The sequence below is a fragment of the Macrotis lagotis genome, chromosome 2 (assembly GCF_037893015.1).
Source record: "Macrotis lagotis isolate mMagLag1 chromosome 2, bilby.v1.9.chrom.fasta, whole genome shotgun sequence".
Classification (NCBI taxonomy): Eukaryota; Metazoa; Chordata; class Mammalia; order Peramelemorphia; family Peramelidae; genus Macrotis; species Macrotis lagotis.
In genome coordinates, this window is record NC_133659.1 from 124,558,679 (window position 1) to 124,702,857 (window position 144,179).

The following is a 144,179-nucleotide window of genomic DNA, read 5'->3' on the forward strand; positions in this document are numbered from 1 at the left end:
AAAGTTATTGAGAAGAAGAATGCTTTAAAAAGTGAATTGGACAGTTGGAAAAGGAGATAAGAAAGCTCTCTGAGGAAAACAAATACTTTAGATGTAGAATGGAGCTAAAGGAAGCTGATATGAGAAATCAAGACACAATACTTCAACACCAAAAGAATGAAAAATTAGAAGAAAATGTGAAACATCTCATTAAAAACAACCCAACTTATCTGGAAAACAGATTCAGGAAACATAATTTAAAATTATTGGGACCTGAAAGTCATGATCAGGAAAAGAACCTTGATCTTATTGTTAAAGAATTCTTACATGAAAATTGCCCTGATATCCTAGAAGCAGAGGGCAAAATAGAAATTGAGAGAATCTACTGATCTCCCCCAGAAAGAGATCCAAAAAACCCTCCATGAATATTAAAGCCAAGTTCCAGAACTCCCAAATCAAAAAAGAAAATATTATAAGCAGGTAGAAGGACACAATTCAAATATCTTGGAGCTGTAGTCAGGATCACACAGGACTTAGCAGCAGCTACATTAAGGGTGCGTAGGGCTTGGAATATAATATTCCAAGCTACTGAGAATCAAGTACCCAGAAAAACTGAACATCCTCTTCCAGAGGAAAAGATGGACTTTCAATGAAACAGGGGAATTTCAAATTGTTCCTGTTGAAATGACCAGAGCTGAACAGAAAGTTTGACCTTCAAGTACCGGACTCAGCTGAAGCATAGAGAGTGGAGGAGAAGGGTAAATTATGAAAGACCTAATGATGATGAACTACATGTATTCCTGTATAGAAAAATGATGCTGATAATGCTCATATGAGCCTCCTCATTTGGTAGAGCAGGTAGAAGGAGCTTGATTCCTGATTTCTGGTAAATTCATCAATCTCCCTGAGTTCTATTCTTTGTCTGAAGGATTTGTTCTCCTCTGAGAGTTTTCTTATCTCTTTTTCCATCTGGCCAATTTTGCTTTTTAAAGCATTCTTCTCCTCAATAACTTTTTGAACTGTTTTATCCATTTGACCTAAGTTGGTTTTTAGCATGCTATTTTCTTCAGCAATTTTTTGGATTTCCTTGACTAGGCTGCTGACTTCATTTTCATGTTTTTCCTGCATCTCTCTCCTTTCTTTTCCCAGTTTTTCTTCTAACACATTTTCTTTTTACTTTTTGCAAAGTGCTGGGATTGGGTGGCCTGTCCAGGACCATGGGACTGGGTGGTTGCTGGGTCTCTGGGGTGGTATGTAGACTTGGGGCCTCTTGGCCCCAGGGCCAGTGTTCTTTTTGCTGTGCCACTCAGCTACCCTACAGCACATTTTATTTTATTTTTTCTCTTTTTTCTTTTATATTTATTTCTTTTATTATTTTATATTATATATAAATTTTATATTATATATAAATTTATTATTTTATATTTATATCACATTTATTTATTTATTTATCTTCAAATAATGTTTTTATACGTTAATAAAATATTCTTGTTTAAGAGTAAACAGAATACCCCTCCCCCCACAAAATATAGACTCGCTTGAGCGATAAAGTAAAGGAGAGAGAGAAAATTAAAATAAAAAAAAAATAATAGTAATAATTGTAGGTATGGCCAGGTGGCATAGTAGATGGAGCCCCAGCCCAGGAGCCAGGAGTACGCAAGCCCATATCCGGCCCCATATGCCCAACAATCACCCAGCCATGTGTCATGCAAGCCACCTCAACCCCAATGCCCTGCAAAAACCAAAAAAAGACCCAAAATAAAATAAAATAGTAATAATAGTAGGGGTATCTGGGTGGCAGACAGAACATTGGCCCTCGAACCAGTAGCACTAGGGTCTGATTCCAGCCTCAGACACCCAAAGATCACCCTGCTATGGCTCCAGGCAGGCCACCCAGCCCCATTTGCCCCCGCACCCCACCCCAAATAATAATAATAATATAAAATGTGCTTCAGTCTTTGTTCCAATACCAACAACTCTGTTGTGGGTGGATCACAGTCTTTATGATAAGTCCATCGCGAAAGTTACTTCCATATTTTTCAACTGTTGCCATTGCTGATCACAACTCCCTCCTTTCGTATTTCTCCACTACCATGTACTATATTTTCTTTCTCCTTTCACTCTGACTCTGCTGTAGGGTAGATGAGTGGTGCAGCAGACAGATCTCTGGTCCTGGGGGCCAAGAGGCCCCTAGCCCCCCTACCACCCCTTAGGCCCAGCATCCACCTGGCCCTATGGTCCCAGACAGGCCATCCAATCCCAGCCCCTTGCTAGAAGTAAAAAGGAAAATGTGTTATATCTGACCACTCTCCCCGCCGTGGTCCATCCTCTCCTCCATCACTCACATCACCCCCCTTCCCCCTGTTCCCCTCCTTTTCTTCTTACTCCAGATGTCTATACCCCATTGAGTATATATGCTGTTTCCTCTCCTAGCCACCTCTGATGAGAGAGTAGATTCTTTCATTCCCCCTTGCTTTCCCCCCTTCCATATCATTGTAATAGCTCATTGTAATAAAGAAAAACTTATTACATGAGATATCTTGGCCTATTCCCCCTCTCCTTTTTCTTGCTCCCATCACATTTCCATTTTTTCTGTTGACTCCATTTTTACACCATATTTTATCTTCAAATTCAGCTTTCTCCTGTGCTTCAACTATAAAAGCTCCCTCTACCTGCTCTATTACCTGAGAAGGTTCATATGAGTATTATCAGTGCAGGAATACATGCAGTTCATCATCATTAAGTCCCTCATATTTTCCCCAACTCCTCCAATCTCCATGCTTCACCTGAGTCCTGTATCTGAAGATCAAACCTTCTGTTCAGCTCTGGCCATTCCAAAAGGAACCTTTGAAATTCCCCTGGTTCATTGAAAGTTCATCTTTTTCCCTGGAAGAGGACATTCAGCCTTGCTGGGTAGTTGATTCTTGGCTGCATTCTAAGCTCTTTTGCCTTCTGGTATATTATATTCCAAGCCCTATGAGCTTCCAATGTAGTTGCTGCTAAGTCCTGTGGGATCCTGACTGCAGCTCCATGGTATTTGAACTGTGTTCTTCTGGCTGCTTGTAATATTTTCTCTTTGACTTGGGCGTTATGGAACTTGGCTTTAATATTCCTAGGGGTTGGTTTTTTGGGATCTCTTTCTTGGTGGGATTGGTGGATTCTCTCCATTTCTATTTTGCCCTCTGCTTCTAGAATATTAGGGCAATTGTCCTGTAGTAATTCTTTGAAAATTATGTCAAGGCTCTTTTCCTGATCATGACTTTCAGGTATTCCAATAATTTTGAAATCATCTTTCCTAAGTCTGTTTTCCATATCAGTTGTTTTTTTCAATGAGATGTTTCACATTTTCTTCTAATTTTTCAATTTTTTGGTTTTGAAGTAATGAATCCTGGTTTCTCGTAAATTCATCAATTTCCCTGAATTCTATTCTTTGTCTGAAGGATTTGTTCTCCTCAGAGAGCTTTCTTATCTCTTTTTCCATCTGGCCAATTTTGCTCTTTAAAGCATTCTTCTCCTCAATAACTTTTTGAACTGTTTTATCCATTTGACCTAAGCTGGTTTTTAGCATGCTATTTTCTTCATCATTTTTTGGATTTCCTCGACTAGGTGGCTGACTTCATTTTCATGTTTTTCCTGCATCTCTCTCCTTTCTTTTCCCAGTTTTTCTTCTAACTCCCTCATTTGATTTTCAAAGTCTTTTTTGAGCTCTGTCATAGCCTGAGCCAAATTTCTGTTTTTCTTGGAGTCTTTAGATGCAGGAGCTTGTGCTTCCTCATCTTCAGACTGAGTATTTTGATCCTTCTTGGGCTCATATGCAAAATATTTCTCAATGGTGTTCCTCTTGTTTCTCTGTTTGCTCATTTTCCCAACCTTAGCCTGGTTTTGGGGTGCTTCCTGAGCTTTTGGGACACTCCCACAAGGGTCTCAGTGTGTGAGACTCTGTCCTCCCTCCTGGTCTGTGAATGACCATATACGCCCCACTCTGCCACCGGCTGAGGTGGGAGGGCCCTGCTGTTTTACGGGGGGGGGCCTAGACTGCGATCAGGATCTGAATATGGTCAAGGCCCCAGAGTCCTGTTCCAGGGACAGAGGACAGAGCTCTGAAGTCTCTCTTCACTCCCCTCCCTGAGTCCAATGGGCTCATGCCCTGGGGGCTCCTGCTTACCTGCTCCAACTGCTTCTGTTCCTGGATCTGGGCTGCTGAAAGACCAAGTTGCTAGCTGTGTGCCTTGAGGGCTGGGCTCCACGTGCTCGCTCTGGCAGGGGTCCCCTGCTGTTCCCCCAATTTGTGCCCGGTGTTCCCCTGGGCATAGCTCAGGAGACTCCAGGGCTGCTGAATCCCAGCGCCCTGGGGCTGCCTCCGGGAGGCTGAAGTTCTTTCGCTCTGGCGGGCCACCCCTCCGGCAGGCTGCCCCTTTTCGATCCCGGGGAGCTGAGCCTTTCTGCTCTTTTCCAGGTTACCTTGCGTAGGAGAACTGCCTCACTGGGTCCCTCTGTGGGTTCTGTCTCTCGAAAGTTTAGTTAGAATCCTTAGTTTCGAAGATTTATGAGAGAGCGCCTAAGAGAAGTTGCTCTCTTGTTGCCATCTTGGCTCCGCCCCCCCACAGCACAGCACATTTTAGAAGAGGGACAGAGTGAAAGGAGAGAGAAAATATAATAGATGGTAGTGGGGAGGAATGGATGGAGGGAATTACAATCAGCAACAGCGGAAAAATATGGAAGTAACTTCTGTGATAGACTTATCATAAAGAATGTGATCCACCAGAGACAGAGCTGATGGTATCAGAACACAGACTGAAACACATTTTTTTCTTTCTTTTACTTTATTTCTCATGAAGTTCTATATTTTTGTGGGGGGGTATTATGTTTACTCTTAAACAGGAATATCTTAGTAATGTATAAATAAAGTCATGTTAACCCCACCACAAAAGAAAGAAAAACATAGTTTGGGTACACATTCAGCTAGAATTTCCCAAAAGAGATGAAATACATGTTTTTAAAAAAAAGAAGTTAAATTGGGTCAGCTAGGTGGTACAGTGGATAGAGTACTGGCCCTGGAATCAGGAAGATGTGAGTTCAAATCTCACCCCAAACACTTAATAATTACTTACCTGTGTGATCTTGGGCAAGTCACTTAACCCAATTGCTTCATCAAAAAAACTAACAACAAAAAAGAAGTTATTGCTGGATTGAAGAAATAAAACATATTTTAAAGTTATAAAAAGAGTCAATCTTTTATTGTCAATGAAATGAGACTGCTAGAGACAAAAATCCAAAAAAGAAATTTGAGCCATGGAAGAAAAAACTGGAAAAGCAGTTTGGTTAAAAAAAGTACAAAACCTTGCCCAAACAATAAACTCTGAAAAATAGAAAGGCTCAAATAGCAGATGACCCAATGAGTTGAGAAATATTAAAGCAAAGTCAAATGTCTGAAAAAAAATTAAGGTGTTTCATAGTAAAAATTGATGTGAAATACAGATTAAGGAGAAAAAATTTAAGACTATCAGACTACTTGAATGTTAGAACCAAAATAAGAACTTAGACATCATATTTCAAAACCTCTTGAAAGAAAACTGCCTATATCTTTTAGAAACAAAGGGCAAAATAGAAATAGAAGGAATTATGAAAGAAATTGCCAAAGAAAACTCCTAAAAATTATAGTCAAAATTCAGAACTTCCAGATCAAAAAAAATATTCTTCAAGGAGCCAGCAAGAAAGAATTCAGGTATTGAGGAACCATAGACAGCATCATTCTTGATTCAGAAGCCACTACTATAAAGAAGTGGGGAGCTTGTAATATCATAGTACAAAAGGTAAAATATGTTTGTATGTAAGCATATATATATAACATATCTGTGTACATATATTTATGAACACAGATATATATATATATACACATATATACTTATATATGTAAAAGCTATAGCTATTTAACGAAATAGAAGACTTGTAAGCATTCTTAAAGACCAGAACTTTTTAGAAATTTTGAAATTCAAACAAAGCAGTTAAGAGAAAAATAAATATATAAACACAAGTAAACAATGATAAAGATTAAACAAGAATAAATCACTTACATTCTAGCATAGGGAGATTATACATTTATTCTCTTCTAATCCTATATTATCAAGTGACAGAATTAGATAGACATAATTAGAAGGTCTGGAAGTAGTTTGGTTCTGACTTGATTTTAAAAGAGGAATGGAAAAGAAGAGGAAGGGAAATATACACTAGGGAAGAAGGGGAAAAGTTGGGGGAAATTATCTCACATAATCAGGATAAAGAAATAGATATTCTTCAAAAAAGGATGAGATGGTGGAAGGGAAATGAACATTTGAACTTCATTCTAAAATGATTAAGGAAGGAAAGAATACATGCACAGTTGGATGTAAAAATACATTTTATTCAAAAGGAAAGAGGAGAAAGTAAAATGGAGATGGCAGTGGTTAGAAGAAAGATGGATAACAGTGAGGTATATAGAGTGTTGGCCCTGTAGGTATGATCTGGTCTAGTTTTATGATCCCAAGCAAGTCACTTAACCTTACTTGCTTCAATTTCCCCATCTGTAAAATGATCTGGAAGGCAAATCATTCCAATATTTTTGCCTAGAAAATCCCAAATGGGGTAATGAAGAGTCAGCAAATGACTATCTATAGAGAAGGGGGGTGGGAATTATAATGAAGTAAAACAAGCCCTAAGGATATACAGAAATATTTATAGCTTTTCTTTTGGAAAAAGCAAAATTTGAGAATTGGCTTAATATAGTAAGGTATATAAATAATGATTGAATACTGTTGCCCTTTGTTTTTGTTATTTGTCTTTTGGTCTCAGAGAGGATTGGTGATATCTGGAGGGTGAGATCTTGACTTGTTAGTGAATTTGATTTTAGTGAGGCTGAGTCATTGGTCCAGTGGCAAAATATAGGTCAGGATAAGTGGGTGATGGTCCCAGATGCTGTGGGAGACCCTTTACCTTTTTAAGCTAAGGTCTCTCCAAGATCTCTGTTTGCCTGAGGAAAAAAAATAACCTTTAACCAGTTGTTAAAAATTAGGTAAGAATTGAGGTAGAAGATAACCTAGTTTGACTTCCTAAAAGCATATGAGAGGGGAAGACCTTTCGGTCAGAAGAGAAATAGTTGTTACTTTTATGCCAACATTTTGTGCTATAGTCAAGGATGGAAGCAAAGCAGAGAATCATTTTTTTTGGACTAATGATGCTATCTCTTTGCCTCTGGGTCTTCCTTCTTTCTGATAACCTCTTCCTTCTTTAGTCCTGGGTTTCTCTTTAAATTAAAGTAGTTCTAACCTGAAGCTAATAAAGATCCAGCACAGTTCAGGGTCGTGATCCAGTGATGAATCCAATTCTTTTGTGGAGCTGTCTAGCTAGTACCTGCCTTTTAAAATTCCAGTTCTCATGCTTTCAGTCAATCAATCAATCAATCAATCAATCAATAAATATCTTTCTGAATTTGTAAGTAGAATCAGTCAATGAAACCTCAGGTCCCTAATGAAATGATCAACCGTTGATTCCACAACAAAGAACTTGAAATATGCCACCCACCTCTTGAGGGACACCAGTAAAAGGATCAAGATACAGAAACATATATTTTCCAAAACTGTCAATGTGTGCATTTGTTTTACTCGACAAATTGACACACCTGTTACCAGGATTTTGCTTTTATTTTCTAGTAGAGATGGGTTGAAGGACAAGAGGGTTTAGGGACAGGATAGCAAAAAGCAAAAGGAAAGGAGATAGTCATTGAATTATGGCTCTGTTCAAAGGGAACTTAAGGAAGGTCAGACTTCAAAGCTTCACTTGTTCTTATATTCTTAAGGAGACAAGCTAATTATACAATGTAGATAAAGATTTTACTAAGAACTGAAGATACATCATGTATCATGTAACATCAGAGGTGTCCAGTGGGATTAAAATGTAAAGGGGAAAAACAGTAAAATAAATAAAAAGCTATAATAAAATCTAGATAACATTTAAAACAAAGTCAATCTGCAGCCCACAGGGATTCTTAAATACGGATCACTGACCTCAGTTTCTATCTGAGTTTGACACCATTGGTGTACAGTTTTGTGTACAATGCTTTTTCTCTTGTAGGTATATACAAATGCGTGTTCTCTTTGGTGTTCCGAAGAGGATAAAATTTAATTTAAAAAAAAGGAAACAAGGTCAAGATGAGACAGGGATCATTTGTTAAATAAAGGTGGGGAAGGGAAGGCGTGATAGAACTGGGTCGATGGGGGCCTTCAAAGCCCATCCCCCTCCTTCCTGGAGAATGCCAGCTCTCTCTGGCCCGGGGGCAGAGCTCTGCTCTAAGAGGCGGCCCAGCGGGTGCAGGGCTCTCCCCTCCCACTCGGGGCGTCTGGCCAGGACCCGCGCCTCCCACCCCGGCCCGGGCCAGTAGCCCAGCCTCGGGGCGCGCCGGGGAGCCTCCCGAGCAGTCCTCGCCCTCCTCCCCGCCACAGCGCGCAGCCTCCGTCTCTCCCTCCCCAGCCATGGGCGCCGCAGCCTCGGCCGCCCTCTCGGGGCTCGGCCGCCCCCAGCTCCGTCCCGGCCTTGCGCTCCCAGCCGTGGTCGGGGCGGCCGCGCTGGGCCTGGCCGCGGTCGCAGCTCTGGGGGCTGCCGCCTGGAGCTCTAGGGGCCGGCGGCGGCGGCGGCGGCGGCGGCGGCTGCAGCAGGTGGGCACGGTGGCGCAACTCTGGATCTACCCCATCAAGTCCTGCAAGGGGGTGCCCCTGAACGAGGTGGAGTGCACCGCGCTGGGGCCGCGCAGCGGCCACCTGAGGGACAGGTACCGTCCCGCGCTGGGATCGGGAGTGGACAGGGGTGGAGAGGAGGCTACATCCCTAGGCAAAATGCACCAGGACACTAGGACCTAGTGGGCAGGGACCGGCTGTTTACATTTACTGCTCCTCCCCACAGTACCTCCTGCATCCGAATGAAGGCAAATTCACTTTTGTTCAATGTTTATTGAGCACTTGGAAACTAAAGAATCACCTCAGCCCTCAGAGCACCTTTTAGGCACCGTTTAGAGGACCAGATGGCCTTGGCGTCCAGAAGACGTGGATTCAAGTCATTTCTCTCACACGAGTGTGGGCAAGTCACTTAATTGTTCCTCATTGCCTTAAGTAACTCTCCAAAAGATCTTTGAGTTTCATTGGGGATTTACATATACGAGGTTCCTAGCAATGATGAATAATACAGCCAAAGGGGACTTTGTGAAAGCAAGCCACTCTCTCTACCCCATATGCCCAGCAATCCCAGCTGGGTGAAACCAATCAATGCTGTTCAATCGTGTCAGACTCTATGACCCCGACTGGGGTTTTCTTTGCAAAATAAAATGACTTGCCATTTCCTTTTTCAGCTTGTTTTACAGATGAGGACCTGAAGCAAACAGGACTAAGTGACTTGTCCGAGGTCACACCTCTAATTAGTGTATGAAGTCGTGTTGGAACTCTAGTCCTCCTGACTCCAGAGCCACTGCTCTGTCTAGCTGTCCTAATCTATTAGTCAACAAACATTCATTTAGTTTCATAGTAGGTAGAGTATTGGACATAAAGTTAGGAAATTAGAATGTTATCCCAGACATTTATTGACTGCGTAACACTGACCAAATCGTTAACCGTTCGGGCCTCATTTTCCTTAACTGTAAAATAAAGAGGTTGGATTTGACTCTCAACAGTCCTACCCTCCTTGTAGATGCCAAGGGTGAGAAACAATAATAATCTTTAAAAAAAATTCAAAGCAATTTCTGCCCTTAAGGAGCTTACAGTCTACTGGGTAAAGACAACGTTGACGCCACCTTCCAGGGCTCTTATTTTGGATACTGTTGGACAGCTGCCTGCATTTTAAACTCTATCCTTGAACGGAGATTCTCTGATTGAGGACTGGAAAGAACCCATTCTGGTTAATTAAGTTCATAATTAACTCCTAAGCTCTTTCATTTCGTGAAATTTGGGATAATGACAAGACCACAGATTCAGCTTCTCAACCATTATTTTCAATCTCCTTTACATCTTTGGAAGAAATAGGAAAATGGAGAAACTGGGTTCTGCTTCCTTCCCCATTCCTCCCTTCCCATTCCTTTGATCAGTGGAGGAGTAAGAGAACTGAAAGGTGAGCAGCCAAGAGAAGAAGAAAGGATAATCTGCTCTGGAAAATCAAATTGCAGAATTTGGATAACGATTAATTTCAGGAGTTTAGTATGATGCAACAGAAGCTGTGTTTTGGATTTCAAGTCAGAGGACTAGTTCCAATCATGATATTATAATTTTACTACCTGTGTGATCTTGGACAATTTAGTTCATTCTTCTAGATTTCAGTTACTTCATCTATAAAATTAGGGGATTAGATTAAATGATATTTAAACTTCCTTCCAGGATTCTCTGATTATATGTTTGTCTTGGCTATCTATAAGAAACAAAGGGAGTTAGTTATTATCATAGTAAAAAAATTCAAATGACAGTTGTAAATATTATGTTGGGAGATGGAGAGTTCGGATAGAGAGAGTTAGGGACAGGATTATATCCTTTGAATTTTCTGGGAATTATATAAGACCTATCTTTTATAGTCCTGAATATGTTGACCATATTTCTGTCACATGAGCCTAGTATGAATGTTACTGCTGCAATATCACTTTAAACAATGGATGGGGATATTTTTGTCCAAATTATTTCCTCATATCCTTATCAGAAAGGTGTCCATACAAACTTCAAATGTGCAATTTTATTTTCAGTGAAACTATCCTCACTCACTTTCTGCTCTCTACAATCCTGTCTCCAAAGCTAGGAGTTCTTGGCCTCAAATACCCTTCAAGAATAGCTGCTATTATTCTGTCATTACTGACTCTTTGTGACCCCATTTGGGGTTTTCTTGGCAGAGATACTGAAGTGATTTGCCATTCCCTTCTCTGCTATTATAGCAAGTTCCATCATCTGCAGACTAAACTGTTGCCGTCACCTGAGACCTGATCTCATATCCCAGGGATGTAATGGGAAGAGATGAGATGACACTTATCCTGCCTCCTCATTGAAATGTCTACCAATTGGGATTGTTTTACCTTGTTTTGTATCCCAAGTCACACAAAAGTTGGTGGTTAAAGAGAGATTTCAAAAAGAGCTGTCCAAATAATTTTAATGTTAAGTTGATATCAGAGGATCTTTATTCTCTGGCCAATCAGAAGACACATCTATGTTGTTCAGATTTTGCTCTGTCATCCTATTAATCACCATAAAAGACCCTGTCCTCCCTCACTAGAGGGCTTTGGTTATTGAGAGGCCATAGACCTAAGTTACTGGTTATTGCTGACCAAGCTAATGGAGGTGACCTAGTGGATAATGTGCTGTACATGGAGTTAGGAAGATCTGAGTTCAAATAGTACTTGAGACACTAGCTGTGTGTCTCTTGGGCAAGTCACTTAACCTCCGGTTAACTTCATCTACAGGAGAAGGACAACTCCAATATTTTTGACAAGAAAGCCCCACAGACAGTATTGGTGTGCTATATTCCACAGGGTTAGAAAGAGTTGGACATGACTGAACAACAATAACAATAACCTAGTTAATAAACTGACTCATGCTTGGAATTTTATTTCTCAGAATTTTTATCATACAATTGTGAGGTGGATCTGAGATCTAGAGCTGATCCCATCACTAGAAGGAACTTTCAGTGTGAAATCTCCCTCCACCTATACAGATTACATTGTTGTTGTTCAGTCATTTCAGTTGTGACAATTCTTTGTGATTCCCATTTGAGGTTTACTTGTGAAAGACACTGAAATGGTTTGCCATTTCTTTCTCCGGCTCATTTTACAGATAAGAAAACGAAGCAAACAGGGTTAAGTGACTTGCCCAAGGTCTCACAGTCTGAAGATGAGTCTTTCTGACTTCAGGAAGATCACATATGGATCATTTTACCTTTAACTTACTATTTTAGAATTCACTCTGGGGAACTGAGGGCTTAGTTGTACATTTAGAATAGTTGTACATAGTTGTACATTTAGAATATATCAAAAATGGGACATGAATATAGGTTTTTCTAACTCCCAAGAGTAGTTTTCTCCCTCATCATTATATGTTATCTCTTGATACTACCTTTGAATTTCCATAACTTCAAGCGGCTCATAGAGCTTTATAGCTAAGTATTCATTTACTGGTAGTCAATGGTCCTTGAAATCTAAGAGATTACCATATAGCATTACTATATAGTATCCTTTCTCCCTCCTCCTCTCCTTCTACTCCTCTTCCCCTTTCTCTTTCCCTCTTTCCTCTCCTCCTTCCCCATGAAATATAGCCCCAGAGCTCTGTATGGTTGTGTTCTGATTATCTCACTTGTTTCCTGTTGCCGTACTCTGATCATAGGTTTTGGCTCATCATCAATAAAGAAGGGAATATGGTCACTGCTCGACAGGAGCCCCGTCTGGTGCTAATTTCCCTAACCTGTGAAAATGACTCCCTGATCCTCAGTGCAGCCTACACCCAAGACTTGCTTCTGCCCATCAAAGCACCTACCACCAATATGGTGCAGAAGTGCAGGTGAGGTGGGAAGTAATTTTAATATTCTTTCTTTCTGGAACTTATTTTGGATGTGTTCAGTGAATTAGAAACTTTATGGAAGAGAGTTCACTGAAGAATTTTTGGAACACCTATAGTATGTAGAAGAAGATACACAAAATAATTTCCAGGTATAGGTAAAAGGTATAAAAATAACATACCTTTGGAGCTATTTTAATGAAATTTGACCTCCAATAATCTCTTTGTACAGGAAATTTTCCTGGCTCTACAAGATCTCATGTAAACTTTTTTGACCTGAAAGGTTAAACATTTATAAGTAGCCAAATGTTAAGGCTAAGGATCTCTGTACACACACAACTGCTTTGGACAAAGGTTGAGTTTGCTCTCATTGAGTGAAACCTTCATCCAGTAAGATATGTAATCAGATCCTACACACTATTTCCTAAAGATTTCTAGTTAATTCATAGAGCTTCTGAGTATTCCTCTTGAGGTCAGGATCATTTCTGACTTTGTTCCACTTGTTCTTTGTATTCCTATTTAGGAATTCCAAAGAAAATAATACTTTCTATTTATTTTTGCCCTACAACCATGTTTTTGCTACCAAAAAGAAGTGGAGGCCTATGTTCCAAGCTAAAATTTGATTTTTTAGGTCAAACTTCTTTCTTTGTTTTGGTGGAATTGGTGTTGGGGAATGTTGAGTTTAGGACCTAGGGTACAGTTGATAGAGTATTTAGCTTAGAGGAAGTAAAAATTGATTTTGTATTCTGCTTCAGAAACATATTAGCAATATAGCTATCTCAGAAGATTATCGTGAGGATCACAAAATCACTGATTTTGAATGTTAGAAGTGGCTATTTCAGTGACTATTTGGTTCAACTCAAGAAATCTCTAATATAGTATGCCAGACAAATGGTCAACCAATCCCTGCTTCAAGATCTGCAATGCCATTTATCCTAATATGTTGTTGTTCAGTTGGTCTGACTCCAGGCAAAGATACTGGAATGGTTATGTTATTTCCTTCTCCCATTATGGGGTAACTCTAATTGATTTAGAAGTTTTTCCCCTTTTTGCAGCTTTTTTCCATGGCTCTTGATTCTGCCTTCTAGTACCAAACAAAATAAGTGTAATAATCCCTCTGTCAACCCTCCATACATTTGAATACATTGAGTGTGCTTCCTCTTGGTATTCTCCAGTTCCTTCAACATGATCCCCAGAGGGCACAAATTCAGACTCTTAGCTATCTTGGTTTACCCTCCTCTGGATATTCTCAGGCTTATCAATGGGCTTCTTGAACTGTGACACACAAGGAAGTAAACTACTAGAGTGGCCAAATGTAGTCTTAACTACTGCTATCACCTCCTTGTTCTTGAAGCTATGCCTTTCTTAACACAGCCCAAGAATGCATTAGTCTTTTTTGGGAGGCTGCCACATAGCATTGCTAACTCATGTTGAGTTTGCAGTCCATTCATTCTTTCATGTCTTTTTTTCTTTAACAAATTGCTGTTTAACCATGCCTTCCTCTGAATCAGATGATCAAATGAGAAAAGGTATGTGAAGCATTTGACAAATTTTAAAACATGATATAAAGGTTGGGTGCTATTATTATGATGAATATCACTCTCATATATATTATGTGTATATTATATATTACAAATATTATGTCCTTGATTTTTAATTTATTTATTTTTTTGTCAGTAGAGTGATGATCTCTGACAACACAACCAGGCTAAGAAAGAGGTCAATAGAAATGAGGGTCATAATTGAGGTGATAGTATATGTTCATTTTCTGTATTCCAGTTGGCCCAGGCCCAGGCTTTTTTTTTTTTTTTTTTGTGCTCTTGGCCTTATTTGCAGACTTAATCACATCTGTTCCTGCTATTTGGGGGAAGATCCATTTGTTGAAAAAACTTGCTAATGAGCAAAGTTCTTCAGTTGTGGTTTAGAGTAATGATTCCCCCAAAGGAGGGATATTTAAGAAGAAATTAGATGACCATTTATCAGGGATATTGTAGTTCTATTATGGGAAGGGTTGTATCAGTTGGTCTCTGAATCTTTTAGATTTTGAGATTCCATGGTTCTCAGATTAAATCTACAGCTGCTTCATTCTACACTTGGGTGGAGTTAGAAGGGTCTTTTCTCTTCATCAAATGTACTTCAAATGTGTGTGTGTGTGTGTGTGTGTGTGTGTGTGTGTGTGTGTGTAAACAGCAAGTGCCTGTAGAGTGGTTACTATGGGAACTGTTGGCAAGTGGATAGAAATTCTTTTCTCCCCACCCCACCCTCCCCATTTGAGATAAATGTAAATCCTGCTAGGGCAATTATTAACTGTCATCTAGAGATACTTAATTGCTTAATCTCCCCTCTTTTTAAACTACTTTGACTCCCTCCCCATTTTCCCAAATCTTCTTTCTAAAATGAGCTACCCTTTAATGCTTATTGATAGGTTAACATTTCATCACTCAAAATACTGTTAGTTGGCTTCTTTTTTTTAATTGAAATTTTATTTAATTTTTCTAATTACATGTAAGGGAGTTTTCAGTATTCATCTATTTGCAAGTTTATGAGTTCCACATTATTTTTACTGCCAATACTTCCCTCCCCTCTCCCCATAGTGGCAAACAACTTGGTAAAAATTGTACACGTACTATTGTGTTTAACATAATTCCGTATCAATCATTTTGTGAAAGAGGAATTAGAACTAAGGGGGGGGGGACCATGAGAAAGAAAGGAAAAACAGAAGTTTTTAAAATGTGAGAAAAGTATGCTTGCCTCTGCATTTAGACTCCATGGTTTTTTCTCTGGATGTGAATGGCATTTTCCTTAAGAGTTCTCTCAAGATTGTCCTTGATCACTGAACTGCTGAGAGGAGTTGCATTGATCACATTTGATCATCTCACAGAGCTATAGTTAATGTATTCAATGTTCTCTTGTTTCTGCTCTCTTCATTATCAGCTCTGTTAGTTGACTTATAAAACATATCATAGCACAGTCCAGGTGAGATTAATGAGGGGAACTGTAGAAGATGTGATTGTAAGGTAATTTGGCAGTAGATTGAACACACTGGATCCTGTACCTTCAAATGAATACCCTTTATTTAGTCCCTTAGGTGATTATGAAATAATTCCAGTGGTGGTATGATTATCACAAACATTCTTTGGTATGGCTTATAGTTCATTCTTTGGAATATTTACAGCATTGGTGATTCTTTCTTTCTTTATTTATTTTTTGCAAGGCAAATGGGGTTAAGTGGCTTGCCCAAGGCCACAAGGCTAGGTAATTATTAAGTGTCTGAGACTGGATTTGAACCCAGGTGCTCCTGACTCCAGGGCTGGTGCTTTATCCACTGCGCCACCTAGCCACCCTGATTCTTTATTCTTTGGAGGTTGTGTTCAGTTGGTTTTTAGTTGTATCTCACTTTTTGTGACCCCATTTTTGTTTTTGGTTTTGGCAGAGATACCAGAGTGGTTTGCCATTTCCTTTTCTAGTTTATTTTATAGATGAGGAAACTGAGGCAAACAGGGTTAAAGTGACTTGTCTAGGGTCTTACTGATAGTGTCTGAGGTCAGATTTAAATGGAGGAAAATGGGTTTCCTGACTCTAAGCCCAACTCTTTAAGTCACTGTGATACTTTGTTGCCCTAGTTCTTTGGTGGAAATTTTATTTTATTATTGTTATTTTTTTTAAATAGACAAAAGTTATTATTCTGGTGAATAAAGTGTGTGTGTGTGTGTGTGTGTGTGTGTGTGTGTGTGTGTGTGTGTGTAGTAATGGCCTGGGACAAAGGGGGAGAGAGAGAGCACTTTTTTATTGTGAAAGCTTTTTTAGAGCAGGGATTGTTTCTTTTTTCTTTTTTTATCTTTGTATCACAAGACCCAAGCACAGTGTCAGGGTTGTGGAGGTACTTGTTTTGTCCTTCATTCTTGAAGAAGACCATGACATCAGGGTGGTGATGCCATGACATTATGATGAAATGGATTTAAGTGAAGGGAGACTGTGCTAAATCACCAGTCTCACTTTCTTCTCTGGAACCATCTGGGTTCAGTGACCAGATATGAATCAGGAAGACTGGAGATGGTCCTGAATGTGAGGTAATTAGGGCTTGTTGACTTGCCCAAGGCCACATAACTAGTAAATATCAGGTGTCTGAAGTCAGATTTGAACCTAGATCCTCTTGATTCTGGGGCCGGGGTTTTATCCTTTGCCCCACCACCATTGGTCATGTAAAGTGCATGAGTAAGGGGACAGTAATAAGATTGGAAAATTATCTAGATTGTAAAAGGATTTTCTAAATAAAAACTATACATAGAAATTTTATTTTTTTCCCAAAAGCCACTAGAATTTTCTGAGGAAGGGAATGACATGGTTATCTCTGTGTTTTAAGAATATTGTTTTTGGCAGGTATGTGGATGGTGAATTAAAGAGGAGGGAAAACCAAATAGGAGGTTATTATAATCAACCAGGCTAGAGATGATGAAGATTTCAACTAGACTGGTGAACATGTGAATGAGGAGAAGGGGATGGGTGCAAGAGATGTTGTGAAAGAACCATTAGCACAGTTTCTGGTGCTTAATATATTTTTTGGTTATTACTCAATACTCCATGCTCTTATTTTATAATCTTGAAGCATAAAATGGTACCTGTGTAGTATGACTTGTCAAAGCCAGGATTAAAACTCAAGTCTTCTGAATCCCCTCTTGACCTGTCTTTGGATTGCAAAGTTACTATTTTGAGGATAGAAGAAAGAACTAATAGTAATAATAAAGAATCCATCTTTGTGCGATGTGTCATTTTTTGTTTGTTTGTTTTAGGTTTTTGCAACTCAAACGAGGTTAAGTGGCTTGCCCAAGGCCACACAGCTAGGTAATTATTAAGTGTCTGAGGCTGGATTTGAACCCAGGTACTCCTGACTCCAGGGCTGGTGCTTTATCCACTACACCACCAAGCTGCCCCCATGTATCATTTTTTAAAAGTGTGCTTATGAATTCCAGATTCTAACTTTTGCCTTTGTTGCCTCCTGTAGAGTTCATGGCCTTGAGATAGAAGGAAGAGATTGTGGTGATGAGGCAGCCAAATGGATCACCAGCTTTCTGAAGACTCAGCCTTATCGGTTGGTGCATTTTGAGCCTCACATGCAGCCAAGAAATTGCAAACAAATAGTGAATGCTTTCCGATCTATAGATAAGGTTAGATGAGAATGATTTCCTTTGATATATCAATTTGTAAATGATTTTCTTCTTAGATTCCTGAGATTAATGTTGCTTAATTTCTATTGGTCATTAAACCAGTGTTATGTCCATGATGGGAGTTTGCCAGAATAGCCACATTGCCTCTGGAATGCATGGGAAATGATTTAGAAATACCATTTTTGTCATTTTATCACTGATTGCTGGTTTGTATTCTGAACACCTCAAATTTTATCTCCCCTAAGCTTCTAGACGTCTTTTTATTCTTGTTAGAGCTGAGTTAAGGATGTATTTTGAAGATAAAGAAATTGGTAATGTTTTTGTTCTTTTGCTATTGGATGTGTCTCCATCCAGGGGTGGAAGACTGAAGAAAAAGGAAAAGAGGAAGGGAACAAATATTTATGTCCTAGATAGTGTGCTAAGAGCTTTTACAAATATTATCTTATTTGATCTTTAACTGTCTTCCTTTCATCCCATCCTGAAATTTCACTCTGATTACAAAATTCTAATGCTATGGTCAGCAACTATAAAACACAGGTTGTGTTGAATTGCAACCTGTGTGTTATATAGTTTTTCACTCAGTTTAAAGTAATCAGACTGACTCTCAAAGAAATAAGGCTGAAGACAAATAAAAATTGTAACAAAATTGAGCTGAAGAAACACCATGTACCTATTAATATTAGATGAATCATTACTGCCATATTTTAACTAGTGCAAAGGATGTTGGACAATTACAAACTGTTGCTCTGATAAATATTTTAAATACTGGAACTGGAGGGAACCTTAGAGTTTGCTTCATTCAGAATCACTGGACAGATTTTAGGGCAATAGTTCTGTGAACATTTATTTTCACTAACTTCTAACTAAAAGTGAACATTTCTTTCAATTATTTAAAAAAATTATTCTTATCAATCTATAGGATTCATCAGATTGCCATAGGATCCACGAAACAAAAATAGATTAAGAATTCCCAATATGGGGGGGGGGTGGCTAGGTAGCCCAGTAGATAAAAGCACTGGCCCTGGATTCAGGAATATATGAGTTCAAATCCGGCCTCAGACGCTTAATAATTACCTAGCTGTGTGGCCTTGGGCAAGCCACTTAACCCCATTGCCTTGCCAAAAAAAAAAAAAAAAGAATTCCCAATATAGTCAACGCATAACTAGTCAGTCCCCAATCTGGCAGCTCAGAAATGGGCTAATTGCCCCATAGTCATATAACTAATTGGTGAAAGATTGACTTTTAGATGATTTCTTATTCTCTTACAGGAACTGTAGAAGTAAAAAAAATACAGTGCACATTTATTTTTGTAATAATGGTAATCAAATTTGGGGCAACTCATGTTTATGCATTTCAGATTAATTATTTTACCCCCCCCTTCTTCATTGTGCAGGTTGCTTACAATGATGCCAGTCCTTTCTTGATTCTCTCTGAGGCTTCACTGGCAGATCTCAATTCCAGGCTTGAGAAGAAGGTTAAAGCAAACAACTTCCGTCCCAATATACTGATTTCGGGATGCAAGGTTCATGAGGAGGTAAAAAAAATAATGTCTAACTTATTCTTTGACTTGAATCTTCTGTTTTTTGTTCCAGATCTTCCACCTTTAACTGTTTGACTATATCATCATTCTGAGTGATATAACTTAGAGTGGTTTGGTTTTTTTTTTTTTTTTTTTTTTGGTATGTGTATCATACAGTTTGAGCCAAAAACATCCTGAAGTAGGTATGGCAGGATGAAGGGAACAAACATTTATTGTCTCTGCTCTATGGCAGGCACTATGCTAAGTGCTTTTTTTTTAAAATTAGGTTTTTGCAAGGCAAATGGGGTTAAGTGGCTTGGCCAAGGCCACACAACTAGGTAATTATTAAGTGTCTGAGACCAGATTTGAACCCAGGTACTCCTGACTACAGGGCCGGTGCTTTATCCACTGTGCCACCTAGCCACCCCTGCTAAGTGCTTTTTGAAAAAAATCTTTATTTTGTTTTATTTTCCCCTTTGTTACATGCAAAAACAAGCTTCAACATCACTTCTAAAACCTTGAGCTCCAAATTATTTCCCTTCCTCCCACTCCATTGCCCCCCACTGAGAAAGAAAATTACTTGATACAGGTTAAAATATGTTATCATGAAAAACATTAGCACAATAGTGATGTAAAAAACATAGTTCCCTCTCCACATACAAAAAGGAGAAACTTCAAGAAAAATAGAATGCATTAATCTGTATTCAGATACCATCATCTCTGTCTTTGGGATGGATCATATTCGTTATCATAAGTCCTTCAGAGTTCTTTTGAATCACAACATTGCTGAGAAAAGATAGGTCATTCACAGCTGATCATCCTGCAATATTGCTGTTACTTTGTATAAGGTACATTTCCCATTATATCTGCTCGTGTAAGTTTTTTTACTGAGAACACCCTATTCTTCATCTTCCATAATAGAACATTTGCTCAGTACTTTCGAGGTGGGTGTTATCATCCTTATTTTTACAATTGAGGAAACCAAGGCAAATAGAGGTCAAGTGACTTAGCCAGGATAATACAATATTAAGTGACTGTGGCCAAATCTCAATTCAGGTTTTCCTGACTCCAGGACCAGTACTCTATCCACTGTGACACCTACCTAAAAACACTACAGGTATTATCATCTTTATTTTTCAAGTGTAGAAACAAAGATTGAGTATTTAAATGACTTCCTCTTGGTCTCACAGCCAATTAATTTCAGAAGAGGAATTTAAACCTAGGTTTTTCTGACCCCAAGTCTAATACTCTATTCACATCTATTTATATATTCATATATATATTCATATATTTCTATATTGAGTCTGAACTTTTAGAATTAATAATTCAAAAACAGAATAGGTACCTCCTCTTAAGGTAGGTTCTTGGAAAGCCAGGACACAGAGTGGTGTCTTGGTAGGAAGATGCTTTCTTCTACTCTATGATGTATCTGTCATCTTTCCCTTGCCTGTATCTCATAAGATCTAACATTGTAGGATTATAGATTAAGATATGAAAGAGACTGCAGAGAACCAGCTAAACAAACCTCTCTATTTTCTGGAAAGTCATTATAGCATAGAAAGACCACAGGTGGGGCAGCTAGGTGGTGTAGTGGATAGACCACTGGCCCTGGAGTCAGGAGGACCTGAGGTCAAATCCGGACTCAGACACATAATCATTAAGTAGCTATGTGACCTTAGGCAAATTATTTAACCCCACTGCCATGCAAAAACCTAAAAAAAAGAAAAGAAAAAGAAAGAGCATAGGTTCTATAGTGAGGGTGCTTGAATTTAAATATTGACTTTTCCACTTAGTATTTATGTGGCCAGGGGTAAGATAAGAGTCATTGTGGCTTTGTAGAGAGCTTACTAACTAAGGTCAGGAAGACCTGGATTTGAATCCTTACTAGTTGATTGACCATACACAAGTCACTTGTCTTTTTTTTTTATTGAACTTAATTTCCTCATCTGTAAAATAAGGAGCTTGGAAACAGCTTAAAGTACCTTTAATCTCTCTTGAGTCCAAATTTCCTCATCTCTAAAATGAGGATATTTAAAATTGCCTCTGTGGAAGAGTTTGTTGTAAGATCTTTGAGTACTCTGTATCTCTCTCTCTCTCTCTCTCTCTCTCTATCTATCAAATCTCTCTATATATAGCTATAAACACATACATAAAGGTGTATTAATGTTCTTTCACAGCATTGCTGAGAAAAGGTAAGTCATTCTTTGACAATTGTCAGAGAAATCAGTGTCTCCAAAGGCAGCTTGAGAACTTAATGTGTAGTGGGGCAGGTGTGTATGTTTCAGGTATTTTTTTCCAACTAAGATAAACTTTATTCTTAGGCTCTTTACTGTATTACACTTAAATATCCTGAGTTGGGATGACTCAGGATTTTTTTATCATAGTGATGGGGTATCTTCAATTCTGGCACCATGGTGGTGATTCTGGCCTCTTCTTCCACAGTATACCACACTCCTGAGATACTACTGAGATATGTGAGTGAAAGAGAAAGATATTTGATGATTTTTGACAGTCAGATACTACCTGGAAGTTCAATCAATGCCACATTTATTGCACTTTATTTCGCAATTTGTTTAGTTTCTCTGTCATCTGTGTTTCTAGAGATTGTAGTTTGTGGACAGATGAAGTAGTGTTGGGGAGTAGAAAGGGGAACAGGATTTGGAGAAGACTTGGGTTTCAATACTGTTTTTTACCACTTATTACTTCTGTGACATTAATAACCTATGTGGGCCTCAGTTTCCTCATCTGTAAAATGAGAGAGTTGAACAAGATGATCTCTAAAGTACCTTCCAGTTTGAAATCTGATCATATGATCCCATCTTAAACACAATCTTTTATAAGCTTTTTCTAGTAATACAATCTCTAAGAGCTTACCTGGATTCCTCTTATTAGTAGAAAGGAAAGGCATTGTGAGGTCCAAACTTTAGTATCATGTTTCTCAAACCCAGGTTTCCTCATTTGTAAAATAGGCACAATAGGATCTGTTTTATCTGCTCCCAGGGGAGTGATTTAATAGGTGTTTAGTGGGTTATGAAAATAAAGTTCTCACTGACAATGCCCACTCCTGTAGTCTTTGTTCATTCTCTCTTGGGCACCACCACGCTCTGGATCAGTGTCTCATTAAGCACTAGATTTGTGTCTTATTATCTTATTTCCCCTGTCCTTATCTAATAGTAATAATAATAATACTTATTAACCTTTATATAGTGATTTAACATTTATGTAACACTTTATATACATTACTTCCTTTGATCTTCACTACAACTCTTTGAAATAGGGTATAAAAGTTTTATTGTCTACAGTTTACCGAGGAAGAAAATGGGTCTTAGAGAGGTGTAAGTGACCTATCTATGGCCATACAGTAGTGTATGTAGGATTCAAACCCACTTCTCTCTAGATTCTTAATCCAGCACTCTTTCTACCAAAGGTCAATGTAATACCAGGCATGGAAATACTAAGGAAATGTAACTCTCAGAGTAGGTTGGAAGTCAAATATTATACAGTGATTTCACTGAGTCTATCTTTCTATATAAAATATCTATAGTCACAAAAATGTATATATATATATATATATATATATATATATATATATATATGTTGTGTATATAAAGTCTCTACATACAAACTCTCTCTCTCTCTCTTTTTCTTTCTCTCTCTTCCCCTCTCTGTCCCTCATCTTCATTGAACTCTGTCATTAATTCCTAGCTACCAAGACTAATGGAAGAGAGAAGCTTTGATAATTCAGTTTCAAAACAGATAATTCTATTCCCTCTCAACCCCTTACCCCCTTGATTAAATCAATCAGTTATGATTCTATGATTCTCTGTATAAACTCAGAGACTCCCTTTTTGGGCTCTTCCCTAACCTCATCTGTAAAATGAGAAAGTTGAACCAGATGATCTATAAAGTATCTTTAGAGATATCTTTAGTGTGATCTCTTTAGTATGAACAAATAATCTCTAAAGTTCCTTTAGCCCAGATAGGTCTCCTTGCTTGTCAAATAGAAGTCCAGATAGCCCATGGATAATTGAACATTAACAGTAATGTTACCTCTGTTATATTCTCACCAAAACTAAACTTCTTGCTGCTTCACTTTTATACATTTTCCCTCACCCCATATCTTGGCCTATTAGAAATCCCTTTGTACAAATAATAGATGATAGCATTTCTCATTCACTCACATGCTGTCTAAATTAACTAGATATATAAGTAGAAGTTAGTGTTGTAGGACTCTAATGTAGAGTTTCCTGCTTCAAGTTTAGTGTTAATACAGTATTGAGATGGACTCATTCTTATTTTATGCTTATAAATCAATATTTTGTGTGTGTGTGTGTGTGTGTGTGTGTGTGTGTGTGTGTATGCAAAGGTAACACAGCACATTTGCTTGAGACTGCCTCCCTGAGTAGATCTCTAGTAGTTTCTAGTAGAAACATTGACTGTGGGTTTAGAGGATTTGGATTCAGTTTCTTTTTATATTAAATGAAAGGTTTGGGTCCAATTTCTTCTGAGACTCCTTCTAACTATAGTTCTTTCAACTTTCCTTTCACATGCATATTTTCCCCAAACTTACAATATCCCTGGCCTTATTATCCATTCTCTTCTTAATTCTTTGTAGTTTAAGTATCATTCCCACCACTCTATTTAAACTTTTCTTTATCAGGGGTCATTAAAACTGCCCTGTAAGAGACATTAATGTACATTTTTTCATTTGAGTTTATGGTTTATCTCCAAGATTTTATTATCCCCATATTAGAGATGAGGAAACTGAGGCTCAGAGAAGTAGACTATTCATATGCCATACAACTGGTAAGTATCAGAGGCAGAATTCAAAATAGATTTTTCTGACTTCAAGTCTAGAATCCTATCCCCTACATCTTTTTAACATGACCAGTGGACCTCAATACTCATCTCTCTTGACTTATCTATAGTATTTGACTATACTTGATTTGACTATAATTGAATTGATTGGTCTCCTTCAAGTATGGAGGATAAACAACATAATATTTGACACTGACTTTTTCTTCCTCTCATCAAAAGTCCCCTTTTTATTTATATTCTCTAACTCTTCCTTCCTTCTGTGTTTCCATCACCAGTTCTTCTTATAGGGAGCCTGGGCTCTAGGGATAGAAATAATCAATCAATAAGCAATTATTAACTGCCTACTATGTACTAGATATACAATGACAAACATTAAATAGTCTTTACCTCTGTAAAACTTACATTCTATTGAGGTGGATAGTAAGTTGTTCAGCCCATAAAAATTTATTAAATGCTGGGCATCCTGCTAAGTTCTATATGTTTATGCTATATAAAGTGAGCACAAAGCATATACAATATACCTACAGAATTTCTGTATAAGTGTGTATGTAGGGAGAATGACATTGTCAGTTGAGAGGGATCTGGAAATGCTTCATGTAGAAGATGGCACTTGAGCAGTTTTGAAGGAAATAAACGTTTCTAAGAAGCAGAAATGAAGAGAATGCATTTCAGACATGTGAGATAACCATTGCAAAGACATGCAAATGAGACTGGAGTGACATGTGAGAAGAACAACAACCAATTGAAGGAAAGGGAATGAAGCAATATGTTTGGAAAGGCAAATTGAGGAGTGGCTAGGTGGTACAGTGGAGAGAGCACCAGCCATGGAGTCAGGAGTACCTGAGTTCAAATCTGGCCTCAGACACTTAATAATTACCTAGCTGTGTGGCCTTGGGCAAACCACTTAACCTCATTGCCTTGCAAAAAAAAAGAAAGCAAGAAAGAAAGGAAAGGTAAATTGAGGTCATGTTGTGAGGAGATTTGAAGGCCAAACAGGAGTTTGTGTTTCAGCATAGATACAGTGGGGAGCCCTTGGTGTTTTTTGTGTAGAAGAGTGAAGTGATGCTTTAGGAAAAATATTTCAGCAGCTCTGTGGAGGATAGATTAGAGTGGGGAGAAATTTAAGATAGAGAAATAAATTATGAAGGAAGCTATTGAAATAGTTCAGATGAGAATTGATGAGGGCCTGGATTTAGGCAGTGCCTGGGGTAAGGAAGAGAAGGAAATGGATGTAAGAAAAATTTTAGAAATAGATCTGGCAACTCATTGGATTTGTGGGGTGAGAGAGAATTCAGAGTTAAGGTTGAAGTTGGCACTAAGGTTACCTCAGTGAGTAAAGTGGAAAATAAAGTGAGTAAAAGATAGTGGTTCCATTGACAGAAATGGAGAAGTTCAGACGTGCAGTGAGTTTTGAAGAAACATAATGAGTTCATTTTTGGATATGTTGAGTTTGAGATGCCTATAGAATAAATTGTTTGAAATGTCTTGTGAATAGATGGAATATGTGACTAGACCTCAGGAGAAAGACTAGTGCTGGATGTAGAGGTTTTGGAGTCATCTAAAGAGATGTAAAGGGGCAGGTAGGTGACACAGTGGATAGAGCACTAACCTGGAGTCAGGAGGAACTGAGTTCAAATCTAGCCTGAGACACTCAATAATTACCTAGTTGTGTGACCTTGGGCAAGTCATTTGCCTTGCAAAAAAAAGAGATGTTAATCTTATGGCAACTAATGTAGTCACCAAATGAAAAGACAGAGAAAGAAGAGACATTACCCAAGACATTACCTTAGGGTACACTCACAGTTAGGGGACATGGTATGGATAATGAGTCAACAAAAGAGATTGAGATGGAGGAATCAGGAAGGTAGGAGGATAGCCAAGAAAAAAACAATATCATGAAATCTCAGAGATGAAAAATTATTGCAATGTCAGATGCTGCACAGTTTGTGAAAGATAAGGATTGAGCAGAGGTCCTCAGAACTCAAAATAAGGAGATCACTGATAATTTTGGAGAGTAATTTCAGTTGAGCAATGAGATTTGAAGCCATATTGTAAGGGGTTGAAAACCAAGTGAGAAGAAGTGGAGGCAAAAAGTGTAAACAATTTTTTTCCTAGGGGTTTGGCTCTTAAAGGGAATGGAAATATAGAATAATAGGTTGAGAAAATGATCAGTACTTATGAGGGTTTCTTAAGGATGGAAGAGTCTTAGATATGTTTGTATGCATGAATGAGGGAACCAACTGAAAGAGAGACATTAACAATTGGAGAAGGGAAGATACAGAGATTGCAAGACTTAAATGAGATAATGGATGTAAAACACTTTACAAATCTTAAAGCACTGTATAAATGACAATTATTGTTGCTGTTGTCCTCCAATGACTAGGTCTCCAGTCTGGTTATGACTTCCTCCCTTTACTGCCCTTCTGCTGAACTCAAGTCTTGTTTATAGAATAATTTAAGGGTTTTTAAGGAAATATTTATTGGGGGAAAAGTTATACACCTACCATTTAATATTAATCTGTAATATTAACACTTTAAGTCCAGACAATTAATTAATAAACCAAAGCCCTGATTTGTACTGATTCCCTGATTTCTGAGGTAGGTGGTATCTGAAAATATAACACTGGATTCTCACAAGTCTTTTTGAGCTGACTACAGCAACAGCACATCTATAAGAAAAGGATTATGAATCATTCTGTTTGCTAAGGTGAGAAGGTATGGAATTAAGGGAACATGTAGGGGATGTTGGCCTTAGGAGGGAGACTCATCTCTATCAGAGCTTGTATTAAAAATGAGTGAATAGGCGATAATTTCACGGTGTTTTTTTTTTTTAATGTAGAGTTGGGGAAGATGTCACTTACAGTCATATTTTCTTATTAAATATAAAATGAGATTCCCATGATGGATTAGGGGCAAGGAGTGGTGTGGAAAGTTTGAGGAGAGAAGAGAATGTTTGTATCTGCCTATGAGGAGTAGTATTCAGGATCATTTGGATAGGAGTTAAAAGACTGCTTTACTGAATGTCAGAAAAACTGAAAAAACTTACATGAACTGATGCTGAGTGAAGTGAGCAGAACCAGGAGAACATTATATTACTTTAATAGCAGCATTGTTTAATGATCAGCTATGATTCTTCTCAGCAATACAGTCAAAGACAATTCTAAAAGACCTGCAATAGAAAATGCCATTCACACCCAAAGAAAAAACTAGGAATCTGAATGCAGATCAAAGCATACTATTTTCATTTTTTAAAAATTGTTTTTATTTTATCCTTCACCTGGTTTTCCCATTCTGTTCTGACTTTTCTTTCACAGCATGTTCAATATGGAAATATGTGTAACCTAATTGTACATGTATTGTAATCTATATCAGATTACTTGTTATCCTAGAGTGGGGAGAGAGAAAAATTTAAAAAAAGAATGTCAAAAATTATATGTTGGAAAAATAAATTAAAAAAAAAGGAAAACCAGAAAAAAAGATTGCTTGTGCCTTAAGATCCAAGTTGTGATTAAATAATATAACTATAATTTTGTTGTGTATCCAATTAGCTCAGTTGCATATATTTTTTTATTTCCCCTTAGTAGAAAATGAGTAGGAGCAGAACCTAATGGTTGGAATAATACGGTTAGAGTTTTGTGATGCAAAAACATAATAATAATAATAATAATAATAATAATAATAATAATAATAATAATAATGATACAAGGGGGCAAGTTATCCAAAAATAAAAGATAAAGTCAATTAAACTGGTTAACCATAAAAATCAAAGTGAGAAGGGAGGAAAGGGAAGTGGGAGCAGGGATGATAATCTGGGAAAGTACTAAAGGGTAGGAAGATCCTAGTGAGTATGAAGAAAAAGTTTAGAGGGGTAAAGCATAGCACGAGATGAAATGATAAAGGAATTTTGAGGGTTTGAACATGGAATGGGACAATTGTGGGCAATGTCAAAATCAAGGGCAAAATCATCCCTCTATATAAACAATATGGAGAAGAGAAGAAGATCTTGGGCAGTGAGAACTGAAGAATTAAGAGGTCATGGCATTCAGCTCTTGTACTTCATACTCAAAGAGGTCCAAAATGATTTCACCATATCAGGTTAATGTATGAAGTGCCCTCACACCAGAGTACTATTTTTCTTTCACCACCTGTATACAACTCAATATATATGCCTCCTTGTATAAGGGTAGGAATTTAAATGGGGAGAAAATCTACAAATTAAGTATTGAATTCCTTGAGAAAGGAGGGAGAAGTACTTGGTGGCCAATAGATTGGATGTGATAAATCAGGAATACCTTAATGACCATCTAGTCCATTTCCCTGATTTTATAGGTGAGGAAACTGGAAGACATTAAATGATTTAAGAGCTTTCTTTATCTAGAACAGGGAGCCATGCATTCTAGTCTCTCATTTTACAAATGAGAAACCTGAGACTTAGAGATGTTAAATGAGTTCACAGGTATTGACTGGCAGAACCAGATTACTTACTTTAAATCACTTGTTTCTTCTTTCTACTTCTCCAGTGTGGGCATTGTCCAAGGTTCTGCCCTTGGTCTTCTATGTTCTCTACTGTTCCTATGATCTTTAATGCAGAAAACTCCAAAATCTTTATTGCCAGCTCTCTGTTAACCAACTCACTTGAAGAACAATCAGTACCTCAAACACAACATAGTTAAACAGAACCCATTGATTTTTATGACATTTGTTTCTATGTGGTGTAATTTATACTTACATGTATATTCATAACTTGCTTAAGAATGCAGTTAAGAGAACCATTTTGATGCATTTTTCCAACATTTGATTTACAGCTAATGCATGTTACCATAATTTAGAATAGCTTTCTCTGCTTATTTTTATATTTCTTTTGATGATACCATCATACTCCTAGGTATGACAACTAGGTATGACATCCAGGTTTGACAACTTGCCAGGTAATATCAGGTTCTCCTTCATATCTGGTATTTATTTTTTCTTTCTTATTACTATCACCCAGTTCCACTTTCCTCCCTCTTGTATCTATCCAATATATAATTGCTTAATCTCTGATGAATTCTTTTATCTATATACATCATGAGCTCCTGCCTCATGACTCCTAGCTCAGCACTCCAAGTTTATTGCTATTTCTGTTGTTCCTTGCATTGATTCCCCATTATCTTCAAGATACAAATCCAAACTTTTTAGCCTAACAGTCACCTGTCTTCTCACTAGCCATCTCCAGCTCAGCTTACTTAAAATTGAATTGTTTTTATGACGAGTTTGCCCCCATGTGGTCAAAATTTCTGTAGCAGGTCATTATCGAAATACTTACTGCTTGTGTAAGAATACAGTTGATAGAACCTATTCTATCAGTTTTTGAGTCTTTCTACAATACACCCTCAGGCGTCAATCTTATCTTCAAGTTTCATCTCCCTTATTGTTTTTCTTTTTATTTGTTTAAGGCAATGGGGCTAAGTGATTTGTCCAAGGTCACGAAGCTAGGCAATTATTAAATATCTGAGACCAGTTTTGAACTCAGGTCCTCCTGACACCAGGACTGGTGCTCTATTCACTTCATCACCTAACTGCTCCCTCCCTCGTTGTTTTTCAACATAAGGCATGTTTGACAGAAAAATTGGATTTATTTTTTTTAATTACTAATGCGACCTTTATACATAACCCTTCTTACCTTAGGCTTTGCCAATTGAAATTCTTCTAGGTTTAGCTCTCATCTGCTCCCTCTCATGAGAACTAATTGCCATAGCTAAAAGTGAAAGTGATTACTCTCTATCGTGAGTATTGTTAGTGTTTTCTTTATGCCTCTCTTGTGGTACTTATAGTCTAATATTCCAGGTTTTTTGTATAGAAAGTAGATTTTATAAATTATAAGCACTTTAATACATATTTATTGAATTGTATTTATATAACAAATAAAATAGTAAATAAAAATTTGTATTATAAATATCTGCACTCCTCTACTTGGGTATAGCAGGTTGTGCTGGACCACAGGGACCAAGGGTATTTTGGGATTTATTAATAGAGAACTTATGCTGTGTGAAGTGGGCAGAACCAGGAAAACATTGTAGATGATAACAGGAACAGTAACATTCTCTGATGATCAATGTGATAGACTTAAGTCTTCTCAGCATTATAGTGATCAGACAATTCTAAAAGACTTGTGATTGCCATCCATAGCCAGAGAAAGAACTATGAAGTCTGAATACAGATCTAAGCATACTATTTTCACTTTTCTAAATTTACTTTTTTGTTTTTCTTTCTCGTTTTTCCCCTTTTGTTCTGATTCTTCTTTCACAGTATGACTAAATGGAAATATATCTGACATTATTGTGCATGTATAATGTATATCAGATGACTAGCTAATTTGGGGAGGGGGAAAAAGGAAGAAGGAAGAACATTTAAAAAAAATTTACATACAATTAGAAAAAATAAAAATACTAAAAAAAACAGTGCCAAATAATGGGTACAGCTTAATATTACTACTAAGGCTGATGAATATTTTGCATCACAAAAGATAATTTCAGCTGTAGAGGATATGGACAAATCAATATTGATTGTAAAAAAAAGGCTAAGATTTCTGCCTTTGTGGAAGATGGTTATAACTCAGTGATTATTCTTTTGCTTTCCTGTCTTTAAGGGGAATATTAGACTAGAATTATATCTAGTAAACATGTTTTTAATCTAGTGATATGATGCTTTGGGTATTATTTGGTTGCTCTGAGTGGGAAGTAGTCCTATTCCAGACAGGATGCTTTTAATAGAAATGATGCTTATTACAGAAAAGATAATTGCAGATAATAGAAAAAAACCCCATTCATCATAGCAAACAATAAAACAGAAATGAAGGGAAGCATTGCAGATTTATCTGAGCAATAGACTTTTGTTCTTCAGTTGTTTCAGTCATGTCTGACTCTTTGTGACCCATTTGAGGCTTTCCTGGCAAGGATATTAGAATTACTTGCCATTTCATCCTCCAGATCATTTTACAGCTGAGGAAATTGAGGGAAACAGGGTTAGGCGACTTGCTCAGGGTCACATAGCTAGTAAAAGTCTGAGGTCAAATTTGAACTCAGGTTTTATTGACTATGCCACTTAGGTGCCCTAGATATCCAAATTGATAGACTACTCAAGATTAACGAGATTTTTGGAATTAGGTAACAAAATGAAATCGGTATATTACTATCTCAGCTGAGAAATTTTATAATAGCAGGTGGGGGGGTGTAGGTGCTAAGAACATGTAGGAGTATTGGTTTTTACCACTGATCTACCTATAACTCTGGGGAGCTCTTCCATCTGCCATTCAAAGTCCAGGTCTTCCTTCTCACTCATCTCTTTTTTTTCCTGTGAATTTTCCTCAATCAAAGTCTCTCCTTGAATTAGAAATCATATTTTCTTCTGATTATGTAACATTCAGGACATATCATCATGGGCCTGTCGTTCTGAGGATCACTCAAGTTTCCTTGGATAGGGTGATTCATGAGTACAGAAATCTTGAAGGCAAGTAATATCTTTAACCAAGAAAACTGCAGGCATAGTTAACTTTAAGTAAATATTTATTGAGGGAATGAGTGCATATATGAATGAATAAAGAGACCTTGGAATAAAGGAAAAAAATTGAGGACCTTGGACAAGTCACTTAACTTTTTTTGACCTCAGTTTCCTCATTGATAAAATAAAGGGTAAGAAGACTTTTTTCAGCTCTAAATTCATTATCCAATAATTTTATCGAAGGAGAGTAGTATGGTGGCTTGAAAGTTGACCTTGGAGCCAAGAAAACTCAGTTCAAGTCTTGCCTGTGAGATATATACTCTCTATGTCCCCAGACTAGTTCATAAAGTGTTTTAGACAATCCTCCATACAGTAAGTTGAAAAGAAAAAAATTACTTGAATTGATAGAATTTCCTCCTGTATTTATAGGTATTCCCTATATGAATAAAATCATAAACCCAGTCTCTATACGACTGATATTTTTGGATTCTTGCTTGCAGCCTTCAGGTTCTTTTTGTGACCACATTGCCCCTATGTGATAAAATCCTGTAAATAACAGGTCTTTGCTAAATAATTATTTGATTGGTATAAGAAGTCAGTGAAGAGAACAATTTTCCTGATTTTTTTCCAATACTGCATTTTAGTTCAATTGAGGCCTTATTTTGAGAAAGTATTCTGTCTCATGGTAGGGTAAGCTATGACTTCAAACTGATAAAGGATGGATCTAGAGGAAGTCAAATACCCAAGGTGAACGTTTAAATACCTTGTAGAATGCACCCATCATATCTGATGTTCTCTTGTTTCAGTTGCATCAAACTTGTGAACCCATTTGGAGTTCTTCTGGCAAAGATACTGGCGAAGTTTGCCATTTCCTTCCCCTGCTCATTTTGCAGATAAGTAAACTGAGGAAAACAGAATTAAGTGATTTGCTTAATGTCCCACAACTAAGAAAGTTATTTGTGGCCAGATTTGAACTCTGGAAGATGAATCTTCTTAACTTCAGGCCCTGCCATTCTACCTCTGGAGCCCTCTCTATAACACTGTATGCATTCAGCATTCATTGGCCTTTGCAGTGTATTGTTGTCCTTTATTTCTGTTAAACATATTTAGTTTATTTCTAGTAGAATGTCCTCTAACTTCCTTATTTTTCAGGTTGTTCATATTATATCTATCTTTCTTTTAACTGTTTTTTGAAGCCTTCTGTTTGAACTTTATAATAATAGTTAGCATTTATATAGTATATTTGCAAAGTATATTATATGTAATTTCTTCTTTCTCCTTTTCTCCCCATTCTTCCCTTTTTCCTAGTGAGCTATCCCTTGTATCAAAAAATTTTTAAAAAGTGATAGCAGTTCACTAAAACTATTGAACACATGGATTATGTCTGACATTGTATGTAAGATTCCACACCCATAATATCTAGAATAGGAGGAGGAACTCAGATTTTACCATTATAATTGTATAGTTTTCAATTTCATTTTAGCATTCTTTCCATTTACACCAATGTAGTCATTGAATATATTGTTTTCCTGCCTCTTCTCTTTTTCTTTCTTTATCAGTTCTTATAGGTCTGACTTTCTTTGAATTCTTCATTATGTCATTTCTTTTAATATTCTATTAAATTTGTGAAGCAAAATTTGTTCAACTGTTTCCCAGTTCATGGACATCTAATTTTTTCTAGTACTTTATTACCACAAAATACTGCAATTAATAGGTTATCATTTTTATAGGAACTTTCTGTCTTTATCTTCTTGGGGTGTTTGCCTAGTAGAGGGATTCTCAGGGTTCAAGCCTAACAATCTTTGATGGCAGAGCTCAAAGCCATCTCTGACCATCCTTCTCTAAACTTCTTTGGCAATTTGTTTCCCCTACTTCATTTGACAAATAATTAAGGACAGAGTTTCTTTGAGTGTCTTGTGATTGAGATCTTGAACTGTTTGTCTTTCTTAACTTTATCATATAGACTGTAAACTCTTTGAAGGAGGGAATTGTGGTTTATATTTCTTTATAACTCCCTTAGTTCTTAGGACAATTCCTTCAATAACAAATGCCCAAGAAATATTTGCTGGTTTAAATTGTTTTGAATTATAAGACTTCCTTGAATGAATAAATATACACAAGACATGATGTCTGTGATAATGTGTGCATGAGAAAAGCATTCAAAAACTTTATGGAAGACATGACCACATAAGGAGGTGGGTTAGTCCTATCAGGAGAATATTGACAATAGATGGTCAGTCATGAGTGTCCACAAGAAACGGAAACAACAAGGACATCTTTTTTAGCAGAGCACTCTATAGAGAATTTGGGAGAATCATGAAGAATGAGAAGGTAGCAGTATAATCAGTATTAATTGGTGGGATGCTCTCATCAATAAAATAGGTTCATTATTTCTTAGATTATTGGAGCTGAAAGGGACTTTGTAAGATCATTTAGTCTAAGAAGAGGAAATTGAGACCCAGAGAAAGTTAATGAATTGCCAAAGATCACATAGGAAGCAAGCATTGCTATATATCAGTTACTATGTTAATCACTTAACAAATATCTCATTTGACCATAACCAGTTTGAAGGAGGTGAGTCTTGAGCCAGGCTTTAGACTTACAGGAGGTGAATTAAAAGGAGGAAGAGAACATTCCAGTCAGGTAGGGTCAAGTGGTACTCAATAAAGATTGGGCTGGAAGAAAAATACTATTGATGTATTCAACCCCCCCCCCCAAAAAAAAAACAGCTTGGTCATACTTGAAAGAATGAATTAAGAATCAGAAACCCTGGATCTAAGTCTTGAATTCTCTGCTTACTATCTCTATGATCAGGAGCAAATCTCTTACCCTTTTAAGCCTCAATTTTCTCATCTACAAAAGGGGGATAATATTTGCATCTGTCTAGTTATTTCATGGATCAAATGAAGGTATTGTCTATGAAAATGCTTTGTAATTATAAAGTATTATATAGAGATAAGTTGTAGTTGGTGTAAGCATCATATCCTTATTGTGTCTTTGTGCTAAATAAGTTAGATACTATTTTTATACTGGGTGTTCAAGACAATTACTTTGGGAATGATGGCCTAAAGTGAATTTTACCTATTTTCTAGGATTCTTGGAATGAAATCCTCATTGGTGATGTGGAAATGAAAAGGATAATGGCTTGTGGCCGGTGAGTACTATGCATCATTGGAAGAAATAATCATTATCACTTATTTCCAGCTATAATCTAATGTTTGCTTTATTTTATTTAGTTGCATTTTAACAACTGTAGATCCAGACACTGGCATTATGAGCAGGAAGGAACCCCTGGAAACCTTAAGGAGGTATGTTGGAACAGAAAATCATCTGATGCTTAGATTTGCATAGCCAGGACAGATATTGCCTAATACTGCATCACAGTATTTAAAGTTTGAATGTCTATTGAACATCTTGAACATATTGAACATCTATTGAAAGTAGAGACTAATTGGGTAATCCTTGCTGTTTTAGCTGAGAAAATTTACATCTAAAGAGGTGAATGATGGTGATAATAATAATAATAACTGACTTTTATATATCATATTATGGTTTACAAAAATCTTTAGGTTCATTATCTTAATGAAGTCAAGTGAAGTCAAAACACACACACACACACAGTAGATAAGCCGATTTAAGCCCAAGTCTTTAGACCCCAAATAGTGTTCATGGGAATCACAGATTTAGTGATGAAAGGGACTTCAAAATTTATCTAGGCCTTACATCTTCATTTTTAATTTTTTAATTTTTTTAAAGGTTTTTGCAAGGCAAATGGGGTTAAGTGGTTTGCCCAAGGCCACACAGCTAGGTAATTATTACTCAGTGTCTGAGGCAGGATTTGAACTCAGGTACTCCTGACTCCAGGGCTGGTGCTCTATCCACTGCGCTACCTAGCCGCCCCTACATCTTCATTTTTAAGATGAATCTGACACTCAGAGAAGTGAGGTGACTTTCCAAAGGTATGCCCTTCCCTTCATACCCTCCCCTTCCCTTTCTCCTCTTCCTTCTTCTAACCTCTTCCTCTCCAAGAAGCTGACCAAATTGTTGCTAGATTTATTGAGATTAATTGTAGATTTATTTATTTATTTTAGGTTTTTTGCAAGGCAAATGGGGTTAAGTGGCTTGCCCAAGGCCACACAGCTAGGTAATTATTAAGTGTCTGAGACCGGATTTAACCCAGGAACTCCTGACTACAGGGCTGGTGCTTTATCCACTGCGCCATCTAGCTGCTCCAATTGTACATTTATTGAGGCAAGTCATTTGCCCTATGGTAGCTTGGCCTCAACCTCCTCCAATAGTAGGGATTAACATAAGTACCATCATATACTCTCCACTACGCCTAATGGAAGTAAGAAAAAATTTCTGTGCACACAGTCTTTTGCCTAAGTGACTTACTTTGAAGTGTATGTTTTGAAAAGACTTCTCCCCATTGAGCTCTTTTGGTTGATGGAGAACCAAACTTCATCCAAGTATTACTGTTTAATCCTTCAAACTCCTTAGGGCCAAGGGAAGAATAAGAGATAGGAGCACATATCAGCCCGGTGCAAGTGCTAAAGTTATAGGAACTTTCTGTCTTTGACACTCTTTGGGTGTTTGCCTAGCAGAGGGATTTTCAGGGTCTAAGACTAACAGTCACAGTCTTGGATGACTCAGCTCAAAACCATCTCTGACCATCCTCTAAACTTCTGTGGCAATTTGTTTTCTCCTACTTTATTTGGCAAATAATTAAGGACAGAGTATCTTCTAGTATCTTGTGATCGAGTTCTTGAACTCTGTCTTTCTTAATTCTTTATGAACTTCATCATGATCTCACATAAACTATAAATTCTTTGAAGGAGGGAATTGTGGCTTATATTTCTTTATTTCCCCCTTAGTTCCCAGGACATTTCCTTCTGTGGCCTTCTTGCCTTTCATATACCAAAAAGAGTCACATTATAAGCATCTGGATTTGGAGTCAAGGAATCCAGTTAGAATCTTACTTCTCTCAAGAACTGCATTCTTGGGCAAATCATTTAGCCTCTTGGGGTTCATTTTTGTCATCTTCAAAATGAGATAGAGTGATTTAGGTAATAATATCTAAGGTACCTTCTAGTTCTAAATTCTATACATCTTTAATTTAGAGAGGAAGCTGCTGGGTGGCACAGTGCCAGGTCTGGAGTCAAGAAGGCTGTTCTTTCCTTGTTTAGATCTGACTTTAGACACAATAGCTGTGTGACCCTGGGCAAGTCCCTGTTTGCCATGGTTTTCTCATCTGTAAAATGGGGATAATAAGGATATCTTCCTTTCTAGGTTGTTGTGAGAATTAAATGAGATTAAAATGCTTTGTAAACCTTAAAGCAGAAAAAAAGAATGCTAGATAGGTATTTAGCTTAATTTGATCCACTCTGCTCTCTCCTTTCAATCGAGCTGTCCTGAAAGCTTAAAGTATTATTTCAAGGAGCCTTCTGAAATTGTCTGTCATAACAAAACAGCATCCAGACAGTTCCATTTGAACAGTATGCAGAGTAGCATTTGTAGGAAACTAATGAGTGTTGCAAAAACTCAAATTGCTACTAAAATTCAAGTCTTTCCAACTCTATCACTAAAAGAGGTATACTGATTTGCCCTAGGACACAGATCTCCTGTGGCAGAACTATGATTCAAACCCAGAACCTCTGACTCCAAACTAGTTTTTAATTCTACTTTATACTACTGCTACTACTATAACTTCTGCTAATGCTGTAGCTGCTATTCCTGCTGCTGCTGCTACTACTACTACCTCTGCTACTATTTCTACTGCTGCCACTTCTAGTAATTGCTATTCAATTCTACCTGACTTCTTATGGCCCCTTTTTGGGTCTTCTTGGCAGAGATGCTGGAGCGGTTTTACCATTTCCTTCTCCAGCTCATTTTATAGATCAGGAAACTGGGGCAAAGAGAGTGAAGTGATTTGCCTGTGCTACATGCTATTCTTGTGCTACCTAGCTGCCAAGGTTAGTCACTGCATCTTGGGTTATCTCCAGTCATCTTGACTTTTATTCTGCCACTAGACTTGGATGACTCTGGAAAAGGGGGTGAAGCTGAGAACTTTGTGAAACTGACTGAAATCTCACTCTGTGATGTCATTGGTCCTCTTCAAAAATAAAAGACAAACTACTACTACTACTACTACTACTACTACTACTACTACTACTACCACTACTACTATGACTACCATTGCTAACATTTCTATAACATTTACTATGTACTAGGCATTGTGTTAAGTACTTTACAATTATTATCTCATTTGATTTCCACAATAACCTTAGAGGTAGACACTATTATTCTCATTTTATAGATGAGGAACCTGAGACAAACAGAGGTTAAGTGATTTTCCCAAGGTCAAACAGCTAGTAAGTATCTTCCTGATTTCAGGCCTGACATTCTTTACCTATTGTACTACCTAATTGTCTTTGTTATGTCAGTCTCCTAAAAGGTCTAAGCAGTTAGACACCTTTAAACATAAAAACATAAAAAAAAATTTTCCTGCTTCTGGGATGCATCCAAGTCACTCTGGGAAGTTGCTGTTGTTCCATTTAAATGCTACCTCCTCTCAAGATGCTGTATGGTTTTGGACTTTAAAACAGTCACCTTTACCAATGGAGTGAGAAAAGTTCATTTTGATGCTAATACCTCTATGGCTCCCAGAGCCCTCCATGCAATTATTAATATTAATGTATTTTCTGTCTTTCCTCCATTTGTGAGAGGATAATTGACTCCAGGTAAGATAAACACAATAAGAATGTTCAACCTGGAGCTGATGCCCTTCTGCTGATCTGTTACAAGTGTTCGTATATCCCAACAATCTGGGCCTAATTGCCGCTAATGCTCTGTGAGACAGCACAGTCAACCTAGGTGTCTCTCTCTTATCTCGTACTGAGATTTAAATTGTCATAAGTGTAATTTATATACTCCCCTAAGACAAGTGGTCATAAATTGGGAAGGAAAAGGGCCCTGTAGGCTCTCATAAATTATGGAGAAGTTAAGTCAACATTAAGAGTCAGAAAATAGCTCTGCTGTTTTTACAGCAGGGAGCCAGGCACTTCAGCCTTTTGTGTCTGAGTTATTTAGGAAATGATACCTATGGAACCTCCTATCTGAACTCTCTAGCTTCTCTGGTTGACAACAGGAATTGGGGTTTTGTCTTGTGGGACAAAGCATTAAGAATTCAAGAAATAATAATGACTAACTGATTTTACTGGGATTTTAGATTTGCAAAGTACTTTATGGACACACACTTGCTTTTTGGTCACCTTGTCATGGGGCATAGAGATACAATCATTCCCATTTTATAGATGGGGAAATAGATGGATTGGGGTTTAACAACTCGCCCAGTCACCCAGCTAGTAAACATTAGAGGAGAGAGAGGAACTCAAGTGTTACCTAACTCTAAGGTAAGGGAACTTTCCACTAGGCTACACTATCTCCTCTTTTTTTGCAAGGCAAATGGGGTTAAATGGCTTGCCCAAGGCCACAGAGTTAAGTAATTATTAAGTGTCTGAGACTGGATTTGAACCCAGGTACTCCTGACTCCAAGGCCGGTGCTTTATCCACTATGCTACCTAGCTGCCCCTTTATACTATCTCTTTGATTGTGAGGGAATTACCTAACTGTTGTAAGATGCTAGATGAAAAGGTATAAGGGAGGGGGCAGCTAGGTGGCTCAGTGGATAGAGCACTGGCTCTAGAGTCAGGAGGACCTGAGTTCAAATCCGGACTCAGACACTGAATAATAATTACCTAGCTGTGTGGCCTTGGGCAAGCCACTTAACCCAATTGTCTTGCAAAAAAACTAAAAAAAAAAAAGGTGTAAGTTGTAAGATGACAGCAGCACAACAAAGACTAGATGATGTTGGATTTATGAACCAGCAGGTATAAAGGGATCAATGACACACAAACCACAGTGGAGTGCTTACAGTAAGCATTTAATAGATGTATGTTGAAGGAATGAATGATCTTAGAAATATTCTCCCACATACTTATATGGCTAGACCAAGTAAGACTTTGCTGGTTTGTCACATAGTGGAACGAATAGTGAATCCTGAGTCAGAAGACCTAGCTAAATTCTAGCTTGTTACCTTGGACAAGCAAAAATCTCCCTGAGACTTCATTTCCTCCCCTATATGAAGATATTAACATTACTTGCTCTATCTACTACAAGATGTGCTATGAAGATAATGGGAGAATGTAAGTGAAAACAATATGTAATTTAGAATGATGGAGTAAAATTCTATAATCCTAAAAGAAGTGTTATTGAATTTTTTTTCAATTATGTTCAATTTTTGTGACCTCATTTGAAATTTTCTTGGTAAACTGAAGTGGTTTGTCAGTTCATTTTACAGATGAGGAAACTGAGGCAAACAGGGTGAAGTGATTTGCCCCAGGTCACACAGCTACTAAGTTTTTGAGGGCAGCTTTGAACAGTGGAGTCATCCTGACTCCAGAACCAGCACTTTTATCTACTTTGCCCCTAAAAATGATCAGTGTGGCTAAAATTGGATTAGGGGAACTGAGTGACTGTGTGGGGAGCAAAATCACTGAAGATGATAGGAAGATCTGGAGAAAGCAAACACCAGCACATAATAGGTTGACTTTCAGCTCCTTCCTCAATTCAGTGAAGCTGATCTCTAAACCCACAGGTTCATAGACTTCGAACTAGAAGGAACTTTAGAGACCATCTAGCCTAAGCTCTCATTTTTATATATGAGAAAACTGAGGACTCAGAAGGATATATGACTTACTCAAGGTCACACAGGCAGGAATAGAATCAGGTTTTGAACTGAGATGCTTTAACTCCCAATCCATCCTTCTTTGCTCCCCAACCTACTTCTTCTGTGGGAGTTGTGGCAGAGAATGCTAAGACTATTTAGCTGGTATCAATGGGGGAGCAGGTCAGCTGAGTAGTGCTTCCCCATCACCGAACTTCAGTTTTTCTCATCATGTGTTTCTCCAAACTCAACTTCCTTTCCCCCAGCACTAATCCTTAACTATGGCCATAACTGAGAGCTCTAAGGAGCATTTAATGGTTCTTCCTGGAGATGTGGAGGAGCAGGAAGAGAAATTTTCATTGCTATTCAGAATACTTTCTGTGACTATAAGTTACATAATATTTATTGATCTGCATTGGGAAAGAGAGTTTTCTGACTAAACTCCTATAACCAATGAAATTCCAGAACCAGTCTAAAAACATGAGATACAGCATACGAGAGGTTGTGGATTGGTGGGAGACATGAGAGTTTGGGCTGTATGTACAGATTGACTATTTGGCAATGAATGAGCAGGGAGAAGTGGAAATTCTAAGAAACTAAACATTATTTTATTTTTTTAAACAAAGCTTTTATTTTATTTTTCTAATTACATGTAAAGATAGATTTCAACATTCATCCTTTTGCAAGTTTTTGAGTTCCATATTTTTCTACCACTTCTCTTCTCTCTTTCTCTCTCCTCCCTATGGTAGCAAACAAGCTGATATAGGTTGTACATGTATAATTGTGTTTAACCTATTTCCATAATAGTCATTAAACTTTATAAATTTAAAATTTATGCTATTTTCTAGCCAGTATTCTCCACCAAGTTCTTAGAAGGGACTGTGTAAATGATAGAGACTTGGAGAGAAGTTGCTGACTTGTTCATTTGTGACCAGTCAATAGTGTGAGACTAGAGGGATTATCTAAGGAACAGGGCTCTGACCATTTATCAGCAATTCCTGGAAATATCCAGGAAGGATACTCTCCTCAAACCACAAATGTAAAAACTAAAAGAGTAGTGAACATTTACTTAGTGTTTTGAGGTTTACAAATATCTCATTTGATCCTCATTCAACCCTGGGAAGTAAGGGTTATTATTATTTCCATTTTATAGATGTAGAATCTGAGGGAAACAGTGGTGAAGTGACTTACCCAGGATTATATAGTTAGAAAGTGTCTGAAGCAGGGTTTGAACTCAGCCTGTCTTCAGGTCCAATGCTCTACCACCTAGCTAATGAAGTGATTTTTCTGGTTACTCGCATAAGTAGAAATGTTAAGATTAGAACTTGAGTCTCTTAACTGCTAGTCTTAGGCTCTTTTTTTAATCTTTAGTAAGGAGAACCAATGATCCCCAAACCTGCAGGAAGTGGCTATTATGATAATCCTAAAACTGAACTTTTTTTTTTAAATAATCAAAACAACATTTATTAAATAGAAGATAAAAGCAAGAATAAACAAAATGTAACTACACCCATAAACCTGGGTTATACTCTTCCACCAATGCATGTGGTAGGTTTGGTGGGGGAAGAATGGGGACAAACTTACAGAAACCTATCAGTGAGGTATATAAAGAAGTGGCCCAAGGTCAACCTGGACTCAGGCCTTCAGGTCCAAATGTCTGTATTCTCTCTCTTTTTTAATTTGTTAAGTGTTTATTATGCACTAGACACTGTGCCAGGAGATGGGAATACAAAAATTGGTAAAAATGCATATGTAATCTGTACTTAACCTTTTTTTTTACATAATAAGATAATGTTTTTTAAAAATTAAAGGTAATAGTTTTTGGTCTTTGTTCAAATTTTCTGGGTACAGATGGTATTCTCCATTGCAGATACCCCAAAATTGTCCCTGGTTGTTGCACTGATGGAATGAGAAAGTCCATTAAGGTTGATCATCACCCCCATGTTGCTGTTGGGTATACAATGTTCTTCTGGTTCTGCTCATATCTCTCTCAGCATCAGTTCATGCAAATCCTTCCAGGCTTCCCTGAATTCCCATCCCTCCTGGTTTCTTTTTTGTTTTGTTTTGTTTTTGTTTTAATTAGCTCTATTTTTGCTTTATTTGACATTTTATTTGTTTTCCAATTATATACAATAGTAGTATCTACCTATCATTTTTGTAAGGTTTTGAATTTTACAATTTTCCCCCACCTTCCCTTCCCTCTCCTCCCCCACAGAAGTCTGTCTGATAGTCTTTACATTGTTTCCATGCTATACGCTGATGTAAATTGAATGTCTTATAAGAGGAAACACAAGAGAAAACATAACCATCCCCCCCAAGAAGATGAGAAACCTCAAGAATAGAGAGAAAAAAATGTACCTCAGCCTGTGTTCAGATTCCAATGGCTCTGTCTCTGGAGTGAGTTGCTTTCTTTATCATAAGTCCACCAGAGAAGTTGCTTCAATATTTTTCCCACAGTTGCTATTACTAGCTGTATTTCCCTCCACTCTATTCCTCCCCACTCTCATTTATTCTATTATCTCTCTCTCTCCTTTCATCCTGGCCCTTTCCAAAATTGTTGAATCTGAGTACCCTCTCCCTCAATCTTCCCTCTCTTTTATCACCTATTCCTCCCCCTCCCTCCATTCCCCCCTTATCCCATCCCTTTCTTCTCATTTTTCTCTAGGGTAAGATAGATTTCCTCACCCTATTAAGCGTGTATGTTATTTCCTTTCTGAGCCATCTCTGATAAGAATGAAGGCTCACTCATTCCCCCCCCCCCTTGCCTTCCCCCTTTCCACTCCATTAAAAAAGCTTTTTCTTGACTCTTATGTGAAATTTCTTAGCTTGTTCTTCATCTCCTTTCCCTTCCTCCTAGTACCTTCCTTTATCACCCATTGACTTTGTCTTTTTTACTATATTATGCCATTATATTCCACTCCTTCTTGTGTCCTGTCTATATATGCTCTTTCTAACAGCTCTTATAAATGAGAAAGTTCTCATGAGTTATCAATATCTTCTTCCCATGCAGGAATAGAAACAGTTCAATATCATTAAGTTCCTCATAGTTAGTCCTTCTCTTTCACCCCCTCTATGGTTCACCAGAGTCTTGTACTTGGAGATCAAACTTTCTGTTCAGCTCTGGTTGTTTCAATAGGAAAGTTTGAAAGTACCCTGTTTCATTGAATGTCCATCTTTTCCCCTGAAAGAGGATGTTCAGTTTTGCTGGATAGTTGATTCTTGGTTGTAAACCAAGATATTTTGCCTTCAGAATATCATATCTCAATCCCTATGAGCCCTTAAAGTAGATGCTGGCAGATCTTATGTAATCCTGACTATGGAGCCTTGATAGTTGAATTGTTTGTTTCTGGCAGATTTTAGAATTTTCTCTTTGATTTGGGAGTTTTAGAATTTGGCTATAATATTCCAGGAAGTTTTTCTTTTGGGATCTCTTTCAGGAGGTGACCAGTGAATTCTTTCAATTTCTATTTTACCCTTTGCTTCTAGGATCTCAGGGCAATTTTGCTGTATTATTTCTTGAAAAATAAAGTCTAGGCTCTTCTGCTGATCATGGCTTTCAGATAGCTCAATAATTTTTAAATTATTTCTTCTGGATCTGTTTTTGAGATTAGTTGTTTGTTCCATGAGATATTTCCCATTTTCTTCTAATTTTTGGCTTTTTTGGAAGAGTTTTATTTCTACCTTATTTCTTGCAAAGTCAACAGCTTCCTTTAATTCCATCCTACATTTGAAGGAGTTATTTTCTTCAGAGAGCAGTTTTATCTTCTTTTCCAGCTGGCCAATTCTGCTTTTTAAAGCATTCTTCCCCTCATTTGCTTTTTGTTTTGCTTTTTTCCATTAGGCCTAAACTGGTTTTTAATATATTATTTCCTTCAGTATTTTTTGGTATAAAGCTGTTGATTTCATTTTCATGATTTTTCTGTATTGCTCTCATTTCTCCTCCCAATTTTTCCTCCATCTTCCTTAATTGCTTTTCAAAGTTTTTTTGAGCTCATCCATAGTCTGACCCCATTTTCTATTTCTCTTGGAGGTTTTGGATGTGGAAGCTTTGATTTTGTCATCATCTGATTATGTGTTTTGATCTTCCATGGGACTAAAGTAATTCTCTATGGTTAGATTCTTCTTTTTCTATTGTTTACTCATTTCCTTAGCCCAAGACAGCAATTCCAAGGGTTTGGGTTTTTTTTGGGGGGGACACCCCACTGGGACCTTTTTCCTCCAAGGTCTTATGCTCTCTTGCCTGTGCTTTGATATATAGATGGACCTGTACTTCCCTCTGCCCTGGAGCTATAAGGAGGGATCCAGCTTGGTTACTTAGTATGGAAGCCCAAACTGCCACCTGGATTGAGTGTAGGCTAGCAGCAGAGTCCTACCCTAAGGGAGAGCAGAGGAATCTCTGCAGATTTCCCTTACCATCTCTGGGGGTGCAGGTTGCTTTCTCCAGATTCTTGCTGCAGGTTCTGTGGCTGGTGCTCCTCAATCCACACTCATTCTGGTGTAGCAGAGTTCTCTCCCTGCCCCCTCAAGTTGTTGCCAGTGATCTCTGGGTTGGGCTGGACTGACTGTGCTGCAGCCACTGATTTTTTCCCAACCCCTGGTCCTGGTGAAACAGAACTTTCCCATGGAAATTTTAAGTTATCTTGGACTGGGAAAATGTATCACTCAGTCTTTCTGTGGGTTCTGCCTCTCTACATTTTGGCTAGAGTCATCATTTGTTGGCTTTTGGAGTTTGGGGGGGAAGGAGTTCCCAGGAAATTCTACCTTCATGCTGCCATCTTGGCTCCCCCCCAAAAAACTAACTTTTAAAGAAGAGGAGCTCTACCTTTGGGCTAGGCATCAAAGTGACAGATGCCCAGAATATCCTTGCATAGTCATCCTACTGACAGGTGAGGCATATCTAAAGAGACCCCCAGGCCCCACAGACTGTTCAAGATCATAGCAGAAATATTTTGTTAGACTGTGATATTATCATGAAACAGATTAGATAGGCTAATTTAATTGCTCATGGCATATGGAATTTATTCACATAAGGTAGCTTTGGGGTATATTTAGTCAGTGTATTAATTAAAATTTTTAGATTTGAAGACAAAAATAAAGAAAAAGTTGCTGCAACACTCCTACCTCCTTTCATTCCCTTTCCCTATTCTCCTTCATTTAAAACAATTACTTATTTAAGGCAATGGGGTTAAGTGACTTGCCCAGAGTCATACAACTAGACAATTATTAAGTGTTTGAGGTCAGATTTGAACTCAGGTCCTCCTGACTCCAGGTCTGGTGCTCTATCCACTATGCCACCTAGCTGCCCCTCTCCCTTATCTCTATCTTAAAGGTTCAAATCACAGAGTTTGAATGTTTTGGTTTATTGACACAACCTCTATGAGCTAGAGTTATTTGGCATATAGAAATAATTTCCTTTAAGAAAGTGGATGTGGCTTGAGTTGGAGTGAATATTAAAGGAAATAATCTTACTCTTCCTGTTTCTTACACTTCCTCCCCCCCTTACTGCTTCTTTCTCTCTTTGTCTCTATCTCTCTTTGTCAATCCATCTGTCTTTCTCTTTCTTTCTTTCCATCTTTGTATACCTGACTCTGTCTCTTTTCTTATATTTTGTTGCCTTTCTCTTGCTATATCTTTTCTTTTGGAGCTCTCTCATTCTTATTCTCCAATTTAGGTCTCTCTAATGTTTTACTTCACTGTTTCTGTACTTAAGTAGCTTACAGTCCAATAGGGAAGAAAAATTGGGGGAGTATCAATATAAGAAAGCTTTCCATCATGAATCTTTTGGACTTGTCTTCTATCATTGTATTGTTGAGAAGAGCTATGTTAATCATTGATCATCACACAAGATTGCTGTGTGTAATATTCTCTTGGTTCTGCTCACTTCACTTTGCATCAGTACATGTGAGTCCAAGTTTTTCTTAAATCCTCTCAGAAAGGGGCGGCTAGGTGGTGTAGTGGATAAAGCACCAGCCCTGGAGTCAGGAGTACCTGGGTTCAAATCCGGTCTCAGACACTTAATAATTACCTAGCTATGTGGCCTTGAGCAAGCCACTTAACCCCGTTTGCCTTGCAAAAACCTAAAAAAAAAATCCTCTCAGAGGAGCACTCCCTCAATTTTCAGTTCTTTGCTACCACAAAAAGAGTTGCTATAAATATTTTTGTATATGTAAGTCCCCCCCTCCTTTTATGATCTCCTTGTAATATAGACCTGGATTAAAGGATATGCACAATTTGATTACCCTTTGGGGATAGTTCCAAATTGTTCTCCAGAATGGTTGAATTAGTTTATGACTCCACCAACAGTGCATTAGTGACCCAATTTTCTCATATCTTCTACAACATTTGTCATTTTCCTGTTTTGTCATGTTAGCCCGATCTGATAGATGGGAGTTATTTTAACTAGCTTTTCTCTAATCAATGGTGATTTTGACCATTTCTTCATATGACTATAGATAGCTTTGATTTCTTCATCTGGAAATTACCTGGTGAACAATGACATATTCTTTTTTGTTTGTTTTTGTAAGACAGTGGGGTTAAGTGACTTGCCCAAGGTCACACAGCTAAGTGAGTATTAAGTGTCTGAGGTTGGATTTGAACTCCAGGTCCTCTTGACTCCAGGACTGTACTCTATCCACTTTGCCACCTAGCTGCCTCAATGTCTTACATTCTTAAAAGATTGACTATTCTCTATATATTTGAGAAATTAGGCCTTGATATATCAGAGACACTGTAAAAAGTATTTCCAAGCCTTCTGCTTTCCTTGTAATCTTGATTCCACTGGTTTTGTTGTGCCAAACTTTTAAAATTTTATATAATCAAAATTATCCCAATTTTTATATCTTGTCTGGTCATTAATTCATCCCTTCTCCATAGAGCGGACAGGTAAACAATTCCTTGCTCTCTTAATTTGCTTATGATATCACCTTTTGTGTTTAAATTATATATCTCTTGCCTCTTAAAGACATAGTAATAAAATCCATAGTTTCTGCAGAAAGGGTTACTGAGGCTGGTGTAACATTTCTACTCACAGTCAGGGTTTAAGTCTCCAGCAAACATTCTGTGAACATAAATTCACATTAACAATAAATGCAACACAACAAGGAATATAATTTGATAGACTGCTTCCTTCACTATCAAAAATATAAACAAAACACAATACATTTAGACATTGCAACAGTATGTGTACAATAGGGTTGGAGATAACAATGTTCATGTGTGGGGTGTGGTGAACTACTTTAGACAGCAATCAAAACAACCACTACTCCCTCTCACTGGTTCATTTCTTTATTAATTTTCTACACAGGTCCTAAGGCAATCAATAAGAAGGAAATAGTCTAATGGAAGTCAACAAGACTAAGAGGATGATATTTATATCATTTAAAAGACATATTAATATGACATTTAAGGATCACATAAGACCAACTTAATAAATTTTGGCCAAATTGAATTGATCAGGACAATGACTTGACTAAAGAATTATGATAGGAAAATGAATCTGGTAGGCAGGATGAATGCTTTTGAAATATTAATCTATTGTAAAGAATGGAGTAGAGGAGAAAGGGAGTGGTGGTGAGGAAAAGATGAGTTCTTGGAAACCAGATAAAAAGTTGTTACAGTGGTCTGGATAGAAGATAAAGAATCTGTTCTGAAATGTTGGCACAAAACTAAAAGGAAGAAAAAAACTAAAAAAACTAAACTGAGAGATATTTTGAAGGAGATCTGGTGACTTCCTGAAAATGGAGGGTGACAAAAAAGAAGACTAAAAAAATGTTTTCAAGGCTAGGTAATTTGGTAACCTGGAGAATGATGGCACCATTAACAGAAACTGGAAAATTAGCAGAAAGAAATAGGGAATTTGGGAGAATGTGAGGTTGGGAGTAAAGAGAGATATGGTGACACGTTGAGAATTTAATTTATCAATGACCAAAGAAGGGAACAACAGCAGCAAAAGAGGGTACCTGAGAGAGGACTCACTATTCTGCTTTTTTTTTTTTATTAACATAAGTAGGAAGAAAATAGTTGCTATTTGGTAACCTGCTTCTACTTCACCCATGATTCATAATGGTCCTTTTTTCTTTGCAGTTATAGGAAATGTGATCCCTCTGACCAAAAGGTGTATGGCAAGGCACCTCTCTTTGGACAATATTATGTCCTGGAAGATCCAGGAACAATCAAAGTGGGAGACCCTGTGTACCTTCTGGACCAGAGACAGTAGTTTCATCTCCTTATGTGGCAGATCTCTTTTGTATATTTACTGGGAAATAACCCCCTTTAAGAAGATTTTTGGCAATGAATATACTTATAATTTCTTCTGATTTGTGTCCTAAATTTTTGTTCTCTTAGGCTTTCTTGTGACTTCCAATACCCCAGAGCACCAAGAGAAGAAATGAAATCTTTTTGATGCTGCTAGAACTTTTGAGAGTCACTTAAGTGATAAGACAGGCTTCTGATAATTCTCATTTTAAGTGGGAGTATTGGGGTGGGTGGATGAGGATAGGTAATGGAAAGGAATAGCTCTCTCTCTCAGGGCTTTGTGGTGAGAAGAGGAGAATGAGATATTGTAATCTTTTCTTTGCTCTGCTCTCACACACACACAAAAAAAAACACAACCCCAAAACAGTATCACCATGGAGAAAGAGAAAAAGGAAAGAGAAAAGGTAGCATGGTGAAAAGGAGGACAGAAAATACTTTAGAGGGTTATTTGTTGCTGTTCAGTCATGAACAACTCTTCATGGCTTCATCTGGGGTTTTCTTGGCAAAGATAATGTAATGGTTCACTCTTTCCTTCTCCAGTTCATTTTCCAGATGAGGAAATTGAGGCAAATGGGGTTAAGTGACTTACCTGGGCTCACATGGATAGTGTCTAAAGTCAGATTTGAATTCAGGAAGATGAGTTTTCCTGACTCCTGATGCAGCCCTCTACCCACTGTATCACCTGATTTAAATCCCTATTTGGGAAGAGTTGAGTAACAATTAAATCAATCCCAAAGAGACACTGAAATTCTTCCTTACTGCCTTTAGAAAGTCAAAGTGAAATAATAGAGTAGTGGACTTATACTCAGGAAAACCTGAGTTCATGTCCTGTCCCTGATATTTACCTGTGATCATGGGTAAGTCCATGAAATTTTCTGAGTCTCAGTTTCCCAATTGTAAAATGGGGATAATAATGTCTATACTATCTACCACATGGTGTTGTTGTGAGGCTCAAATGAATGTAAAACACTTTGGAAACTAAGTTGCCATGTAACTGTTTTATTACTATTATTATTATTATTATTATCATCTCATTCTATCATCTGGAGCTTTTGTAAAGATACAAATTTATTGTCCTTATATGGGCCTGGCATTGGCTTCTTAGATAGAGTTGGTTAAGATTTAGATGCCATCTCTGAACTAGATGACAATGTGACAGCATGACAATCAGATAAAAATCACCAGCTCTCAAATTATCCTAAAGTTCAGAAGAAGTTATCCATTGTGTTTAGATGTATTTAATTTTAAATCTTTAACTCCTTTTAAGTTGTGTCACTTGTTTGGTCAGTGCTTAGAGAAATGAAAATGTCCTGAGATCAGGACTTGATAAATAGTGAATTGGGAATGGCAGCTGAGCTCCGGATGTCAAAGGCACAAGAAGGCAGTTCCCATGTGATTTTGGTCATTCTGTCTTTGGAGAATTGGAAAAAATGGGGAAAGACAACTTAAGAGCTTTCTTTAGACTGCTACCTGCTGTGGACATGTTGAATTTCTATCTAACCTGCTAAAATTGATCTAAACTGATGTCATAAATGCATAGATATTCTGAAACCAAATTCCACAGACTCTTTTCTTAAGTCCACCAGTTGTGTAGCTGTGGGAGGTCTTGTCACCAGATCTGCAATGTTAAAAATTTAGTATTGAAGAGCTCTGGAGACTGTGGAACAGAAATAGAAATGTGGTAATATGATTTAAAAATAAGCAATGAAATTTTTAAAGGAAGCAAGAAGAGACCCGTTATGTTGTTTATAAATAGAAATACATACTTTTATACTGATTGAATTAAAATTTTTAAATATGATGAAAGCAGGAGAATTTCATTTGAATTTCCTCTCCTATATACCTCATTTTATCTCTTTGTAGCAGGAACTGGATTAAATTTTTTAAATGTTTTAAAAACACAAATAAATGAATTTGACTTTCATTGTTAAAAACTTCTCCCTTCTTTCTCCTCCTCCCTCCAATTCCTGAAAAGAACTTAATGGACAGTTTAAATAAAAAATCTGATTCAATTATTTGAATTTAATTCAATTAATTAGTAAATGAATTCAATTAATTAGTTACTCTTTTAATTAAATAGCTGCTGTGGGCTGGACACTATGCTAGGATAAAATTAGCCTATGACACTGATGTCAGTATCAATCTTGATTTCAAAATTAGAACTAATTATGGGAACTCAGTTTCATATTCTATATGAATAATGTGTCTATGTATACATGTATATAGAAGTGGAAAGGATACAAACTTCTACTTCCAGGCAAATAGAGGAGAAAGTATTTATTTCAAACAAGATCACAAGGGCTAGTTCAAAGCTGTTCTCAAGGAACAGTACTGAATGTATGAGAAATCATTTATGATCCTCTGTCACTTCACAGGATGTAGTGAAGTCAAAATTAATATTTTCTACTCCTATAAGGCCATGTCATAAAAAAACCTATTGTCTGAGTGGATATATTTATTGAATCACAGAAGGTAGGGAAGTAGTAATAACTCTATGCCAACCAATCAATATCAAAGTGACAGTTTTGATTGAATTTTGTTATTCTGGATCCTTGACATTAGGGCTGGATGGCAAAGGCATAGATTTGAATTTTGTCCTATAGTCATTGGTATGAAAGCTGTCTTCAGTTGGAAGGAGGGGGCAAATACTACTCAATGGAAATGGAAGAACAAAAGTGTCAAAGAACCATCCTGGAGGGAAGAAGCATAGTATCTGATAGAATTCCATTTTAACTAATTATTCTTGATAAAGAGGTTGCTAAGGTCAGGTTTTTTGTTTATTGGTTTGTTTTTGTTTTCACACTTGATCTCTAAGGAGCTCGATTATGGAGGAATGGAGTAAAGCAGTAACCCCTAAAGAAAACTCACAGATGCTTCTGAGGAGGGGGCTAAAAGAGAATTTGAAACAAAATCTCTCTCCCCAAATCCTCAAAGTATCATGACAATATTTATACCTATAATTATTTTAAATGATAAATAACAATTTGATCATTTAGTCCAACTCCTTAGAAACATAGGATCATAGATTTAGAACTCAAAGGTCATCAGAAGTCATCTATTCCAATCTCTTAGTTCTACAGATGAGGAAATTGAGAATAAAAGATGTTAAATCACTTGATACAGAATGATATGTATGGTAAGTGAGAGGGAAGGATTCAAATGCAGGTTTTCCTTACTCTAAGTTCAGTATTCTACCTGTTACACCATGCCACCTTCCCTTTGTTTTTCTTTTCTTTTTTTTTTTTTTGTAAGGCAAATGGGGTTAAGTGGCTTGCCCAAGGCCACAGAGTTAAGTAATTATTAAGTGTCTGAGACTGGATTTGAACCCAGGTACTCCTGACTCGAGGGCTCCCCCCTTTGTTTTTCAGAGAAGGGAACTGACATACTCCATAGGGAAGTGATTAATCCAAGGTCACAGAACACCCTCAGAACTTCTGTGGTACACATTAGCCTCCTTCATCTATTCCAAGCCTCCCTCAGAGGGATCTGTGTCTGCCTTCAGCCCTTTGAGTAGGAAATGCTTGGGGAGGAGACAAGGTAGCTAGTCTATGATTCCTGCTTCCCTTCCCTTACCCCATCATTATCATCCCTAAAAAGACAGGTTGTCATAGGCAAGGACTACAATGAGCATTCCACTGGTGTGTGTCTCCCCATCTGAAATCTGGCTAGACCTTTGTTTTTGCAGCTGGGGCCTCCACATTCTCTTCTCCTGACTAGAGACCCCCTGAAAGTGAGTCAGAGGCTCTGAGCCACTTTCACAATTCCTAGTGGGAGCCTGCTTCCAAAAAACTCTTGAGAATTTTGTGACATCATCTTACTACAGTTCCATCTTGCCATAAGATTCACCTCCCTTTCTTCATTAGAAGAATAAAAACACTGCCAATAACCTTTAAATTCTGACCTGGGGGCAAAGATTTTATAGCCATACCCTAATAGCACCTTCCCTCCACTATCCCTATGCTGGGAGGAACTTTAGAAATCATCATGCCCCATGTCCTTTTTTATATTTCTTGTTGCTCTGGATCTGCAAAGCTAGGGACCTTAGTTCTCTACAATAACATATTGTTCTATAAGTCTCCTTCCCTTGACACTCATATGTAGATTCTAAGTGAAGAATGATTCTCCGGTCAGCCCTAGAGTCTAAGAATTCCTACCAATGTTTTTTTTTTTTAGCCCTTGACTGTTTAAAACCATAACACATTTATTTTTCATGTCTAATCACTTGCTTAATGTCAGAGGCTGTGTTTATATGTCATTTGCTCCATTCTCCCCTCCAACTCCTCCAATTCTAATTGAAATATAGCATCAGTAATATGTGACAAAGAGATTCCTTAGATGTCCTTAAAGCAGGCAATAGATTAACACAACAAACCAAACCAAACCATTCACCACCTCCTTGGCCTTTCTTTCCTGTGGTTGCTCCATACACTAGTCTTGTCAGTCAACAACAGATCTATAATTGAAATGTTGAAAAAGAAGAGTCTGAGATGATGTTACCCCAGACTCCTGGTTTTATGACTGAATATGAGATGAAACCTACTGAAATAATTGATTTTGCTCTTTTAACTAAAGAGGGAGCAGTCTTTAAAGAGATATTCTTACCATTCCCATGTTCTACAGGAAGCCTCACAAATTGAGATGTGAAAAGAGGTGGGTAACAAATTTTGAGAAAGATTTTAGGGGTACTTAGACAAGTGTGGCAATTGGCATATAAACAGCTGCTAGGGTTCAGGCTCCTTCCTAGAGAGGTATGTGTCTAGTGTAAGGATGGGGAAGCCCCAATTTAACACTGTAGGCCCAGACCTGAATCAAAGATGTAAAGTAAATACAAACAAGTCCTTAATTTGGAAGGTATTTGGTGATTTGATCATTAGATTAAAGCCCATGATATCACAAAGGAGATATTTTGATTTATTGAAAAGAATCAGTCATATTTTATGGGCTGTGTTGTTGTCCATCCTTCCTTTCCAAAGAGGACCAGTGACATTGGGGGTGAAGTCTCATTTACCAGTGAATTGGATTTAAGTAAGGCAATTAGCCTCAGTCTTTCTTCCTGAGTCATCAATGTCCAGTGACAAGACAAAAGTCAAGACAACTGGTTATATTTCAAGATGCAGTGGCTGTTCTTGGTGTATTTAATGCCTGATCAAGCTCTAAATACTATGCCAGCTTCAGCTGTCTTCATGGCTTAGTTAGAACAAATTCTTCTTATCTCCTCATGGCCAACACTTAGGAATTGGGAAGTCTACCACTGATGGTATCAACTTTCTGGACCTTCTAGGATCAAGAGTTCCTTGAGAAGGCAGACCCTTTTTGTCTTTACTAAAGGCTGTTGTGGTGGGAGCAAAATGATGGCAAGAAATGTGGGAGGAGGAAGGGAGGAAGAGAAGGAGGAAAAAGCAGGGAGTAAACCCAGAGGGAATATTATACTTCCTCCCATCTCCATTAACTATAAATCAGCATACCACTGGACGAATAAGAGAAAATATATACAACTGGAAGCAAAAAGAAATGTGCCAAAGACAAACATGGGCAAAAAACTATGAGAAGGTGGAGGTAGTCAGGCCAAGGATAATGTTTGATTACAGACTTATAAAAAGCATGAAGAATCAAATGACACATGAAAACTATTTATAAGGCTATGTTGTGGAAAGCATTCTAGATGATATATGTGAAATTTCTTTTTAAAACATTCATTTTATTGCTATCTTTTATTTTACCAAGATGAAATGGCTTAGTGCAATAGGAGAACTGACTTTGGGGACAGGGAATGAAGTTTCAAATCCTGGTTCTGCTACTTTTACCTTGTCATCATCTGCCTGGGCCTCAGTTTCTTCATCTATCAAATGAGGGAGTTTGTCTAAGGGACCTCTAAGATCCCTTCAGGTTCTAAATCAATATTCCTTTTGCCTATATTTTAACTATAATCTTCCTCTCTTCCCTATCCAGAAAGCCAGTAGCAAATAATATAAAGTAGAAGGGGGGGAACAAATCAAAACTAATCAACAGATCAACCCAGCTTGACAGTATAGTCAGTGTGATAAATGTGTGTGTGTGTGTGTGTGTGTGTGTGTGTGTGTGTGTGTGTGTGTGTGTGTGTGGCAGGTCCTCAAAATACTTGTTCGAAAACTTGTTTAAAATGTCAAGTGAAAGCAGCTAATGTTGTATAGGCCCTAAAATTTCTATATAACACAATAGTTTAATGAGTAGTGGAAGGAAGCATAACATTTATGGAGGTATCAGAGTCTCACTGGCAAATGAAGAGCAGGAGAAGCTCTTTGCTTGATAAGTAGGGTAGATATGCAGCATTATTTAATGATGTCCTTAAGTTTATGTTTGATGAAATTATCAGTATAAATGGAACATTCTTTTTATTAGCATTTTAAAATTTGTTACATATTTTTACAACTATTAAATCAACCCCCCCCCTTACAACAGCCCTGGGAGGTAGATTCTATTATTATCTCTATTTGTAGGAAAGGAAACTGAGGCAGACAGATGTTAAGTGACTTGCCCTAGGTCACACAGTTAATAAGCATTTGAGTCAACATTTAAATTTAGGATTTCCTGACTCCAAGTTTAATGTTCTATCCACTGTACTGCCTAGCTTCCTTGTGTCATTTGGAAAGATGTTATAAATTTTGATTTTAAAGATGATAAAGTTTCTGTAGTAGGAAGGATTTTTTAATTGAAATTATAGTCTTTAACAAATATTAAAACATGTTTATGTTATGTTATCTGTGAGAAGGTCACAACAGAGCTATCTCAAACATTCATTGTAACTGCATGTAACTTCTTTTCACTTCAGAGAACATAGTCCCAAATGATCCAGCTAATTCAGGATATCAAATAAAATCTTTTCACAAGAATCCTTATCATCTTCACAATATAAGGGCTGTAATAGTTTCATCAAGGACAAAAAGATCCTTGTAGCTTTCTTTCTTCAGAAGGTCTAGAAAAATAAAAACCCCTTTTGAAAGAATTTTTTTTTTTAATTTAGGAAGGAAGAATTGTGAGGGGGGAGCCAAAAGTAAAAAAGAACTTTTCAAACTTTCAAAATTAGGGGTAGTTAGAGCATTGACCCTGGAGTCAGGAGGACCTGACTGACCTCAGACACTTAATAATTCTTAGCTGTGTGACCTTGGGCAAGTCACTTAACCTCATTGCCTTGCAAAAAAAACCCAAAAGAAACCTTTCAAAATTAAAAGGGGGAAAGTCACCAATTAAAATAGAAATGGATGCTTTTTTACTTTTAAATTTAGTGTAAAATTTAATAATTAATTATTAAAGTTTAAAAATATTATTTTTGAAAATCCACAGAAAAAATAGGAAGAAATTCAGAAGGAGATATAGATAATTAGGACTGCTTTGGAATGAATATATTGAATTTATTATGTAATGAATATATTATGTTTCATAAATTCATTATGTTTCATCTTTGGTCCTCTTTTTCTTTTTGTATTTGGAAAAGTCTATGCTTCTTTGTGTTTGTCAAATTCAGAATAACAAAATTTATTTTTTTACAAGACTCCTTTGAAAAAATTATAAAAAACAACTGTAACACAAGTACATATGAAGGATGGCCAAGAATTGTGGAAAGGGGAAAAATATATGCCCAGAAGCAAGTCTGCAAAACATGAAGAATGTTAGAGAAATAGCTCTAATGACATTCAGAGTGAGAGTTTTAAAAAAAGAAAGTTAACAAAGCAAGCCTAGTCTGAACTTTCCCCTCTTCTCACTTTCTAATTTTAAACTTTTTGAGGATTTTTTGTTCTGCAAATACTTATTGAAGCATTAAGGAGTGGGGGGGGGGGGGAACAAAAACCAACAATTAGACCATGGGCCAGCATTAGGTCATTGAAAATTTCCAGATCTTCCTTGTGTCTCACGAATCTTCTCCAACAGAGTTGATATAATAATAGGGAAGAAACAAATTTAGAGATATTACAGATAATCACAAAATTAAACCCATAAATGGGTCTGGGGATGAGGTAAAATTATAACCATATTCTTTTGTTTATTTAGCAAATATTTGAGTTTCTACTATGTGCAAGGTACCACCCAGATTCTCCCTCTTTCTTTTCTATTTTGGTTTGCTTTCTTTTCTCCCTCTAATTCAGAGGGCCCATCTTTCCTTAGCTTCTTCTTTTTTCTTTCCTATATAACTTTGCTTACCCATCTCTTCATCTTTCTCTTTTTTTATTCAAGGATAGGGAATAATGGTCAGAATTGGTAAGAATTATTGATATTTTTAGATTAGAGTTATGAAAGTACTTGGAGATTATAGAGAAAGGAACTAAATCATAAATGGGTTAAAAGTCTTACCTAGGCAATGGGTGGCAGAGCACAGATTTCAACCAAGGTCCTCTGATTCTAAATTTATCCCTCTTTTTCCTGTATCACACTAGTGATAGTTAAAGGTCATGATTCTAGGTCCTTTCCTTATTCCTTCCCACTCCCAGGTAAAACTTGACCTAGAAATAATACATGAAAAGGTTTATTATGAAATAATTTAGGTGAATGCTGGATAGCATTAAATGACCAAGATTTTACCAGTATACAAACAACTGCCCATGAAGTTATGCTCACTCTTTCAGATTGCTAGGTTCATCCAGTTCATGAAATTCTCTTTCAAACTTGCCCATGTTGTTGCTTCTTCTTCCTTCTCAAAGAGGACCGTGATATCAGGAAGGTAGTGCCATAACATGTAAGTGAATTGGATATGTGAGGGAGGGCTGTGCAAAATCATTAGCCTCACTTTCTCCTATGGAGACATTTGGGTCCAGTGATAAGATAGAGGTCAGGACAACTGAAGATACCTCCCTCCTATTCCCCCCCCCAACCTATAAAACTGTACTTGATTAAACATTAAACATTTTTTTAAATGTCTGCCTTGTGCTGTGAACTATGGTAAGTTCTGGAAATACAAAAAGAGAGAAAAGACAGTCACTGACCTCAGGGAGCTTACAATCTAATGGGATATTAATAGCAATATAAGTGAAATAGAATGATAAAGTAGAAAGAACCCTGAATTTAGTCAGAAGAGACATGGGTTTAATCCCACCTCTGACACTTAAAAGCTGTGTGATTATAGGTGTCATTTAACATATACAGCTAGATGTAAGGGTGTTAAGGAATGCTTTGATATGAGTTATCCCATTTAATCCTCATAATAATGCTTTGAGGTAAGCAATATTATTATTCCCATTTTACATGTGAGGAAGCTGAAGGCAAAGTTGAAGCTGAGGGAGGTTTAAGTAGTCTGTATCACCCCTAGCTTCCCAATTGTAAAATGGAGATCATGTAGGAGTTATCTCACAGGCTATTTCCCAAGGATTAAATGAGATACTTCATATAACTTGCTTTGAATACTTTAAAGTTCTTTTAAAAAGTTATGTTCCTTTTCTATTATGATTGTAAACGTATGTAGGTCTTTTCATTGTAATCTTAGAGTACTGAGAATAATGCCTTAGCATCTGATATGCATCCCATGATATTGTTTTGAATCTTTTCCCACGTAATGACTTAAATGAGATGAGGATAGCATCCGAGGTACCTAACATAGGATGAAGATAGAAACCTAACTCAGAATCATTGGTTCCTTTGAGAATATAATAAAAGATATGCATCTTTCAGAGCAGTTAGATACTGAATGGTGTGGGTGCTGGGCCTAGAGTTAGGAAGTGTTCAAATCTGACCTCAGGTACTTTGCCTCAGTTTCCTCCTCTATAAAATGAGCTGGACAAAGAAATGATAAGCTAATCCAGTATTTTTGCCAAAACCCCAAATGGGTTCATGAAGAATGGGACATAATTGAAAAATTACTAACAACATTGTATCTTTTGGGATTATAGGATTTTATTTCATCAGATGGTGAACCTGTAAATGGACTAAGTGAGTAGAGCCGCAGACACAGGAATGCCAAGAATTTTGGATGTTCTGCCAAACTCAGCCACTGATTTGTTCTTCTGAAACCAAGATTGGAGACTTGCCTTTGGGACAGCTCCTTTTGGGAAGTGGCAAATTAAAATACTGACCAGGCTCAAGGAAGGGAAAGTGGATTCTCAACAAGGAAATGCATCCTCAGCTTCTTTTGCTTTCAACCTTTTGAAGGGTGATATATTTTTACCCAATTTCCCCTGCTTTCAATTATTATGATTGCAAAGTCTTGCTATCTTTTGCCTTCCATAGCCAATATTTATTTGTCTTCACATCATCTCTGGGCCTGTTATTCATTTCTTTATCTCCTAAGAAAACCCAACAGTTTATTCTTTTCTCTTCAGTCCTCCCTTTCTTCTTCCATCTCAGTTTTTGCATGAATATTTTCAGATTTTGACAAGCTTCCAAGTCAATTCCCCCAATTCCCACCTCTTCCTTTCCTCTAAGAATTGCTGTTTTAAGTGAAAGACCAGAGGCCAGTGCCAAAAAATCATTGTCAATGTCATTTCTGATGAATATTTTTACACCTGATAAAGCTTAAGATAGAGGAGGTCTAATTGGATGGGGGTGGAGGTGTTCCAGATTACTGACCCAGCAATTAAGTAAGCTTGTTATTTTGTGAGCCTGGGACAGCTGGAGAGCTCTTCTTTTCTAGCAGCTCTGGTTAACATCAGCTGGGAAAGCTCTCAGTAAACAATCTGATGGTTGATCATCCAGCCTTCCCATCGCTACTGCGCTCCTGAGCCCATATGACTCATTTGCAAGCCATGCCTGTCGTCTGGATGCCATAACATGGGAGAAATGATGACCGCTTCTTGGAGGTTCTTCTGTGGTCAGAGTTGCCAAGACCAAAGCTGTAATGGTTTGTTATGATGACCTTTGTTATTCCATTAGGCTCAATTGCTTTAAAAAATGATGTGTGCATACTTTAGGAAAGTTTTTACCCTTTACATTGACCTGACATCATGGTTTATATTACAAAATGTATTAATGACAAAGGAGTGTTTTCATGTCCTGAGGACAAACTTTAACAACTATAATCTGCCCTGAGTCATAATAAATATAAATGTATTGGTAAAACAGATCTCATTAATGTAGCCAAGACAAATGCAAGATGATATTTTAAATCAGTTGACATCCTGGGTTATATACTCAGAGCTTTTTGTAGAACTGAGAAATGTTGTGTGCTTTTTATTGAAGGGCTGAGAAAAATGACTCCGTTGTCTTTCTGTTTTTGAGTCAAATAGTTAGGAATGTCTCAGGGAAAATTGTTGTTTACAGGGGTTCTGGCAACATGATAAACTTAAGCAACATTTATTTGAGTTATAGTAAGCTTTTAAAAAAATAACATTTTAATATGAAGAATACATAGAAGTATGTGAAGACTTACATGAACTGATACAAAATAAACTAAGCAAATTCAGGAAAACAATATGGACTTGAAGTCAATGATGTTTACCTTGATATCACACCTTGATGTAAATGGAGAGAAAAAAAAAAAGAAGTAACTGACTGCTAAATAATTTTAATGACCTTACATGGCCCTGAAAAAAAAGATGAGAATATGTGTCTTTCTTCTTTGTGTTGAAGAAGGAAATATTTTTCCCCACTCAGACAAGTTGGACACAATTCTATTGGAAATTAGAATGTACTTTTCTTTTTGTTTTAGGTTTTTTTTTTTTTTTTGCAAGGCAGTGGGGTTAAGTGGCTTGCTCAAGGCCATACAGCTAGGTAATTATTAAGTGTCTGAGACCGGTTTTGAACCCAGGCACTCCTGATTCCAAGGGTGGTGCTTCATCCACTACGCCACCTAGCCGCCCCTAGAATTTAGTTTTCTTCTGAAACTTCTGAGCTTCCAAGATAATAGAAAGCAACCTCAGCCCATTCCCCCTACCACTTCTCCACCTTCCTGACCCCTGACACCTGACTTCAGTCACGTTTTAGTGGATGATTCCTTGACCCCCTCTCCCTGACTCTTTCTACACAGGAGATGGGCTAGACTCCTCATAAAAGTTTGACTGACCATCTCTTCCATGCTGGATCTACAGTGGGTCTTAGCCCAGTCATTTCTCATGGCTATTCACTTTCTCTTTCCTCTTTGCCCTTTCTTAAATGTCTTTGCTATTAGCCTTTGTGAACTTGCAGTAACTTGTGAACACTTTGAAGTAACCTGTATGAAGTTTCTGTGTAACCTGTGAATTAAAATCTAAACCTTTCTTACCATCCTGAGTCAGTATGATGAGTTTTTTTCACCCTCAAAAGAACTGGATCTTTGTACCTCCCTTTCCCTGGAGGCATTTTCCCATCTTCATTTGTGGAGGTGAAGGATTGTATGTCATGCATTGCCCATTTAGTGTCATGGGTGATTTTTATAGATGATCATTTTCTCTTTTTTTTTTTCCTGCTTGCTACAAGATATGACTCCCTATAAAGGGGGGAGGGAGATTATTTTAAATTGAAAGTGATTTTAAAACAAAAATTTACCTGTAAAATTTTATTTAAAGGAAGATCAATGAAAGCACATTTAAGCTCAGGATCTATTCTACCAGCCCCTGCTTTCATTAGCCAATTGTGTCCAAGAGAAAGGTTAAGCCTTCTTCACTTTCCCTTAAAGTTCTCTAAGTAGTTGTGGAGTTTTTTCATATTGTGGTTTTTTTGTGAGCCCTCATCTAGTCTATTCTCACTGATATCAATATCATCTAACCAATAATTAGTGCCCAATATAATTTTTACTAGTTGATATCTCTTCATTATCATTAGTAACCAATCAACTTTTATAAAGAAATATTTACTGGGAAAAAATAGCAATGACAGAAGTACAACAAATTCCAAACTGAAGGGGAAATAGAGAGCTTTACTAAACATTAGCACACATTTCCAGAAATATGAATGTACATTAGGGAGAGCATATTCAGCTTGCTCCTAAGGACTATGCTTCCATTTACCAGTTCCCCCAGTGGCTCCTCTGCCATTTCTAAATCAAAAGTAATTATTGGAAAAGAAAGATAAACAAGAAGGGAATTATTATGTTATTTTGGGGGAATATGGTTGGGATTACGGATTCCTGTTTTCTTCAGGGACAAAATAAGGTCTAATCCACCTTTTTTTTGAGTGTTTTTCTGGTACTTTTTGAGGGGAACCCTTGTGGCTCAACATTATGACTTGGATGACCTTGTCGGGGTGGGATTAGTACTAGCAGAAATATTTTTACTCATAATCTTGTTTCTAATCTTCATGAGCAGTGAAACCTAGGACCTTTGGGAAACACTGGCAAAGGATTAAACAAGTCTCTGGCAGAACCTTAATTTAGGATCTGATTCTACATTCTCGCTTCCTTTTTGAACAAATTGCCTCTACTATGTCATGAGTGAATAAGTTTTAATTTTTATTTCTATAACAAGTGACTGGAAATTCCCTATTTCATAATCCTCCTTTAATTTAGGGTCAAATTAGGGAACAGAAAAGAGTGGACAAGGCTCAAGCAAAGTACCTCCTGGTAATTAAACCAATTAGCATTTGAGAAGTGTGCTTAGAGATGACTCCCTTAATAGAAAACAAAATAAAAGGTGGGGTCTGGAGGTATAGATTCTCCTTTTTGCTGGAGTACTTCCTCCCGCCGCCCTTTCTGCCTTCCCTTTATCTCTTGTTTACATTGTTCTCCATGACCAGAGGAGCCAGAGGTGACCTTTCAGATCACACTTCTGATGAAATTAGGGAACTGCTAAATTAGGGAACCTGATCATGAATGAGGGTTCTGGCTCTCAGCCTGGATTCTTCCAGGCTATCATAATTCTCATCTTAGAGAAATATTATTAAATATGCATATTAATCTAATTCTGTTTGTTGTCCTTGATTAGGACAAACTCAACAGACCAAATTCAACCAGGATCTCTCCTTGCTTTGGGTAGATCTTTTACAAATATCAGAAAGTTGCCTGGGACAGTGAAAGATAGACTGACCTGGTCCCAGGATCACATAGCAAGTGCCTATCCAAGGCAAAACTTGAACTAAGATCTGACCTTTGTTATGATGTCTCCCATTTATAGAGAACTTTAAAGTTTACTAAGTGTTCTTCTCACAATGGTCCAATGTAGTAGCTATTTTACAGATGAAGAACTGAGACTTAATAAGTCAACAGCAGCATTTTTTCAGGAGAAATAGCTTTAGATTTGTAGTCAGAGGACATGGATTCATATAGCAGAGCTGCCATTTTCTACTTGCATGACCTTGGGGAAGTTACTTAACTTCTATGGACCTCAGTCTCCTCATCTTTAAAATGGAGTTGTAAGAGCAGAATTCCTCTAAGATCCCTTTTGGCTCTATGTCTCTGATTATAAGCATTTACTAAATGTTTCCCATATGCTAGGCTTTATGCTGGCTGCTCCAGACAGGCTAAATGAACTCTAAATGGAAGAAGCAGTATTCAGACCTAGGTACAGTATCTTTATTCCCCATCTAGACTGTATTCCACTACACCACTATAAGGTTACTGATCTGCTCATGTTCTCTCACAAAGACCTTCATGTCACCAAGTGTTTCATTGCTAACCAGGACTGGGGAACAGCCTGTAGTCACAAACTTAACATCATTAATCTCTTTCTTTAAGTACCTGAGCTAATACCAGGTCGGGGAAGAAATGATGGGGAAGATGGCTTGATACAATTGAAAGTATATTGAATTGGAAGTCAAAAGACAAGTTCTAGACAAATCCTAGTTCTGCCTCTTAGGAGCTATGTGTGATGCATCATAAGTCATTTGACCTCTATGGGTATCAGGTTCTTCATTTATAAACTGTTAGTGTTGGAGAAGATCACTAATGACCCTTTCAGATTTAAAGGTCTGAATGTACATTTGCAACCAAACAAGGGAGAACTTTGACTTGTGGAGAGTTTGCTGATTGGTGTGTGTGGAAAGTGAAAAATGGTGGATCAAACAATTTAAATCTTATATTTTTATTTTGATGAACATTTCCTTTAGAGAAAGGATAAGCAAAGAATACAGTTATTGAAGCCTTGTACTTTGATAGATTGGGTTTCCAGAGGAAAATCATATTCCCCCTTTCAGGCATTTGGGTTACTCCAGAGTGATTTTGGGATTCTTTTCTAATGCTATTGACTCAGGACCCCATTTTAATGGTCAGCTATAATTAGGATTTCCTGAATATCATTGATTTACCAGCTGACTAACATTTCATATGCTATTTAACCAATTAACATCAATTTTTGCCTTTTTAAAAAATTTTATTGATTTTTTTTCAAATTACTTGCAAAGGTAGTTTTCCAAATTCATCCTTTTATAAACTTTTTGAGTTCCATATTTTTCTATGGTCCTCTCTTCCCTCCCCCTCCCCATGGCATGGAACAATCTTATATAAATTGTACAAGTTTATTCGTGTTTAATTTCAATCACCTTTAAGATTTCTTTATTTCTTTATTTATTTATTAAAGGCCCTTATTTATATAAGGGTTTATTTATATGAGTGACTTGCCCAAGGTCACATAGCTGAGGTCAAATTTGAACTCAGGTCCTCCTGACTCCAGGGCCAGTGCTCTGTCTACTGCAACACTTAGCTGCCTCCTCAATTACCTTTTACAAAGGAACATTTATTAAAAATATATCGCAAAAACAAAGTTTCAAATATTTTCAAATATTTTCTCTTTCCAGAACCAGGGACACACTCTCTAAACTGCTTAGGGTTCTAAGAAGAGTGCAGTTGCCGCAAAGCATTCATTTCACCAGATTGAAGTACAGTGGCATAGTCAAAGTACGAGTTATTTCCTCTTGTAGGACCTGCATCTTGGGTGTGGGGGATCTATTGCTCATTTGTGAGTCCTTTTTTGGTCTGATTTGGAAGGTAGGACCCGGCTGACTTCACTCTCTGGCATGGACTTCTATGACTAGACCTCAGCACCTCTCACCCTTCAAAGTTCATAAGTTTGTAATCATCTCCATTAGTTCTTCCCTTAAAAAACATGAAAATACAAATTCAAAGAACAAAGATTGTGTGTGTGTGTGTGTGTGTAACTGTGTGTGTGTGTAACTGTGTGTGCAGGTGCACTAGGTAGGGAAGGGAAGTGAAGTAGGTCACCCAAGACTCCACTTTCTAAAGGTTTACATTTGGAAGGCAGTTAGAAACGCATGTTGGCCTCCTTCAAGTAGTTCATTTGCATGTTTAGTTCCAACTCAGAGCACTTATCTTCACTACATAGAAGCAGATTTATGTCGCCTCCACCTTGGTATATAAAACTGCATGTGATTAAAGGATGGGACTCCTGTTAGCCCATTGGCCCCGTCCCCATCTTCATGTTAGGAAATTCATGACTATAAGCACAGGGATCATTAGCCTTCATGAAGTATTGAATATAGATGTCATCTCGACTAGATAGCAAGCTCCATAAGGCTAAGAGACCATGTTTTATTTATATTTATGTCCCTTACAGTGCCAGTATTGTACTTTCAATAGAATAATCACTTCACAAATGACTGAATATATATTCTATATACGTATATACATATATCTCTATACACATATATATATACATATATGTATTTATTTTTTTGACAGGTCAGAACTTGGGTATGCTGGTCATCAGATTTGTATCTGTATCAACCTTCCAGTTTTATATTTCTTAGGGGAAAGCACTTTATGTGACCTGGAAAAAATGCATTTCAAGGCTCATTGAAAAATTTAAAACTTTAAATCCTCCTTGAAAATAACCTGCCTCTCAGGAATCTTATGTCCTGAAGAATTATAAGACTCTTCCTTGGACTGTGGAATGGTTGTATTATTAACTATGATTACTTAAGTCCTGAATGGAAGGATGTCATAAATCTTTTAAGTATTTGTTCTGGTTTGTGACTAAGGGAAACTGTATAATATTAAATCAAATGTTGGAATAAACATTTGAAATGGCACTTTTTTTCCAACTTGGGGGCATCATGGTATGAAGTTTATGGGAACCTTTTACATTTTTGCAGGATCCAAACCTGCTTTATATTCTGAATTTGTTTATCTCCAAGAATAAAGAGAAAATAAGTGGCTAGCTTTGCATTTTTAACTTTTCAAGTTATTTGCAATCATAGAGTTCCTAGGAGTCTTTGGCACTACCATTTCACAGGAGTGGAAAAGTACTGACAGTGGGAAGCTGGAGGGGTCACAGTATCTGACAATGAATGGTGTTAGAGTTAAATGAACTTTAGCAAGTGTGACATGATGGAAATCATGCTGGATCTGGAATCAGAGGTCCTAGGATTAAGAAACAGAATTGCCACTTATGCTTTGGATGATTTAGGGGAAATTATGTACCTCAGTTTCCTCACCTGTAAATTAAGTATCAGAATTAATGATTTCTAGGGTCTCTTCCAGCTCCCAGTCTATGATCCTATTATATAGGAGCCTAATTCGTGAAGCTTGTAGAGTCACTTGAGTATTTAAATTTGAAGGGAAGAAAGTCCTAAATAGACCCAGGGACTTCAAGAAAATTTCAGGTCACTGAATTCATTCCTTTGCCTTTACCCAATCCCTTACCCAAACTATTCCAAATGGGGGAGCTCCTGTTTTCTTTTTAAAGACTTCCCAAGAATGAGATTTCATGACCTCCCCAGATAATCTCTGTCAGTGTTTGACAACCCTGTTTGGAAATTTTTCCTTATGGTGATGTTTATGTCTCTACTAGACAGCCTTTGAGTTAAGGAAGCCACTAACTCCCATTGCCAGGTCAGTAGCAATTTATGATCATGTAGAGAAGGGGGGCCTTTAACACAGAAGACCTTATGTATACGTTCTTCTGCTTTCTATCCCACCTAACCCCCAACTCCCAATGGCCTTTTAATAGGGTCAGACAACTTCCACAGAATAGTGAGAACACTTCTAGCAGGCCAGGTTCCTAGAGTTTCCAGTTACTTCTGCTCCCTGCTCAGTTAGAAGGACCAATTAGTTACCAGCCTCTTATCCTCTGTAGTCATCCTGTGATGTTACTGTATACTGAGAGAAAATCAGGTAAGCATTTTGTAGAGGCTACATTTATTTGGCTGCAGCAAACTTCAGGTTTTCTATTCCCACAGAATTATGCATTCTATGAAGAGAGAAGAAATTATAAAAGGTCTTCAGCATTTGCAATATCCTCTGAGTTACTGAAAGTAAATAGCTTGATTTTGAGCAAAATGTTTCCTTGCCTGGGAAGGATGTAGTAAGAATTGAAATTGGTAGAAGACTCACAGAAAAGTTTTGAGTCCTCCATCCCTTACCATTTCTTTTGTTTTTTTTTTAAAAAGAAAGATATTGCCAAGAAATTTTTTTCCTGAGGCCTTAGCAGCCTGTCCCAAGGGTCTTTTGCCTCTTTTAGCATCTTTCTCCTTACAATGACTACATCTTGTTTATCTCATTTCACTTTTCCTCTGAACTTGGCATTCTTCCCATGATGATGATGTTCCTTAGTGAGATAACACTTCCCCCAGAATCTGTCATGGTTTATGTGGTTTTTAGGAGTTGGATCCTGACAGTTTTGCAGAAAAATAGGCTTCAAGATCATGGTCAAGGAGACCTCTCAAAGAAAAATTTAAGTTGTTACCATAAAATTCTGCTTTCTAGCTTTGTAAGAATATACCAGTAAATTGTGAGAATTTATTAAAGTGAGAAGACAATAGTTTAGATACAAGGCAGTAGCACTATGGATTAAGGACTGTTATTGAATGGAAATGAGTTACCAAGGGAAATTCGCAAGTTTTGTTTGAGGGTGGTCTAGCTGGGAGGTAGAAGGATGGTCTCTGGAGGTCCTTTCCCACTTTCTTCACCTTACTCTGCAAATTTACCCCAAATTGTTCTTGTCCCCTAGGATATAAGCATCTCGACTCTTCCTTCTGGCATTTATACATAGCCAGAGGCCCAAGAAATCATATATTTTCTCCCAAACTTAAATCTGTAAATAGCATCAGTCTTTTGGGAGAGATGGATGGGTATAGAGTAAATCATTCAATTTTTTCCATGCAAGTAAAGACTTCTGGGATAAATCCCACTCTGAAATGCTTTGGGTGGGAGAGGGAACAAGGGAAAGAAAAGGGGAAGAGGTTGGAAATCTTTCTGTACAAGCTGACTCCAAGCAGGGCCTAGGGGAGAAAGGCCTCTGCCAAGTCACTAGGACTTCTTGCAGTTATCATTTACGGAAATCCTGTTTGGTAAATAGAATCCCATTGCAAAGGAGAGAGACAAGATGGCTGGAGGAGGGAATTGGGGTGGGGGGAAGGAGTTGAAGGGACTAGTGAGAGAATGCTGATGTGGGAGGTTATTAATGAGATAGCAGCTGGGAAACCATAGATAGAGGGGGATACCAGTTGTTGGAAGACCAAGAGAGGAAATGGGTGAGAAAAAAAATTATGATAAACAAAACTTCTACTTGCTTCCTTTCTTACTGCCTTTTTGTTTTGTGTGATAGATAGAAGTTACTTCTGGAAGCTCTCTTATGTTTCTAACTACCTGTAGTTTATATTCTGAAGTCATATGTTGTCCCCTTCTAAAGCCTAAGATCTGACTCCGGATCCAGATGACTCAAAGCAGTTTTTAGGACTTCAAATCCTTTTTGCACCCAGGTTTCAAAACCCCTAAAGGGCAGAATACCGCCAATAATTTTGATTGCATGTGTTTAACTTATATTTTTTCCCAATTAGCAAGCATTTATTATACATGTAAATATTCTCTCTCTCTCTTTCTCTCTCTCTCTCTCTCTCTCTCTCTCTCTCTCTCTCTCTCTCTCACACACACACACACACACACACACGAAAAGTAATAAACCTTTATATCAAATATAAAGAAAACAAATTCTCACTTTGTCCCTGCCCAAAATATATATTGTCATCCTGCATCTTAAGTCTTCCAGATGATAATTTCCCCAGCATGTGGAGTTTAGGAGATATCCTGGTTCCTAATTGTGTCGTTTTAGGCTAACTTTCAGACTGGAATTTTGACTTGAAGGCTGGTTGATCCAGTAACATCTTGGACTCTGAAAAACTTGAGAAACTATAGTTTTATTTTTAGTGGCCTCTTTTTAAAAATATTTGAGACCTTACAGAATAGAAAGAAGGATTTAGGGAAGTAGGAAGTTGGGAACTATGTTGCTTATGTGAAAATTTTATATTATATATTTTTTAATTATAGGTAAAACCAATTTTTAAGTTTTATTTTTAAAAATTTTGATTTCCAAATTCCCTCCCTTTCTCATCTTCCTCATTCCTGAGATGACACACAATTAGATATAGATTATACATGTTCAGTTATGCAAACCATAATTCTACTTTACCTTTGAATAAAAGAAAAATATAGAAAACCCACCCCAAGAAAAATAAGGAAACTATAAAAAAGTATACTTTGATCTACATTCAGATTCTAACAGTTCTTTCTCTGGAGGTGGATAGCATTTTTTCCATTATAAGTCCTTTGGAATTGCCTTAGATCAATTGTATTTCTAAGAATAGTTAAGCCACTTACAGTTGATCATTATACAATATTGTTATTACCGTGTGCAATGTCCTCCTGATTCTACTCACCTCACTTTGTATCAATTTCTGCAAGACTTCCCAGGTTTTTCTGGAAGCAACCTGTTTCTCATTTCTTGTAGCAGAATAGTATTCCATCACAATCTTAAATCACAGTTTGGTTAACCATTTCCCAATTGATGGACATGACCTCAATTTCCAATTCTTTGTCATTTGAAAAAGAGCTACTATTTTTTTTGGTACAAACTAGTCCTTTAACCCTTTTCTTTTATCCCTTTGGGATGGAGACCTACTAGTGGTATTGCTGGATCAAAGGGCATGCACAGTTTTATAGTTATTTCTTGTTTGGTCATAAATTCTTCTGTTATCCCTAGCTCTGTCAGGCAAACAATTTCATATGCCCTTAATTTGTTTATGCTTTATATCTCAATCATGTGCCCATTTCAACCTTATTTTGCTATATAATGTGAGATTCTGGTCTAGACTTAGTGTTTGCCAAACTTTTGCAGTTTTCTGAGCAGTTTTTGTCAAATAGTGAGTTCTTGTCACAAATGTTTGGATCTTTACATTTATCAAACACTAGATTACTACGGTCATTTACTACTGTCTGTTGTGCACTTAATCTATCCACCAATCTATCACTCTATTTCTTTTTTTTTTTTTTTAGATTTTTGAAAGGCAAATGGGGTTAAGTGGCTTGCCCAGGGCCACACAGCTAGGTAATTATTAAGTGTATGAGACCAGATTTGAACCCAGGGACTCCTGACTCTAAGGGTGGTGCGTTATCCACTGTGCTTTATCCACTGTGTCACCTAGTCTCCCCCACTCTATTTCTCAACTACCAGATTGTTTTGATGATTATCACTTTGTAATATAATTTAAGATCTGGTAAGACTTCCTTCATATTTTTTTCATTGATTCTTTTGATATTCATTTTTTGTTCTTCCAAATGAATTTTATTATTACTTTTTCTAGCTCTATAAAATAATTTTTGATAGTTTGGTATGGCACTGAATAAATTAATTTAGGTGGAATTGTAATTTTATTATATTGACTTGGTCTATCTCTGAGTATTTAATAGTTTTCCAGTTGTTTAGATCTGATGTTGTGTGAAGTGCTTTGTAATTGAATTCATATAATTCTTGGGTTTATTTTGGCAGGTAGATTCCTGAGTATTTTATATTGTCTATTGTTATTTTAAATAGAATTTCTCTGTCTAGATCTTGATGCTGGATTTTGTTGGTCATATAAAGAAATGCTGAGGATTTATTTTATATCCTGCAATTTTGATAAAAGTTGAAATGCCATCATATCAATCTACAGAGTGATAGCTTTTCCCCATTGCCTATTTGAATTCCCTTCATTTTTCCTTCTTTTACTTCTATAGCTAGCATTTCTAGTAAATTATTGAATAATAGTGATGAAATGAACATCTTTGCTTTCCCTCAGATCTTACTGGGAAAGCATCATAATGCCTGCTAGATGGTTTTAGATAGATACTACTTATCATTTTAAGGAAATTTATTTATTTCTATGTTTTCTAGTGTTGTTGTTATTATTGTTTTTAATGTTGCTTTTATCAAAACATTTTCTACATCTATGGAAGCAATCATATGTTTTTCGTTATTCTATGGTCAATTATGTCGATAGTTTTCTTAATTTTGAACCATTTCTGCATTCCTGCATAAACCCCACCTAATCATCATGTATGATCTTTGTGATTTATTGATATAATCTCCTTGGTAATATTTTATTTAAATTTTTTGTATCATTAGGGAAATTGGCCTTTAGTTTTCTTGCTGTTTTCATTCTTCTTGGTTTAGGCATTAGCACTATATTTATGTTATTAAAGGAATTTTGTAAGATTCTTTCTTTTCCTATTTCCCCAACAATTTATATATAGGAATTAATTGTTTAGGTATTTGATAGAATTCACATGTGAATACATCTAGACTTGGTGATTTTTTTCCCCTCAGGGAACTCATTTATGGCTTATTCAATTTCTTTTTCTAAGATAGGATTATTTAAGTATAATATTTCCTCTTCTGTTAATTTGGGTAATTTGTATTTTTATAACTACTCTTCCATTTAACTTAGACTATTAGATTAAATGGTTCCTAGTAATTGTTTTAATTTTAACTTCATTGTGTGTGAGTGTGAGTTTACCCCTTTCATTTTTTTTTTTTTAGGTTTTTGCAAGGCCAATGGGGTTAAGTGGCTTGCCCAAGGTCACACAGCTAGGTAATTTCTAAGTGTCTGAGGTCAGATTTGAATCATGACTCCAGGGCTGGTGTTCTATCCATTTCGCCACTTAGTCATACCTACCCCTTTCATTTTTAATATTGGTAATTTGGTTTTCCCCTTCTTTTCCCCCCTTTTTAAGTCATTAAAATTAACTAGTGTTTTATCTATTTATTCCCCCCAATAAAGCTAATTTCTAGTTTTATTTTTTTAGTTGAATGTTTTTTTAACTTTCAATTTTATTAATCTCTGATTTGTTAGAATTTCTAAATTGATGTTTAATTGGAAATTTTTAATTTGGTTTTTTTGCTATTTTTAGTTGCATGTCTAATTCATTTATCTACCCTTTATTTTATTGATGTAAGAATTTAGAGATATAAATTTTCCTCTGAGTGCTGCTTTATCTCACAAATTTTGGTATATTTTCTCATGTTTGCATTCTCTTTAATGAAATTATTGATTATTCCTATGATTTGTTATTTGACCCACTCATTCTTTAGGATTAGATTATTTAGTTTTCAGGGTTTTTTTTTTTTAGGTTTTTGCAAGGCAAATGGGATTAAGTGGCTTGCCCAAGGCCACACAGCTAGGTAATTATTAAGTATCTGAGGTCAGATTTGAACTCAGGTACTCCTGACTCCAGGGTTGGTGCTCTATCCACTATGTCACCTAGCCACCCCTAGCCACCTAGCTGCCCCCCAGTTTATTTTTTAATCTATTTTCCATGATCCTTTATTGAAGTTAACTTTTATTGCATTATGACCTGAAAAGTGTTCATTTAATGCTTCTGCTTTTTTGCATTTTCTGCATTTTGTTGTGAGATTTTTATGGTCAGTTTTTATGTAGGTGCCATGTGTCATTAAGAAAAAGGTATATTCTGTTCAATTCCCATTCAGTTTTCTCCAGAAGTCTATTTTAGTTTTTCTATTCATCTCCTTAACTTTTTAAAAATTTATTTTATGGTTATATTTTGTTTTGATTTGAAAGGGAAAAGTTGATCCCTTACTAGTATAGTTATACTATTTATTTCTTCCTATAACTCCTATAACTTTTCCTTTAAGAGTTTGGAAACTATGCCATTTGGTGTATGTATGTCAGTGTTGATATTACTCCATTGTCTATGGTACTTTTTTCCTTATTTATTTATTTTCAAATTACATGCAACAATAGTTTTCAACATTCAGAGTTTTGCAAGGTTTTGAATTCCATGTTTTCACATTCCTTTCCCCATGGCAGCTAGCAATCTGATATAGATTATACATGTAAAAACTGCATTTAAGATATTTTCTATATTAAGCTGTGAAAGAAGAACTAGAACTAAAGGGAAAAAACATTGGAAAAAAGAAACAAAAGAAGTTTTAAAAAGGGAACATCATATGTTTTGTTTTGCATTCAGAATCTATGGTACCCTTCTTCTCTATTTTAGTCAGAACTATTTTCATTTTTGATTTGTCTGAGATCATGATTATGAACTTCTTTAAAATTTAAACGTGGGCTAAAAATAAGATTTTCCTCCAGCCTCTTACTTTTACTCTATGTGTTTCTCTACTTTGTGTTTCTTGTTAAAAGTATATCATCAGATTTTGATTTTTAATCTACTCTACTATTGGATTTCAACCCTTTTTACATTCACAGTTATGATTGCTAATTGTATAATTTCCACTATTCTACTCAAGGACAGCTTTCCATGATATTTTATTGAAAGATGATGCTTAAGATCTTTATTTCACCATGACTTTAGGATAATCCAGTCATTCTTAAATATTCTCTTCTCTATTTTCTAGGCCAATTATGTTTTTTTATGAGTTATTTTATATTTTCATCTTTTTTCCAATTTTAAATTTTATGCTAGTTTTTTTTTGATGTCTGATGGATTCATTACCTGTCACTTACCCAATTCCAATTTTTTAAGGATTTTTTTTTTCAGTGAGCTTTTGGGCCTCTTTTTTTTATTTGACCAATTGCACTTTTTAAGGAGTTCACTTCAGTAGATTTTTATAACTCTCTTACCAAGTTGTAGATTCTATTTTCATGATATTCTTGTATCACTTTCATTTTTTTCCCACAATTCTTCCTCTTCCTCTCTAATTTGATTAAAAAAATTTTTTTTGAAGTTTTTCCAGGAATTTAATTTTTGGCTTGTGACCAATTCATATTTTTCTTTAATGCTCTTTTCCCTTAGCATGTAGTTGTTTTAATTTTGTTATCTTCTGGGTTTGTGTTTTGTTATTCCCAGTTACCAGTTGTTATGTGTTCATTTCCCCAGTCTACTTCTTGATTTTTAACTTTATGTTAAAATTGAACTCCGCTCCTAGGGTAGTAGAAACATTGTCCCAAGTTTCAGTATTTTTGTGTAATTCTTTTCAAAACTAGTTTTGGGGGTTTGTTAATTTGTAGTTCTTCTAAGGTGGTATAATCTAAGGAGAGATATAGCCATTGCTTTCCTGACCTATGAATGTGACCATAAACACTCTTTTCATTTTTGTTTTTGTTTTTAGGTTTTTGCAAGGCAAATGGGGTTAAATGGCTTGCCCAAGGCCACACAGCTAGGCAATTATTAAGTGTCTGAGACAGGATTTGAACCCAGGTACTCCTGACTCCAAGGCCAATGCTTTATCCACTACGCCACCTAGCCGCCCTAAATACTCTTTTCTACTTTAAAACTGTGACCCAGGTCCCTGCTTCCTTGGGGCTGTTTCCGCCTTGCCCAGGGACTATAACTCTAAACCATGTGTGGGCAATGCAGCAGAATTTTGTACCCAGTGCCTGGAAACTGTCACCTCTGGTCCTCTGTAAACTCTGGTCCTCTGTAAACTCTGGTCCTCTGTAAACTCTGGTCCTCTGTAAACTCTGTCCTCTGTAAACTCTGGTTCTCTGTAAACTCTGGTCCTGTGTCAGCTCTGGTCCTGTGTCAGCTCTGGTCCTCTGTCAGCTCTGGTCCTCTGTCAGCTCTGGTCCTCTGTAAACTCCTGATCAATACTCTGATTCTCTTAATGCCTCAGGACTGTGAGCTCTGGAAGCTGTTGCAGATGTGAACCCCTTTCCCCAATTCTGCTTCTAGTTTTCCTGGGTCCATTCATTCTCACCTCAGTGAGGCAGACTTTTCCTGCTCACCTAAGCTATCTAAGGTTGGAAAATGGTTTCATCCCAATTTTTTGTTGGTTCTGTCTCTCCAGAAATTTATTTTGAGGTGCTATTTTATAGTTGCTTAGAAGGGAATTTGGAGAACTCAGGGAAGTCTCTGTCTTTGCTTCACCATATTGTCTCTACCCTCTGTTGCATTTTTCTTTACTCATTCTCATTTTCTGTATCTTTAAAAAAAATTCTGAGTTCAGAATATGTCTGTTATATGACTATGACTATGTGCCTTTCAGGGAGACCAGAGTAAATATCTCTAGTATTTCTTCCCTCCCTCAGAAATTAACTCTTCTTATTCCCTTCCAGGAAGGGAAGCAGGATATTAGAATCAGAGACTAGCCATTCTACTATCCTCAAAGTGAGTGGATACTGGGTGAGAATGCTACCTATCTACTCCCTTACTTATTTCTAGTCTAGGAGATGTAATTTTCATGTTCAGACTAAATTCTCGATTGCTATTTCTTAATAAGCATTTATAACTTAACCTTGACTTACTTTCCACCACTACAAGTTTGATAATGAACACATACTAGCAAATAGCAAAGAAATTCATTTATCTAAGTTTATAACAAATCTGAAGGCAGAGAAAGTAACATATGAGAATATGTACCAGACAATGCACAGAGTAAATAAGTTTCTCCTCTTGGGAGGATGATAGCCTAGTTCAATTGAAAGTCCCAGATCTTACCCAAAAGGGAAATTCTTTGAAGTCTCTAGTGTAGCAAACTGTGGATAGAGATGTGATAGAGACAACCTTCTTCCCAAGATTTTTCTCTCTTTAGGAGGGCAGAAAAGAGTCTGGCATTGTATATCTTCTTTCCAGGAGCTGGAAGCTAGAAAAACCTGAAGAAACTGAATTTTTTCTCTCCTGCTCTCTCCAGCTCTCTCCTACCCCTCACATAGGATTAAATCACTGATTTTCACAATTCAGGAGAGAGTTTCATACCAATGCTTTTGGGGTTCAGGTTATATCCATTTATTTCCTTCCTTTTCTTCTTCCCCATCTACCATTAGTATAGGAGAAGCTATAGTTTTCTAGCCATTCAGTTGATCCTTAATTAGGTACTATTTGTTTTTTTTCTGAAACTATAAAAAAGAGCGAATACTGCATACGGATTTCAAGCCTGATTGTTGGTCCTGTATGGACCAACTCTATTTATGTCAAGACATTACTAAGGCTTAGTGAAAAATAGCAGATTCAGGAAATGGGCAGACTTTTCAGTGGAGTCTTAGAATTATTCTGATTGGGTAAATATGAATTAGCTATAGCTCTTAGGCTAATGAGATGAGCATAACAACAGTAGGGAGAAATAGAGCCACGACAAACATAAAGAGTTTAACATTTCTCCTGCACTCCTTCTAGAACAAAGTGTCAATTTGAAACTTCCCACTGCCTTGTCTTTTTTGGTGAATTCAATCAGTTAGTGGCTAGGAAAACTGCTGTGGATTTCAAGGTCATTATGATACTTAAGTTCCAACCATCTCTCATCTCTTCCCATTCCCTATTTTTCCCACAAAAAGAAGGGTAGTCTGGTAGTTCTTTGAGGATAGGGGCTTGGTGGTTTGTGTGTTTTCTGTCTTCATATCCTCAGAATCTTACACATCACAGGTGCTTAATTTTGGATTTTTGTATTAGATTGTTCTGCTCTTCTGGCTCTGAATGATCTTCCTGGATGTGGCTATGATTTAAAAACAAAGATGGATACTATCCTTGAAGTTAAAGGAAAAGTTTAAAATGTGATTTGCGAAAGATTGTTATAAACCATTGTCTTTCCCAATTGCAATATTTTTTAACATCTCTCCTCCAATTGGAATTGCTTTTTTTCTTAGTGGATTTTAAGTTGTTGAATGTAAATAGCTTACTGGTTAAGGGGTTCTTATTTATCATATTTTTACCTACAATAGTCTATAGCAAAAGTTTAAATTGGTCCAAGATCCATGGGAAGTGTTCTAATCCAATTTACAATCCACTACAATGCAATATGGTTTTCCTATTACAATTATGGAATGTGTCAGAGCTGGAAGGGATCATAAAGATTATTTAATTCAACCCCCTCATTTCAGAAATAAGGAAACTGAGGTTCAAAGAACTTAAATGATTTCCTCATGGTCACACAACTAGTTAGGGGCAAATCCAGCATCAGAAGCCAAGTGGTCTGGTTCTAATTCTCTTTTCATTGCACCAGAGAGAGATAGAAGAGAGAGGAGGGAAATGGATTTATTAAACCTGTGCTCTGCAGTTTTAGGCTTCAACACTTTCAAATCAGAACTTTTCAAAAAAGTAAACTTTCTTTTGATAACTTTGCTTTTGTAGTGTGGGGAAGGGTATGGCTATGTGGAGGGCAAAATAGAAAAGGAGAGACAACAAATGTTTGAGGGGCTTATAATGTGAGGGTCATTGTACTGAGTGAGGAGATAACAAAAAAAAATTTGAAAAATTCCCTACCTTCAAGGAGCTCAAAATCTAATAAAGGAGAAATCCTATAAACCACTAGGGACATTACAAATCCCTTGCTCCTAAGGCTTTAGTTGTCATTCTGGCTTGTGGAGATGAGAGAGGGAACAAACATTTTTAAAGCTTCTGCTCTGTCAGATGCTTTGCTAAATTAACTTTACAACAGGAGCTCATTTGATATTCACCACTACCCAGTGAGGCTGTGATTATTGTTATCAACTCCCTTTTATAGTTGAGGAAAGTGAGAGTTTAAATGACTTGCAGAGGATCACATAATAAGTGAGAGAGACAGACAGAGACAGAGACAGATGGACGACACAGACAGGCGGACCACAGAGACAGACAGACGACACAGAAAGACAGACAGACGGACGACACAGACAGACAGAAAGAGAGTGACGGAGGGATGACTGAGAGACGGATGCACAGACGACGACGGCGGGGGGGACAGAGAGGACAGACAGGACAGACGACAGGCGGCGAGACAGGTAGAGAGGGCCGACGGCAGGCGGAGGTGGCAGGCAGGCAGGGGAGAGAGAGAGAGAGAGAGAGAGAGAGAGAGAGAGAGAGAGAGAGAGAGAGAGAGAGAGAGAGAGAGACTGAGACTCTTATTTTTCAGGTATGATTAGAGACAGATTTACCAGGCTATTGTAGAGGGAATCAGGGATGCATTTAAACACGAGTTAAGATATTTCCCCTTTTCTTTGCTAGTTGTTTTAGTTTGGATTAAATGGTTTACTTTTAAAATTTATGTTCTTTATCTGCTCTGCTAGTTAAAGAGCAAACCAAATTCAGTTGATTTCAGATATTATTAAGGTCACTCACTGAAAAGGAGGATCAAACCAAACTATTTGCAAAATTACCCTCAGGAAACTCAGTAGAGCCAAAAGTGGATACCATGCTGTTATTTATATCTATTTTTATCAACCTAGCTTCCATGAGAATGGGAACTCCAATAGTCTAAGACCAATAAACATGAACTCTAATTAGGAACTAACACCTATTCACTGCCATAAATATTTGATGATGAATATTACCTCTAAGTTCAGGCAGAAATATTAATTTTTTCAATATTTCCAGATAATCTATGAAAAAGAGCAAGTGAACTTTTCCCTTGGCTTTATCTTTAATTTCACAAAGAACAAAGGGATTCTTTCAGGTATTTGACTTTGGAGAGGACCTAATGAAGACTTGAAATATGTCTTGTCTTTCCTCTTTTCCCATTCAGAACAGCTAACAACTTCTTGAATCACTTTAGTAATAATCTCATCCTTCAAAATGAGGAAGAACCAATAAGGAAAAATTCAATTATGTTTAGGAAAGATTCCTAGTGCATGGCAGGGATTTTGGGAGAAGTTACTATACAATTTAGAGTTTATGATAGAAGATACAAAAAGTAGGCATAGTTGGACATGCCCCCCTAGATTTTGGGAAAGTAAATTTCAGTCAGTTCAGAGGAATGAGAGGTTGGATTGTATACAGAAAATGTCTCAGGGGAAGTCAACCTAGGAGAAGTGAGAGATGATTAAAAATGATATTTTGGTTGCACAAAGAAAAACAATTCCAATGATGAGAGAATTTTTTTCCTGAAAAGAAACATGAAGATGAACAGGAAGCACATAAATGAATTTAGATTAAAGAAACAAAAAAAAATTTCAGTCCTCTCTTCACCCAGCCATGGTGGATAGCTAGGTGGAGATGTGGAGGGAGGGAACAAGCATTTTTTAAGCTTCTGCTGTCAGATGCTATGCTAAATTACACTTTACAAATAATAGTTCATTTGATACTCATAACCGGAGGTTGTGACTATTGTTATCATCTCCCTTTAGCAGTTGAGAAAAGTGAGAGTTTGTGACTTGCATAGGATCATACAATGAGTAAGAGAGAGAGACAGACCAGACAGCATACAGACAAATACTGGGCCAGAGACAGAGAGGAGGTTGACAGAGATAGGGAGAGAGAGACAGAGACGGTGACTGAATCAAAGGTAGAGAAACTTGGTGATCTGGAAGGAAAGTTCAGGGTTCTGCAGGTAGCAAAAGTCCCTCATGGCTTTTCTTTAGATAGTGACAATTCCTTAGAGCTCTAGATGAGAATGCACTCAGTAAACTATTCAGCACTGGACAGATAAGGAATCTATAATGCAAATAGTTAAAGAGCCTTGGGTCACACAGAAATGATCACTTAAGTCTTCTTGCCTCTAAGTCTGAAACTTCATCCACTTTGCCACGAGAAGAAGGAAGTTAGATCAAGGTAGCTATATTTGGCAAGATCCTCATGTTGACCTTGCACACTCGGTTGGTAGGGCTAGAGTCTTCCAGATCTGCCTTCATTGTGCAGTGACTTCCAGGTAGTGAATGTCTGTATTATGAACAATATGGTTGGATTCTGACTAAAGTGACATCATAGTGTGGCAGGAGATAGTAGATGTCTCAGACTATGCCATTTCCTCCATGGGGAGCTGCACAGGAACCTCAACAGGTTTTATGACTCTGACCTCTAAAGTTCTCTGACTAGTCCCTGCTGGGATGTGGTATCTACATGAATAAATATTTGTGATCATATAGGATCCTGCTTACATCAGACTTTAATCTTGGATACATATGTAACTTTTGCCCAAGAGCCATATGTTTTAATTTTATTTATTTAAGGCAATGGGGTTAAGTGACTTGCTCAAGGTCTTATAGCTAGGTAATTATTAAGAGTCTGAGGCCTGATTTGACCTCAGGTCCTCCTGACACCAGGGCCAGTGTTCTATCCACTGCCCCACCTAATTGCCCCCCCCCAGAGCCATATGCTGACTAATTCATCCTGACCAGTAAGGTGGTCCCTAGGCTGGTCCTGGTTTCACTGTTCAAACCCTTCAAAGATGCCATGACTGAAGAAGATAACCCAGTATTACTGCTTTCTCAATATTTCCTGACTATTCCATAGTGAGTATGTGATACCAGTAGAGGACTTCTGTACAGTGTGCCCCTCATTGTTTAGGGGAGTTATGCTAATGACATAGTGGAATTCTAACATTCTTATTATTCAGTTGTGTCTGACTTTATGACCCCATTTGGGGTTTTATTGGCAAAGATACTGGAGTAGTTTGTCATTTCCTTCTTTAACTTATTTTACATTTGAGAAAACTGAGGCAAACAGGGTGAAGTGACTTGCCCAGAGTCACTCAATAAGTATCTGATGCTGAATTTGATCAGGTCTTCATGACTCCAGGCACAGTGATGTATGCATTGTGCTACTTAATATTCTGGGCTTCCAAAGGATAATCTCTAATAGGAAGGAAAGGTGATCATAAATGATATTACATACTGTACCTGTGACCAAGCCAAGGCCTGGTGGAAAGGGAAGTGACTTAAATTCTCAAATCTTCCAGATAAATGAGGCAACAACCATTACCTTATGACTGTATTGCTGAATGTAGTACCAGACTAGCTCTTGAAACACATTCCTACCATTCTTTTTATGCTGCTGCTCCTCATTGGACTGGACTTCCCTACTTTAGGGACATTTGGCAGGTTAGCCCCTCTCCTACCTCCAGCACTTTTTCTACCCAACCATTTTCCTCATCTTCCTCAGGGTCAGGACCCTACTCTCTTTTCAAGTCCCTCTTTTGCTTGATTCTCAACCTCTTCCCAATTCAGTGTTTCATTTCTGTTTCTGCAACTTGCAGTTCAAGTAGACAAATAACTTTAAGGTGAACCCACTGCCTGAACTTTGAAATCACAAACTCATCCATGGAATTCTAATGATTTTATTCAGGTAGCTGTCTCACCACCTAGTGCTTTTTCCTCAGGAGCTCTATCATTAGTCTTAGTAGGTCAAGAGTTGATTTAGAAACTCAGAGTTTCCAGTCCCCATCTCCACCCTCCCAGATTATCTCCCCAAATTTATTCCACTTGAAGTATGGGCTGTGGTCTTAGTTTAATGCTTTAATCTGAGTTTTGCCCATTGAAAATGTGGTGAAGTTAACTACATTTTGGAGAGCTGGTTATGAAACCCTATATCAGCACTTCCCTGGATAGGGTTTTATTTTGGATGAATGGGACTGATAAGATATTGTAAGTGAAATGCTTGTTGACAAGTGACAAGGAGGAAGTAGAGACTCAATTATTTGGGGGGCTATTTTCTTTGCAAATGAGGATGACCTTCAAGCCAGAAATGACTAAAATGGTATTAATGTCCAAAATAAAGAAATAAAGAGTGCTTAACTGACCTTCGAGAATTCAAATCTCCTGGTCCTGGTGAACTACTTCTTTGAGGCTGCAAAGAACTGGTAGATGTATTTCTGGGGAATTCTGGTAAGAATAATTAAAGAGGTGACTAAGAAAGAGAAAAATGATTACATAGGGCAAACAATACTTCATTAAAAGCAAATCAAGCCAAAATTAATTTTATTTCCTTTTTTGACATGGTTACAAAATTGGAGTCAAGAGAATAAGAGTTCAAATCCAACCTCAGATACTTATTACTTACTAGCTATGTGATCTTAGGCAAGTCACTTAATCCTAATTGTCTTTTATCCAGGGTTATCTTCAGACATCCTGATTCATATCTAACTATTGGATACAGATAGCTCTGGAGGATAAAGTGAGATTGGTGACTTGGCATAGCACCCTCTTCCTTAAATCCAATTCATGTGCTTGTCATGGCATCACCTCCCTGATTTCTTGGTCTTCCAAAACAAAGGACCAAAATTATTATCATCATCATCATTATTATTATTACAAAACTAGGTGATAAGGGGAATTCTGTGTATTTAATTTTTTAAGAAAGATTTTATTTATTTTGAGTTTTACAATTCCCCCCCCATTCTTGCTTCCTCCCCCACCCCCCACATAAGGCATTTTGTTAGTCTTTACATTGGTTCCATGTTATACATTGATCTCAGCTGAATGTAATAACAGAGGAATCATATCCTTAAGGAAGAAAAATAAAATATGAGATAGTAAAATTACATAATGATATAACATTTTTTTTTTCTAATTTGATGGTAATAGTCTTTGTTCTTTGTTCAAAGTCCATAATTCTTTCTCTGGATACAGATGGTATTCTCCATTGCAGATAGCTCCAAATTGTACCTGGTTGTTGCACTGAAGGGATGAGCAAGTCCATCAAGATTGATCATCACCCCATGTTGCTGTTAGGGTGTATAATGTTTTTCTGGATCTGCTCATATCTTTCAGCATTAGTTTATGCAAATCTTTCCAGGTTTCCCTGAATTCCCAATCCTCCTGATTTCTAATAGAACAATAGTGTTCCATGTGTGTATTTAATTTTAATTTACTTAGATTTTAGCAAGGCTTTTGTTTTGCAAGGCAAATGGGGTTAAGTGGCTTGCCCAAGGCCACACAGATAGGTAATTATTAAGTGTCTGAGATTGGATTTGAACCCAGGTACTCCTGACTCCAAGGCCGGTGCTTTATCCACTATGCCACTATGCCACTTAGCCACCCCGATAACAGAGTATCTTAAAGGATCTTGACAGACTAGAACACTGAACTAAATCTAGCAAGTAGAAATTCAGTAGGGATTCATGTAAGGTTTTGTATTTGAGTATAGAAAATCAATTCCATAAGTGTATGATGGGGGAAACATTGCTCTGGAAAGGATCTTTGAAGTAAGAGAAAAATTAATGGACTACAAGTTCATTATGAGTCAACAATGTGATGAGGCAGCCAAAAAAAAAAAACTAATACCATTTTGGTCTGGGGGGACATTGTTTTCAGGAACAGAAAAGGGATATTTCTACTGTACTGTGCCCTCATCAGACCTCATCTGCAAGGTTCTGGGTGCTATGGTTTGAGAATGGCATTGATAAACTTGAGAGTGTCCAGAGGAGAGCAACAAGGATAGCAAAGGCCTTTGGTCCATAACATGAGGATCAGTGGATGAACCTGGGTGTGTTTAGCTGTACAAATAGGAGTAGAGTAGAAATCACAATAGTTGCATTCAACTATTTGAAGATCTGTCATGTGATCATCATGGTCATCTCCTTCCTTCCCTCCTTCCCTCCCCATCTCTCCCTGCCTCCCTTTCCTCCTTTCTTCCTTCCCTTCCTTCTTTCTCTCTCTCTCATTTCATGACTTTAAAGAGACATGGAATGTTAGAGCTGGAAGAGACTTTAGAAATTGTTTACTCTAGCCTTTTCATTTAAAGTTCATGGCAAGCTATTTCCTCAAATTAATCCTTCCCATCTCCATCACCATAACTGAAAAGTGATACCCAGAAACTAGCTTCCCTCTCCTTTTTAGTATTTAATATCATTTCCCACTGCTATTAATGCTGATGAATCTTAAGTTCCCTAACATTTCATTTTGGTAGTATTATAGAAATCTGTTATTTATCATTCTTAGTATCAAGGTTGGAAAAAGTTGGCTTTCTGCCTTATGGTAATTTTTTTTTTAACATGCTTATTTCTTGGGATACTATCAAATGTTGAGAAGTACAGAGCAGATCACTCCCCCCAACCTGTTAGATAATTAGCAAATGTTGTTAGAATTTAACTAGTTTCTTTACTTCTCTGTTTTCTTTAGACTTGAATATACCATCAGAATTTATCTGTTCAGGTAAATACCTGGAAAAAATGCTTCTTATTCTTTTTTCTGCATGAGGGTAGATAGAACTAGTTGACTTTTAAAGTCCCTTTAAAATCTATGATTCTATGAGTTTTTTAAAAAAGAACAAAATAGTGTATGCTAGCCTCAGATAAGAGTCATCAAAGTGTTACATCATTTTGTGGATATAATGTAACGGATGTAATGTAACTGTATTGGATATGTTCTCACAATCCTTTAAAATTCTGATGTTCATTCCAGATTAATCCTTTCCCTAACTTCTAGCTTCTGCCAACATCAAAGTTTATATTTTAAACAATGATTACTTTTCCATGGAATTTTGAAGTTATGAAGTGATGATCTTGGACTTTTAGGAGTTTTATTTTAGAACCTGTAGTAGAATTTAGGGTTCACATATCTGTTCTCCAAAGAGTTAAAGGGCTGAAGCCAAAACTACTAATTTGCTGGCTTTGATCTGCAGAACACTGGACTGCTCCACTGAGAGGGTCTGCCTTGTCTGGTTTGTTTGTTTTTTACTTAAATTGCTTAAATTTAAGTAAAAGCATAGCAAAGGAGACTCCATCTTTTGATAGGTTAAGTCATCCTGAATGCCTATGAAACTTTGCTTTGGGTTCTTTTCTTCCAAAACAATTAAGATAATCTACTTGAGAACAGTTTCAGATTAAGTTAATTATGCTTAGACCTACAGGTAATTATGGGTAGCATGAATAGATGTTGTCTAAGGCTTGTCCTATTTCAGAGAAGAGGAGGCAACCCAAGAATCATTCCTGTATCCTATCTGGACATAGGGAGGACCAAGCAGGTCCTAGGGGGCATCCAGAGACTGGCATGGACATTCCAGTCACTGAGAGGACTCCTGGCTGGAATCATATGTATTTACTCCTTCAAATGCTTTTGATTTAAAGAGTAAGATAATTAGAGGATCAGGAGAAAGATAGTTCCCTATTCACTTTTAAGGTGGGGGTGGGGTAGCCAGTTTAGGTCTTTCCTATTAAACTCTGGTTACCAAAAAAGCTCATCCCAAATAAACACATTTGTCCAAGCAAACCAACAAACAGAAATTGGAGATTAGAAATAATCACTCTCTCTCTTCCATAAATGTACATGAGTGAATGAGCTTTATACCTGGAAGTGAAATACCTCAGCTTAAGCCAAGAAAGAGAGACTGATCCCATCCAGGTAAGTCCATTCTAGCTATCTTTAGAGAGATTATTTCTTCATAGGCATTTCTACTGAAGAGTTTCTCAAATCATATGTATATATCTCCTCAGGAATTCCTGATCTCTCTCAGCATAGGTACCAAGGCTATTTGTATGTCCAGTCACAATTCTCTCTACCAGTTTGAATTAGCTTTAAAGAGTTAACTGCTAAGTTTTCAGTGTGAGCATTTACAACTCCCCAATCAAAAAATGCTACTAGTTGAGGCTTGATTTATTATTTTGTTGGTTGTTTAGACTTAAGAAAGAAATGGAGACAATATTAGTAATACAAAATAAACTCAAAAGTATGTCCTATGTGCAGATTTTTTTTTTTTCTGGACAATTGGTTGTTAAACATTTACTAGCATACTCCTAAAACCAGGTTATATCTGAAATCAAAATCAGTTATTATTCATGAAGTTTAATAGTCTATTTGTGCTGAATGGTAGTGGGAGTAGTTAAAAAGTTAGTTTAGTAGACTAGGCACACTGGGCAAGATACCAAGAGAAGAAATAACCTAATATTAAAATCATTCAGAAATAACCCAAGTCTAGGGTGATGAGGAACTGGCTCCTCTTGAAGGAGCCTCTGTTTAGTTCTATGACCTGTGTATCAAATAGGGATGAAATTTGTACTAAAGAACCTATAGTGTTGTCAACCAGATTAAAATAAGATTATATGGGAAGGAATTTGCTTTGTATAATTTAAAGGGCCATATCTTCTGTTTATATGAAATTCTGTTGGCATTTCATTACTCAAGCTTGTTTCTATCTTCCTTCAAAATCATACTTCCCTTCATAAAGTTTCTCTTCTAATAAGGCTAATCACCATGCTGTTTCTTTTACCTGATATCCCATTTCCAATTTCCATGCCTCCTTTGGTTTCCTCCTGCAATTCTTTCACCTGCCAATATGAGCTTTTCTGGCTCAGAAACTTATATCATTATATTCTACTTGCTTGAAATGTACTCCCCTTCCCTTTCTGCTAGTCAAAATCCCACCTGTCCTTTAAATTCTACTGCAAGTGGAACTCTCTCTGAGTACTTCAGCAGGGATAATTTACAGCCTTTTAATTTGGACAAAGTATTTTCCTCACAAACCCTGCTAAATAATAGAGTAAATATTATTGTCCTCCTTGGAAATAATAGAGCCATTAGCTATTTGAAATCAGGTCCTTGGGACTTCAAATGTTACCCTCTTTATACTAACTACTGCAAGTCAACAAATGAAAGAATGGTAAATGGGTGAATGAGTGTATGCATATAAGCTGACACAAATCAATTTATATACTTTATTTCACTTGAGTATGCATATAAGCTGACACAAATCAATTTATATACTTTATTTCACTTGAGTCTGTAACCATTGTATAAGGTAGGTACTGTTCTAATGATCTATTTATAGATAAGGAAACTGAAGTTAATAAGAGTTTAAGGAATGTCCCCAAGGTCACATATTTAGTAGCTGAAATAGAATTTAACCTTGGTCATCTTGACTCCAACTCCAGTCCTCTATTCACAATATAGTCACTTGCTTTCAATCAAAGTGTATAATGAAATGAAGTTACCATAGTGCTTCTATTGGATGATATGCAGTAATAATAATAATAATATCAATAATAACAAAAATAATTTTTAAAGTTAAAAATGATTTTTGTTGCATTTCTCATTACATTGTCTCTGTGATGAAAATGATAAATTGACAGTCTCCGAGACAGACAGTCTCTGAGGCGAAATACATTGTTGGTGCTTATAAATAAAAAAAGAAATAATACAAATAAGAGATTGTGAAAACTTTGAAGTACTGAGGGACAATGGTAGGTTCCTTTCTGGACCTGGGATTTTCCTAATGGCAGATTCTTATCACACATCTCTGAGCCTAAGACAATGAAAACAACCCAGCAGGAAAAAAAGGACAGATGAGAAATGTGCTCATAAAGGCTGAAAACAGCCCAGAAGTGCTTGGGACCTCCTGGTAAATAAATAGATATTGGTAGGGGATAGGCACATATTATCTTGAAGTTTCTTTTTATAGCTCAGTTCCAGCATTGTTTTTTCCTTGGAAAGGAATGCAGAGGCCAGAGCAGGCTACTGGCTATTGTTTTCTAGAATTGTCATCACACTTTACAGTGATTTTAATGAGTTATTTCTCATGGTCAAAGCTTAGAGACAGGGAGACATTATTATCCCAGTCTATAGACAACATAAATCAGGTGAAGACTGAAGGATGACTCAGTAATAGTCTTTGAACATGGAAAAGGTTGGAATATAGAGGATAGAGAACAGCTGTCCTCTGTCTTCTGTGGTCAAAGTCAAAGGTTATGAGCTGAAACTTTAAATTGAAGGATTTTGGTCATGTAGGAGTATGTGCAGAATCAAGAATCCAGGGTTTGAAGTCTGCAGAACTGAATTTGAATCCCTTCTCTGTTAATTATTTCCATTGTTATAATGGCTAGGTCCCTGAATGGGCATTGCTTCAATTAAACTGAGACTGTTGAAGACTTTAACTTAAAAAGGTCAAGGTTTCCCTGTGAATCTAGGACCATCTCCAATAACCCAGATCCATACTTGGTCACTGGATCCAGATGGCCTGGGAGGAGAAAGAGAGGCTGACTAACTTTTCATAACTCCTTCCCCCCACCCCAATTTAAATCTAATTCACTTGCATGTTATGGTCTTCTTTGAGAAGGAAGGACAAACAATAGCAACAACTTCTGCTATGAAAATGAGCAAGTCCCTTAATATTTCTGGGTCTCAGTTTCTACTTCAATGAGAGTAATGATACTCTGCCAGCTTGGTGAGGTAGAGAGAAGTAAGGAGGAGAAAGATATTGGGCTAGCTTACGTTTATGAACTGTCTTTGCTTTCCAGGATTCTAAACTGCTCTAAACACCATTATTTGTCTGTTGTTATAGTGCTACAAATCATGAACTGTCACTAACTCATGAAGGGACATGTTGGTTGTAAGCTGGCTGTAGCATATTAGCAACAATGACTTTATGGAATGTCCCCAAGGTCACACATTTAGTATCTGAAATAGAATTTAAACTTGGTCATCTTGACTCCAACTCTAGCCCTCTCTTCACTATATAGATACTTGTTTTCCATCAAGGTGTATAAGGAAATGAAATTACTCATAATGCTTCTATTATATGATATGCAGTAATAATAATAACAATAATAATACCAATAATAAAATAATTTTTAAAATTAAAAATTATTGTGAGTGAGAGTGATGTAGAGTAAAAGACATTAGTGGAAAGTATAGACAGAAAAGAGGTGAATGGGTTCAACAGCAAGAATGAGCAAATGAGAGGCAACTAAGTGGTTTAGTGGAAAGAACACTGGCCCTGGAGTCAGGAGGACCTGATTTCAAATTCAGCCTCAGACACTTCATAATTACCTAGCTGTATGATCTTGGGCAAATCACTTAACCCCATTGCCTTGCAAAAAAACAAAACAAAACAGGGGATGACTAGGTGGCACAGTGGATGGGGGTGGCTAGGTGGTGCAGTGGATAGAGCACCAGCCCTGGAGTCAGGAGTACCTGAGTTCAAATCTGGCCTCAAACACTTAATAATTACCTAGCTGTGTGGTCCTGGGCAAGCCACTTAACCCCATTTGCCTTGCAAAAAAACCCATAAAAAAACCAAACTAAAAAATAAAAGAATGAACAAATGAGTAGCCAGAGATAATCAATGGTAACCTCAAAATATTAACAAAAGGAAATGGAGGCTGCCAACATGCTGGTTGGATTGTTCATGGAGGATTTATGTGACCTGTAGGCCACATGGAACCCTCAAGATCTTATTCATTTAGGCTGTGTTCACATAACTGGAAAATGAAGGAGTGGGTAAATAATGTGCCAACACTGCAATATCACAGACCGGCTGTATGCAGCCCTTGACAAGTTTTTATTGGGAGATGTGGCTCAGAAAAACTAAAAGTTTGGACACCAATGATTTAAGGTACTCACATCAAAATTTTTTTTTTGTGGTAGCGGAGAATTCAAAACAAAGAAGTTTTCATTGATTGGAGAATGTCTATACAAACTATGGTAAAAGGATACATTGAAAATTATTTTGCAAGCAGAAATTAAAAGTACTAAATGCAAGTAATTTAGAAAACATGGAAAGATTTATTTATATGATAAAAAATCCTCAACTCTTAAACCATAAAAAATTGACAAATATATGTAAAAATGAATGTATATTTCTCTAATATTATAGCTATTATATATACACACATTTCATCTATGATCTATGTAAATATATTTATATATAAATATATGTAATATAAAATATATAACAGCTACAATAATATAAATGAAAAATTCACTAAAAGAAAACCAGACTAAATCATTGAAAAACTAGTACTAATCCTATATTACAAATAATGAAATTTATCTCCCCTCTTTCTACAGAGATCTGGAAGACTCTGATGGTGGAATGTACCTGACCATGGCAATTGTTCTCATTCTATCTTTTTTTTTAATTTGTTTAATTGTTTTTTCTTTTTTCTTTTTTTTAGGTTTTTGCAAGGCAGTGGGGTTAAGTGACTTGCCCAAGGTCACACAGCTAGGTAATTATTAAGTGTCTAAGGCCGCATTTAAACTCAGGTGCTCCTGACCCGAGGGCTGGTGCTCTACTCACTGTACCACCTAGCTGCCCATGTTTTTTCTTTTTTTACAGGAGAATATTCAAAGTTTTTTTTTTGGGGGGGAGGGGAGGAAGTATAACCAGAAGAGACAGTATGTAAAAACAAAAGGAATCAATAAAATTGAGTTTGAAAGCAAAAAGGAAAAACTATGAATGAAAATCCCATTATATTAAAAATCATGGACAGGAATTTGAACTAAATTTTGAAAGATCCTACAGATAAGCTCATTCATCCAATCCAATCAAAGCCCTTCTCACTAATAAAGAAATGGGAGCAGAAAGTATTTTCCAGTACTGTGGTGCAATGAAAAGAAAAAGGGACATGAAATCAACAGACCTGGGATCCAGTCAGACAACCAAAAATAATATATTGAACGCATCACATCAACTCTTGGCTAATAGTTGCTGCATGTTACCTGAAAGACTTGGGGTAGATAACTTTTAATATTTTTAAAGTTCTAAAAAATCTATAATTCTATAAAGATTTGGAATCAATCTTTAACTTGATGCAGATTGGGTAATGGCTAAAAAATTCTAGGAGAAATATTTATGATGGAATATTGTTGTGCTAACAAATGGTACATCTGAGGATGAAAAGTAAAATAATACAAACCAAGAGAACAATATACAAAATTATTACAACAATGGGAATTTAAAGATTACTAAAAGGAAGTCAAGTTCTCAGTAACTGAAAAGTCACTGAAGGCCCTGGAGGACAGATAATGACATATATTTCCCACTCCTGGCAAAGAGGCAGAGAATGACTAGGTTAGGCTATTGTGTAGATTGTCAAATTACATCACTATACTGGATATTTTAAAATAGTTTTTCTTTCTTATAAGGGAGAGTTCAATCTAGGGAGGAGGAGGAGGGTGTTAAAATGACTGATACAAAGACAAAAGATACAAAAATGTATTTTTAAACAATTAGCTAAAAGTAATTAGGGTCTTATCAGAAGCACCATTTCTGGGTATTTCTGACACTAGAAGTCACTCTAGATCTAGATGAGTATGCCTTCAGAAGATCTGCAGTGGTTTTAGGTTAGAAATAAGTATGCCATCTAAAATTGATTAAACTACCTTTCCAGCTTTTTCATAATAAATGAATATAGAATATAGAATGATACTATTTTATTCTAATGGTATCATTTTGAATTCATTTAATTTCTCCTGGAAGGTTAACACACACTGGGGCTGCTGACCATGGATTTGCATTAAGAGTTGGCTGCCATATATCCTCTGGACTCCTTCAAGTGAAAATAGGATTTATTATTTAGTCAAGGACAAAGGAGATTTGACACCCTCATCAGTCATTATCCATGGTTCCTTTTCTCTCTTATTCCCTTCCTCTTTGCTATTTCTGAGAACCTTCCCCAGAGAATGGATATAAGGAGAGAGAAGTGAAGCTTCCATAGGACTGTAGAGAATCAGTGATTATAGGGAAAGGTGTAGAGGGATGGAGGTGAAGATATTTATCTGAGGATTTTGATTCCCCATATCCTAGAAAACCTCCCTTGTCATTTGGCAATGGAGAATTAGTTTTATGAGCTAGAATTCTTGGTTTTCCCCCCGTGGACAAGATCTGGTCTATTGGACCTAAGCAAATCTCTAGAGGAAAGCTGATTTAAGGATTCCAATCTCAATGAAAATAGAGAGGCACTCCAGTACACTTAGATAAGCTATCTTAGTACCAGTAGTAAGACAGCATTAAAGGAATAAAATAGCAATTTTTCAAAAAACAAAATCCATCTTTAGAAAAATTTCTTGGATGAAATGTTTAGTCCAACCACAGTCACTCTCCTTGTTAATCCAGCTGAGGACCTGAGTGATCTAAAAAATTCCTTATAGGGTTAATTAAGTTATAGACAGGAGTGAATGAAAACCTGGGTTTTGTTGGACTTGTCTTGGAAGGTGTGAGCTTTGACCAACTTGAATCTGAAATTTTCTTTTGCATTATTCTCTTTCTGTGATGTCTACCTACTTCCCAAAGTTTCAACTAGCTGTTGGAGGCCCCCCAGGCTTTGAGTATCTGCCTGGGAGGATAATGAAGATGCTTATAAATATTGCTTGAGATTTATCGCTTCGGCGTGAAATTCCCTGATACCGGCAGGGAGTTTTAAATACTACAGCAACAAGAAGCATATGTTCAGAGATTTGAGTTACTGGTTTTTTCATTATTGTCTGCCAAGGACAATATATTTTTCCCCCCTCTTCAAAATAAACATCATGCTGGAATGTGCTGCAGCAAATGGCTGGGGCTCTATTATATTTCATGCAGCTTTCTAAACAATTTTCAACCCCAGCCTGGCCCTGTGTCAAACAGAAGGCAACCAACAATAGCAAAATCCCATTAAAGCTGAGAAGGTTCCTTCCTGAGGTGAGTGTGGCCAGAAATAGTCATCTTGGCTCACTTTCCAATTTGGCACCAGGGACTAATAATGCGTGGTCTCCTAATGGAAATTATCTAATTTCATCCAAGAGCAGCTCCAGAGAGAGCCGGGCTGACGCACTAGCAGTCAATATAACAACATTCTTCTTGAAGAGTTGAACAATGGGGCTTTGGAGGAGCCGTGATAAACCACGTCAGACTCTGGGACAAACACAAGTGTAAAAATAGGCATCAGGAGCACCGACAAAGCCTGCTAATTCCTCATGTGGGAGGCCAGGGAGGAGGGTTTACTTAGCTGGGGTTTGGGGGGAGAAGGCATTTCATCAGATGTGGTGGTAGGAGAATGGTAGACAAAAAAATAGAAGTATGAGGAGGAAAAGGAAAAGGAGAAAAGGAAGGTTGGAGAAGGGTGGGGGAAGAAGAAAGACAGGGACAGAAAAAGGCATAAAAAGAAAGAAAAAACTAAAAACATGAAGAAAAGAAAAAAGGAAGTGATATAAATAAAGAAAAAAATAAAAGAACGAAGAGACAGAAAAGAAAAGGAAAGAAGAAAAAGGAAAAAGTCAATGGAAGAAAGAAGGGGAGAGAATTTCTTTTTTCAATATATTCTTTAACTATACTGACTCTATTAATATAAATCTTGCTTCTAGTGGACTTCCATTAGCTTCAGGGAGCTGTTTTTCAAAAGCTTTGCACTGTTTCTCTTACAGGAAGTAATGCCCCATTTAAAGATATTAGTGAAGATGAAATTTATAACAAAAAGCTGGAGTTCTGGGAATATCCATGCACCATATAGGGTATATTTTTCTGGCACTGAATTCAATAGCACTTACAGTTTATGGCACTATAACTGTATCCCAGGGCCCCCAAGATTCTGGACTCACACAGACTAGGTTCAATCCTTGGGGCCAACCCTTAGTAAGTAATTTTCTCTATTTGACTTATTGCCCCCTTCTAAAATACTTCAAAAAAATCTCTAAATACGATCATTTTAGAATTCATATCTAGTTTTCACAAAATTTGGAAAACTGAGTCCCCAAATTGCACTATAATATGGATAATAGGCAAAGGATAGTCTTTTTTTAGGAGATATCAAATATAAAACACTTAAAATCCATTAGATTTCCCTTAGAAGGCAAATTAACTGTGAGACTGTTGAATATTCACTCCCTTTCACTTTGGATGTACACTATTGGGGCAATTCATATCAATAAAAGAGTCATCAAGGTGCAGAATCCTGCCTCTACACTTCCAAGCTGCTTATGCCATGGCTTGCCTTTAGTCCTTCAGTAGCAAGGTGAGAATCTATAAACAATCGTTCTTCTTCAAGAATTAAATGTTGAAGAGCATGCCACTGAATTTTCTCCTTTTATGATGCCAATTTCTGAATATTTAGATTTAATATAACCCTCAAATTAACTAACCCCCAAATCTACTCTCATTTTCTCTCAGCTGCACACAAAGCACATACTGACTTTTTCTATGTACTTTGAAGAAACTCCATCAATATCCTCAAACACTCAGGTAAGGAAAAGTATATCCCCAGTGATTCTAAATACTGCTCTGTTCTCAGGAAAAGAATCATAAAGGTAAGAAGACTCCAGAAATGTGCAATCTAGGAACCTCAGTTCATCTGAGTAAGAATATATAGTTAATTCATTACATGTTTCTTCAAGTCATCACTGAGCTGCTCTTTTGGGGGAAAAGTGAGAGATGAAGAGAAATTCCTCTTCTCTGTTAAAACAATGATCCTTTCTTTTATAATTTTAAAGTAAAAGCAAGAAAGAGAAGGAAAAGCAGCTTGCTTTTATAACTTATAGGGAAGGAGTAAATCTTCTGACAAGAAACTACTTACCTGACACTTAATGGACAATCATCTTAGAGAAAGATTTTAATAAGAATAAAAGGAGGAATTTCCTGTGTCCTCTCAGCAAAGGGACAATATATATTATATTTTATATGTATTATATATATTATATATAAATATGGTAGGTGATCTTCATATCATGCCACAAAAAGGACCCTGATCTGAAACCTCATCAAATTGATTGAGAGTGCTCTAATTCCCCCTCCCCCATACAATATGTATTCATTAAACATTTGCCATCCCAGATCATCAAAATGTGATGCTTTGGGAGATTCCAGTTGGTGCCAATACCAGTTCAAAGAAGCTATCAAAAGGCAATTGTCAGGGTGACTAGGTGGCACAGTGGATAGAGAACCAGCCCTGGAGTCAGGAGTACCTGAGTTCAAATCCGGCCTCAGACTTAATTACCTAACTGTGTGGCCTTGGGTAAGCCACTTAACCCCCTTTGCCTTGCAAAAACCTAAAAAAAGGCAATTGTTAAATTGTCATTGTGAGCATTTATCCCTTGAAAATCAGCAAATGTTATTAACCAGGGTTTGATTTATTTTTTTGTGGATTGCATAGATTTAAGAAAGAGATGGAAAAAGTAATAATGTGCATTAAGTTTAAAAGTGTGCCATGTACATTTATTTTTTGGAGAGCCAGTTGTTAAGCATTTACCAACACATCCCTAGCCATAGCCTTAATTATGGCTAGCTCTTTGGAGACCTAGGGAGATTGAAAGTCTGCCCTCCTCTTAAATTTTCTTTCCCATTATTTTGCATTAAGAAATACAGCAGGTATATCTTGGGGGGTGGAGCCAAGATGGCAGCATGAGAACAGCCTTTCCTAGGAGCTCTCTCCAAAATATTCACTAAAACCTTAAAATTATGACTCTAAGTAAATTTTCGAGAGACAGAACCCACAGAAAGATACAGTGAGGTAATTCTCCAGCTTAAGGTAACCTGGAAGATTGTGGGAAAGCTCTGTTCCACTGGAGTGGAGGGGAGAACAGCATAGCCAGGATTATTGCACCAGAGCAAAGAAGCTCCAGTCTTCTGGGAATAGCCTGCTAGGCACATGGGTTCAGGGAAGTGCTGGCTCCTGGCAACAGAAGCAGTTTCCTGACCTGGCAACCCAGGGAACACCAAGCACAAATTGGAAGATCAGTGGGGAAACCTCTGCCAGGGTGAGTGGGAGCCAGTGTGGCCATCAGTGCAGCTGAGGCCATCAGCATAACTGGGGCCCCCAGCATAGCCCAGATCCCAGGAAACAGAAGCAGGTGCACAGAGTTGCCTTGGCAGCTGCTCCCAGAGTGCTCAGCCCACAGAAGGTAAGGGGGTGGGGGGGAGACTGTTGAGGTCTCTCCTCTGGCCCTGGGACAGGACTCTTGTGCTTTGTACTTATTTATACCTTGGTCGCAGTCTGGGACCCTCTATTGCCATTCCACAGACCAGAGTACAGGCAGGAGAGCAGTAAGAGCCTTAAATAAGACCTTAAAGGAACTGAAGTCCTTGAGGGAGGTGTCCCAATAATACTCAAAAGCTCAGGAAGCACTCCCAAACCAGGCACAGGCTGGAGAAATGAGTAAACAGAAAAACAAGGAACCTGACCACAGACAATTACTTTGTTCCCATGGAGGAACAAAACACACACTCAGAAGATGAGAAAGCCCAAGCTTCTACATCTAAATCCTCCAAGAAATACAAATGTTTGTCTCAGACTATTTCAGAGCTCAAAAAAAAGTTTGAAAATCAAGTAAGGAGGTAGAGGAAAAACTGGGAAGAGAAATGAGGGAGATGCAGGAAAAACATGAAAACCAAGTCAACAACTTAGTCAAGGAGATTCAAAAAATGCTGAAGAAAATAACATACTAAAAACTAGTTTAGGTCAAATAAAAAAAACAGTTCAAAAAGTTAATGAGGAGAAAAATACCTTAAAAAGCAGAACTGATCAGATGGAAAAGGAGATAAGAAAGCTCTTTGAAGAAAACAAATCCTTCAAATGTAGATGGAACTAAAGGATGCTGCTGACTTTGAAAGGAATCAAGGCACAGTAAAAACAATATCAAAAGAATGAAAAACAAGAAGAAAATGTGATATGTCTCATTGGAAAAACAATGGATCTGGAAAACATCCAGGAGAGATTAAAAATTAAAAATTATTGGGATACATGAAAGTCATGATCAGGAAAAGAGCCTTGACTTCATTTTTAAAGAATTTCTACTGGAGAATGTCCTGATATCCTAGAAGCAGAGGGCAAAATAGAAATTAAGAGAATCTACTGATCTCCTACTGAAAGAGATCCCCCCCAAAAGAACCCCCAGGAATATTATAACCAAGTTTCAGAACTCCCAAGTCAAAGAGAAAATACTACAAGTGGCCAGAACAAAACAATTCAAATATTGTGGTACTGTAGTCAGGATTTTTTTGCCCAAGGCCACACAGCTAGGTAATTATTAACTGAATGAGGCTGGATTTGAACTCAGGTACTCCTAACTCCAGGGCCCGTTCTCTATCCACTGTGCCACCTAGCCACCCCTGTAGTCAGGATTACACAGGATTTAGCAACATCCACATTAAGGGTTTGTAGGGCTTAGAATATAATATTCCAGAAAGCAAAAGAACTTGGAATGCAACCGAGAATCAACGAGCCAGCAAAACTCAACATCCTCTTCCAGGGGAAAATGAAACAGGAGAATTTCAAATGTTCTGTTGAAATGTCCAGAGCTGAAGAGAAAGTTTGATCTTCAAGTATAGATGAAGCATAGAGATGGTGCATGACAAGGGTAAATTATGAAAGATTTAATGATGATAAAACTGTGTGTATTCTTGCAAGGGAAGATGATACAGATAATACTCATATGAACCTTCTCATTTATTAGAGTAGTTAGAAGGAACTTTTATAGTCAAGACACAGTAGAGAGCTGAATTTGAAAGTATAATATATTTTTAAAATAGAGTCAATGAAAAGAAAATGTACTGGGAGAAAGGAAAGGAGAGGTAGAATAGATTGAGATATTTCATGTAAAAGAGTCAAGAAATAGCTTTTGCAATGTTATGGAAGTGAGGGGAGGTGAGGGGGATTGAGGAAACCTTCATTCTCATTGGAAATGACTCAGAAAGGAAACAATATATATATATATATATATATATATATATATATATATATACTTAATTGGGCATTGAAATCTAGAAGAAAAAGGAGGGGGGAAGGATGGGAGAAAGAGGACAGGGGGAAAGGAGGGGGGGATGTAGGGGATAGAGGAGAGGGTAGATCATGGGAGAGGATAGTCAGATATATTTTCTTTTTTACTTTTTTCAAGATGATGGGATTAGATGGCCTGTCTGGGACCATGGGGCTGGGTGGGTGCTGAGTCTCTGGGGTGGTATGTAGGCTTGGAGCCTCTTGGCCCCAGGGCTGGTGCACTGTCTGCTGTGCCACTAGGCACACTTTTGAAGAGGGACAGAGTGAAACAAGAAAGAAAATATAATAATTGGCAGTGGGGATAAATGGATGGAGGGAATTACAATCAGCAACATCAAAAAAATGGAAAAATATGGAAGTAACTTCTCTGATGGACTTATGATAAAGAATGCAGTCTACAGCAGAGAAAGAGTTGATGGTATCTGAACACAGACTGAAGCACATTGTTTTCTCTTTCTTCCACTTTATTCCTTGTGAGTTTTTTTGTGGGGGGAGGGAGAATTACATTTACTCTTACAATAAGACTATTTTAGTAATGTGTAAATAAATAAAAATGTAATTTTATTTTTATTTTTTTAGGTTTTTTTTCAAGGCAATGGGTTTAAGTGGCTTGCCCAAGGCCACATGGCTAGGTAATTATTAAATGTTTGAGGTCGGATTTGAACCCCGGTACTCCTGACTCCAAGGCTGGTGCTCTACTCACTGCGCCACCTAGCCACCCCTAAAAATGTAATTAAAAAAAAAGTACAGCAAAGTCTATATTCTGAATAGTTGTGCTTTTTTGAAAATCTGGCTTATATTCTGACTCCCAGATTCTTGTGAATTGTTCTGTCCAAAGAAGAAAGCCCTAAGGTCTTTTTTTAATAGCATAATTTTGATGAGTCTTTAGACCTACCTAGATATTTAGTCCTGAAATAACCCCTAAATTTGAGACTTTTATGGTGATGGAGGCATCTCATAGCTGGTGGGCTTAGATAATGCATCTATTTAATGGATTCTAGTGGTGTACAATATCCCATCATCTTGGTTGCTGCAACCTCTACACTCCAAAGTTACTACTGAGCTTTTGTCAAAGAGAACTGTGATGAAGAACCAATCAAGGGAAGTGTCTTGAGAGACTGGGATGTAATTGGTTCTGATTGGTTAATTACATGATTGAAACTAGCCTTTTATGATTGTAAAACTAAAATCATCAACACTTTTGAAATGATCTGAGTTCTCTTTAACCATTGCTTTTCAAGTCAGAAGGGACTCCTTAGTGCACAGTGTCAAAAGAGAGACTATGCAGTAAGGGTAAGAACTAGTCTAGATTCTAACTCTCCAATTCTTGTAGTTTGTTCTCCTGACTCAGGTCTCCCTCCACCTAGAATGGAAAAAGAACAAAGAAAAAGGCCAAAGACTGAAGCCCATTTCTCCAGATCCATATGGCCTTGTGATAGGAGAAGGCTAGGTTTTGTGGCCAGTTTGGCATCAATGCCTCAAGGAACAAAAAATAATCTTTGAGAGTGACTTTTGGGGTTCCAGCCTAACATAAAGGTTCACCCAATAGTCATGCCACATCTGGTGGGACTAATGTTACATAGTAAGAGAATTAAATTTTGAGGCTACTTCCTGAGAGACCTAGATTATGTAGGGAAGGGTATTCCCTGGAAGCACTGAGGGAATTTGTTATATTTGTTTTTGCTATATATCAGAAATATCCCTTTGTAAAATCTATCTGATGTTAAGTAGTTAAATGTAACTGGAATGTCAGCAACAGGACCCTATCAATAAGGAAAACATGACCAATGGGGATTCAAAATATTGGTAGGAGATTAGAGACACCTCATAAACCCTCAAGGTACCTTCATACTCTAAGGGGGAGATAGACTGGCTATGTAAAAGAGGACTAGAAATGAATATTTTATATAATTAAACAAGTTTAAGCTTTAAAAAGTTTCTATTGATTACTGCCTAACTAGTACAGGTCCCAGTCTAAAACAATTAGGAAAGAGCTCTAAATTGAAACAAACAAATAAGAATAGTGAAAATGGAGAAGAAATTTTCCCCTTTCAGAAGGGAAATCTAATCCTTAAGAAGCTTCCAAAGCACTTAGCCCAAAGGGAATTTGAGCTTGATAGTTTACCCCTCAAATTTGAGTGAGAAACTAAACTATCCTGAATAAAAATGTCATAAATGGATCCATGCAGTTTCCAGACAAAATTGTTCAATGGCTTCATGTATAATTCCTTGTATTCTCAATGAATACCTAAAGGTAATCTTTGTGATTGATGCAGACAATGATATGGAAAAGCTTGTACAAAATAATGAAGAGTGAAGTAAACAGAACCAAGTGATCATTATATACAGTAACACAATATTGCTTTTAGAATGACTGAGCAAATAAGTTAGTCTATTATAAATACCCAAATTAAATATAAAAGACATATGAAGAAAGTGCTATCTGCATCCAGAGAAAGTACTGATATGTAAAAGTATGTGTGGTATAATTTTATATATATATATATATATTTTCATATATATGTATGTTTGTGTATATATATATATATATAAACATATATATATATATATATATTTATGTCTAATGGTAGCCATCTCTAGAGTGGGGGTGAGGAAAGAAAGCTGTCAGGGAACAGGATCAGTAGAACTAGCAGTGGCCAATTTCAACAAGACACCAAAGTTGCCATCACATGTAATTTTACTTTTTCTTTCTGAGCTTTCACTACTTACTATCAGTTGCTGCATCTAGTCATTCCCTTTCTTGATCCTGGAGCCCCAAGTTCCTAAAAGTAGAGGCAAAGGGTCACTGTGCAGCAATAAACCACAATGGATACAATTTAGAACTTTGTTATGTACATCTTCGATTACTTGCTAATGATTTAATATAACTTATGTCTCCAATTTGATTATAACATCCTTGAGGGTAAGGACCCTCCTTATTACCCCCTCCTGTTTACCTTAAAGACTTAGTAACTTACTTTGTTGGAAAAAAAAAGTTTTGCTCATTAGATTATTAATTCCTTGAAGATAGGGACAATCTTTTGACTCTTTTTGTGTTCCCATTGTTCAGTGTCTGGCACAATGTAGACCCTTAATAAATGTTAGTGGATTGATTGCTCACTAATTTAGAAGTCGTACTTTTTATTCTATGTGTATTTTTGGGACTGGGTATGAGATTTTCTTAGGGTTAAGGTTGCTACTGAGAATACTTCTTTTATCAAAGCAGATGGACACCTGCTCTGCAATTTATGAACTTAGACAGTTATCCTCAGATACCCAAGTGATAATGTGACCTATCTAAGCATTTGGTATTTAAAGTATCCATGTATTATTGACAATGGAGCCCAAGGAAAGACTGGAATTTTTCACTGACCCCAACTAGTATAAGTGTGATCATCTTGCTAACATGAAGGAGAAATGTAAACTGGCAACAAGATAAGTATTTTGGCAGAGTGGATAGAGCCAAGAATGTCTTACCTTATGTCTAGCTTTTTGATTCATGGGAGCTGTATGACCATGAGCAAGATACAGGAGCATGGGTGACTCTCTAAGATTACCAATGACAGACAGTTTATGTACCCAGGATATTCCTACACAGACCAAATCATAGGTCTGGATCAAAGAAAAATGGCACTAACATTAGAAGTTAGAGACAAGGAGAGGAGAAAATGAATTATAGAGATGGGTTTTAGTCAAGAATAGTGAGAATCCCATACCAGATCTTCTGTCAATGTATCATTGCAATTGACTAAAAGAATAGGCCAAGATCAGATACTAGGTAGGTGGGAATGGGGCTTATTAATCCAAGAAAAACTGTTAATATCTATATCTATCTATCTATCTATCTATCTATATCTGTATTTTATGTGTTTATGTCAATATAAAATTTTATAAAATACGAATATAACTATATCATATATAATAATAGCTAGATCAGACAATTTAAAGTTTTTAAATTCGCATGCCATGTGACTCAATAATATTCTACTAAGTTTTCTTTGGTTTGTTGAGTCACTTCAAATGTACATTTGTTTTTGTTGTTTCATTGTGTACAATGCTTCATGACCCCATTTGGGGTTTTCATGGCAAAGATCCTGAAGTGAATTGCCATTTCCCTCTTCAGCTCATTTCATAAATGAGGAAACTGAGGCAAAGAAGATCACAGAACTGGTAAGTGTCTAGGGCCAAATTTGAACTCATGAAGAGGAGTCTACCTGATTCTAAACCCAATTCTCTATCCACTGTACCACCTAGCTGCCCACTCTACTGAATAAATTTGTTATAATTTGCCTTCTTTTCTTAGTTGCTTCTAAAGACCTTTAGGGGAACTTTTGTCTTGTGTGCCCCAATGGGAATAAAAGTGGAAACCCTATTGCAACCTTGGAAATTAGAAGGTAGAATGGGGAGACAGCAAATTAGGGATCCCTATAACCCAGATATGGGCAAGTGACAGCAATGGAGGAACAAAATTTGCTACAACACCAATATCCTTAGTAGTCTATGACCTGAATTAAAGACAAGAATAAAGGGAAAATCCCAAATGTGATTGAGGCTGGGGTATGGCTGTGAGAAATGCCCCCTTCTTTTGGTGGGGCTCATTTATTCAGTTCATTTTAATTCAGTGAACATCTATTAAAAACCTATTATGTGGAGGGCAAAGCTAACAAGCAAAAGAGTCTGAGCCCTTAAGGAACTTACAGTTAAGGGTAGAATATAGATACAGAAATAATACAAACCCCATTGTGTGATGGGAGTAGCAGAAATCCAGGCAGAGTGTTCTGAGAATATGCATTGGAAGATCCCAGTTTCAGTCAGGGAAGAGAAGATTTTCATTTCTAAACATTTAAGGAGACTTCGAATGATAACACCAAATGTCATCAGAAGGGTCAAGTTGGGATGGGAGATATGAGGGACTGGATCAGACCATTCACCCCTGAGCTCAGGAGGAATGTGTACATATGCCCCAGGACCCCCACCTGCTTGATGATGGTTGTTACATTATGATAGATTAACTGAATGCTTTGACTTTAATGGAGGAGACTGGGGTCCTATATGCCTAGGTGATGGAAAGTTAGTAGAGATGCTGGCAATTACATCAATGTCCTTCCCTCACTCCTTTATGTTTATAGAATAGTATATAGAATTAGGAATTTGGTGTACTGGGAAAATTCCTAGGGATTTATTCCATTTCTTTTGTTCTGGGCTAAAATTTACAAGATCAATTCACAGTCAGATGGTATTCTTCTACTTGGATAGCATTTCATAGTTTATGAAACACTTCCATGTGCTGAACATTAAAGGGGTAATGTGGAAGAATGGAAAGAGTATTTATTGGCTCTGGGCTTAGAAGACCTGTGTTCAAATCCTATACCTGACTCTTACTCCTGTGGGACTTTGAACATGTCACAAACTCTCTTGGTCTGTTTCCTGTTCTATAAAATGAAGGATTTGGACTAGATAGCCCCTGAGGTACCCTTCATATCCTTGATCTCATAAGAATTCTGTGCAGTAAAATAGGGACAGATGTTCTTTGCATGTTTCTCAGACAAGAAAAATCAAGAATTAAGTTACATGAAAGCATCATCTCTGACAACCAAGAGATCTAGATTCTATTCCAAGCTGTATTAATCACTAACTTGGACAAGTCACTTAAACCCTCTATGCCTCAGTTTCCTAATATGTAAAATAAAGGGGCTGGATTGTAAATTCTCTAAGATTGTTTTCAGTTCTAACATTCTATGAGCCAATGAAACTTGGATCAGACAGTCATTAAGTGTCAGAGTCAGGAATCATGCCCAGATCCTTTGTCTCCAAGTCTGATAGTTTTTTTTGCCTTGCAGAATAATTGATTTCTACAGTATGGGGCTATATGAGGTGTTGTCCAATGTTAAATTGTATGATTCGAGGTACAATGTTTTGCCAGTCCCCAAACATCTCCATAAACCTGTTCTAAGGTCAAAAATTCCTACCATTAGAAGTTTATTTCCTTTGCTATAGACATATCCAAAAGGAAGGCAGGAAGGCAAAAATATATATATATTTCTCAGTATTTCACAATTATCACTGAAAATCTTCCTACTTCCCCTAACTTTCTATAAAACTAAATGCAAGCAAACAAAAATGCTAACATCTCAAATGAGGGGATGGGATCAGAGAGACTTCCAGTAGAGGGTGTGATTTCCAGGAGCAATTGAGACTACAGTGCTTAATTAGCATCCATTTTGCCTGTAGTTCTGTAATCACTGAAGCCACTATAATTTGTATGTTATATATGAGTACACAAGATTACTAGTTGCTTGGTTTCAAGCCCAAACAGAATCTCATCAGGTGCTCATCTGGTGTTCAATGACTACCACGAAATTTAAAGTGTTGGTCAGATGCAATTCATGAAATAAAATGAGATTTTTGCCAATTTTTGTGGGCAATGGGGATAGATGACTTGCCCAAAGTCACAACACTCCAGGGCTGCTGCTCTAACCACCATGCTACCCAGCTGCCCCTCAGCATATTTTTCAAAAAAAAAATAGTGTTTTTCCATGTTTCTGAAGTCAGAATGTAGACAACTAAGGATCACAGGAAAAAATAATCCTGGGTTTAATTCCCATATATGGGATGGCATGTGAAACAACTTAAAGTTTCATCAGCCCTTTTTAGAGAGGGCTACTGTGAGCCTGCAACCCACTCTTTTGGACAAGCTGTGCGTCCTCCAACAGATACAAGGTGACATCTCTGAAAGGCTTCTTTATTGAAAATCTAGACTATAAACCCAAAGAGTCCAGCCATTGGGATAAAAACTCCCTCTTTGATAAAAACTGATGGGATAATTGGAAGTTAGTATGGAAGAAACTGAGATCAGACCAACACCTAACACCCTTTACCAAGATAAGATTCAAAATGTTACAGGACTTAGACATAAAAACAATACTATAAACAAATTAGAAGATCAAGGACTAATTTACCTGTCAGATCTATGGAAAGGGGAGCAGTTTATGACTAAGGAAGAGTTGGAGAACATCACCAAAAATCAATTAGATGATTTCAATTACATTAAATTAAAAAGCTTTTGCACAGATAAAACCAATGTAACCAAGATCAAAAGAAATGTAGTAAATTGGGAAACAATCTTTACAACTAATGATTCTGACAAAGGACTCATTTCTAAAATATACAGAGAACTGAGTCATATTTTTAAAACAAAAAGCCATTCCCCAATTGACAAATAGTCAAAGGATATGCAAAGGCAATTTACAGATGAGGAGATCAAAGCAATCCATAGCCATATGAAGAATGCTCTAAATCATTAATTATTAGATAAATGAAAATTAAAGCTTCTCTGAGGTACCCACCTCACACCTCTCAGATTGGCCAATATGACCAGAAAGGATAATGATCGTTGTTGGAAGGATTGTGGGAAAGCTGGGACACTATTACACTGTTGGTGGAGCTGTGAACTCATCTAACCCTTATGGAGAGCTATTTGGAACTATGCCCAAAGGGCAACAAAAATGTGCATACCCTTTGACACAGCAATACCACTACTGGGTCTATATCCTGAAGAGATGATGAAAAAGGGTGAAAACATTACTTGTACAAAAATATTTATAGCAGCCCTGTTTGTGGTGGCAAAGAATTGGAAATCAAGTAAATGTCCTTCAATTGAGGAATGGCTTAGCAAACTGTGGTATATATATGTCATGGAACACTATTGTTCTATTAGAGACTAGGAGGGATGGGATTTCAGGGAAGCCTGGAGGGATTTACATGAACTGATGCTGAGTGAGATGAGCAGAATCAGAAAAACACTGTACACCCTAACAGCAACATGGGAGTGATGATCAACCTTGAAGGACTTGCTCATTCCATCAGTGCAACAATCAGGAACAATTTTCGGCTGTCTGCAAAGGAGAGTGCCATCTGTATCCAGATAAGGAGCTGTGGAGTTTGAACAAAGTTCATGGACTATTCCCTTTAATTTAGAAAAAAACAGATATCTTATTGTCTGATCTTGTTACCTCTTAGACTTCTTGTCTGTTCTCTAAGGATATGATTTCTCTCTCATCACACCCAATTTTGATCAAGGTACAACATGGAAACAAAGTAAAGACTGACAGATTTCTTTCCATGGTGGGTGGGTGGGGGGAGGGAAGTAAGATTGGGGGGGAAACTGCAAAACTCAAATAATATCTTTAATAAAAATAAATTTTTAAAAAAAAGAAAATCTAGACTAGCCCCTCTGCACTGAGAATGCAATTGTAGGCTCTGAATAAAACAAAGCAGAGAACATTTCTAAACTCAAATTGGTTTTATGTCATCATGTCTTCCATTTCCAATATATATTTTTGAAATACTTGTACAAGACAGAGGCAAATTGTATAATATGGAGCCAGATCTAGTATAGACCATATAGGCTCTGGGTCGCCTTATCCAAACTCCCACTTATACTGATGACTCAAGTCCCCAGAGCAAGTTTCTTGGCCATCATTCCTACTCATAGTTTTAAAAATTTCTTGCAGTTATAAGCTTTCTCTAATTCTATCCCCTCGAGCCCCCACTCTAATGTATTCTCTCCAATACCAATCTCTAGTCACAATTAATATAAGCTTTATACCATCTTAATGGAAAGATGTAGCAAGAACAGAAGCGCAAACAAAACATTCTCCTCAACAGAGCTACATTCTCCTCTTTATCCTCAGTCCCTGAAGAAAGAAAGTTCAAATTTAAAATATCTACTATAAGCATTCACCTTATCAACATGTCTGCCAAATGTACAAAGTTGGTGTATTGAAAGTGACTCAGTGACCCCATTTTTCCCAGTCTTGCTTATCAATGTTGGGGGAGCCACCTTCTTCATGAAATCTTTTCTCCACAGCTGCTAGTATCACACATATCCATTACCTTGTGATTTTTTTTTTTGGCTTACCTTTTATATGTGCTTGTATATTTTCATGTTACCTTGACCAATAAAATGTAAGTCCTTTGTGGATGGATATAACTTTATTTTTGTTTTTGTATTACCAGCACTAGTTCATACTAGGCATTTAATACAGATGACTCTCACAGACACAAATACCTAGCCTCAGAGTCTCTTTCTTGAGTTGGAATATTCTACCCACTGGGCCATGTAGCTTTTCACTTATTAATTAAGTGATCTCTCTCTTTACTTTCAAAGTCCTAAATCTTTTGAACTTATGATTAGAAATTTATCTCCAAAAATCTTTTTGGTTAATTATGCCCTTTTGTTCCACTGTTCTTCTAGTCTTCCAAATTCATGACTTTGTTCTTTTCTTCAACACTCCATTCACTTTCCAAATCTTGCCATTTCTACTTCCACAGTATCTCTCAAATATAAGCTTGCTTCTACATACATACATATATGAGAGAGGAGGAAATAAGCACAATTTATATTGTGCAACTATGTGCCAGATACTGTCACAACAACAATGCAAAATTGGTGCTGTCATTATTTTACAGATGAGAAACTGGGACAAACAGAAGGTGAATGGCTTGCCTAGGGTCACACAGTTGATAAGTGTTGGAAGATGAATTTGATCTCAGTTTTTTCTAACTCTAGACTCAACATTCCATCTACACAACCACTTTAGTTCAGGCTTTTGTCTTAGTTTTCCTGGAGTATTAGAATCATTTTTAATTGTTCTTCCCACCTTCCCACCTCAAATTTCTCCTGTCTCTTATTTATTTTCCACACTGTTGGTGTGATTTTCCCTAAGTGCAGATTTGACCATGTCACTCCCTTGCACAATAAAGTACAATAGTTCCCTGGTTTTAGTGCCTTCAACATCAAATATAAGATCCTTTGTTGCCATTTATGTCCTCCATGCCATGGTCCCAACTAAATTTTTCAGTTTCAGTAGATATCACCTCCTCATCTGTCCTGCCCATCCCTATATATACACTGCATTACAAACTGACTTTCTCTCTATTCCTCATACAAACATTTTATCTCTCATATGAATGCTTTTATATTGACTTTCCCCAATGTGTGAAATGCACTCCCTCACATTAGCCTCAAAAAATCCCCATCTTCCTTCAAAACACTGCTCAAGCACCTATCTGAAACTTTTTTTTCCCTTGATCCTTACAGTTTCCAGTGCGCCCTCACCCTAATATCTTTCTTCACCTTTAAAAAACTATTTTTGTATTTGTATTCTCTTTATATTTATTTTGTATATATTCATATATCTATATGTATACAGTGTGGAAGATGAACAAGAGATAGGAAAAATCTGAGGTGGGGAAGAACAATTAGGAGATGATTCTAATACTCCAGGAAAACCAAGACAAAAGCCTGAACTAAAACGGTAGTGTAGAGGCAGCTGGTTGTACAGTGGATTATATAAATGATAAAAGTGTGGCTGAGATCCTTAGATATAAAAGAATCCATATATATCTTTGTGTGACCATTAGAAATCTTTAGCCTCTTCTTCCCTTATTCTTCTCCAAGGGAGATTTTCATTACTATCAAGAGGGGAGGTAGGAAGTTGGAGTTGGAGGACATTCTGCTTTCCTCAGAGCAAGTAGCTACTGAGTTAGAAGCATATCTGTTTGTTCCCTTAAAGTATATGATTGAGTTTGGGCTAACGTTTTATCACTTTTTTTATTTTTGGAGGGGAAGGGGGGCCTCAAGTTCCAATACATTGCTTGATCTTTTCTCCATCAAATACCAATTCCACAATTAACACATAGTAAATAATAAAGATACCCATAGTAAAACAGAAATCAGAGGAGATATATAGAATATAGAATGAATAATAATAGTATGAAGGGGATCTCTCATTGAGAACTATATTACTCAGCTCAACCAAGAAATAAGATCTCACCTAAGGGAAGAGACTCCCTAAAATCTCCAAAGTAGCAAGCTGGGAATAAGAACATGATTGAGATTGCCCACTCCTGTAATGTCTTCCCAGAGTCTTTTTGAAGTAGGTTGACCTCTTCCATCTTCTCTCTCAAAGCTGGAAGTTACTTGAAGTAAATTCTCACTTGAAGAATCCCCAAGGGATGAGCAAAAGGAAATTCTCACTGGGAGAGTCCTGGAAAAGGAGAGACCCAAAAGGGAACTGCCTGAGAAATGAAACTCTTGCCTTTCATGAACTCTGCTCCACCCCTCATTTGGAGCTGGGCTGTCATCTCTACTAAAAAAGGAAGGAATTGGGATGGATTGCAATTATATAGAAAGTACAAGTTTAATTCATATATACAATTAAAATAAAGATATTGTTTCAAATTTACTCTTATTTAAAACTGACCAGGAGTTGACTGACTTCTTCAAAGTTATGCCAATGTAGTATAATCTCTGGCAAGTGCTACCAAGGAAAGATTTCAGGTGTGGGGCCTGACTGATAGATAAGATTACTTTAGGTCTTATCAAAACTTCCCTTCACTCCCTACTTTCCAGCTCCATAATCCTCTATGTTTAAGAATGCCTCTCTGCTTTATTTGATTCCTTTGCTTTTTACTCCTCATCCCTCCTTTCTTCTCACTTCAATAATGCCCAATGGAGAATTACCACAAGAAAGAGACTTGGAATGATCATGAGGGATTTTTTTGGAGTTGTGGATGGATACAGAATATTTGTTCTTCTTAAACAGTGAACCATATTACAACTATAACTCGACTTGTTATGACAGCCTTTTATATGAGAACACCAATATTTCATTTCTTTCTCTGATTACTGACCACCATCCATTCCCCAATCCATTGATTGTAGGATCAAGCAATAAGTACTTTAGTTTTAATGGGGATATTGTTTGGATATGTTTCCTAGAAAATGTCTCTCCCTCCATATCTTTTCCAACTTCAGTACTCTCAGCCAGAAGAACTTTCTGTTTTCATCATATATTCTTATTTAAATTCTTGTTTCTTATTGTTTCCTATAAAATCTAAACCTTTCATTCTAGTATTTAAGGACTGTTAGGAACTATGTCCCTTAATTATGCCTAAGTATGTCTTTTTCCATTTCTTCTAGGTCCTACTTATGTCTAATATGTACACTATAACATGACTCTCTTAGGGTTGAGAAGGCTACAACTCCTCTTAAGATGCTGGGGCATTTTAAGAAGGTAGTATTGTTTTATTTCCATTGCCATCAGCTTGAGTTCCCATTGGATTTATCTTATCCTCCTATATCATTAGGAGTCTGATATTAGTGTCCTAGTTCCATTTAACCATTTAAAGTCAATAGCCTTTATGTAGGAATGTTTATTTCAAACATATCACAAGACCAAACAGAAACATTTTTTCCCTCCAACATCTCAGGGGGTCTTTTGGGTATTGATAAGCTCATGAAATAAGGCTAAAGCGAAAAAAAAAATAGGGACTGAAGCTGATGGGCCTTTTGGAATGTCTTCATATTAATCAGAGGTTTCTCTTTTCCAAAGGAGGTAAAAAGAAATCAAGAATTGGGAACAGAGCTATCTATCTATAAGGCATTTCCTTTTTATCTCTTTAAGAAGCAAGAAGCAGGCTCCCCAGTGACTCTACATTGGGAGACACAAATAGAAGCACTTTGTACATGTAACAAACCCCTATAACCTAATTATAACTTCCTAGTGTTCATTTTCAGTATTAGTTCCAATATTATTATTCATTCTCTCTTCCCTTCTGAAGCATTCTCTACCCTCCTTTTTACTAAATTCATTTCCATTACTTCTTTCTTGAGTCAGCTCAAAATTTATATCTTCCAGGAAGTCTTTCTTGATTATCCCCACATTCATTGCCCTCCTTCTTAATTTCTTTTCATCCAACATATACCATATCATCCTATAGTCTTTAACACATTTCTTTGCAACAATTTTTATATTATTTCATTTCAACCAAATTAATATAATAAAAAGACCCCTATAGATTAGATTATAACCTGCATAGTTAAATAGATTCTCAATAGTAATGAAATTGTGGGTCCTTCCTACTGTCAAAATGAAGTGTAGGTATCAGGTAGAGCTACCAGAGGACTGGGGATTTTCTGCATTTGATTGTGAGGATTTTCAGCCCTAATACATACTCAATTTTGTGGAAGTATCATATACAGCTGAGAAAAAAGTATACTCCTTTCTATTCCCATTCAATTTTTCTCCAAGGGTCTTTTGTGTTTAATTTTTCTGATGTCCTAGTAATCTACTAAATTTCTTTCTTAATTATTTTATGGTTAGATCTATCTAACTCTGAGATGGGAAAGTTGAGGTCCTCACTATTATAATTTGACTGTCTATTTTTTTCTGTAATTCAGTAATTGTTCCTTTAAGAATTTTTGGATGCTCTGCCATTTGGTGCAAATTTGTTTAATGTTTGATATTATTTCATTGTCTATAGTATCTTTTAGCAAGAAAGGTTCACATGCCAGGGAGTATTCAATTGTGTGTGTGTACTTATAGTTTTCCCTCCTAAAACCAGTTTAGATGAGAATGATGTTCAGGCATTGCCTGTTCATCCTTATTCTTTCCTCCATTGCACAATTACAGAGCACCTCTTTTATGTGAGATAATTTTCATTTTTATTTTTCCTTACCTCTTTTCCCAGTACATCCCTTTTTTCAACCTTGCATTCTTCTTTTGAGAATATCCAAACATAATAGACTTATATCCATCCCCTCTATATGAATTCCCTCTTATTGCCCTGGTGATAACAAAATTCCTAGCAGTTTCTTGAAATATAATATCCAAGTTCTTTTTTTTTGTTGTTATTCATGATTCTCAGGTAGGTTAATAAGTCTTAAATTATCTCTTCTCAGGGCAGCTAGGTAGTGCAGTAGATAGAGCACCAGCCCTGGAGTCAGGAGTATCTGTGTTCAAATCCGACCTCAGACACTTAATAACTACCTAGCTGTGTGGCCTTGGGCAAGTCACTTAACTCTATTTGCCTTGCAAAAACCTAAAAAAATTATCTCTTCTTAATTTTCCAAATCAGTTGTTTTTAATATTTCACATTTTCTTCTTTGTTTAGAGGTTTGATTTCATTTTATTGTTTCTTGATATTTCACAGAAACTTTAGGTAACAATTGACATGTTTTAACTTTTAAGGAGTTATTTTCTTCAGTGAAGCTTTGTACTTCTTTGGTAATTTTATCAAGTCTAAATTTTTTTTTTTTTTTTGCAAGGCAATGGGGTTAAGTGGCTTGCCCAAGGCCACACAGCTAAGGTAGTTATTAAGTGTCTGAGACTGTATTTGAACTGAGGTACTCCTGACTCCAGGGCTGGTGTTCTATCCAGTGTACCACTTAGCTGCCCTCAAGTCTAAATTTTAAAGAATTATCTTCATCATTTTTGTGCCTCTTTTACCATTTGGTTAACTTTAATTTTTAAGGAGTTATTTTTTCTGATATTTTGATGCCTCTTTTTATTGAATTGTTACTTCTCTTTTCAATTTTTGTTGTTTTTATTTCTTTTCCCAATTTTTGTTTTATTTTCAAAATCATCTTATTTTTAAAGAAAATACCTTAGGTCTTGTAAAATTCTTATTGGGTTTGTATCAAATTTGCAATTTTCTTTGAAGCTTTTATTTTAAATGCTTTAAAGTAATTGTCTTTATATGAATTTGTTTCTGACTTTCCTGTCATGAAAGTAGATTTTGTGGTCAGTTTCTTCTTTTGTTTGTTTGCTCACATCTCTAGCCTCCATTTATGATAGAACTGGATCCTACTGACTTCTAGGGAAGGAGGAGTTTCTGTCTTTAAGTTCTTTTGCTGCTTTCCAACTCAGTCTGAAGTCAGTCTGTAAGTTTTCATTGCCTCCAATGTGGAGGATCTGGAAAGAGATCTGTTTAATGCCCTCCTGGTCTACACTACAGGAAAAAGTCCCCTTGAACTGTACATCCTCCCTTCCTCCTACACATACACAATATACCTTCCCATGTATCACTGAGGTTAAGACACACTGAGAAGGTTAAGGTCTCCTTTCATTAACAGTGATCCAGGATGTAACAAGTCCAGGCCAGGATTGCTTATACTCTACCAGGTCATATTAAGTTGGGAGGATCTCACTATAGGCCTCAGAATTATTTATCTGAGGACCAGTTTGTCTTAGCTTGGAGTAACTCTTTGGCAGAAGTTGACCAGGTGGTGATTTTTTTTTAGACAAAGCAATTCATGAAACCCTCTACTAATGGAGTTTTGTTTTGTGGTTAAAGATGCAGCCTGATAAAATCATTAATATTTTAAGTTTTTAAGGTTTTTGAGAAAGGAGAAAATCAAGTATTATGAAAAACAGTGTTAATGGAATTTAGTTAGATGTCCAAGCTGTCCTTTAGAGATGAGACTTGGAAACACTGATGTAGATGAACTAAAGTTCTCTTTAACAAGAACAAGAACCTAGAAATGCTCCTAAAAAAGTAAAGGGATTTATGCTTAGTGAACAACACACTGGAAAGAGTAGAGTGGTCTCCTCCCCTTCCTTTATTATTTTTACTGGGGAATATTCCATTGTTAAACAAAATCCTGAGATTTCCTTGTGGATACTTAAAGATTAGTACACAGTGGTGAGAATGAAGTGGTAAATAGACAGGTTGAGCTGAATCTAATATTAAACAAAGCCAGAGAATGTCACAATGGCAAACTGGGCTTTTCAATGTGATTAGGTTATTTAGTCAAACATAAAATTCACGTGAAATTCACCCTGAAAATACTCAGAGAATTCTTGGTATGAAAATTTATAGATCTTTGAGTGTCACTTTGAGTATGTATAACTGCACATGGGAATGATTTTCACTTTAGGCAAAAATGGATGCTATTGGAAGAGGGTGGTAGTAACAGGAGGCATTTTTAAAAGGATTTTGTAAGGCAATGGGGTTAAGTGGCTTGCCCAAGGCCACACAGCTAGGTAATTATTAAGTGTCTGAGGTTGGATTTGAACTCAGGTCCTCCTGACTCCAGGGTCAGTGCTCTATTCACGGTGCCACCTAGTTGCCCCAACAGAAGGCATTTTCAAAGAAGATAGTCCAATGATAGGTGTCTGATATTGGCTAAGGGGATATGCGAGCATTAGCTTCATCAGTAGCTAAGCTGTATGATAGCATGGGCTGATGGAGGACTAAAAAGAAAAGTCCTGAGACTAAGCTTGTCACCTTGCATATTTGGCATCCTGGGACAAAACTCCATTTGTCTTGTGCTATTCACAGAACTGTTTCTATTTCAACAAATGATATGATTTCTAAGAATCACTATATTGAATCATGGAATTGTAAGTTTTTTGAGAGTAATTCTATCTATTTAAAAAATTCTCAGTGTTAGAACACTGTCTTGGATAATAAACAATTACTACATGTCTTGATTTGAATTAAATATGAATCCTTTGATATCCTATCATTTTAAAAGTATCTAATAAAGAATGATTCTGTGAGAGAACAGCTGTTAGTCATAGTCAATTTTAGACCCTTCTTGTCTCCCCCACCCCACCCCTACAATTTTTACAAAAGGAAAAGTCAACTGTCTGCACCTTCTGGGAAAGGGGGCTGCTGAAGGATGATTTAGAAAATATCCAGCAGATGTCGCTGGAGAATCAGTTTCAGTTGAAGACATCCTCTTTCTCACAATTCTCTTCTGAATGAAGAGGGACAGATGAGATGGGCAGACCCCTGCTGTTGGTTCCAGAGAAGTGCAACCCTGACCCCATTCCCAGACTTAATGGGGCCAGGGACCCCTTTGGGAATTTAACAAACTCCCCCTAACATGCTTGGTTATTGCTAAGCTCTGAGCTGTGTAGGGGGTGCAGTCAGTGTGGCCAGAGGCTAAGCAAGAATAGGGGATTTGAGGTTTTAGAAAGTATATAAAGATTTATTCTGATCTGAAGGCAATGTAACTGTCCACTGCCCTAGGGAAAGAGAGGCAAGAACTCAGAAAAATGACTCTGTCACAGACTCTGTATTACCTGCAGGTGACCTTTCTACTTCCAAATTCTCCTTTTCTCATATTCTAATAGCCTTGGTTTCTTTGCTTTCACTTATCTCTGGGTCTTCATTACTTTTTTTTTCTTACTTTCACAAGGCAATTTCTACCCCTTTTCTTCCATTCCAATTTTTCACCTCTCTACTTTATCTAGCTCCCTGATCTCTTGCCTTTTTGCCAAACTTTCTTGACCTCAGATCTTTCTCAATTATTAGAATGAATTTCAAGAGATACTGGATCACATTTTGGGAAACTTCCATGGAAAAACAAAAGAAGAAAAAAATGGATGGAAGGAAGAAGGAAAGAAGGAAGAAAGGATTTTTTCCTCATTATCATTGCTCTTTCATCCTGGAAATTACTTTTTACTTCTTTCCCTTTCTTAAACATTGGTCTCTTGTTCAGACAGAAAATTTTGACAAGTAATTCCTTCTTCTTAACATTTGATTTGTTGGTTCAACAGGTGACACTCACTAGAGGCAAAACCTTAGATTCTCAAGAAATCAAGCACATGTCCAGTTTAAGTAGGCAATTCTCAGGATGCTAGGAGAAAACTGGGATTAAGTCCCAAGAATGAGACCTCACAGAATACAATGAAAATCTTTATAATTGACTTTGGAGGATGAAACTAATATTCACCATTCAACCTGTATCTAAAGTACCTTTCCATGTGCCTGTTCCTTTGGGGAACATGATTTGTCAGACACGATTTCTAAATCTGTAACAAAACAAGCTTTTTACTATAGGTTTCTATAGTAGTTGCTTTTGATGTCCAACTCCTTTCTTGGACTCAGAAGATCTGACTAGGGCAAAAAGAGTCACCTTTCCACAGCCCTAATGGCAAGCTAGTTGAGAAAAGAAGGAGATCTGATGCTTTTTCACTATGATCTCAGCTTCAGCCTCTGTAGATTGTATTTCTAGCTATTCTGCAAAAACTCACCTAAGTAGTGAAGTGGATAGAGTAGTGTACCTGGTCAGGAAGACTAAGATCAAATTTGGCCTTAGAAGCTTGTTTCTGGGTGATTTGGGAGAAGTAACTTAATCTCTCTATACCTCAGTTCCTTGTGTGTAAAATGACAACAATAATATTATCACTTATCTTCCTGGGTTGTTGTGAGAATAAAGTGAGATAATATTTGTAAGGTGACTTGCTATCGTTGAGTTGTGTCTGATTCTTCATGACTCCATTTGGAGTTTTCTTGAAAAAGATACTGGAATGGTTTGCTACTTCCTTCTCTAATTCATTTTAAAGGTGAGGAAATGGAGACAACAAGGTTAAACTGCCTTTGTAGTGATTTGCAAACTTTAATGGACTAGATAAATGCAAATTATTATCATTATCATTATTATTATTATGGAAACTCAAATACTTTTTGTTGGAACATGAGATCCTTCTTCATTCCTTCTGTCTTGTGGCAATTTTCCTTCTGGGATCCCACATAGCCTGTTATCTTGAACCTCTCTAAATGTACTCATCACGTAATTTTCATTATTATAAAACACCAGTATAAGTTTTATGAAGGGAGATTCCACGTATGTCTTATCTAAACTTTGTCCTTCCCCATAATCTAGCCCAGTTCTCTGTAAGCAGAAGGCATTTTATATTTGTTGTTGTTTGTCGTGAGTTTTGTTTTGTTTGCTTTTGTGTGTGTTTTCATTTATTTATTTTTTGGGGGGTGTTGGTCCTTCATTTTCGAAGAAGACCACGGCATTAGGGATGTCATGTCATGGTATGCAAGTGGATTGGATTTAAGGAGGAAGGGTGGTGAAAAGTCACCAGTCTAACTTTCTCATCTGGGTCCAGTGACTACATATTGCTCAGGACAATCCGAGATGCTGTAGGAGACCTTGGGTATTTTAAAAACTGTTTGGTGAATGGGTGAATACGTGCATATCACCGGGGATTAAAATTCTGTGTCACAAGAAAGAAGATGTGTTAAAGGAAAGAGGACAGTCGAGGCTCTGTAACTGGATCTTATATGCAAACAGAGTTCGTGGCTCAGGACCATACTTAATGCCTGTAAGATTTTATTCCCTCACCCTAAGGGGCATGCACCGGAGCCCACTCCAAGTTTATAGCAAAAGGGACGTGTCCAATTAGAGTTTTGTCTTCCTCTCTATACTCTGTCATACTGTGGTTCGATTTCGAATCCCAGGAGAAGGTAGAGGATTCGGAAAGCTGCCACTTTGCGGCATTTATCTGTGCATGTGTGGGAGCCCCCATTCAGCGATAAGCATCCAACAATAAAGACGGTAAAGTGCAAGCAGAAGACTCTTTTAATGAGGATTATTATTTTGTAAGCCCACATAGAATTTGTTCGATTTAACCTTTGCAAGCTTACGATTAGGTATTAAGTACCATCGGTTAATAGAATACTAGATTCCCCTTGGGTTCTTTTGGATCTAAAGCATATTTTATACCTCATTTGATGGAACTGACAATCTTGAGCTCCAAAGGGAGCTGGGAGCCCCTGTCGGGGGAGCCGGGACTGCGGGTAGGAAAATTGCAGAAGCTCTTCCAATTGCAGGATTGCCTTTTGTATACTAAACCTTAAGAATGTAAGACCTCTTATCCTGATCTGTTCCATCTACGGACAGCCTTTTGCGTAGGTAACTGATGTTGGAAAAAGTCCGCACCATCCGGCACAATAGTTCGTCTCTCCCCCAAATACCTGTTTTCCCTAGTGTGGGGGGAGTGGGGCAGGGAAGGTGTTGAGCGGATTATGAAACGATGGTCAGCATTCTCACTGTCAGTGACCCGTGTAGCCAGGCTCCGGAGAAATTGGATTCGGAGACCAACTTCTCCTCTCTTAGCTTCCGTAATGTGGAGCAGTTCTGTTTCTCAAGGCTAGAATCCGCGCCGTCTAGACTGTTGGGGGGGGGGGGGGATTCCGTTAGGTAAGGTTCCCTCGCTCTCAGCTGGCTTCCCAGCACTTGTCGTCTTGGCCCGCACTGGCTCTCTTCCCCCTCCCCCGACGCCCCGGGGGTCTCCTGGCCGGCCTAAATAGCTCCGGGCCAGTTCATTTCTCCGCGGCTTGGAGCCGCTCGGAAAGCGAAGATTAAAGGGGAAAGTCGCGGCTGTATATTTATGCTTTCATTACTAGAAGGGAATTGATTTCCTCGCATTTATTTTGGTAGTTGTAAGACACAAGGGCGGATTTGCGTCACCCGAGCAACTTGTCGGTGGAGATAAAGTTGCACAAATATTGAAAGGGGAAGTGCTAGGAGTCATTATAAAGTTTTTCTCCGGAAGAAATAAGGATTTCTGCTGTATCCTAAAATACTAAAGCCGCTTCTATTTTGGGGACCAATCTCGCAGGCACATCCGCTCATTTAGTCCGAGTTTGAGCCCATCAAAAAAACAGGAGATGACCTGAACTTCGGCGAGCTCGGAGTTTCCTGCAGCATTCTTGCGCCTAAATAAAGGGAAGGAGTGGGGAGGGGAAGGGGGGAGGGAGTGACTGAGAAGGGTGATGGGAGGGGCAGAAAGGCTTTTTGCTCTCTTCTGCAGCCTGGAGTTAAGGCTAGGGCCCAGGAGGAAGACCTGGGCCATGGGGATCCCTGATGCCATTGAAACAAAGTCAGAGGGAAGAAGGGAGAGGGGCGTGCAGCCCCCACTCAGCCCTATCGGGGCAGGGCCTTTCTCTGGCTTCCATCTCAGGGTGAGGGACCCGCTGGGCCCTCAGCTGAACTTGGGGAAGTTGATTGGTCTGAATTTGGGGAATAACGTGCGAGAGGTGGGAGCTGGGGTATAAGGCGTGCGGAATTAGAGGTCGGGAAAATTAGCATTCTTTCTTCCCAGTCTTCTCCAGAAAGCTAAACTCGGGGCGCGGGGAAATTGAACTGTTTGGATGAAGACAGAATGTGGAAAACACACTAGCAGTTCCCCAACGGGCTGCTTGCCTGGTCCTGAGCAGGGAAGTCCCGCGTTGTGATGCGCCTCTCTCTCTCTCTCTCTCTCTCTCTCTCTCTCTCTCTCTCGGCCGTTTCAGTTCGCAGCGTCCCTCTGACCTCCTTCCTCACCCACGTGCTGTCTTGTGAACTTTCTTCCTCCGAGAAAACCCTGGCCCCAGAAGTCTGGGATGTCATCCAGGGCCCAGAAAGCATAGGAACTGGCCTGGCCTGGGGTGCTAGCATATAGGGGCCTCTTTCCACTGGGCTCGTCTACACACCCCACAAATCTGTTCCCACTCCCAGGCCCCCAGAAACCAAAGCATCAAGGGAAGAAGGGAGAGCTTTGCGCCTTTTTTTTTAAATGGAGGGATAATTTCTGGCTTCACTTCGGGCTATCCAGTTAGTGGACTGTGGCCTGGAAAGATGTTCTCCGCTTAGGCTGGAAGGTCGCCTTTGGAGCACCTTCTAGTGGCGGAGGCGAGCTGGGGTAGGCGACTCGGGCCTGATGGCAACCTGCGAAACGACAGGCTCTGGCCTCAGTCTGGCTGGTTGTTGGTAGTCAGACGGAGGTTGCCTACGGGGACCAAGTGAATAAATGAATGCAAATGGCTTTGTCTAGTCAGAGGAGAAAAAAAAATCAAGTGAGCTTTTCCTCAACACTCCACAGTCACACACCTCTGTGAGGGCTGGAAGCGAACCCGCCTTTCTGGGGAACAAGTGCAGAAAGTTCTGTGGCTATCTCGGGGAAGCAACTCATGTGCGTTTCGAGCTAATGGTGAATCAGTTCGATTTCAAAGAGATGCTGGACCCCAGTTCTCCGGCCTCTCGGCTGCCTGTTTCAGTTCGACGCCCCGGTGAAGGTAGCAGCCCAGTTAACCCGCGGAGCGAATAAGTCCCGTATAACTTCTGGGATTCGCTCGAATTGGTTTACTTCCCCACTCGGAGCTTTGACTCCGCTCTGCTATTTGCAAACTACCTGGCAACCCAATAGAGAACAAAGTCACTCTCTTCTCCAGATTTCACTAGCAATCTACAGAGATTCTATTGTTCCATTATTCCTGTGTATGGAAACAAAGTCTGGGACCTTGGGTGGAGCAAGAAAGTAAGAAACTCAGTATTAAAAACCGCAAAGAACCGATTCTGAGGTTTAAGGGAGGGGGTCATAAACGACCGCTTCGCGGGCATATCAATCATCCTGCCAGAAAACAAACAGGTTTACAGTATAGGGGGGATTAGAATGACCTGAAATGAATGGACAAAACCCATAGTCTGACCCTTAGAAGGAATGGTTCTCTTTGAAACCTTTAAAAAAAACCCCAACTTTTCTATCTTTGTGGGAGAAAAATTTTTGTCACAAAATTCCTGGCGGACGATGCTGGGAAGTCAATTAGTAGTCAATTCAACCAAGTATGTTCTAGTTTTTTTACACCTAACTATTTTTATATTTATTCCTGACAAAAGTCTCTAATAGATTCTTTTGAATGGCCTATTTGAGGGGCGAGGGGTTTTCTGATAATTCAACTTCGGGATGATTCCACAAAAACGAACTTGTAGAGATTATGAAGAAAAGTCCTTTCATCCCACCCTGTACTCTAGAAACAAAAATCGATCATGGGAGACCATCAACTATACATGAATCTTTGCCTGCGATCTCCCTAGGTAATGTAGATTTATCCGCTTTCTTTCGGAAAGTTGTGGAATCCGACTTTAGCATTAATCAATTCCAAGTGTCTCTACTCCGGGGACTTGCGAACATATAGATAAACTCAACCTTAGGATGTGTCGGTGAGAGGCCGTCGATCTATTTCCTACAACGGAGAAGAAGAATAAAGGTGGATCTTTTGGGGGCAACTTGAGAGCTTTCAGAGCACAGTTTTTCGTAGTTAGGGCGAAGAATTTGGCTTCATGTCTGGGAGATATCTGTAGACATCCATCTTACTTTGTTTGAAATCTCCCTAGTTCAAGTTGCCATTGAGTGACAGCTCTGAATAGAACCCAATTTGCAGCCGCCCCGCCTCCTTATTCTGGGACTATCTCCTAAAGCAAAGAGGGATGGATGGCTTAAAACTAAGGGTCTTGCGGCATCCTAGGAAACGGCTTGGTTAATGAGAAAGGAGAACTTCCCGGGAGGAAATGCTAGCTATTTATAAGGCACAGTCCCTGTTTCTTGGGGGGAAATTTCGGTAGAAGAATAGGGGCATGGATGGAGGGAAGGAAGACAGGTTAGCGCGCCTCATGGGAAACCACTGGGGAGTCAGGGACTGCTTGTCTCCGAAATAGATCAAGATATTTCCTAGGGGATCGTTTGGAGGAGAATCTGGGGGCAGAGTTTGGCTTATTACCAAAACTTGCCTTCTTTCCGATGTGACTGGAAGTTTAGGGGTGCTTCAGGGCCGAGGCAGCCAGGGTTCTGCCTTAAGACAAAAAGATACAAGCAGCAATAGCAGCAGACTCTAGAGGTTTGCAGCCACTACTTTGGCGTGGTCTGGGCGTGACCAATTTCACTGGCAACTCCCCTTCTTCCTAATCCCCCCCTCCGGCCGTTTCCCATTGGCTACTAGCAAGACCAATGAGCATCCAGATTGAGGTCCTACCCCAAGGCTGACTCAGGAGTTGTTGCCAAAACTTTGCTAGTTTTAGAGAAGTTTTTTTTAAAAATATATTTGTTACTGTTGTTTTAAATTTAGCTGTTAGAGTTTCGTTGTTGTTTGGGTTTTGTCTTTTTTTTTCTCTCCCTCTCCTCCCTTTCTCTAGACTCTTCCCGAGAGCTGTGAGTGTCGGAGGTGGGGGGAGAAGCGTCCCCCTCCCACCGCCCCCGCCGCCCCGCACCTCCCCGCCTCCCAGCGGCCCCTCACTCGCCTTGGACCAGCGGGGAGCGCGGCCGCGCAGAGCCCTCCTTCCAGTGGGTGGAGAAGCAGTTGGGGGTAAGGAAAGTGACTGGGGCCGGAGCCCGACCCTAGCCTCGGGCTCGTGGAGTTTCCACGTCTTCCAGGCTTCCCTCCCGGCTCGGAGGAGAAGCGAAAGCTGGTGGGTTTTTCTCCGCGTCCTTCTCTGGCCTCGGGGAGACAGCGGCACCACTGCACCCCTGCCCTCTCCTCCCCACTCAACCCCCGGCTGTGCGGAGGCAGCGGCTAGCGACCCAGGATGTTCGCGGCGGGGCTGGCTCCCTTCTACGCCTCCAACTTCAGCCTCTGGTCGGCGGCTTACTGCTCCCCAGCCGGCGCAGCGAGCTGCTCCTTCCCCCTGGATCCCGCCGCAGTCAAGAAGCCCTCCTTTTGCATCGCAGACATCCTGCACGCGGGCGTGGGGGAGCCGGGGCCAGCGGCCGAGAGCCTCTCCGGAGCCTCCTCTACCGCCCTTTCGGCCCACTTGGGCTCAGTTCACCCCCACGCTCCATTTCAAGCTGCTGCTGGATCCCCCTTGCGACCCACTCCAGTCGTGGCGCCCCCCGAAGTCCCAGCCGCCTTCTCCCAGAGGCTGTCTCCACTCTCGGCCGCCTATCACCACCACCATCACCACCAGCAACCACCGCAGCAGCAGCAGCAGCAGCCGCCGCCGCCGCAGCAGCAGCAGCAGCCGCCACAGCAGCAGCAGCAGGCACCGCCGCCGCCGCCGCCACATCGGCCCGGGGCCATCCAGTCCCAAGTCCCCGGGGCCAGGATGCTTGCGAACCCTCATCATCATAACGGCTCAACTCCTGCCCCGTCCAGCAAGGACCTCAAGTTTGGGATTGACCGAATATTGTCGGCGGAGTTCGATCCCAAAGTGAAGGAAGGCAACACGCTGAGGGGTAGGTCCGAGCCGAGACCCCGTCAGGCCTCCCCCCCACCCATCTGACGGCTAGGCTCCTTGTTTATCTTTTTAATGGGAAGCTTTTAAAGAAAGGGAATATGGGGAAGGAAGCGGACCAACTTTGCCGTGGCATAGCTAAAATTGAGCCTTAATCCTTGCCTTCCCTAAAAAGCAGTATTCTCCCGTAAACATTAAAAACAAACAAAAAACCACACCCTCACAATGATTTTGACTTCTATAATATGCTGTGCTCTCAGTTTACTCACCTAGCAAGCTGTAGCTAGAAGTGCCCGTCTTTGAAAGATTTTCTGTTCCTTTTTCTCTGTTCTCTAGTAAAATTCCCCTAGAGAGTACGTAAAGTCTTGGACGGAGAAGGTAAAAATTCTTAAAACTTGCCATCCTCTAGTTTAGGGGACAGAATGAAGGTCTGCTTTCCCCCAAGTTGTATAGAAAGACACTTGACAGGTGACTTCGTTTTGTAGTTGAAATTAAAACACTATATATATGTATATATACATATATATAGTGTGCACTTATACAAGCCACTTGTTTGTGTGTGTGTGTGTGTGTGTGTGTGTGTGTGTGTGTGTGTGTGTTTTATATTTGCAGATTTGCCTTAAGGAGGTCGGGAAGGGGAGGGATAAAAAGGAGTGACATGATTCCGTGATTCCCAGATAAATCTCCTCTCGAACTAATCTCTGGAGTAACATGATTCCGTGATTTCCAGATAAATCTCCCCTCGAACTAATCTTTTTGAAAATTTAAAAGGGAAGATAAAGGAATAACATAAAGCATCATGACTTGATTCGAGAGTGTGGATTTACTGGAGGTGTAACGGGCTCTCCTTGTTCCTGTGCACACAGATCTTACCTCCTTACTAACCACCGGCCGGCAAACTGGGCTTCACCTTTCGGCTTTGCAGCCTTCTGCGGGCCACTTCTTCGCATCTCTAGATCCTATTAACGAGGCCTCTGGTATCCTGAGTCCCTTAAACTCAAACCCGAGAAGTTCAGTTCAGCACCAGTTTCAAGACACTTTTCCAGGTACAGAAATCCTGCTTTTGGGAATCCTATTCCATTCTAAGAATTCAGGTCTTACAGTCCCCTGGGGACAAGAGGTGAGAGTCAGTTTCAAAACCAAATGGAACCAGTCTCAAATATGAAATTCTCTTTCCACTGAATTGCCCCACCTAGGCTATTGAATCCAGGGAGGTCAATGAATATTTTAAAAATTCTTTGCAATGGTGGGTAGATAACTGATTACAAGATTTAAAATGAAAGTTTTCCTATTGAGTGATTGAGGAGTACCATCACATTTCAAAGGTCCTCTTTTGAAGAAGGGTGGGGGGAGGGGGCACTACATATAGGGTCAGGAAATGGGGGGAACTCTTCCCACTCTTGCTGCATGAGTGAATCAGCTGGAAAAAAGATATTTTACATAACTATGATTGTAAATTGATTGTAAAGTCATTAAGAATCTTGAAGTAGGGGCGGCTAGGTGGTGTAGTGGATAAAGCCTTGGAGTCAGGAGGACCTGGGTTCAAATTCGGTCTCAGACACTTAATTACCCAGCTGTGTGGCCTTGGGCAAGCCACTTAACCCCATTTGCCTTGTAAAAACCTAAAAAAAAGAATCTCGAAGTAAAAGTCCTAAAAAGGGGGGAGAGAGAGAGAGAGAGAGAGAGAGAGAGAGAGAGAGAGAGAGAGAGAAAGGAAGAGGAGGAAAAGGAGAAAAAGAAAAGGGAGAAAGATAGTGGTGGAAATTTGAGACAATTATCTGGATCACTGAGACCAAAATACATTTTGCCTATACCAGTGGAAAGGTAAATGCATTTGTTTTGTTTTTTTTTTCTTTGAGTTTTCCAGAAAATGGCCTCAATAATCCTTTCCATTTAGTTCGCTTATGTTGACAGATTTGTTGTATTCAGGGCTTCAAACTTACTCTATGGAAACAGAACTGAGAATCTCCGGGTAGGATTATTTGCAGAACTCTACACTTTGATAGAATAAATGTTTTCATATATATTACCCCAGCTTTGGCCGTGGGTGAAAAACTCCTCACACTCTCTGGTGTATTTATCAATAACCTGTCTTTTCTTTCTTCCCTTCCCTTTCTCCTTTCTTGCTTGTTTTCTTCCCATTCCCCTCCCTTCCTTCCAAATCCACAGGTCCCTATGCGGTTCTAACGAAGGACACCATGCCGCAAACATACAAGAGGAAGCGTTCTTGGTCTCGCGCGGTTTTTTCCAACCTGCAGAGGAAAGGTTTGGAGAAAAGATTTGAGATTCAGAAGTATGTCACGAAGCCAGACAGAAAGCAGCTAGCGGCGATGCTGGGCCTGACAGATGCGCAAGTAAGATTCTTTAGCTGCTGTTGCTATCTAATTTAGACTGCAGGCCCTGCCCGGAGGGTTGTCCCAGCTTAGATTCTTGTAGTCTTTTCCTCCCTCCCACCCCTAAAGTCTTGCTTTTGAGTCCAAGGGGACCTTCTTTCCTGTAGTTTTCGCTATTTCAGAGTAGTGCTGTTCTGGAAGATGTAAACTCATTTTAAACGTACTCCCATCCACTTTACCAGTGAAAAATAAAATATTGAATTTCATGAGATCTTATTGAAACTCATATCTTATTGCAAAAGAGCAGAGAGTGGATGGGTGGGGGTGGGGGAAAAGAGAGAGGCAGGAGAAGAAAAAGGCCTTAACTTAGCCCAGCCTTTAAGATTTATGTCAATATACCCTGCCTGTTTATTTTGGCCAGTAGAGGAAAGTACAACCAAGAAAGCCAATAGGCCGCGGGAGATAATACTTATGTACTCGACCGAAGGGCAGTTCTCCATAGGAGGCAGATTATTTCAAAGGAGATAAAAATTCATAAATCGAGAGATTTTTTCCCTCTTCCTCCTTCCTCGGCCGCTGTTGCTGCCGGATTGTGAAATCCCTCCTTGTGAGGAAGTGAAAACCTCTTTTCAAACGGAATTATTTACTCCCCCCCCCCCCGCCCTCCCCCCCTCCCCACCATTGGGTGAGGAGGACGCTGGCTGTGGACAAGCCTAAACCAGTCGAATTTTCTAACTTTGCGGTCGCTGAAGAAAGAATTGGTTTCCTGGATGGAGAAAACTGTTTCTTTCTTTTCTTTTTTTCTCTCTTTTTAAAAAACATGCAAAGGCTTTTCAACAGGTTTCATACTTTTCTTTTAACCTCCAACACAATAGGAAATCTATGAATACTCTATTTAGATTAAAGCAGACTGAGGGACCAAGAATTCTGGGTGCTTGAGATTTTAAAGGGGACTATAAAAAGTCACTATTGTTCCCAGTTTTGTAGATGGGCAAGAGGAGGGAGAGGAAGGAGGAAGAATGTTTTCTTTCCCTATCTTGCCTTCTTCCCTTCCAGCTCAGATCACAGGAACAAACCCAACCACCTCCTGCTCTTTCCCTCGTTCTTTCTATCATTCTGACTGTCTATAATTCTGCCTCCCCCCCCCCCCCCCACACCCCCTCTGGCCTGCCTTTGCCGTTTTCCACCAGCTGCGGATGTTATTTTTAAAAGTGAAGCTGGAACTTGTGTGAACACTGTGTGTCCCCCAGGGGATCATATATATATTTATAAGGTTTCTCCTTCTCTACTTCTATTCCTATCTTATTTTTTTACATTTTAAAATTCTACCATTTTTCTGAATCCCAAGAAAAATTGATTTATCTCCTCTTAATTGAAGAGAAGGGAAGGGAAGTAGTGCCTTATCAATCACTTAGCACAAACAGGCCTAGGAACGGCACTAATTCGCAGGGTTTACACAACTAATGGTGCTGGGAGTCTCTCCTTTCCTACTCACCCCCCCCCCCAATTTGGTCTCCCGTTGGCCTAACCCTTCTCTCCCTCCTGTCCCCTCAATCTTACTAGATTAGAACCTGCTGTGTTAAAAAAGGATTGTAACTTGAAGTGGGGAGTGGTAAAGGGAGAGATCTTAAAGGGGCCCAGTCGTGTGGACCTGAGGAGTCCAAGGACCTGGGATCGAGGGCTTAAATGGGGGAAGGGACCAGAAAGAAAACTGCAAGGTGGAATAAAGGCGAATAGAGGGCTGCACCCATAGCCTCAGTGGCATCCCTGGTTTTTCCGCAGGTGAAGGTGTGGTTCCAGAACAGGAGAATGAAGTGGCGCCATTCCAAGGAAGCGCAGGCCCAGAAAGACAAAGAGAAGGACTCGACCGAGAAGCAGCAGGGAGTTGTTCCGACGACCGAATGCGAGAGGGAGGACAGGAGTCCCAGCCGGTCGGAAGGGGAGAGCGAGAGCAGCGATTCCGAGTCCCTGGACTTGGTCCCCAGCGACACGGAAAGGACTGAGGGGACGGAGCAGCTCTTGCACCAGACCAGCGTCATTAAGTCTTCATCTTCTTCCACTTCCTCATCGTCCTCCAGCAGCCCCAACACCACAACCATCACGACCACCACGACCACCACCACGAGCGGCAGCAGCAGCAGCAGCAGCAATAACAGCATGCACAGCAGCTGCGGCCCGGAGTTGCAGACGCCGCTGCCTCTCCACTGCACAGCTAACGAAAGCCCAGAGCCCCCTCAGCTTGGCGGCCTCTAGGCTGGCCTGGCTGCCAGTGGGCTGGCAGAAGGGAAAGGTGCATGGCTGTGGAGACGGGGAGGGATCCTTTCTGTGAACTCCCTGGCATGTGGGTCTTTCTTGCTAATTTATATCAAGGACCAGTATTACCCACAAGGACCACCGTGGTCCAGGCAATGGGGGAGCCCCCTTCTGTACGTAGACTCTGCCTTCTTTGTGTGATTCTCACCGTCCTAGGGCTTTCTCATTCTCAGAAAGATTCTCAGATACCGATTGATCCCACTCTCTCGTACGTGATCAGACACTGACTCGACCCAAAGAAGCCTTAAATTTTATTCGGGAGGGGGGCGGAGGAGGGAGGTGGGGAAGAAATACAGTGAAGAGAGCGACATAGCTGTCTCTCCGCCTCCAGTGGTTTCTGTATTCTGGCCCAGGACTTGCTGCACTGGGAACAACTCAGTCCTGTAAATAAAAATGTTTATTACGGTTTGTAAATCCCGCCTGGCTTGCTTGGGGAGGGGTGGCTCCCGGAGTCCAGATGGGCTGCAGCTTGCGATCTGGGCCTTCCTTTACAGCCTATCAAGAGAAAGGAGCTGCGTTAGGAGTAACAGCCCAAAGCTTCTGAAACTACTGTGTTTTGCTAAAAATCCAGTACTGAGAAACGCTCTTTAAAGGTGTATTTCAATACAACCATCTCACTTTCCTGCGCAGAGATGTCTAATCACTCCAGTGATTCTCAGTGAGATCCCATCTTAACCTGTCAGGGCACAGTTTCTTGCAGTCGGGTCCATCCCCTGAGAAGCTGGGCATAGCCGGTGAAGGGAAAGGCGATAGGCACCAGGCATCCCCAAATGAGTTTTTAGTTGAGAAGCAGATCGATTTTCACTAAGAACTTTAACGAGTTTGCAACCAATTCCACAAGTTCCTTTGCTTGCAGTGTCCGGGGGTGCTTGGAGGGAACTGTTAGCTCAGCTGTTGAAGCAGAGTAGAGTGCTAAGGCCTGGAGGATTCCAGACCAGACAGGAGAGTTTATGCCTTTGTGAGTGCTTCAGTCCAGTCCGCCTATAGTTCTGGAGAACGCTAGGTCATTAGTGTCCTTTACTAAGTAAAAGAATGGGAGAGCTAGAAGCGGGTGTTAGTGACGTCTAATTCCAGTAGTTCCTAACCTGGGACCCAAAGGGGTAAATAGAACTTGGATGGAAATACACACACACACTACACACACACACACACACATGTATGCATATATAAATAAATTTCAGATATATATATATTTCCACTAACTGAAATTTAGCTTTTCTGTCAATTATTTTTAAACGATATTCTGAGAACAAGTCCATAGTTTTAACCCAACTATCAAAGGGATCCATAACATAAAAAGATTAAGAATCCCTACTTTAGTCGAACGTGGTCATTTTATAGCCGGAGAAACTGAGACCCCAGAGGTGAAACGACTTAAGCAAGGTTAGACAACTCCACAGGGTCAAACATGCCCTCCGACTTCCAATACCGCATTGTTTCCACAACTCTAGGAGAGTCTCAGTGCAAGAATACATTCCACATTCATTCCGAACAAGAAAACTTGAATGTTAATTATTTCGTTAAACTTCTAGTGGTATTACATGGAAGATTTTCTTGGAAGACAAAAAAATATCAAATCCTTTCTAAGAGTTTTGACATCCTCAAGTGCTTCGGCTCTCATAGTCTAGATTAAGCTGTAGGCCATCAGTTGGAAGTTTAGCCATATCCGATTGAGAAAATTAAGAAACTGAACGAAAAAAGAACTAAAGGACAGGCGAATGTATCCATGTCTGTTTGCATGAAAAACAAAAACTTCCAAATCACTATGATTTACTGAGCCCCGTGCAGAAGAACACGGTGTCGCTAATAATCCAATTTCCAGAGCCAGTTTTTAAGAGGGCAGAGAAAATGCCTGGGAAAGTTTCCCAGAGTCAACGAGAAACTGAGGCAGTTGCCTCAAGGAATTCGACGCCAACAACTGTGTTCAGGATTTAGGGTTTACTTCTTTGGTTTCTGTGGCTATAGAGCGGTGAAGACAAAATACTGGGGTTTCTTTATTGCTCCAAATAGCTCTGATTCTTTCTTTTGAAGAAGTCAAGGTTTGTATGTACCATCACTCAAACCTTCGATTTCCTGTCTCGCACAACCCCCCCCTCACTCCCTCCCCCCAACGCGAGATAGATTTGCTTCAGAATAGAAACCCAGCTCAGTATTGGGTTCTCATCTTTTTCACTCACCCCTTCGAGACAAGTTCCTTTAAATGAGATTTTTTAATAAGAATCCTCTGAAAAGGAGCTGAGAAAAGAAGACAAGAGACTATGATAGCAGGTTGGGGAACAGATAGGTAAAGTGCTCCAAGTGTAATTTACAGATTAGTTAGGAATAAAAGTCCTTTTAAAACCAGTTTCAGGGGTTATTTATAAGTGCGATTGATCGGGGATGTACTATACAATGATCCTGATGCAAATAAATTTCATTGCCCTTGGAGGGCTTCGGGGAAGGCCTTTAACCGCCTACGGGAGTATTGTAGGCAAGTCTGGGGTCGTCTGACTAGAGTAACAACAAGCACTGCTATTTTATCCCCGAGAACTGCCTGCTATTAATATCTGAAAATTAACAACAGGAGCAGCTTTTTGCTCCACGGTACTTTGCTGAAAGTCGTCTTGAGAGCCCTAAATTTGTCCCAAGGTAAAAAAAAAAAGGAATAAATAACTCTGGTTTGTGAGCCGTTGAACCAAGCTTTGGACCAATCTTCTCCAAACAGAATCTATACTCAGGTCAGAAGTGACTCCTCCGGAGATGTCAGCCCCACCCCAGTTTGCATCCCTATCTTCTCTCCTTGAAGACTGACTGGGATACCTTTGTTTTCTGATTGAATCCTGACAAGATGCGGCCTCGATCATTGGGTGGGTCCCCCAAGCTCCCTGGAAGCTCAAGGGTGAGGTTTTCGAGAGCCGGCTGTTGGCTCCGGCTCCCCGGGATGGAGCCAGGCGCTCTAAGAACTTCTAGAAAAGTAATCTGCCAGGAGATTTACCACCAGGAGTTTAGCCATGCTTTTTCTGTGCCTGGAAACGCTCTTCTTTTTAGTGATTTTTTTGGGGGGGAGGGGAGAATGGGAGAAAAGACACAAAAAGACATAAAAGACGAATCCGAGTCTTTATAATTAAATATTTAAATTTATTCGCTAAAAATAAAAAGTCGAAGACGGTGTAGTGAAAAAGAACACCGTCTTGGGTAGGAACGAGGACTGGGTTTTAGTCAAGAATTTGTCACCAATTTGCTGTGTGACCTTGGGAAATTCACGTTGCTTTTCTGGACCCTAGTTTTCCCATCAATAAAGTGAGGGAATTGGACTAGGCAAGCGCTGAAAGTCCTTTCCAGCTCTAACTCCCGTGATTTTTTTTTTTCTGGTTTTAAGGTTCAACACGAATCACTTAATTTCAAATCAGTAACCACAAGACAAAGGCTACCTGAACTAAAGACTTCAGGACCAAGAGACGGGATAGTTGGCAGTTTCAGGTGGGATAAGATTAGAGGGAAAAAAAACCCCCTGCTTTTCATACCTCATTCTCTTTCCTGCCTGTTGGCTGGGAAGTCTCATTAAGCTAGCGGTAGTAAAGACAGCACAGCCTTTCAAAGAGAGAGATAGTTATTTGATGTGTAATGCTGATTTAGTGATTAACGTTGATTATGTCTAATAAAAGAAACAGAAAGGAAAATGTTTGCCATTAACCTGGAGGGATGCATCTGTGCGGAATGTGTCCTTCCAACTTCATTCCTAAATAGAAAATGGAGGCAAGATGGGTGACTCTATATGATATTAAGCCAGCCCTGGGCTTTGACTCTCGCAGCCTGAAGCTGCCTAGATTAGAAAAGTAAGTAAAGGACGAAGTTCCAATAATTCCCTTTTCCTAGCACAGAAAAATGGCTTCTCTTCTTCATCTCTTCCCTTATTCTAGCTCTCTCTCTCTCTCTCTCTCTCTCCTTCCCTCCCTCTTTCCCTTTACTTCTTAAAAAACCAACAACATTAAAAAGTATACATTTTTAAGCTAGAATTCCCCCCTCCTCTATATACATCTCTTCAGCTGTCAGGATCCATAGGAGAGGAAAAGAGGAGCATCAATGTACATAAAATGCTGTGGAGAATTTTCCGGGTCTTTAAAAGGACACTACCTTCCCTCAAAAGCCTTTTTGCTTTCTTTAACTACCTAGCTATTTCAAGCTAAAGTACTTTTTTGATATGAGTCATTAGAACGTTATAAATTCTCTGTGCAATGGTCTCGACTCTGCACTTCATTGTCTATATATTCAAAGTGAATGGAGAATCTAGGCAAGATCTATTACCGTTGTGAAGCCAACGAATTTTTATAGTCCCACTGCTCAACTTTACATATTTTATGTTCTAGATTCGAACTTTTGTTTTGCCCTGACCTTCCTGGTCTCTGTGCGCACGCCTGGAATGGTTTCGTCACCTCCCGTTTCTTCCTTCCATCAGTGAACGTTCTTTCTCAAAGTCTTCTCCAGGTTGCATCTCCTCCAGGAAGACTTCCTTGGCTGCTACACCTTAAAGCAGTCTTTCCCTCATTCAAATCCTCATCACGTTTCCTGCATTTCTTCGCTTCTACCTCATTCTCCCCTGTTTCATGTTTATTTGGGCACTTCCCCCCTCCAATAAAAAAGCAAACCCTTTAGTGACTCTTTGCATTTCTTGCCCTGTATAGTGGAGATGGGACTGGGTTGGAAATGAGAAAACTAGATTCAAATCTTTAGGAACTGGGGATAAAGCCTTTTCCTGTTTCAATTTCATGATGTATAAAATAGGGCTAACACCTGCTGCCTTAAAGGGTTGTTGTGAGGTTGAGATAAGATAAAGTGTAAAATAGAAATTGTTGATTTTATTGAGAACCACTGAGTTTGATTTCCTAGTTAAAGTTTTACTAGTTAAGAACATTTCAGCTTCCTTTTTCTATTATTGAGCTTTAGTTGTGAACACAAGTGATTACATTCAATAAACACTGAACTGTCATGGGCGAGGGAACTTTTGACATTGAAAAGATAGGTTTTCGTAAAATTTAATAGCCCAAACCCCTCCATCTGCCCCCCTTTTGCTTCCCAGACAACTGTCTCCCCCCCCCCCAGTCTTTTTATGGACTTTTTCCCCAGGGGTCACTCAGACCTGCTACCCATCGATAGTCCAAACGCTCTTTGCTTCACTTCTCTTTTGTTTGCTTGCAAAAGCTCATCCTCTGACGCTGCTCAGGTTCACTTGGCTTGAGCCCCAGTGCCAATTTGCTGGCTCTGTCCTTCATGGATTTCATGTTCCAGAACTGCTAGGAGAGCAGGTTTCACTCGGTTCACTGTACACCCTCCAAAGCAGACCATAACCAGTCCTAGGAGAGTGGCTGACCAGTCTAGTTACAAAGACTACAAACGCCTTACTTCTTTCCTTCTGAATTCTCCCCCTCCCTCCGACAGCAGACCTGTCCTCAACTGGGAGTACTCAGGAGGATCAGGGCTGGCAAAGCTTTGGCAGGTGTCTGAGTTCTCTTTTGTACCTCTGCACTCCGTGGGGATCCAGTTTGAAAGATCTCTCCTCCCTCCTCCAGATAAAAAATATTTATTTAAGCAGTCCTTATCACAATCATGGTGATAAAAGTGCAGTACATTTTTTTCATCATTTGATAAAAGTAAAGGAAATTATCTTAGGATCTCATCTAATTTTCTGGAAGTAGCTCTTGTGGTCCTCAGGGTTTGCAAAGTCGATGTCCAATATAAGTGAAACCTCACTCACCCACGTTCGACATCGAAACCCTCCACCAGTTCTAGAATCTGGGCTTCTTCCAGACCTCTAACCACAGCCCCTGTTCTTTCATCGCCAGGTCTTTGGTAGCAAAGCTGAAGAAAGGATTCTCAAGGAAGCGGAAGATGTGCCGGGAGTTGGGGTTGGGCCTGAAGATGCCTGTCCACCAGCCAGCGAAAGGGGACCTCTGCGCAGAAGATAACTCAGGAAATGCTAGCATTCAAGTCACCACAAAGCACCACATCCAAGATCTCATCTAAATCTCATCACAACCCTTTGAGGTAAGTAGTGTTTGTCTCACAGCATTTGGAACAGGAACCTTAGAGATTATCCTGGTCCGACCCTTCCCTACCACCTTAATTTGAGAGGAGACGATTAGGAGACTCTCCCATTATACAGATGAGGGAACGGAAGTTGAACGAGCTTGAGACTGGCCCAAGTTCACAGAGCGAGAAAGCCACGAAAGAAGTCTTCAGACTTCATCTGTTGAAACGGTCCAGGGCACTTTCTATTATACCGTTCTTTCTCATAAATTGGGGAAGAGGCTAAAAAAGGGCGGGGAGGAAGGGAGACAGAACAGGACTTTGCCATTAAAGGAAGGGGAGAGGAGTAGGAAGGCAACTAGCTTGCATGAACTCTCTCTCTCTCTCTCTCTCTCTCTCTCTCTCTCTCTCTCTCTCCTTCCCTCCCCCCCACCTAGTCTGTTAAGAATTCATTTGGGCCGCTGACTTTCTAGAGAGAGGTGAAAGAAGACTGACTATGTTAGGTTCACCAGAGGACCAAGAGGAGCAGAGACAATAGGGTGCTGCGACAGTTCATCTTCTGAGTAGGTGGGAATGAGGGAATGCTGCTTTTCTCTTCGGGTCTCTGCTCCCGACGCAAGACTCAGACAAATTAGTCTTGGAGGTCGGTCCGGGTGTCATCCCCACCTTGGGCCAGGATGAAGGAAAGGACTTCTCTGGATGATTCAGTCACCTGATCTGCGGGGCTGCATTTTACCTCGAAGCCTGCGGACAGCGCATTGGTTGCGAGTCACTGCTATATATGTAGACTTCGGGGAGGGAGGGCTATCTGACCGCTAACCGAACAAGTGGCCGGCAACAGTCTCCCACAGAGCCTCCATTCTCACTCCTCTCTCGGTGAGGGGGCTTGTTTGTCTTCTGTGGGTGTGATGTCTGAAGAAGTTTCATCCTTCTTTTAAGAAACAAACAAAAACTCTTGTATTTGCCTTAGTTTGATAGAAATATGTTGGGTTTGCCCCAAAGCCAAGAACAACATGTTTTACATTTCTTTCCCATCTCCGTGCCTTTGCACACGCTGTACACAAGTTTGAAATCCTCATTTTTCTCCTTCCAATTAGTTTCTTCTTGTTTAAATTTCTTCCTCTCTTCAAAGTTCAGGGATCGTCGTTCTCCCTTGGTTACAAATAATCGCTCCCTCCTCGTCTCGTAGACATTTATATCACAGTAAAATTAATAGTTATCTGGGTATTACACACAGCCCCAACTCTCACTTCCTCCAACTCGTCGAGATTGAACTTTTCATCTTTGTACCTTACCAAAAGTTAGTGTAAAACGGGCGGTTAATAAAGGGTGGAACTGAATTTAAAGCAACCATCTCTGCCCAAGGGACGTGCAAACTAGAAGGTCAGAACACCGTATGTTTGTATAAATACGCAAATACACACACTCACTCACACGCTTCTCGCTCACGTTCCTCCACCTTGGAGGTTACGCCCCGGGACTGGCTGGCGTCCATAAGACAAATTGCCTTCCCTTAAATGCCAACTTTTGCCACAATCTCTCCTTACATGCATGGTTATTAAAAGAGTCAGGCTATTCTCCCCACCCCTTTTCATTGCTATTGCACGCTCATCAGGAATAATGGCTGTTTACACAGAATCTTTATTCACGTTCTTAAATAAACATGTAGGGATTGAAAGAGCCAGGAGCCTCGGCTCGGATTCCTGGCTTGGCCTCTGGGATGAAAACTTGAGCCTGCCTGCTTCTTCCTCTAGGTGAAGGGAGCTTTGAAAATGTTAGAGCAGCAGAGCTTGAAGGAGTCTTAGAACTCAGCTAGCTCAATGCATTTTACATATCAGGGAATTGTAACTCCGAGAGTGAAGGGATTTGCCTAAGGTCACAAAGCAACTAAATAGTTTACTTAGCAGGAACCAAGATGCTTTTCTCTTTCCAGTTCCAATACTTTTTCCTCTACACAGAAAAAAAAAAATGTCTCCTATCATTATCCCTGACCTCCTTTCCCCAGGTTTTGTTCTTCTCAAAGAAGCCATTACTTCAACCTGCCAGGTCTGACCCAATAACAATTATTACTTAATGTTAAGAGAATGAAAGGAGATTTTCAGGTTGTTGTGCAGTGACCAGGTCAGAAAGAAGGCTCTGGCAGTGCTTCACTTCATTTTCTTCATCTGTGAGATGGCAACACTAACAGATAAGATAATCTGCCTTCCCTTACAACCCAAAGATACCTTTGCCTGTTTCTTTGTACAATTCGTTTATAAATCCTTGTTATTGTCCCTAGTTTGGCTAATAAGGGAGTGGATTTGGGGGCTTCCCATCTCCTGCTTATCTCAGAATAGTGACTTAGTTTTCAAGACATTTTATGGGTCCTCAGTGGAAGGGAAGAAGAAGGAGAAAGTGAAGGGGACCACTGGACACTTTCCCCCAGGCCTAGTGGCGGTAGGTGGCAGACCTGCAGTTTGGGGAGAAGAAAAAAGACCATTCGTCTGGTTAGGCTGCCAGTATCAAATTTATCTTATCTGCTTCCTTAGTCAGCCTCCAGTTTACTTCACTAGGTTGATGACTGACCATCTTTTATACTACAGTCCAAATACTTTCCATGCTGTTTCCATTATCAGGACATTCCATGGGCAATCTACTTTATCTGCTCTCAAACTCTGAGAACTCTGGTTTTCCTTTCTAGACTGTTTGACCTTGGGTAAGTCACTTAACCTTGATTGCTTGGCATTCAGGGTCCTCTCCAGTCATTCTGATCCATATTTGACCACTGGATCTAGAAGATTCTGGAGAAAAAAGTAAGGCTAGTGACTTTGAACACTCAAATCCTCACTCGAACCCACACTCAAATCCAATTCTTGTCATGGCATCACCTCCCTGATGTCATGGTCTTCTTCAACAATGGAGGACAAACATCATCATCATGTGCATATATATATACATATATGTACATACTTTAATTATGTATATGTTGTATGCTCCCTCTCTCCATCATAAGAATAGCTAGTATTTATATAGTGATTTAAGGTATACAGAGTACTTTATAAAATTATCTCATTTAATCCTCACAACAACCCTGGGAAGTTGGTGCCATTATTGTTCCCACATTAAAGATTAGGAAACAGGTGCACAGAGAGGTTGACTTGCCCTGGGTCACACAGTTGAGGTCAAATTTAAATGCAGATCTTATAGACTTTAGGTCTAGTGCTCTAAGCTCTTTGATGGAAGAGAAAGAGGGACTATTCCCAATGTCTAAGGCTAACTACTAACACATAGTAGATCCTTAATGAATTTAGATGAATTGCTTTCTGACTAGTTATCCATCCTCATCTTCCCTCATCTGGTCTTTCAAGATTCTTGTGAAGGTTTCCAAGCATCTAAACAGTATCCCTCCTACTATTCCCCCCCTCCTGCTTCCCCAATCTCCTTATTCCCAAATGCTGTAGATGACTGCTTCAGATATATTATTTCAAATGGCAATGCTGGTTTGGGAGCAATAAACAGGGAAAGGTTCTGCAGGATCAGAAATCAGCCTGAAGAATTTAAAGTGAGATTGAACAATCTGAATTCTCCACTGGAGTCCCCTATTTCCCTGGAATCTATTTCCTCTTCATGGGGTCATGAATTGAATTATAGACCAGATAACACCAGACAAGGGATACTTATTTAATGACTCATTTCTTTAACTTAACATACCTTTATCTAGGAAGTGTGCTAAGGGCTGTGAGATACAAAAATGCTAAACAAGAGAAACTTTAAGAAACTGTCAAACTAACAGGAAACCTTAGGAACCTGCAAAGGAAAGAGGTTAAGAAAAGAGAGATCGAGTGGCTAGGTGGTGCAGTGGATAGAGCACTAGAGCTGGAGTCAGGAGTACCTGAGTTCAAATCTGAACTCAGACACTTAATAATTCTGTGTGGCCTTGGGCAAGCCACTTAGCTCTATTGTCCTGCAAAAAATCTGAGAGAGAGAGAGAGAGAGAGAGAGAGAGAGAGAGAGAGAGAGAGAGAGAGAGAGATCCAGGAAGAGATTTCAAAGAAAATTTGAGGAGAAATATTGGGAGATCTATGTGATCTGAGCAAAGGCTTGCGATTAACCAATTAATAAACATTTATTAAGCTTTTGTAACATGTTAGATACTTTGCCTCACTGGAGATACAAAGAAAAAGTAAAAAAAGATCTCTGCCTTCAAGGAACTTAGAGTCTGATGGATGAGATGATATTCATGTAAATTGTTAGAAACAGAGTAGAACAAAGATAACCTTAGAAGAAAGGCACAGTGTACTTTAGCTGAAGATTACATTGAGAGTACCAGAAATGAGAAAATATGGGTCTCAGTCCTATTTATGACAATTACTCTCTTTATGATTTTGTGTAATACTCTGTTTTATCATCTGCAAATAATATCAATAATAGTAATAATGATGGCTGTCATAATTACAAAAGCTAATGTTATATAACACTTTAGGGCTAGGCATGTACTTTACATTATGCATTTTATTCTCACAGCTGACCTGGAAAGAAGTTTTTTTTTAAACATATTTTAAAGATAAGGAAACTGATATGAGAGAAATTTAGTGACTTGCCCAGGATCACAGCTAAGTAGCTCTTTGAGGCAGGATTTTAATTCAGATCTTCAAGATTTCATTTTTAGGACTCTTCAGATTGACCACCTCACTGTAAAATGTGTGTTTTTTCCTATCTCTCCAACTACCTACATCGAAGAGTTGTGAGAAAAGTGGCTTGTAGAACACCTTATGTGCATGCATTGGAATTTTTTGATTTCAACTGTGTTGGGAGTTTCTAATAATGAACTTCCTCTACCAATTCAAATTCTCACCTTCTCTTCAATTTAGTTTTAGAGCTAATATCTGGGGGCAGGGAGACCTGGAGATTCTAAGATACTTGCTCAGATCACCTTGTGAGAATGGGGAATTGAACTGATGTCTTTCTGCCTGTGGGGACAGCTCTCTAAACCCCATGAAGCCTTTTCTGTAAATATAAGCTATTATTGTAAACTTTTTGTTTGTTTGTTTGTTTATTTTTTCCCAAGCTGGGATCTTCCCCTGTCTGGGCACAAGTTCCACAAATTGAAGCCCACATCTGTCTCAGTTGTTCATGAACTTCCTGTCTTTTCATATCATCACCCTAATTTCTCTTTTCTCTGACTAGTGTTTCATTCGCCTCCTAGGATTCAATCGTACCGACAATCCATTCCACTTCCCTTTTCCTCTACCTTGTCCTCCATCCTCAACTCTCCTACAAATTCATTGGTTCACCTAAAGCCCGGATGTGCAGCCTTGACTCCAGGGAGGTCCATTAAGTGGTTATTGATGTGAGAAGTTTTCTTGGGAGGACTCTTGGGCTGAAAGGGGGGTGGGGAATTCCGGTTAGAGTTTGGAGGTCTGATTTGCACCACCTGGTTGAAATCAGAGCCCTGGGCTGCTTCATTAATGGGTTTCGCCTTTACTAATTGGTGTTTTAGGAGATGGGCCAAATTATCCTCAAGGGCTGTCAAGTTATTTGACTTGGCTTTTCTCTTTTTCCGGTGACACTTGCCATTTGGGAATAGTCAGTGAATCTAGGGTGCAGTCTGAAAAGCACATATCAAAAACTCTCTTCCAACTCTCCCTCCACTGCTGCCCCATTTGTATAGTTGGGTACACTTTAGCATCTTTACACCTTCCATATAATTTACAAAGCTATTTTATAAAATTTACACTGAACCTCAGGATAGTACCACTCACCTCCCTCTGTGTGACCAGATTTCCTCCCTTGAAACTCCAATTTTTAGATTTCCTCCCCTGAAACTCCAATTTTTAGAACTAAATTAGTCTAGATTTCCAATAAGATAGTATGGAAAGAGCACCTGCCTGGGTGTGAACCTCAGCTCCTGTCTTCATACCTGTGTGAGCTGGGCAAGTCATTTAATCCTGTTTTAGTTTCTCTTTCACAGAAATAAAAAAAATGGGCTATTAAAGCATTCTCTAATTCCTTAATAACACTCTTGTAAGGACCAAATGAGAAAATATGAATTCCAAATCTTTGAGCGATTGTGTTGTTGTGTTGTTTTAGTCCTGTCTGACTTTTTGTGATCCCATTTAGGGTTTTCTTGACAAAGATACTGGAGTAGTTTGCCATTCCTTCTCCAGCTCACTGTACACATAAGAACAGGGTTAAATGACTTGCCCAGGGTCACCAGTGTTTGATACCAAATTGGAACTCACCAAGATAAGTGTTCCCTACTCCCAAGTCTTGCATTCCATCCATTTTGTCAACTAGCCACCCCTATGGACAACTTTATATTTGTTATTAAATCCCAGTCCCAATATTTCCACCCCCTCCACCATTTGTATTCTCCCTCTTTACCTCTAGTAGGGATGGAGAGCTTCAGTCTGCTAAACTTTGAGGCACTCAATATATACCTGTCTCCTAGGGGTCCTAGACAAACATTCTAGATGAGGCTGAGGAATTGACTAGACAAATCATTCTAGAGAAAATGTGATAGGGCCAGTGGCAGCAGCAGCTGTTTTTTGACTTCTGAGGACTCATGTTGTTTTAAGTCCTGACTAGCTTTTCATTAAAAAAGGAGTAATCAATGATCACTACCCTCTGGTAAGGTATATCACAGCCGAAGTTATAGAATTCTGGAATCTTTGAGCCGGCATTCATCTATTCCAATCCGACCCTGTGAAGAAATCTCTTGCTGACAGGTGTTCCACTAGCCTCTGCTTGACACCTCCAGGGACCAGCCTTTCACACGTAACAGGCCATCTATTCTAGTTTTGAGTGGTGATAATTTTTAAGAAATTGTACTTATGTAACCAGCCAAAATCTGCTTCCCTGTAACTTCCTCTCCTCATTTCATGTTTTTACATCAACTACACCCTATGGAATATACTCCTATTCTGCCTGTACCTCTTGTAATCCCTAGTCTCCCTTAGCATTCAGCATAAATTGTGCTTGAGGCACAAGGGTCTTCTGACTCCTTACCTCAATCTGTTAGTGCTATATCTAAGGTCACCTTGTATTTATTTTGCATGTATTTTTCTTTTCTTTTCTTTCTATTTTCACATTCTAATATTTAATTTATTTATTTTTCTAATGACATGCAATGGTAGTTTTCAGCTATTTTTTTGCAAGGTTTTGAGTTTCACAGTTTTCTCCCTCCCTCCCTTCCCTCCTCTCCCTGACAGAAAGCAATCTTATAAAGGCTATATTTGCAGATATTTTTACATACTTTAAACATACATACAGGTTATCCCTTATTTATTTCTTATTTTTTATAAAAGATTTTATTTATTTTGAATTTTACAATTTTCCTCCCAATTTTGCTTCTCTCCCCCCACGCAAGGCAGTCTTTTAGTCTTTGCATTGTTTCCATGGTATACACTGATCTAAGTTGAATATGATGAGAGAGAAATCATATCCTTAAGGAATAAACATAAAGTATAAGAGATAGCAAAATTACATAATAACATAACTTAAAAAAAATAAAGGTAATAGTCTTTGGCCTTTGTTCAAATCCCACAATTCTTTATCTGAATACAGATGGTATTCTCCATCACAGATACTCCAAAATTATGCCCAATTGTTGCACAGATGGAATGAGAAAGTCCATTAAGGTTGACTATCACCCTCATGTTGCTGTTAGGGGGTACAATATTCTTCTGGTTCTGCTTATCTAATTCAGCATCAGTTCATGCAAATCCTTCCAGACTTCCCTGAATTCCCATCCCTCCTGGTTTCTAATAGAACAATAGTGTTCCATCACATACATATACCACAGTTTGTTAAACCACTCCCCAATTGAAGGACATTCACTTAATTTCCAATTATTTGCCACCACAAACAGGGCTGCTATGAATATTTTTGTGCAAGTGATATTTTTACCTTTTTTCATAATCTCTTCAGGGCATAGATCCAGTAGTGGTATTGATGGTTATCCCCTATTTAAATGGAGGTTCCTTGAGGGAAGGTTGAACACCTCTGATTTTGCATTGCACAAAGCTTTGCATAGTGTCTGGCTTTTCATAAATGCTGTAGTGGCACAAAGCCAAGTTCAGAAGTTAGCTACCCTTTCTCCTATTCATCTTTCTCTTTTCCAGTCTAACCATATTCAGGGTTCTATCATCTTAACCTTCTGCCATTTTCCAGACTTGAATATCTTATATGACATTCCTCTGGCATTGGTCCCGTTTGTCAATATTCACCTTTAAAAAAATTCTGAGCCATAAACATTTATTGATTCCCAATTATGTGCCAGGAGATAAAAGCTGCTGGCAGTTGTTTGCCTTCTACTCTCCTCTGTCACTTAACATGTGCTGTTCCATGTTGCTATTTATACATTTAGGAGTGTGTCTTGCCTCCCCAAGTAGAATGTGAGTCCTTCATGAGAACTTTGTACTGCAGTGCCCTGGCATAATAGATGAATTGAAGGGACCTGGCTTTTGTTGTATGTGAGGGATTTCAGTAATGATGAATTCAACTTCTTATTCTGAACAATTTTAGTTTGAGAGGGAAGTATTGGATCTTGGAGATTTAAAGAAGGTGCTTTTTACTTTTTTTTTTCAGAAGAAAAAGATCTTCTAGATTTTATTGTATTCTCTTCCCCCTTATATGTAAAGATAGGTTTTAATATTCATTTTTAAAACTTTGAGTTCTTAATTCTTTCCCTTCTTCCCACACCTCTTCCCACTTCCCCTTATTGAGAAATCAAGTTATTTCATATGGGTTAAAAATGCAAAACATTACCATAATATTTTGTTGTGAAAGTAAACATTTTACAAAGAAGGTTCAGTTGACTTCCAAGTACAAATTTATTGTATTTCATGAAAATAGGAAAGCTGCAGAGAATTCTCAAAAAAATCAGTGCTCTTCTTGGGACTGAGATTAATTATAGCTATCAGAAAGAGGAGGTAGATAGGTTGCATCTCTAGCACTGATACACAGTTAGCTGCCCCTTACTTCAAAGAACAATCTTTGAAGTAGAGCATCTTGGTTCAAATCTCACCTCTAACCCTTAATACCTCAAGGAAATTGCTTCTGTTCCCTGAGTCTCAGATTCCTTAACTGAACAATGAGTTCTACTTTAACTCTAGGTCGGTGATCTTAATTTAAAGCTTCAAAAAAAAAAAAACCCCAAACAAGCAAAAAAAAAAAAAAGACAGAGCACATATCCCTGTCCAGGGATTAGTTCAAGCTTTTTTCTATCTATTTCTTCAAAGAAGTGAGAGATAAGTATGCTCTACAAGGGTCTTTGCTTATGATCCAGGCCTTAGTTCCCCTTTATGTTACTCTTCAGAGTCCAGTATAGGTCCCTCACTTCAAGTCTTTACTCTTAGAACCATGGGAGAAACATGAAAGAGAAAACTTGCTATTTCCATCACCCCATGCAAGATTTGGCCAACTCCCTGGTATGGGAAATGACTGGCAGCAAAGTTAAGTTCATTATTGCCCAGCCATACCTAAAGTCATTGCTTATTTTATTGCATAGGTCTATGGGATTACAAGTAATACTGGGAATAAACCTGAGGTCACATTATTTAAGACCCCACAAAATGATCTTTTATGATTTTTCTGCCTTTTTTTTTTTTTGGAATAGGATTAGTGTTAGCACAGGGCCATGTCTTGATTTGCTCCCAATTAGCTTAAAATGAGACATAGTTCCATAGTTTTCATTCTCACTCTCTCAGAGTTGTTGAAATCCAGTGGCATGACAAAAGTCAGGACTACTGGAGAATGCCCAGGGTGACTTTGGCATCTTTGTTGTCTGACCAACTTAGTCTTAGGACTCCACAGTGCCTGCTTTAACTGCCTTCATGGTCTTTGGAACAAATTGCCCATTCTACCAGGGAAAGTCTTGACATTCCTGGGCTAGATATTCCCATAACTCACTGATGGTTTTGAGACCTGTTGGTTAATCTTGAGCTGACCTAGCCCATCTGCTGAGGTGATTATGGTGCATATTACAGCTTCTTAGAGTCACAAGTAACAATTGGGTGATCAGTTGGACACCAAAGTTGAACTAGCAAACCTGAAAAGGGCCTGACAAGCCCTCATACCAGAGATTCTAGTACTTCCTGAATACCCCTATACACTCAAAGTTATCCTGTGGGTAATTACAAAGCAAGACTGCAGCCATTACATGTCTTATTTTGAGTAAGTAGTTCTAACTTCTTTCACTTAACTTCAACAAAATAGATATCAACAGAAACAGGAATCCTCGTGGAATTTTTCCAAGATTGAAGAACAGAACTATCGGCAATATGTGCTGTGAGAAGTAGAGATGACAATGGATACTAACTTATATAACACTTGCCAGTGAATTTTCTTCACAACATCTCTTTGTTAGGCAAGTAGTGAAGGTGTTTTGTTCTACCTTTTACAGATGAGAATGGGACTTAGAGAGGTCTTAGGGTCAGTAAGCCTCAGAGTTATAATCCTGGCCTTTGGACTCAAGTTCTGTGTTTTTTTTCCTACTACATCATTCTAGGGAAACAAGTAGAAATAAAGACAATTAAAAAAAAAGTAATGTTGGTTACCTATCACCTAACTCAACCTTTAATGTTTTAGTTTAGTTGGCACCTTAAAAAATATTGAACTTGCCAATTCCCTCATTTTATAGAGGAGTAAACTGAGACACAATTAATTTTCCAGGATCAGTAAGTATCAGAGCTGTAATCTTGGTCTTTGGACTCAAGTCCTGTGTTTTTTCTACCACATCATTTTAGGAAAACAAGTAGCAATAAATACAATAAAAATAATTAATAAACTAACTAAATAAAACACCAAAACAAGTAAGATTAAAAATAAAAAATAATAAAAATTAAAATAAAAAAAATCCCTACCACTTATCTCAATTCTGTTTTGGTCATTGGCACCTTGAAGGCATTGAACCCAATGCCCTCTTTTATAGAGAAGTAAACAGAGTAACAGAGAGGTTAACTTAATTGTCGAGGGTCACATAGTAAGTGTCTGAGGGGGAAAGTGAGTCTAGGTCTTCCTGATTCTTATTCCAGTGCCCCAATTATAAGTCAGGCTACCTCTGTCTCATCTCACCTTCATTTCATACTTTCTTCCATGCCTCCCTTCAGTCTCACTGATTCTTTTTTTTTTAACCTTTCACTTTCTCATTACTGTTGTTTTCATCTTTCCTTTTCTGGAATTTCCAGTTGGTTATAGTACGGCATTAAGTTCATGCCTTAATCCTGTACAGAGATAATAGCTGCAGTCATCAAAAAACATTCATGGAAAACTTTGGTAGCTGCCAGTGAGGTCTACCAGACTGGTATGTTAGGAAGAAGAGGAATGGGGGCTTCATCTCTGAGGGGAGAGAATCTGTCTCTTTGTTTATTTTTTTATTTTTTATTTTTTATTTGTTTATGTTTTTTCCAAGGCAAATGGGGTTAAGTGACTTGCCCAAGGCCACACAGCTAGGTAATTATTAAGTGTTTGAGACAGGATTTGAACCCAGGTATTCCTGGTACTCCAGGTACTCCAGGTACTCCAGGGCTGGTGCTTTATCCACTGTGCCACCTAGCCACCCCATGTCTCTTTGTTAAATAAATTGGACTGAATATATTGAGTTCAAAAAAGGTTACCTTTTCCATAGAAATTTCTGGATCACTTTGTCTGGGTTCCTTTTAAGTGGTTTGACTCTGCTAGCAACTTAGTTAAAGAAAAATCCTGTGGCAACAAGTTATCATTGTCCTACTGTTAAAGCTGTTGCCAAATGTATCATATTGATGAGTAACTCAAAGGTAGAAGGTTTAAGAGGAAAGAGCATACTAATAATTTGTCCATCGTTAAAGGAAGCAAAACCAATTTAAGACCAAGAGACCCCCCCACCCTCGCCCAGCAGCCAGATGATCTACTATAATCCTGTTTCCTATTAATCAGATTGTGGGGTAGAACAATTCTGGTAAACAAATGAGTATTCTTTGCACAATATACCCCTCCCTTTATTAAACATAATTGTGCAGCTAACACCATCCATTACTTGGTTGGTTGTTGTAGATTTCTTCAAAATCAAAGGACTTACCATATTTCCCTGTGTATAAGATGCACCCTTTTCCAAAAAATTTGAGGTCTAAAAACTGGGAGCTTCTTATACAGGGTTGTAGATTTTTTTTAAATTTCCATTTCCTGCTTTTTCATGCTTATTTTTGTACTCATTGTTGTAGATTTTTTACTTCCATTTCCCACTTATTGTCTTTGTGCTCATTGTTTTGTATTTGTTGCCGGCATATTAGATTACATTTTGCCATGTTCTGCCCAGAAATGGCTCAGAAAATATTTTTATACAGTGCTGGATTCAAGCTCAAAGTGATCCAGCTTGCAAAAGTG

At 38.4% G+C, this 144,179-nt stretch overlaps 2 protein-coding genes across 2 annotated transcripts; both read left to right on the top strand.

Annotated features, from left to right (window-relative positions):
• Positions 1 to 8,483: 8,483 nt before the first annotated feature.
• On the top strand, positions 8,484 to 51,493 carry LOC141513164 (mitochondrial amidoxime-reducing component 1-like). Its single transcript, XM_074222715.1, has 7 exons — positions 8,484 to 8,779; positions 12,348 to 12,521; positions 17,521 to 17,683; positions 19,077 to 19,217; positions 34,592 to 34,653; positions 34,736 to 34,807; positions 48,307 to 51,493. The coding sequence occupies exons 1-7, from the start codon at positions 8,484 to 8,486 to the stop codon at positions 48,437 to 48,439; spliced, it is 1,041 nt and encodes a 346-aa protein (XP_074078816.1). The 3' UTR covers positions 48,440 to 51,493.
• Positions 51,494 to 120,472: 68,979 nt separating this feature from the next.
• HLX (H2.0 like homeobox) lies at positions 120,473 to 126,246 on the top strand. Its single transcript, XM_074222716.1, has 4 exons — positions 120,473 to 121,189; positions 122,055 to 122,234; positions 123,358 to 123,542; positions 125,304 to 126,246. Exons 1-4 carry the CDS (start codon positions 120,544 to 120,546, stop codon positions 125,772 to 125,774), a joined length of 1,482 nt encoding a protein of 493 aa, XP_074078817.1. The 5' UTR covers positions 120,473 to 120,543; the 3' UTR covers positions 125,775 to 126,246.
• Positions 126,247 to 144,179: the final 17,933 nt, after the last annotated feature.

Coding starts and splice junctions, on each gene's coding strand:
- HLX (XM_074222716.1), top strand. CDS start 120,544: ATGTTCGCGGCGGGGCTGGCTCCCTTCTACGCCTCCAACTTCAGCCTC. Junction 122,235..123,357: donor GTTTCAAGACACTTTTCCAG/GTACAGAAATCC, acceptor CCAAATCCACAG/GTCCCTATGCGGTTCTAACG. Junction 123,543..125,303: donor TGGGCCTGACAGATGCGCAA/GTAAGATTCTTT, acceptor GTTTTTCCGCAG/GTGAAGGTGTGGTTCCAGAA.
- LOC141513164 (XM_074222715.1), top strand. CDS start 8,484: ATGGGCGCCGCAGCCTCGGCCGCCCTCTCGGGGCTCGGCCGCCCCCAG. Junction 12,522..17,520: donor AATATGGTGCAGAAGTGCAG/GTGAGGTGGGAA, acceptor TGCCTCCTGTAG/AGTTCATGGCCTTGAGATAG. Junction 34,654..34,735: donor AGGATAATGGCTTGTGGCCG/GTGAGTACTATG, acceptor TATTTTATTTAG/TTGCATTTTAACAACTGTAG.